The sequence below is a fragment of the Nothobranchius furzeri genome, chromosome 2 (assembly GCF_043380555.1).
Source record: "Nothobranchius furzeri strain GRZ-AD chromosome 2, NfurGRZ-RIMD1, whole genome shotgun sequence".
Classification (NCBI taxonomy): domain Eukaryota; kingdom Metazoa; phylum Chordata; class Actinopteri; order Cyprinodontiformes; family Nothobranchiidae; genus Nothobranchius; species Nothobranchius furzeri.
This window is the reverse complement of record NC_091742.1, coordinates 37,568,192-37,710,197: the sequence shown is the minus strand read 5'-3', so window position 1 is coordinate 37,710,197 and position 142,006 is coordinate 37,568,192. Positions and strand designations below refer to the sequence as shown.

Sequence of the window (142,006 nt, the reverse complement as noted above, 5' to 3'; positions counted from 1 at the left end):
TCTTGCCACATGTCAACACTGGGTCTGACTGAGCGCCTCCAGGAGAGAGGCCCGAGGAGCGTCTTGCCACATGAAACCTCTGGGTCTGACTGAGCGCCTCCAGGAGAGAGGCCCAAGCAAGAAACGCCCGAGGAGCGTCTTGCCACATGTCAGCACTCGGTCTGACTGAGCGCTTCCAGGAGAGAGGCCAAAGCAAGATTTGCCCCGAGGAGCGTCTTGACACATGTCAACACTGGGTCTGACAGAGGGCCTCCATGAGAGAGGCCCAAGCAAGACGCGCCCCGAGGAGTGTCTTGCCACATGTCAACACTGGGTCTGACTGAGCGCCTCCAGGAGAGAGGCCCAAGCAAGACGCGCCCCGAGGAGCGTCTTGCCACGTGTCAACACTGGGTCTGACTTAGCGCCTCCAGGAGAGAGGCCCAAGCAAGATGCGCCCCGAGGAGCGTCTTGCCACGTGTCATTACTGGGTCTGACTGAGCTCCTCCAGGAGAGAGGCCCAAGCAAGATGCGCCCCGAGGAGCGTCTTGCCACGTGTCACCACTGGGTCTGATTGAGCACCTCCAGGAGAGAGGCCCCAGCAAGAACCGCCCCGAGGAGCGTCTTGCCACATGTCACTACTCGGTTTAACTGAGCGCCTCCAGGAGAGAGGTCCAAGCAAGACGCGCCCCGAGGAGCGTCTTGCCACATGTCAACAATGGGTCTGACTGAGGGCCTCCAGGAGAGAAGCCCAAGCAAGACGCGCCCCGAGGAGCGTCTTGCCACATGTCAACACTGGGTCTGACTGAGGGCCTTCAGGAGAGAGGCCCAAATAAGACGCGCCCCGAGGTGCGTCTTGCCACATGTCAACAATGGGTCTGACTGAGGGCCTCCAGGAGAGAAGAACAAGCAAGACGCGCCCCGAGGAGCGTCTTGCCACATGTCAGCACTCGGTCTGACTGAGCGCCTCCAGGAGAGAGGCCCAAGCAAGACGCGCCCCGAGGAGCGTCTTGCCACATGTCAACACTGGGTCTAACTGAGCGCCTCCAGGAGAGAGGCCCAAGCAAGACGCGCCCCGAGGAGCGTCTTGCCACATGTGAACACTGGGTCTGACTGAGCGCCTCCAGGAGAGAGGCCCAATCAAGACGCGCCACGAGGAGCGTCTTGACACATGTCTCCTCTGGGTCTGACTGAGCGCCTCCAGGAGAGAGGCCCAAGCAAGACGTGCCCCGAGGAACATCTTGCCACATGTCAACACTGGGTCTGACTGAGGGCCTCCATGAGAGAAGCCCAAGCAAGACGGGCCCCGAGGAGAGTCTTGCCACATGTCAACACTGGGCCTGACAGAGGGCATCCAGGAGAGAGGCCCAAGCAATACACGCCCCGAGGAGCGTCTTGCCACATGTCAACACTGGGTCTGACTGAGCACCTCCAGGAGAGAGGCCCAAGCAAGACGCACCCCGAGGAGCGTCTTGCCACATGTCAACACTGGGTCTGACTGAGCGCCTCCAGGAGAGAGGCCAGAGGAGCGTCTTGCCACATGTTACCTCTGGGTCTGACTGAGCGCCTCAAGGAGAGAGGCCCAAGCAAGAAACGCCCGAGGAGCGTCTTGACACATGTCAACACTGGGTCTGACTGAGCGCCTCCAGGAGAGAGGCCCCAGCAAGAAGCGCCCCGAGGAGCGTCTTGCCACATGTCAACAATGGGTCTGACTGAGGGCCTCCAGGAGAGAACCCCAAGCAAGACGCGCCCCGAGGAGCGTCTTGCCACATGTCACTACTCGGTCTGACTGAGTGCCTCCAGGAGAGAGGCCCAAGCAAGACACGCCCCGAGGAGCGTCTTGACACATGTCAACACTGGGTCTGACTGAGGGCCTCCATGAGAGAAGCCCAAGCAAGACGGGCCCCGAGGAGAGTCTTGCCACATGTCAACACTGGGCCTGACAGAGGGCATCCAGGAGAGAGGCCCAAGCAATACACGCCCCGAGGAGCGTCTTGCCACATGTCAACAATGGGTCTGACTGAGGGCCTCGAGGAGAGAAGCCCAAGCAAGACGCGCCCCGAAGAGCTTCTTTCCACATGTCAACAATGGGTCTAACTGAGGGCCTCCAGGAGAGAAGCCCAAGCAAGACGCACCCCGAGGAGCTTCTTGCTACATGTCAGGACTCGGTCTGACTGAGCGCCTCCAGGAGAGAGGTCAAAGCAAGACGCGCCCCGAGGAGCGTCTTGACACATGTCAACACTGGGTCTGACAGAGGGCCTCCATGAGAGAGGCCCAAGCAAGACGCGCCCCGAGGAGTGTCTTGCCACATGTCAACACTGTGTCTGACTGAGCGCCTCCAGGAGAGAGGCCCAAGCAAGACGCGCCCCGAGGAGCGTCTTGCCACGTGTCACCACTGGGTCTGACTGAGCTCCTCCAGGAGAGAGGCCCAAGCAAGACGCGCCCCGAGGAGCGTCTTGCCACGTGTCACCACTGGGTCTGATTGAGCACCTCCAGGAGAGAGGCCCCAGCAAGACGCGCCCCGAGGAGCGTCTTGCCACATGTCACTACTCGGTCTAACTGAGCGCCTCCAGGAGAGAGGTCCAAGCAAGACGCGCCCCGAGGAGCGTCTTGCCAGATGTCACTACTCGGTCTGACTGAGCGCCTCCAGGAGAGAGGCCCAAGCAAGACGTGCCCCGAGGAGCGTCTTGCCACATGTCAACAATGGGTCTGACTGAGGGCCTCCAGGAGAGAAGCCCAAGAAAGACGCGCCCAGAGGAGCGTCTTGCCACATGTCAACACTGGGTCTGACTGAGCGCCTCCAGGAGAGAGGTCCAAGCAAGACACGCCGCGAGGAGCGTCTGGACACATGTCAACACTGGGTCGGACTGAGGGCCTCCATGAGAGAAGCCCAAGCAAGACGCGCCCCGAGGAGAGTCTTGCCACATGTCAACACTCGGTCTGACAGAGGGAATTCAGGAGAGAGGCCCAAGCAATACGCGCCCCGAGGAGTGTCTTGCCACATGTCAGCAATCGGTCTGACCGAGCGCCTCCAGGAGAGAGGCCCAAGCAAGACGCGCCCCGAGGAGCGTCTTGCCACATGTCAACAATGGGTCTGACTGAGGGCCTCCAGGAGAGAAGCCCAAGCAAGACGCGCCCCGTGGAGCGTCTTGACACATGTCAACACTGGGTCTGACAGAGGGCCTCCAGGAGAGAGGTCCAAGCAAGACGTGCCCCGAGGAGCGTCTTGCCACATGTCACCTCTGGTTCTGACTGAGCGCCTCCAGGAGAGAGGCCCAAGCAAGATGCGCCCCGAGGAGCGTCTTGTCACATGTCAACACTGGGTCTGTCTGAGCGCCTCCAGGAGAGAAGCCCAAGCAAGACGCGCCCCGGGGAGCGTCTTGCCACATGTCAACACTGGGTCTGACTGAGGGCCTCCATGAGAGAAGCCCAAGCAAGACGCGCCCCGAGGAGCGTCTTGCCACATGTAAACACTGGGTCTGACAGAGGGCCTCCAGGAGAGAGGCCCAAGCAAGACGCGCCCCGAGGAGTGTCTTGCCACATGTCACCACTGGGTCTGACTGAGCGCCTCCAGGAGAGAGGCCCAAGCAAGACGCGCCCCGAGGAGCGTCAGGCCACATGTCACTACTCAGTCTGACTGAGCGCCTCCAGGAGAGAGGCCCAAGCAAGACGCGCCCCGAGGAGCGTCTTGCCACATGTCAGCACTCGGTCTGACTGAGCGCCTCCAGGAGAGAGGCCCAAGCAAGACGCGCCCCGAGGAGCGTCTTGCTACATGTCAACAATGGGTCTGACTGAGGGCCTCCAGGAGAGAGGCCCAAGCAAGATGCGCCAGGAGGAGCGTCTTGCCACATGTCAACACTGGGTCTGACAGAGGGCCTCCAGGAGAGAGGCCCAAGCAAGACGCGCCCTGAGGAGCGTCTTGCCACATGTCACCTCTGGTTCTGACTGAGCGCCTCCAGGAGAGAGGCCCAAGCAAGACGCGCCCCGAGGAGCGTCTTGTCACATGTCAACAATGGGTCTGACTGAGGTGGTCTGACTGAGCGCCTCCAGGAGAGAGGCCCAAGCAACATGCGCCCAGAGGAGCGTCAGGCCACATGTCACTACTCAGTCTGACTGAGCGCCTCCAGGAGAGAGGCCCAAGCAAGACGCGCCCCGAGGAGCATCTTGCCACGTGTCAACAATGGGTCTGACTGAGGGCCTCCAGGAGAGAAGCCCAAGCAAGACGCGCCCCGAGGAGCGTCTTGCCACGTGTCAACACTGGGTCTGATTGAGGGCCTTCTGGAGAGAGGCCCTAGCAAGACGCGCCCCGAGGAGCGTCTTGCCACATGTCAACAATGGGTCTTACTGAGGGCCTCCAGGAGAGAAGCCCAAGCAAGACGCGCCCCGAGGAGCTTCTTTCCACATGTCAGCACTCGGTCTGACTGAGCGCCTCCAGGAGAGAGGCCAAAGCAAGACGCGCCCCGAGGAGCGTCTTGACACATGTCAACACTGGGTCTGACAGAGGGCCTCCATGAGAGAGGCCCAAGCAAGACGCGCCCCGAGGAGTGTCTTGCCACGTGTCAACACTGGGTCTGACAGAGGGCCTCCATGAGAGAGGCCCAAGCAAGACGCGCCCCGAGGAGTGTCTTGCCACATGTCACCACTTGGTCTGACTGAGCGCCTCCAGGAGAGAGGCCCAAGCAACACGCGCCCCGAGGAGTGTCAGGCCACATGTCACTACTCAGTCTGACTGAGCGCCTCCAGGAGAGAGGCCCAAGTAAGACGCGCCCCGAGGAGCGTCTTGACACGTGTCAACACTGGTTCTGATTGAGGGCCTTCTGGAGAGAGGCCCAAGCAAGACGTGCCCCGAGGAGCTTCTTGCCACATGTCAGCACTCGGTCTGACAGAGGGCCTCCATGATAGAGGCCCAAGCAAGACGCGCCCCGAGGAGTGTCTTGCCAAATGTCAACACTGGGTCTGACTGAGTTCCTCAGGGAGAGAGGTCCAAGCAAGACGCGCCCCGAGGAGCGTCTTGCCACATGTCACTACTCGGTCTGACTGAGCGCCTCCAGGAGAGAGGCCCAAGCAACACGAGCCCCGAGGAGCGTCAGGCCACATGTCACTACTCAGTCTGACTGAGCGCCTCCAGGCGAGAGGCCCAAGTAAGACGCGCCCCGAGGAGCGTCTTGACACGTGTCAACACTGGGTCTGACTGAGGGCCTCCATGAGAGAAGCCCAAGCAAGACGCGCCCCGAGGAGAGTCTTGCCACATGTCAACACTCGGTCTGACAGAGGGCCTCCAGGAGAGAGGCCCAAGAAAGACGCGCCCCGAGGAGTGTCTTGCCACATGTCAATACTGGGTCTTTCTGAGCGCCTCCAGGAGAGAAGCCCAAGCAAGACGCGCCACGAGGAGCTTCTTGCCACATGTCAGCACTCGGTCTGACTGAGCGCCTCCAGGAGAGAGGCCAAAGCAAGACTCGCCCCGAGGAGCGTCTTGACACATGTCAACACTGGGTCTGACAGAGGGCCTCCATGAGAGAGGCCCAAGCAAGACGCGCCCCGAGGAGTGTCTTGCCACATGTCAACACTGGGTCTGACTGAGCGCCTCCAGGAGAGAAGCCCAAGCAAGACGCGCCCCGAGGAGCGTCTTGCCACGTGTCAACACTGGGTCTGATTGAGGGCCTTCTGGAGAGAGGCCCAAGCAAGACGCGCCCCGAGGAGCGTCTTGCCACATGTCAACAATGGGTCTTACTGAGGGCCTCCAGGAGAGAAGCCCAAGCAAGACGCGCCCCGAGGAGCTTCTTTCCACATGTCAGCACTCGGTCTGACTGAGCGCCTCCAGGAGAGAGGCCAAAGCAAGACGCGCCCCGAGGAGCGTCTTGACACATGTCAACACTGGGTCTGACAGAGGGCCTCCATGAGAGAGGCCCAAGCAAGACGCGCCCCGAGGAGTGTCTTGCCACGTGTCAACACTGGGTCTGACAGAGGGCCTCCATGAGAGAGGCCCAAGCAAGACGCGCCCCGAGGAGTGTCTTGCCACATGTCACCACTTGGTCTGACTGAGCGCCTCCAGGAGAGAGGCCCAAGCAACACGCGCCCCGACGAGTGTCAGGCCACATGTCACTACTCAGTCTGACTGAGCGCCTCCAGGAGAGAGGCCCAAGTAAGACGCGCCCCGAGGAGCGTCTTGACACGTGTCAACACTGGTTCTGATTGAGGGCCTTCTGGAGAGAGGCCCAAGCAAGACGTGCCCCGAGGAGCTTCTTGCCACATGTCAGCACTCGGTCTGACAGAGGGCCTCCATGATAGAGGCCCAAGCAAGACGCGCCCCGAGGAGTGTCTTGCCAAATGTCAACACTGGGTCTGACTGAGCGCCTCAGGGAGAGAGGTCCAAGCAAGACGCGCCCCGAGGAGCGTCTTGCCACATGTCACTACTCGGTCTGACTGAGCGCCTCCAGGAGAGAGGCCCAAGCAACACGAGCCCCGAGGAGCGTCAGGCCACATGTCACTACTCAGTCTGACTGAGCGCCTCCAGGCGAGAGGCCCAAGTAAGACGCGCCCCGAGGAGCGTCTTGACACGTGTCAACACTGGGTCTGACTGAGGGCCTCCATGAGAGAAGCCCAAGCAAGACGCGCCCCGAGGAGAGTCTTGCCACATGTCAACACTCGGTCTGACAGAGGGCCTCCAGGAGAGAGGCCCAAGAAAGACGCGCCCCGAGGAGTGTCTTGCCACATGTCAATACTGGGTCTTTCTGAGCGCCTCCAGGAGAGAAGCCCAAGCAAGACGCGCCACGAGGAGCTTCTTGCCACATGTCAGCACTCGGTCTGACTGAGCGCCTCCAGGAGAGAGGCCAAAGCAAGACTCGCCCCGAGGAGCGTCTTGACACATGTCAACACTGGGTCTGACAGAGGGCCTCCATGAGAGAGGCCCAAGCAAGACGCGCCCCGAGGAGTGTCTTGCCACATGTCAACACTGGGTCTGACTGAGCGCCTCCAGGAGAGAGGCCCAAGCAAGACGCGCCCCGAGGAGCGTCTTGCCACGTGTCAACACTGGGTCTGACTGAGCGCCTCCAGGAGAGAGGCCCAAGCAAGATGCGCCCCGAGGAGCGTTTTGCCATGTGTCACCACTGGGTCTGACTGAGCGCCTCCAGGAGAGAGGCCCAAGCAAGACGCGCCCCGAGGATCGTCTTGCCACGTGTCACCACTGGGTCTGATTGAGCGCCTCCAGGAGAGAGGCCCCAGCAAGACGCGCCCCGAGGAGCGTCTTGCCTTATGTCAGCACTCGGTCTGACTGAGCACCTCCAGGAGAGAGGCCCAAGAAAGACGCGCCCCGAGGAGCGTCTTGCGACATGTCACTACTCGGTCTAACTGAGCGCCTCCAGGAGAGAGGTCAAAGCAAGACGCGCCCCGAGGAGCGTCTTGCCACATGTCACTACTCGGTCTGACTGAGCGCCTCCAGGAGAGAGGTCCAAGCAAGACGTTCCCCGAGGAGCGTCTTGCCACATGTCAACAATGGGTCTGACTGAGGGCCTCCAGGAGAGAAGCCCAAGCAAGACGCGCCCCAAGGAGCGTCTTGCCACATGTCAACACTGGGTCTGACTGAGCGCCTCCAGGAGAGAGGCCCAAGCAAGACGCGCCCCGAGGAGCGTCAGGCCACATGTCACTACTCAGTCTGACTGAGCGCCTCCAGGAGAGAGGCCCAAGCAAGACGCGCTCGAGGAGCGTCTTGCCACATGTCAACACTGGGTCTGATTGAGGGCCTTCTGGAGAGAGGCCCAAGCAAGACGCGCCCCGAGGAGCGTCTTGCCACATGTCAACAATGAGTCTTACTGAGGGCCTCCAGGAGAGAGGCCCAAGAAAGATGCGCCCGGAGGAGCGTCTTGCCACATGTCAACACTGGGTCTGACTGAGGGCCTCCAGGAGAGAAGCCCAAGCAACACGCGGCCCGAGCAGCGTCTTGCCACATGTCAGCACTCAGTCTGACTGAGCGCCTCCAGGAGAGAGGCCCAAGCAAGACGCGCCCCGAGGACCGTCTTGCCACATGTCAACAATGGGTCTGACTGAGGGCCTCCAGGAGAGAAGCCCAAGCAAGACGCGCCCCGAGGAGCGTCTTGACACATGTCAACACTTGGTCTGACAGAGGGCCTCCAGGAGAGAGGCCCAAGCAAGACGCGCCCCGAGGAGTGTCTTGCCACAGGTCACCACTTGGTCTGACTGAGCGCCTCCAGGAGAGAGGCCCAAGCAACACGCGCCCCGATGAGCGTCAGGCCACATGTCACTACTCAGTCTGACTGAGCGCCTCCAGGAGAGAGGCCCAAGCAAGACGCGCCCCGAGGAGCATCTTGCCACGTGTCAACAATGGGTCTGACTGAGGGCCTCCAGGAGAGAAGCCCAAGCAACACGCGGCCCGAGGAGCGTCTTGCCACATGTCAACAATGGGTCTTACTGAGGGCCTCCAGGAGAGAAGCCAAAGCAAGACGCGCCCCGAGGAGCGTCTTGACACATGTCAACACTGGGTCTGACAGAGGGCCTCCATGAGAGAGGCCCAAGCAAGACGCGCCCCGAGGAGTGTCTTGCCACATGTCAACACTGGGTCTGACAGAGGGCCTCCATGAGAGAGGCCCAAGCAAGACGCGCCCCGAGGAGTGTCTTGCCACATGTCACCAGTTGGTCTGACTGAGCGCCTCCAGGAGAGAGGCCCAAGCAACACGCGCCCCGAGGAGCGTCAGGCCACATGTCACTACTCAGTCTGACTGAGCGCCTCCAGGAGAGAGGCCCAAGTAAGATGCGCCCCGAGGAGCGTCTTGACACGTGTCAACACTGGGTCTGATTGAGGGCCTTCTGGAGAGAGGCCCAAGCAAGACGCGCCCCGAGGAGCGTCGTGCCACATGTCAACAATGGTTCTTACTGAGGGCCTCCAGGAGAGAAGCCCAAGCAAGACGCGCCCCGAGGAGCTTCTTGCCACATGTCAGCACTCGGTCTGACAGAGTGCCTCCATGAGAGAGGCCCAAGCAAGACGCGCCCCGAGGAGTGTCTTGCCAAATGTCAACACTGGGTCTGACTGAGCGCCTCAGGGAGAGAGGTCCAAGCAAGACGCCCCCCGAGGAGCGTCTTGCCACGTGTCACTACTCGGTCTGACTGAGCGCTCAGTGAGAGAAGCCCCAGCAAGACGCGCCCCGAGGAGCGTCTTGCCACATGTCACTACTCGGTCTGTTTGAGCGCCTCCAGGAGAGAGGCCCAAGCAAGACGTGCCCCGAGGAGCGTCTTGCCACATGTCAACACTGGGTCTGACTGAGCGCCTCCAGGAGAGAGGCCCAAGCAAGACACGCCCCGAGGAGCGTCTTGCCACATGTCAACACTGGGTCTGACTGAGCGCCTCCAGGAGAGAGGCCCAAGCAAGACACGCCCCGAGGAGCGTCTTGACACATGTCAACACTGGGTCTGACTGAGGGCCTCCATGAGAGAAGCCCAAGCAAGACGCGCCCCGAGGAGAGTCTTGCCACATGTCAACACTCGGTCTGACAGAGGGCCTCCAGGAGAGAGGCCCAAGCAAGACGCGCCCCGAGGAGTGTCTTGCCACATGTCACCACTGGGTCTGACTGAGCGTCTCCAGGAGAGAGGCCCAAGCAAGACGCGCCCCGAGGAGCGTCTTGTCTCATGTCAACACTGGGTCTTTATGAGCGCCTCCAGGAGAGAAGCCCAAGCAAGACGCGCCCCGAGGAGCGTCTTGCCACATGTCAGCACTCGGTCTGACTGAGCGCCTCCAGGAGAGAGGCCAAAGCAAGACGCGCCCCGAGGAGCATCTTGCCACATGTCAACAATGGGTCTGACTGAGGGCCTCCAAGGAGAGAAGCCCAAGCAAGACGTGCCCCGAGGAGCGTCTTGACACATGTTAACACTGGGTCTGACAGAGGGCCTCCAGGAGAGAGGCCAAAGCAAGTCGCGCCCCGAGGAGCGTCTTGCCACATGTCACCACTTGGTCTGACTGAGCGCCTCCAGGAGAGAGGCCCAAGCAACACGCGCCCCGAAGAGCGTCAGGCCACATGTCACTACTCAGTCTGACTGAGCGCCTCCAGGAGAGAGGCCCAAGCAAGACGTGCCACGAGGAGCGTCTTGCCACGTGTCAACACTGGGTCTGATTGAGGGCCTTCTGTAGAGAGGCCCAAGCAAGACGCGCCCCGAGGAGCGTCTTGCCACATGTCACCACTTGGTCTGACTGAGCGCCTCCAGGAGAGAGGCCCAAGCAAGACGCGCCCCGAGGAGCATCTTGCCACATGTCAACACTGGGTCTGACTGAGCGCCTCCAGGAGAGAGGCCCAAGCAAGACGCGCCCCGAGGAGCGTCTTGTCACATGTCACTACTCGGTCTGACTGAGTGCCTCCAGGAGAGAGGCCCAAGCAAGACGTGCCCCAAGGAGCGTCTTGCCACATGTCAACAATGGGTCTGACTGAGGGCCTCCCGGAGAGAAGCCCAAGCAAGAAGTGCCCCGGGGAGCATCTTGCCACATGTCAACACTGGGTCTGACTGAGCGCCTCCAGGAGAGAGGCCCAAGCAAGACACGCCCCGAGGAGCGTCTTGACACATGTCAACAGTGGGTCTGACTGAGGGCCTCCATGAGAGAAGCCCAAGCAAGACGCGCACCGAGGAGGGTCTTGCCACATGTCAACACTGGGTCTGACAGAGGGCATCCAGGAGAGAGGCCCAAGCAATACGCGCCCCGAGGAGCGTCTTGCCACATGTCACCACTGGGTCTGACTGAGCACCTCCAGGAGAGAGGCCCAAGCAAGAAGCGCCCCGAGGAGCGTCTTGCCACGTGTCAACACTGGGTCTGATTGAGGGCCTTCTGGAGAGAGGCCCAAGCAAGACGCGCCCCGAGGAGCGTCTTGCCACATGTCAACAATGGGTCTGACTGAGGGCCTCCAGCAGAGAAGCCCAAGCAAGACGCGCCGCGAGGAGCTTCTTGCCACATGTCAGCACTCGGTCTGACTGAGCGCCTCCAGGAGAGAGGGCCAAGCAAGACGCGCCCCGAGGAGCGTCTTGCCACATGTCAACACTGGGTCTGACTGAGCGCCTCCAGGAGAGAGGCCCAAGCAAGATGTGCCCCGAGGAGCATCTTGCCACATGTCAACGAAGGGTCTGACTGAGGGCCTCCAGGAGAGAAGCCCAAGCAAAACGCGCCCCGAGGAGTGTCTTGCCACATTTCAGCACTAGGTCTGACTGAGCGCCTCCAGGAGAGAGGCCCAAGCAAGACGCGCCCCGAGGAGCGTCTTGCCACATGTCAACACTGGGTCTGACTGAGCGCCTCCAGGAGAGAGGCCCAAGCAAGAAACGCCCGAGGAGCGTCTTGACACATGTCAACACTGGGTCTGACTGATCGCCTCCCCAGGAGAGAGGCCCAAGCAAGACGCGCCCCGAGGAGCGTCTTGCCACATGTCAACACTGGGTCTGACTGAGCGCCTCCAGGTGAGAGGCCCAAGCAAGACGCGCCCCGAGGAGCGTCTTGCCACATGACAACAATGGGTCTGACTGAGAGCCTCCAGGAGAGAAGCCCAAGCAAGATGCGCCCCGAGGAGCGTCTTGCCACATGTCAGCACTCGGTCTGACTGAGCGCCTCCAGGAGAGAGGCCCAAGCAAGACGCGCCCCGAGGAGCGTCTTGCCACATGTCAGCACTCGGTCTGACTGATCGCCTCCCCAGAAGCGAGGCCCAAGCAAGATGCGCCCCGAGGAGCGTCTTGCCACATGTCAACACTGGGTCTGACTGAGCGCCTCCAGGTAAGAGGCCCAAGCAAGACGCGCCCCGAGGAGCGTCTTGCCACATGACAACAATGGGTCTGACTGAGAGCCTCCAGGAGAGAAGCCCAAGCAAGATGCGCCCCGAGGAGCGTCTTGCCACATGTCAGCACTCGGTCTGACTGAGCGCCTCCAGGAGAGAGGCCCAAGCAAGACGCGCCCCGAGGAGCGTCTTGCCACATGTCAGCACTCGGTCTGACTGAGCGCCTCCAGGAGAGAGGCCCGAGCAAGAAGCGCCCCGAGGAGCGTCTTGCCACATGACAACAATGGGTCTGACTGACAGCCTCCAGGAGAAAAGCCCAAGCAAGATGCGCCCCGAGGAGCGTCTTGCCACATGTCAGCACTCGGTCTGACTGAGCGCCTCCAGGAGAGAGGCCCAAGCAAGACGCGCCCCGAGGAGCGTCTTGCCACATGTCAACAATGGGTCTGACTGAGGGCCTCCAGGAGAGAAGTCCAAGCAAGACGCGCCCCAAGGAGCGTCTTGCCAGATGTCACCTCTGGGTCTGACTGAGCACCTCCAGGAGAGAGGCCCAAGCAAGACGCGCCCCGAGGAGCGTCTTGTCACATGTCAACACTGGGTCTGACTGAGCGCCTCCGGGAGAGAGGCCCAAGCAAGAAACGCCCGAGGAGCGTCTTGACACATGTCAACACTGGGTCTGACTGAGTGCCTCCATGAGAAGCCCAAATAAGACGCGCCCCGAGGAGAGTCTTGCCACATGTCAACAATGGATCTGACTGAGGGCCTCCAGGAGAGAAGCCCAAACAAGACGCGCCCCGAGGAGCGTCTTGCCACATGTCTCCTCTGGGTCTGACTGAGCGCCTCCAGGAGAGAGGCCCAAGCAAGACGTGCCCCGAGGAGCGTCTTGCCACATGTCAACACTGGGTCTGACTGAGCGCCTCCAGGAGAGAGGCCCGAGGAGCGTCTTGCCACATGAAACCTCTGGGTCTGACTGAGCGCCTCCAGGAGAGAGGCCCAAGCAAGAAACGCCCGAGGAGCGTCTTGCCACATGTCAGCACTCGGTCTGACTGAGCGCTTCCAGGAGAGAGGCCAAAGCAAGATTTGCCCCGAGGAGCGTCTTGACACATGTCAACACTGGGTCTGACAGAGGGGCTCCATGAGAGAGGCCCAAGCAAGACGCGCCCCGAGGAGTGTCTTGCCACATGTCAACACTGGGTCTGACTGAGCGCCTCCAGGAGAGAGGCCCAAGCAAGACGCGCCCCGAGGAGCGTCTTGCCACGTGTCAACACTGGGTCTGACTTAGCGCCTCCAGGAGAGAGGCCCAAGCAAGATGCGCCCCGAGGAGCGTCTTGCCACGTGTCATTACTGGGTCTGACTGAGCTCCTCCAGGAGAGAGGCCCAAGCAAGATGCGCCCCGAGGAGCGTCTTGCCACGTGTCACCACTGGGTCTGATTGAGCACCTCCAGGAGAGAGGCCCCAGCAAGACGCGCCCCGAGGAGCGTCTTGCCACATGTCACTACTCGGTTTAACTGAGCGCCTCCAGGAGAGAGGTCCAAGCAAGACGCGCCCCGAGGAGCGTCTTGCCACATGTCAACAATGGGTCTGACTGAGGGCCTCCAGGAGAGAAGCCCAAGCAAGACGCGCCCCGAGGAGCGTCTTGCCACATGTCAACACTGGGTCTGACTGAGGGCCTTCAGGAGAGAGGCCCAAATAAGACGCGCCCCGAGGTGCGTCTTGCCACATGTCAACAATGGGTCTGACTGAGGGCCTCCAGGAGAGAAGAACAAGCAAGACGCGCCCCGAGGAGCGTCTTGCCACATGTCAGCACTCGGTCTGACTGAGCGCCTCCAGGAGAGAGGCCCAAGCAAGACGCGCCCCGAGGAGCGTCTTGCCACATGTCAACACTGGGTCTAACTGAGCGCCTCCAGGAGAGAGGCCCAAGCAAGACGCGCCCCGAGGAGCGTCTTGCCACATGTGAACACTGGGTCTGACTGAGCGCCTCCAGGAGAGAGGCCCAATCAAGACGCGCCACGAGGAGCGTCTTGACACATGTCTCCTCTGGGTCTGACTGAGCGCCTCCAGGAGAGAGGCCCAAGCAAGACGTGCCCCGAGGAGCATCTTGCCACATGTCAACACTGGGTCTGACTGAGTGCCTCCATGAGAGAAGCCCCAGCAAGACGCGCCCCGAGGAGCGTCTTGCCACATGTCAACACTGGGTCTGACTGAGCACCTCCAGGAGAGAGGCCCAAGCAAGACGCACCCCGAGGAGCGTCTTGCCACATGTCAACACTGGGTCTGACTGAGCGCCTCCAGGAGAGAGGCCAGAGGAGCGTCTTGCCACATGTTACCTCTGGGTCTGACTGAGCGCCTCAAGGAGAGAGGCCCAAGCAAGAAACGCCCGAGGAGCGTCTTGACACATGTCAACACTGGGTCTGACTGAGCGCCTCCAGGAGAGAGGCCCCAGCAAGAAGCGCCCCGAGGAGCGTCTTGCCACATGTCAACAATGGGTCTGACTGAGGGCCTCCAGGAGAGAACCCCAAGCAAGACGCGCCCCGAGGAGCGTCTTGCCACATGTCACTACTCGGTCTGACTGAGTGCCTCCAGGAGAGAGGCCCAAGCAAGACACGCCCCGAGGAGCGTCTTGACACATGTCAACACTGGGTCTGACTGAGGGCCTCCATGAGAGAAGCCCAAGCAAGACGGGCCCCGAGGAGAGTCTTGCCACATGTCAACACTGGGCCTGACAGAGGGCATCCAGGAGAGAGGCCCAAGCAATACACGCCCCGAGGAGCGTCTTGCCACATGTCAACAATGGGTCTGACTGAGGGCCTCGAGGAGAGAAGCCCAAGCAAGACGCGCCCCGAAGAGCTTCTTTCCACATGTCAACAATGGGTCTAACTGAGGGCCTCCAGGAGAGAAGCCCAAGCAAGACGCACCCCGAGGAGCTTCTTGCTACATGTCAGGACTCGGTCTGACTGAGCGCCTCCAGGAGAGAGGTCAAAGCAAGACGCGCCCCGAGGAGCGTCTTGACACATGTCAACACTGGGTCTGACAGAGGGCCTCCATGAGAGAGGCCCAAGCAAGACGCGCCCCGAGGAGTGTCTTGCCACATGTCAACACTGTGTCTGACTGAGCGCCTCCAGGAGAGAGGCCCAAGCAAGACGCGCCCCGAGGAGCGTCTTGCCACGTGTCACCACTGGGTCTGACTGAGCTCCTCCAGGAGAGAGGCCCAAGCAAGACGCGCCCCGAGGAGCGTCTTGCCACGTGTCACCACTGGGTCTGATTGAGCACCTCCAGGAGAGAGGCCCCAGCAAGACGCGCCCCGAGGAGCGTCTTGCCACATGTCACTACTCGGTCTAACTGAGCGCCTCCAGGAGAGAGGTCCAAGCAAGACGCGCCCCGAGGAGCGTCTTGCCAGATGTCACTACTCGGTCTGACTGAGCGCCTCCAGGAGAGAGGCCCAAGCAAGACGTGCCCCGAGGAGCGTCTTGCCACATGTCAACAATGGGTCTGACTGAGGGCCTCCAGGAGAGAAGCCCAAGAAAGACGCGCCCAGAGGAGCGTCTTGCCACATGTCAACACTGGGTCTGACTGAGCGCCTCCAGGAGAGAGGTCCAAGCAAGACACGCCGCGAGGAGCGTCTGGACACATGTCAACACTGGGTCGGACTGAGGGCCTCCATGAGAGAAGCCCAAGCAAGACGCGCCCCGAGGAGAGTCTTGCCACATGTCAACACTCGGTCTGACAGAGGGAATTCAGGAGAGAGGCCCAAGCAATACGCGCCCCGAGGAGCGTCTTGCCACATGTCACCACTGGGTCTGAATGAGCGCCTCCAGGAGAGAGGCCCAACCAAGACGCGCGCCGAGGAGTGTCTTGCCACATGCCAACACTGGGTCTGACTGAGCGCCTCCAGGAGAGAGGCCCAAGCAAGACGCGCCCCGAGGAGCGTCTTGCCACATGTCAACAATGGGTCTGACTGAGGGCCTCCAGGAGAGAGGCCCAAGCAAGATGCGCCCGGAGGAGCGTCTTTGCACATGTCAACACTGGGTCTGAAAGAGGGCCTCCAGGAGAGAGGCCCAAGCAAGACGTGCCCCGAGGAGCGTCTTGCCACATGTCACCTCTGGTTCTGACTGAGAGCCTCCAGGAGAGAGGCCCAAGCAAGACGCGCCCCGAGGAGCGTCTTGTCACATGTCAACACTGGATCTGTCTGAGCGCCTCCAGGAGAGAAGCCCAATCAAGACGCGCCCCGGGGAGAGTCTTGCCACATGTCAACAATGGGTCTGACTGAGGGCCTCCAGGAGAGAAGCCCAAGCAAGACTGCGCCCCGAGGAGCGTCTTGACACATGTCAACACTGGGTCTGACAGAGGGCCTCCAGGAGAGAGGCCCAAGCAAGACGCGCCCCGAGGAGTGTCTTGCCACATGTCAACACTGGGTCTGACTGATCGCCTCCAGGAGAGAGGCCCAAGCAAGACGCGCCCCGAGGAGCGTCTTGCCACATGTCAACAATGGGTCTGACTGAGGGCCTCCAGGAGAGAGGCCCAAGCAAGATGCGCCCGGAGGAGCGTCTTTCCACATGTCAACACTGGGTCTGACAGAGGGCCTCCAGGAGAGAGGCCCAAGCAAGACGTGCCCCGAGGAGCGTCTTGCCACATGTCACCTCTGGTTCTGACTGAGCGCCTCCAGGAGAGAGGCCCAAGCAAGATGCGCCCCGAGGAGCGTCTTGTCACATGTCAACACTGGGTCTGTCTGAGCGCCTCCAGGAGAGAAGCCCAAGCAAGACGCGCCCCGGGGAGCGTCTTGCCACATGTCAACACTGGATCTGACTGAGGGCCTCCATGAGAGAAGCCCAAGCAAGACGCGCCCCGAGGAGCGTCTTGCCACATGTAAACACTGGGTCTGACAGAGGGCCTCCAGGAGAGAGGCCCAAGCAAGACGCGCCCCGAGGAGTGTCTTGCCACATGTCACCACTGGGTCTGACTGAGCGCCTCCAGGAGAGAGGCCCAAGCAAGACGCGCCCCGAGGAGCGTCAGGCCACATGTCACTACTCAGTCTGACTGAGCGCCTCCAGGAGAGAGGCCCAAGCAAGACGCGCCCCGAGGAGCGTCTTGCCACATGTCAGCACTCGGTCTGACTTAGCGCCTCCAGGAGAGAGGCCCAAGCAAGACGCGCCCCGAGGAGCGTCTTGCTACATGTCAACAATGGGTCCGACTGAGGGCCTCCAGGAGAGAGGCCCAAGCAAGATGCGCCAGGAGGAGCGTCTTGCCACATGTCAACACTGGGTCTGACAGAGGGCCTCCAGGAGAGAGGCCCAAGCAAGACGCGCCCCGAGGAGCGTCTTGTCACATGTCAACAATGGGTCTGACTGAGGTGGTCTGACTGAGCGCCTCCAGGAGAGAGGCCGAAGCAACATGCGCCCAGAGGAGCGTCAGGCCACATGTCACTACTCAGTCTGACTGAGCGCCTCCAGGAGAGAGGCCCAAGCAAGACGCGCCCCGAGGAGCATCTTGCCACGTGTCAACAATGGGTCTGACTGAGGGCCTCCAGGAGAGAAGCCCAAGCAAGACGCGCCCCGAGGAGCGTCTTGCCACGTGTCAACACTGGGTCTGATTGAGGGCCTTCTGGAGAGAGGCCCAAGCAAGACGCGCCCCGAGGAGCGTCTTGCCACATGTCAACAATGGGTCTTACTGAGGGCCTCCAGGAGAGAAGCCCAAGCAAGACGCGCCCCGAGGAGCTTCTTTCCACATGTCAGCACTCGGTCTGACTGAGCGCCTCCAGGAGAGAGGCCAAAGCAAGACGCGCCCCGAGGAGCGTCTTGACACATGTCAACACTGGGTCTGACAGAGGGCCTCCATGAGAGAGGCCCAAGCAAGACGCGCCCCGAGGAGTGTCTTGCCACGTGTCAACACTGGGTCTGACAGAGGGCCTCCATGAGAGAGGCCCAAGCAAGACGCGCCCCGAGGAGTGTCTTGCCACATGTCACCACTTGGTCGGACTGAGCGCCTCCAGGAGAGAGGCCCAAGCAACACGCGCCCCGAGGAGTGTCAGGCCACATGTCACTACTCAGTCTGACTGAGCGCCTCCAGGAGAGAGGCCCAAGTAAGACGCGCCCCGAGGAGCGTCTTGACACGTGTCAACACTGGTTCTGATTGAGGGCCTTCTGGAGAGAGGCCCAAGCAAGACGTGCCCCGAGGAGCTTCTTGCCACATGTCAGCACTCGGTCTGACAGAGGGCCTCCATGATAGAGGCCCAAGCAAGACGCGCCCCGAGGAGTGTCTTGCCAAATGTCAACACTGGGTCTGACTGAGCGCCTCAGGGAGAGAGATCCAAGCAAGACGCGCCCCGAGGAGCGTCTTGCCACATGTCACTACTCGGTCTGACTGAGCGCCTCCAGGAGAGAGGCCCAAGCAACACGAGCCCCGAGGAGCGTCAGGCCACGTGTCACTACTCAGTCTGACTGAGCGCCTCCAGGAGAGAGGCCCAAGTAAGACGCGCCCCGAGGAGCGTCTTGACACGTGTCAACACTGGGTCTGACTGAGGGCCTCCATGAGAGAAGCCCAAGCAAGACGCGCCCCGAGGAGAGTCTTGCCACATGTCAACACTCGGTCTGACAGAGGGCCTCCAGGAGAGAGGCCCAAGAAAGACGCGCCCCGAGGAGTGTCTTGCCACATGTCACCACTGGGTCTGACTGAGCGCCTCCAGGAGAGAGGCCCAAGCAAGATGCGCCCCGAGGAGCGTCTTGTCACATGTCAATACTGGGTCTTTCTGAGCGCCTCCAGGAGAGAAGCCCAAGCAAGACGCGCCACGAGGAGCTTCTTGCCACATGTCAGCACTCGGTCTGACTGAGCGCCTCCAGGAGAGAGGCCAAAGCAAGACTCGCCCCGAGGAGCGTCTTGACACATGTCAACACTGGGTCTGACAGAGGGCCTCCATGAGAGAGGCCCAAGCAAGACGCGCCCCGAGGAGTGTCTTGCCACATGTCAACACTGGGTCTGACTGAGCGCCTCCAGGAGAGAGGCCCAAGCAAGACGCACCCCGAGGAGCGTCTTGCCACGTGTCAACACTGGGTCTGACTGAGCGCCTCCAGGAGAGAGGCCCAAGCAAGATGCGCCCCGAGGAGCGTTTTGCCATGTGTCACCACTGGGTCTGACTGAGCGCCTCCAGGAGAGAGGCCCAAGCAAGACGCGCCCCGAGGATCGTCTTGCCACGTGTCACCACTGGGTCTGATTGAGCGCCTCCAGGAGAGAGGCCCCAGCAAGACGCGCCCCGAGGAGCGTCTTGCCTTATGTCAGCACTCGGTCTGACTGAGCACCTCCAGGAGAGAGGCCCAAGCAAGACGCGCCCCGAGGAGCGTCTTGCGACATGTCACTACTCGGTCTAACTGAGCGCCTCCAGGAGAGAGGTCAAAGCAAGACGCGCCCCGAGGAGCGTCTTGCCACATGTCACTACTCGGTCTGACTGAGCGCCTCCAGGAGAGAGGTCCAAGCAAGACGTTCCCCGAGGAGCGTCTTGCCCCATGTCAACAATGGGTCTGACTGAGGGCCTCCAGGAGAGAAGCCCAAGCAAGACGCGCCCCAAGGAGCGTCTTGCCACATGTCAACACTGGGTCTGACTGAGCGCCTCCAGGAGAGAGGCCCAAGCAAGACGCACCCCGAGGAGCGTCAGGCCACATGTCACTACTCAGTCTGACTGAGCGCCTCCAGGAGAGAGGCCCAAGCAAGACGCGCTCGAGGAGCGTCTTGCCACATGTCAACACTGGGTCTGATTGAGGGCCTTCTGGAGAGAGGCCCAAGCAAGACGCGCCCCGAGGAGCGTCTTGCCACATGTCAACAATGAGTCTTACTGAGGGCCTCCAGGAGAGAGGCCCAAGAAAGATGCGCCCGGAGGAGCGTCTTGCCACATGTCAACACTGGGTCTGACTGAGGGCCTCCAGGAGAGAAGCCCAAGCAACACGCGGCCCGAGCAGCGTCTTGCCACATGTCAGCACTCAGTCTGACTGAGCGCCTCCAGGAGAGAGGCCCAAGCAAGACGCGCCCCGAGGACCTTCTTGCCACATGTCAACAATGGGTCTGACTGAGGGCCTCCAGGAGAGAAGCCCAAGCAAGACGCGCCCCGAGGAGCGTCTTGACACATGTCAACACTTGGTCTGACAGAGGGCCTCCAGGAGAGAGGCCCAAGCAAGACGCGCCCCGAGGAGTGTCTTGCCACAGGTCACCACTTGGTCTGACTGAGCGCCTCCAGGAGAGAGGCCCAAGCAACACGCGCCCCGATGAGCGTCAGGCCACATGTCACTACTCAGTCTGACTGAGCGCCTCCAGGAGAGAGGCCCAAGCAAGACGCGCCCCGAGGAGCATCTTGCCACGTGTCAACAATGGGTCTGACTGAGGGCCTCCAGGAGAGAAGCCCAAGCAACACGCGGCCCGAGGAGCGTCTTGCCACATGTCAACAATGGGTCTTACTGAGGGCCTCCAGGAGAGAAGCCAAAGCAAGACGCGCCCCGAGGAGCGTCTTGACACATGTCAACACTGGGTCTGACAGAGGGCCTCCATGAGAGAGGCCCAAGCAAGACGCGCCCCGAGGAGTGTCTTGCCACATGTCAACACTGGGTCTGACAGAGGGCCTCCATGAGAGAGGCCCAAGCAAGACGCGCCCCGAGGAGTGTCTTGCCACATGTCACCAGTTGGTCTGACTGAGCGCCTCCAGGAGAGAGGCCCAAGCAACACGCGCCCCGAGGAGCGTCAGGCCACATGTCACTACTCAGTCTGACTGAGCGCCTCCAGGAGAGAGGCCCAAGTAAGATGCGCCCCGAGGAGCGTCTTGACACGTGTCAACACTGGGTCTGATTGAGGGCCTTCTGGAGAGAGGCCCAAGCAAGACGCGCCCCGAGGAGCGTCGTGCCACATGTCAACAATGGTTCTTACTGAGGGCCTCCAGGAGAGAAGCCCAAGCAAGACGCGCCCCGAGGAGCTTCTTGCCACATGTCAGCACTCGGTCTGACAGAGTGCCTCCATGAGAGAGGCCCAAGCAAGACGCGCCCCGAGGAGTGTCTTGCCAAATGTCAACACTGGGTCTGACTGAGCGCCTCAGGGAGAGATGTCCAAGCAAGACGCCCCCCGAGGAGCGTCTTGCCACGTGTCACTACTCGGTCTGACTGAGCGCTCAGTGAGAGAAGCCCCAGCAAGACGCGCCCCGAGGAGCGTCTTGCCACATGTCACTACTCGGTCTGTTTGAGCGCCTCCAGGAGAGAGGCCCAAGCAAGACGTGCCCCGAGGAGCGTCTTGCCACATGTCAACACTGGGTCTGACTGAGCGCCTCCAGGAGAGAGGCCCAAGCAAGACACGCCCCGAGGAGCGTCTTGCCACATGTCAACACTGGGTCTGACTGAGCGCCTCCAGGAGAGAGGCCCAAGCAAGACACGCCCCGAGGAGCGTCTTGACACATGTCAACACTGGGTCTGACTGAGGGCCTCCATGAGAGAAGCCCAAGCAAGATGCGCCCCGAGGAGAGTCTTGCCACATGTCAACACTCGGTCTGACAGAGGGCCTCCAGGAGAGAGGCCCAAGCAAGACGCGCCCCGAGGAGTGTCTTGCCACATGTCACCACTGGGTCTGACTGAGCGCCTCCAGGAGAGAGGCCCAAGCAAGACGCGCCCCGAGGAGCGTCTTGTCTCATGTCAACACTGGGTCTTTATGAGCGCCTCCAGGAGAGAAGCCCAAGCAAGACGCGCCCCGAGGAGCGTCTTGCCACATGTCAGCACTCGGTCTGACTGAGCGCCTCCAGGAGAGAGGCCAAAGCAAGACGCGCCCCGAGGAGCATCTTGCCACATGTCAACAATGGGTCTGACTGAGGGCCTCCAAGGAGAGAAGCCCAAGCAAGACGCGCCCCGAGGAGCGTCTTGACACATGTTAACACTGGGTCTGACAGAGGGCCTCCAGGAGAGAGGCCAAAGCAAGTCGCGCCCCGAGGAGCGTCTTGCCACATGTCACCACTTGGTCTGACTGAGCGCCTCCAGGAGAGAGGCCCAAGCAACACGCGCCCCGAAGAGCGTCAGGCCACATGTCACTACTCAGTCTGACTGAGCGCCTCCAGGAGAGAGGCCCAAGCAAGACGTGCCACGAGGAGCGTCTTGCCACGTGTCAACACTGGGTCTGATTGAGGGCCTTCTGGAGAGAGGCCCAAGCAAGACGCGCCCCGAGGAGCGTCTTGCCACATGTCAACAATGGGTCTTACTGAGGGCCTAAAGGAGAGAAGCCCAAGCAAGACGCGCCCCGAGGAGCTTCTTGCCACATGTCAGCACTCGGTCTGACTGAGCGCCTCCAGGAGAGAGGCCAAAGCAAGACGCGCCCCGAGGAGCGTCTTGACACATGTCAACACTGGGTCTGACAGAGGGCCTCCATGAGAGAGGCCCAAGCAAGACGCGCCCCGAGGAGTGTCTTGCCACATGTCAACACTGGGTCCGACTGAGCGCCTCCAGGAGAGAGGCCCAAGCAAGACGCGCCCCGAGGAGCGTCTTGCCACGTGTCAACACTGGGTCTGACTGAGCGCCTCCAGGAGAGAGGCCCAAGCAAGAGGCGCCCCGAGGAGCGTCTTGCCACGTGTCAACACTGGGTCTGATTGAGGGCCTTCTGGAGAGAGGCCCAAGCAAGACGCGCCCCGAGGAGCTTCTTGCCACATGTCAACAATGGGTCTTACTGAGGGCCTAAAGGAGAGAAGCCCAAGCAAGACGCGCCCCGAGGAGCTTCTTGCCACATGTAGGCACTCGGTCTGACTGAGCGCCTCCAGGAGAGAGGCCAAAGCAAGATGCGCCCCGAGGAGCGTCTTGCCACGTGTCACCACTGGGTCTGACTGAGCGCCTCCAGGAGAGAGGCCCAAGCAAGACGTGCCCCGAGGAGCGTCTTGCCACGTGTCACCACTGGGTCTGATTGAGCGCCTCCAGGAGAGAGGCCCAAGCAAGACGCACCCCGTGGAGCGTCTTGCCACATGTCAACACTGGGTCTGATTGAGGGCCTTCTGGAGAGAGGCCCAAGCAAGACGCGCCCCGAGGAGCGTCTTGCCACATGTCAACAATGGGTCTTACTGAGGGCCTCCAGGAGAGAGGCCCAAGCAAGATGCGCCCGGAGGAGCGTCTTGCCACATGTCAACACTGGGTCTGACAGAGGGCCTCCAGGAGAGAGGCCCAAGCAAGACGTGCCCCGAGGAGCGTCTTGCCACATGTCACCTCTGGTTCTGACTGAGTGCCTCCAGGAGAGAGGCCCAAGCAAGACGCGCCCCGAGGAGCGTCTTGCCACATGTCACCTCTGGTTCTGACTGAGTGCCTCCAGGAGAGAGGCCCAAGCAAGACGCGCCCCGAGGAGCTTCTTGTCACATGTCAACACTGGGTCTTTCTGAGCGCCTCCAGGAGAGAAGCCCAAGCAAGACGCGCCCCGAGGAGCGTCTTGCCACATGTCAGCACTCGGTCTGACTGAGCGCCTCCAGGAGAGAGGCCCAAGCAAGACGCGCCCCAAGGAGCGTCTTGCCACATGTCAACAATGGGTCTGACTGAGGGCCTCCAGGAAAGAAGCCCAAGCAACACGCGGCCCGAGGAGTGTCTTGCCACATGTCAGCAATCGGTCTGACCGAGCGCCTCCAGGAGAGAGGCCCAAGCAAGACGCGCCCCGAGGAGCGTCTTGCCACATGTCAACAATGGGTCTGACTGAGGGCCTCCAGGAGAGAAGCCCAAGCAAGACGCGCCCCGTGGAGCGTCTTGACACATGTCAACACTGGGTCTGACAGAGGGCCTCTAGGAGAGAGGCCCAAGCAAGACGCGCCCCGAGGAGTGTCTTGCCACATGTCACCACTGGGTCTGACTGAGCGCCTCCAGGAGAGAGGCCCAAGCAAGACGCGCCCCGAGGAGCGTCAGGCCACATGTCACTACTCAGTCTGACTGAGCGCCTCCAGGAGAGAGGCCCAAGCAAGACGTGCCCCGAGGAGCGTCTTGCCACGTGTCAACACTGGGTCTGATTGAGGGCCTTCTGGAGAGAGGCCCAAGCAAGACGCGCCCCGAGGAGCGTCTTGCCACATGTCAACAATGGGTCTTACTGAGGGCCACCAGGAGAGAAGCCCAAGCAAGACGCGCCCCGAGGAGCTTCTTGCCACATGTCAGCACTCGGTCTGACTGAGCGCCTCCTGGAGAGAGGCCAAAGCAAGACGCTCCCCGAGGAGCGTCTTGACACATGTCAACACTGGGTCTGACAGAGGGCCTCCATGAGAGAGGCCCAAGCAAGACGCGCCCCGAAGAGTGTCTTGCCACATGTCAACACTGGGTCTGACTGAGCGCCTCCAGGAGAGAGGCCCAAGCAAGACGCGCCCCGACGAGCGTCGTGCCACGTGTCAACACTGGGTCTGACTGAGCGCCTCCAGGAGAGAGGCCCAAGCAAGATGCGCCCCGAGGAGCTTCTTGCCACGTGTCACCACTGGGTCTGACTGAGCGCCTCCAGGAGAGAGGCCCAAGCAAGACGCGCCCCGAGGAGCGTCTTGCCACGTGTCACCACTGGGTCTGATTGAGTGCCTCCAGGAGAGAGGCCCCAGCAAGACCGGTCAGGCCTGCAGTGTACACATCAGAGACATGATGTTCTTTCACAGAACTGAGGTTGTTCATTACTAAATGACTTTTACAGGAATATTGTTATTATACTATTCAACAGGTTTATCATAATAATGTGTATTAAACCCACAACCTAGCACTGAGGACAGAGGGACTTTATTTAAATTAGTACTTAATGGAAACGATACATAATGATACATAAGAGCCATGTCATACATTCAGCCTAGGAATAGTAGCATTGTGCAGTATTAAAAATATACACATCAATTGCTCGAATCCCATTGTTGCAAAGTAAAACTCTAATAAAACTCTAGTCTGACATCAACAGAGAAGACTTAGTGTATGTACTACAAATACAGCATTATGATTTCGAGTGGACCGTGCACCTTGTGAACCATCAGAGGCTTATGACGCAACATATCTTCCAGTTGCTATTAGACAAGTTATAATTCTCAACCATTTTTGGAACTGGTTTCTTGGGTCCGTGAGTAAATGCCAAATGAGATGATAGTCCTTAAGTAAGTTCCTGGCGATCCCATGTCACGCTCTTGCCCATCAGCCGGTGAACGCTGAGACGGAACTCGATGAGAGCGATGTATTTTTTAAGTGCTCCGAATGTACTTCAAACAAGCGTGCGATTCACTTCGTGAGTAAACCGCAGCTGCAGCTGATTCAAACAGTCGAGCACACTTTCTACATCACAATATGCATTTTGTAGTTAGTCGAGTTACCTTTTGTGTGGCGCATGCACGGGTTGTTAGCCTCCAGCTCCCAGCTTAGAGAGTCCTGTATTGACACAGACGTCAATACATCTCGATGTCATGCAACACACAAAGTCTGTCGCATACAGGTGGGTTAACACATGTACGATACCTTTTGTGTGGCGCATGTACGGGTTGTTAGCGTCCAGCTCCCGGCTTATAGAGAGTCCTGTATTGACACAGACGTCAATACATCTCGATGTCATGCAACACACAAAGTCTGTCGCATATAGGTGGGTTAACACACATGTACGATGTGTGCGATGGCGCGCCCGTTTACAATGGGACACGACGATGATCATTGTTAACCAAACTCTTGTTTCTCACGACAGGTGGTAGCGTTGTCTCCTGCACCTGGTCTTCGTGCACAGAGGGTGTTGTAATGTGCTCGTCATAGTCGCGATCGTTGTCACTCGAATCCATTGTTCTCACGACAGGTGGTAGCGTTGTCTCCTGCATGTTGTCTTCGCGTGCGGCAAGCGTTGTGCTGTGCTCGTTATAATGGTTGTCTTCGTACAAAGGGGGTGTTGAATACTCCTTCGCGAGTAGTCTAGGAGGTGGTGTGATGGGACGTATGTCAGAGGCGTTATCTGAGCGTACCACCATGGCCTGAGCAACTGCGACTACTGAGAGTACACCCAGTACAGACAGCGAGATCATTTTTTTTCTTGGGTGTTGTACGTGTGGGTACAGCCGCTTTAATGGCAGTGAGAGCAAGTGGGCAAATGTATTTATAGGTCACTAGCAGAAACTAAGGCACGTGGTCAGAGTGTAATCGTAACCACCGTAGCTCTTGTCATAATTTAATATACATAGAAATCAGAAACGGGCATGTCAGGATAGACATCACGAGTGATAATGCGGCCAGTATCTGTGTGCGTTTGAGAGCACCTTGTTGTTCTACTGTGGTGCCCACGCCGCCGGGTCTGTAAATGTCATCGACCTTCTTTATATACGCATACGCTAAAGACTGTATATTCTCTATGGATTTGAACACGTCCTTTGTTTCGCGTAACGCTTGAGCTGTCTCGAGCGTGATGTTGTGAGTGTACGCCAGTGTTTCGCGTGCACCGAGGTCCGAAAGGGCGTGCGCTACAACTATTAACCTTGGTTTGGGAGTGTGGCGAAATGCTCGCTCCGCTGTAATGGGCGGATGCAATGTTATCACCTGGTACGTTTCGTTAGTCGGGTCGTAACACACCGGTCCGTCACACGGACCGTCACATTGTATGGGGCACAGTAAGGACAACACGCCGCCGACCGTGACTTCGCACTCGACCGCGGTGGTGTTGTCGATTTGCAAAGGATCACATACGCCTCTCCAGTTGCAATGAGGCACATTGTAGTCGACGCGACTGTCGGTCACCATAGCTTTCGTCAGCCAACACACTCGATTGCCCTTCGAAACATCGGCGATCAACGTGAGCGTAGAGGTCGCCGTCGCTTTAATATCCGTGTGTGAGTGCACGCTCGACGTCGATTGACAACCGGTCATGTCAGACCTGATCAGACCTTCCGAACACATGACCATTAGTTGTTGTGCGGCCGAGAGTATCGCGATCATACCGTTGAGATGTGTAGAAAGCGCGTACACGCCAGCCTTCCACGTTTCCAAAATTTCCAGCAGTCTAGAGGGACTTGTCTTAGCGCTACGGCTGTGCTGAATTTGCGTTGAGTAGACACAACGGCTTCGACCTCGCTTAGGATCTGTGGGCTCATGTACTCGTGGTAGGCCAAGACGTGTATAGTCGAGCGCGGTGACGCCCCGAACACTTGACCCGGTTTTGTTGTGGCGATATGCGTGTCCAGTAACGCAGCAAAGTCCGCGTGTCTAGCGTGTATTGATTTTACAGCTCACTCATACCCCAACAGTACGGTCCGTAGAAGTTCGTTCACTTGTTTCCATGCGCTCGTGGAACACAGGACATCGCAACCTCTGTGATACTCAAGTAAAGCGTCACACAGCAGCTGCTTGCACGTTGGAAATACAATCGGTAGTAACTTCTTACTACACTCTATGTTGAACTCGGATAGTATGTATATGGGCGGTTGCGGCGGTTTGCGCATTTTCTATCCACCCTCCGCTAATATGACTCTGTGGTCTGTCTCCTGAGATGGTGCGGTTGGAACTTGCGAGAGTGCACTATCGACGGTCGGCGTTTCCATTTCGTCAACTGTGCCATTTTCAGCCGCTGGCAAACGGCCGTCGACGGTCGATGCGAGACACCAACATAACGTTAGACCGCGACCCTCATGCCAGTTTTCTGTAGTACTGGTTGTAGTTTCTCGTGCACACTCGAAACGCCATTACGATCACAATTACGTTGATTAATAAATCCAGTGTTGTAGCGACTGCAGCCAGCGCCGTCGCGCAACTCGTGTCGGTGTTATCTCTCGATACTTTCATTCGTATCCGAGCGTATGCAGAATCTACGGATCTGGTGAAGTTGCTTGTCACTAGCTTGCGCACATTTGATATGGCACTTTGTGTGAGACTCACACAACCTGCAGTGGCGACCGTCGCGTCAGTGCAAAGTTTTTCCGATATATCGCTCGCAACATCGTTTGTCATTTGCTGTACACTGCGCACACTGGCCGCGAGGTCGCGGAGAGGGTTTTCGTTACGAGTTGTGTAATATCCGCTGACTTGCCGATTCAATTCTGGTGGCGCTGACCCAAACGAGAACGCTTTTAAGGCGCATGTCGTGGTAACTCTGGTAGCGCCGTGGTTGACGAGGACGATCATCTTTAGCAATAGTTCATCTCGAAGCGCAACGATGGTGAGGGCGACGGGTTGGCCGGTTCCGCCTTCAGGCCACTCGGTTGCAGCTAGATTGCCCAATGCCACACACGTAGACAAACCCTGTACACACTCAATGACCCGTGTGCGATCGTTGATTTCTGCTAGTTTGTTTGCTAGTTCTACGTGCTTCCACGGATCGGGCGTGGGCACGCGCTTGTTTTAGAGGCGTTTTCGCGCAGCCTCTACCCTGCACGACCGCTCGTGGCCGCACTAGCTATATTTATCTTTATTTGTTTCACACACACACACACACACACACACACACACACACACACACACACACACACACACAGACACACACACACACACACACACACACAAAGGCCCCTGATTCGAGCAATTGATGTGTATATTTTTAATAGTGCACAATGCTACTATTCCTAGGCTGAATGTATGACATGGCTCTTATGTATCATTATGTATCGTTTCCATTAAGTACTAATTTAAATAAAGTCCCTCTGTCCTCAGTGCTAGGTTGTGGGTTTAATACACATTATTATGATCAACCTGTTGAATAGTATAATAACAATATTCCTGTAAAAGTCATTTAGTAATGAACAACCTCATTTCTGTGAAAGAACATCGTGTCTCTGATGTGTACACTGCAGGCCTGACCGGGGTTTGCACGCAAGGGCCTGTGTGTGTGTGTGTGTGTGTGTGTGTGTGTGTGTGTGTGTGTGTGTGTGTGTGTGTGTGTGTGTGTGCACTTGTGTATCTATCTAACAGGGGACTTCGATGTCATTACACATTCACCAACAGTGGACCATCAAGCCAAAAGGGGTCATTTTTTAGGTCCCCTCTTGGACATGCTTTAAATCATGTTAAAATCATGTCAAAACCCATCAGGAGAATTTTTATCATTTTAGCCAACAGGGGACCTGAAAGTGTGTGAGTGTTAAAGTGTATGTACACCAGCGCCCCTGCAGGCTGGAGATGGGATTTTAATGACCTATTCACACACATCACTTTTCACACTCCCCATAACCCAGGCCCCTGGCAGCCTTTCAGACCGCAAAATTACCGTCAAACAGGCTACAAATCAAACAAATCAGTATATTGAAACAAAATTAGGCATTTTTGGTAAGAAAGTGTCCAATAACTAAACCAGAATAACTGCTGTTTGAGATGGTTTACTGTTCAATAAACATGCATTTAAAAAGACAAGAAAAATAAAATAAAAAAACTGACAAGTATCAGCATGGGAAGAGTTAGTGATTGAAAAGGAAATACTGCATAATGCATTTTATTGTTGAGATTTACAACAGAAAGAAGGTCCACACTTGGCTGTATGGAATGACATCGGTCCACTGTCGGCTGGTAAATAATAACACAAGCTCCCACTCAATTAAAATAGGGCGATATACACATTCCAGAGTTGGTCATTTAAAAATGAATCAAGCTAAATGGAAAACATAAGAAAATATTCAAGACCATTTCTTTCTGTCTTTACATTAATAACTAAAAACTAATTTACCGTTCACTCTTTTAGGATCCCTTAATCTCCTTGGCTTGTTTTTAAAAGCAATGTTTCACACAGAAATCCCCAAATTTGTTTCTTCTTTAGTAGTGATTAAATATAATTTTGTTTTGTAAAAACAGTGTCCAATAACTAAACCAGAATAACTGCTGTTTGAGAAAGTTTGTTCTGCAATTACTCTTCAATTAACATGCATTGAAAAGACAAGAAAATATTTAAAAAACAGACAAAGTTTCAGCATGGGAAGAGTCAGTGATTGAAAAGGCAAAACTGCATAATGCATTTTATTGTTTTTAAAACCAAAATAAAGGTCCACACTTGGCTGTATGGAATGACATCGGTCCACTGTCAGTTGGTACATAATAACACAAGTTCCCACATAGTTACCATAGGGCAATATACACATTCCAGAGTTGGTCATTTAAAAAAGAATGAAGCCGGCGGCCGGCTGCAGTTTTGTGTGTAGGGAGGGGTGGGCACTCTATGTGACTGGCCAATCACAGAGCATGAAGACAGTCAGTTACCCAATGAAGATTTTCCTTCAGCATGATTACAGATATTTACGAGTTTTACTCGTTTCATGCTCGTATTCGTCAAAAATGCTTCATCCCTAATTTAAACCCTCTTAGTTCTGTCTGTCTTGTCAGTTCATTGTTTCCATGTCCTGCATGCATTTATCATTAAAGACCTTTTACATGTTCCAGTTTGTCTGCCTGCCTGCTTCCTCCCCAGCATTTGGATCCTCACAACCGCTCAACTCACATGCACCATGACACAATTACTCTTCAATTAACATGCATTGAAAAAGACAAGAAAAAATATTTAAAAAACAGACAAGTATCAGCATGGGAAGAGTCAAAGATTGAAAACGAAATTTTGCATAATGCATTTTATTGTTTTTACAACCAAAAAATGGTCCACACTTGGTTGTATGGAATTACATCGGTCCACTGTTGGCTGGTACATAATAACACAAGTTTCCACTCAGTTAACATAGAGTGATATACACATTCGAGAGTAGGTAATAAAAAAAAAACGGAAAGCATAAGAAAATATTTAAAATATATGCAGCTAATGTGCAGTGTTACTTTACAAACTGGCAATGTTGTCACTGCTATTTAAACTGTGAAATGCAAATAAAAAACTGAAGCAATATTTAACTATTGTAGATATGAAGACAATGTGTTACTAAAAATAATAAGTAAAGAAAAATACATGAGGTAATAGGAGTCATCAGTTTCTCTGGAATTCAAAGGATAACTCAGGGAGAGTACTGTTTAACTTCTTAAAGCTTAGTGTTAAACTATCGCAACAATGTCTACAGTCTCCAAGGATATACATGCATTATTAATATAGATTTAAAAATTGTGAATTTTTACTGATTAAAAACTGTAACATGTGTTAGCAAATTGAGAAGGCACATTTGATGGATCCATTTGAATTTACATAAAATGACCAATTGTTTGTACACTGATTTCTCTTAAGAACTTAGGATTACTGGTTTTGTTATTGTTAGCACAAAGACCTCCTCATAGCAGTAATTTTGTTGTGCACAAAATATTTTACTGCTTTCCAGTCTCTTCCTTTATCCCTCAGAAGCTGATTGTCATTTAGGCATCTTTGACACTCTGCTTTTCCTGGAATTTTCATTTCCTTTAGAAAGTTCTTGAAATGCTCGTCAATGACTTCTCTCTCAGTCTCTGACCAGGGCTTCTTGGGTTTCCCTGTTAGTAAATTAACAAGAGAAAGTAATAAATGGATTAATAAAAATCACGCACAATCTGGTCAACAAATGTCAAGATATTCAATTTAGATTTATTACTATATAGGTTAGGGAACCCTGGTTCTGGAGAGCCGTTATCCAGCATGTTTTAGAGGTTTCCCTGCTTCAACAAACCTGATTTCAATCAGCAGGTGATTAACATGCTTCTGTAGAGTCTGATGAGCTGCTGAACAGGTTATTCAACTGTGTTGAAGCAGGGAAACCTCTAAAATGTTCTGGATAGCGGCTCTCCAGGACCGGGGTTCCCTACCTCTGCCTTATACAGAGTGAAATGAGTAACTCACTTAAAAAACTGTCAGCAATTCAAGGTAAAAAAAAAAAAACATTGCTAAGCTTTGTATTAAACAAGAAAAAACTAATGGAGATTGAAAAGAAACAGAACATAAGGAGTAACTCACCCTTTTTAAGCAATGGCACTGATGATTTTTTAATGCCCCCAGTAGCCTTTTTTGATTCAGCTGTGCTCTCTTTGCAGGGTCTATCCTTTGAAATTTCTGAAAAAAGCACTGTTGGCAAATGTTAAGTTGTTAACATGGGATGAAATTGACTTAATGATTTACAAACAGTGGATTTAACCCTTTAAGACCGGCGGGAGTGCCGGCGCTCCCGTTTGCAAATCTGTGTTCAAATGCTTGTAAAACTAAAACTATTAAGATAGAACAAAACTTTTTTTTTGCATATTAAACCGGAGTTACACTTAAATCTCACACACTGAATATGTCCCAGAGTGCTGCGTATTTCTGCTAATGAGTTTGCAAAAAACAACCAAAATGCGCAAATAAGAAAAGCGTTTTCATTCAGACACTGACGCTGTGCCTTTCTGATCTGCAGCTCACGGGGCGTCACACGCTAGAATAAACATCATCACGTTGTCAACGTGAACTGTCACATGATTATCACTCTCCAAATCGTTTGCTTTGACGTAATTTTCCAGCGAATTGTAGTTCTTTGTAGTCCCAGTTTTTCGGCTTTTTTCTTGTGCTTTTTCGCAATAATACGTTTAGACAAACACATCCTACACACATCACACACCCATTACAAACTTCTGACACATACACACACCACTACGAACGTTTTGATGAATCACAGTCTCACCAAACGGTACATCCTCCCTCCTCAAAGCAGATGACGCCATTACAGCGCCAGAGGATTTTTAAGTTTCACTTTCAGTTTCCTCACATATATATTCATGCAATATTCTTTATTATTGTTATTATTATTAGTGAGAGAAAAGGAAAACTATATACTACTGAAAAATTAGCTAAAAATATTCAACATTATTATATTAGACTCCTGCAGATTATTATTATTTATGTTTTCATTTTTGTTACAGTTCATATAAATGAGTGTATCTCGGAAACTATTTTATGGAAGCTCTTCAAATAAATTTTTGGTTGTTTGAAACGTTTCTGTGAAACTTTTTTCCATTGACAATTTTGAGGGATAAAGCTGTGGTATTTCTGTATAATGAAAAATATGTGTAAAAACAAAAAACAATTATCAATTTCTGTATAGATAATTGCATTTTTTAGGAAAATATTTTGTTGCTATGAACAATTTATATTTTAGAATGTTAGGGTTGTATTGATGTATAGAAAGTTGAAATACAGCAAAAATTGGCACCACAGCATATAAAAATGTAAATATAAGTTCTGGCGAACTTGTTCTATTGCAGGTCTTAAAGGGTTAATGATTTTAATTTACCATTATTACAGTGAATATAGTGGAAAAACTTACCTTTTTGACATGTGGTAGCAGTTGCCTCACATTGTGCATCTCCATCTGAATCACTTGATTCTTTTTCAGCTGCAATAAAATGTTTTAAGTAAATAATTAAACACACATTTTAAACAAAGTATTCACCTTATGTTATCTAATAATACATTAAGAAAAAAATGTAATCATTCACTTACAGTCGATGTTAGGTGTGATGTCTTCCAGGGATTTTCCTTTGAATTTACCCATTCCACCTTGCAGAGCATAAAGAAGTCTACTGACTTTTGTCAGTTGGAGCGTTTCTTCAGGTAGTCTGTAAAACTCCCTATGCACATCAATATTATGTCCCATAAAAGTGGCCAGTTGGTCTAGTTCATGGTTTTGCAGGTTAAGGAGCTGTGAAATCGTGGCTACATGCTTTCGTAGTTTTGTTGATGTGAGATTTTCCGGCTGTTTAGCTCCACAACTTTCTGCAAACCGCTTCAAGCTATCACATCCACGAATGCTCTCTTGTGAGCCATAAAACGGACGGGCAAAAATGTAGGGATTAGTGGGGGAAATCCCAGCCTCTTTTCTTGTTTTTATAAGAAGTTCCACAGATTCTTTTATATTTAATGGGAACAGCACAGGTACTTTGCGGCCTCTTTTCCCTCGTACCTCCACCCTGATGAGATTCTCACAAAGTTTTTTTTCAAATGGCGAGAGGCTCTCCAAAATGTCATCATGCATGTTGTGTTTGTTCCTCTGTAAATATGTGTTGAGTTCCATTCTTGAAACTTCACCTTCTCGGCGACGATTGAACAGTATCAGTTGTGTGAGAGTGATTTGAGATAACTCACTCCAAGATTTTTGTGATGGTTGGTCAGAAAGATTTTTTTTGTGGACCACCTCAAGGCATTTTAGGTAGTCCTGAAGTTTTTTTATGTCTCCTGACAAAGGCAGTATTTGAGGGCTGTTCCATTTTTTCTGGTATAGAGTTTTTAGGGCATTGGATGACACATGTGTTGTCCATTCCAGTTCAATTAGCTTGATAAATTGCTCTGCTTTTGACTTTAAATCATCATCCTGTTGACGCAGGGCCTCTCCTTGCAAAATGTATGACACTTTCACAAGAGAATGGCGAAGTTTAAGGGCTGTTGAGGGCACTGAGAATCTGTTTGATAATTCATTAAACCCAGTCATCTGTTTTACAGCCTCAAGGACTGTGTTGAATTTTCCAGGGCAGATCAAGTCCTTCAAAAAAATGATGTCCTTGTCTAGATTTCTTGCAATAAGAACAAGTCTGGCGAGTTCCCTCATTTTATTTCTGATGTCTGCTCGATGTCGTCCAACTTCTCCATTTTTAAGGAACATTCTCTCTCCCAGTGATATAATAAGGGTGTCAGCCTTTACTAACTGAGTTACATTATCATACGTCATTTCCTGGAGAACAGTTTTAAGACCATTGGAAACTGTGTTCTCCATTGGTAACATCAGTGAACAACTTGCCTGGATCCTTCTTTTCACAGCCTTGTCCTCGTTTACTTGCAGTCTACAACGCTTGTGGTGTCTCCAGAGATCGGTCTTGATGTACATGGCAAAACAAAACTTGCAAGGCAGGTAGTCTGTTGCACCTGATGGATAAGTTGCTTGCCTTTTTGGTATAATTTGTCCTTTTCCAGAGGACAGGACAGAACAGTTGTGGTTATAGTTTCCCATGTTTCTTACTTTGGTCAAAAGTAAGCAGTGCATGGCTGATCCTTTCTTGTGCGCAAGTGCCTTGGCGACATCAGGTTTATCTGAATGCTTTTGCTTCAGATGTCTTGTGATTTTTGTGTAAGGCTTTTCACAGTAAAGGCAATAATTCTTCTTATCGTAGACACGTTGGTGTGCAGTGTTTGAAGACATTTTTACTGTGACGTTATGTTGTTGAGAGTCGTGTGAAGACTGTTTGATTTTATACGGTGGTTTTCCAGAGATGACTTCCTTTCCTTTCATTTGTTCTTCTGATTGTTTATCGTCTTCTACTTCTTCATCTGACATTTGCAGAGAAAAGGCAACCTGTTCCTTGGTGGTCTGGGGGGAAAAAAGTATTATTTTGCAAATAATAAAATGATAATACATGCATCAACATTTCACAGTTAATATATTCTTCACCACTGTTTAGATATTCAAACCATTAATTACCATTTCACACTCAGAAAAGTCCTCCCCTGAGACAGAAGATGAAGTCAACAGGTTACTTCCAGTAATCTCAGGTTGATCACTGACATTATCCTCATCAATGTCTATCTCATCTGTTTTCTGAGGACAGCAATTTGCTGTATGGGTTCCAATCTGTAACAACAAATATTAGTGGATCAATTCTTATATCAAGTGACAGTGAAAATGTAGGCATTGGAATAAACAGTAAAACAAAATCTCTACTGTAGCAAAATTGTTGGTGTGTTACAGTAAATGAACCTAATATTGCCCAAGCCACTTGTAAAAACATACTTTATTTTGATTCTCATTCTCAGCCTTGTTCATTGTTCCAGTACCAGCAGACCGATGTGTCAAACCTGAAATAAATTAAAATAAGGTTAATCAACTTTCATGGAAATGATTTAAGATGGTGTTTTCCAATCTATAAAACATTAAATTTAAAATTATGGTACTTACACGTGACAGCCTTAAGACATTCTTCGATGGTGGGACGTTCTTCAAGTGACCTACTTAGCATCCTGGTAATAATACCTTTTTGGCTGCTCCATTTTTCCTCAAATTGAAGAGTGAAGTTGCCCATTCTGACATTTTGAGATAGTCCAATGGGATCGTCAGAGTAGGGTAATCTACTTTGAAAGGGATGTTGTCCATCGGTCAAGATGTAATGCAGCAAGCAACCAGCTACCTAAAATGTAACAAAATACATCAAAACAATGTAATTAACAATCACAATGACAGCTCTTTGCATTATGTAATTTGCACAAAACTAGCCATATTGAACATAGTGAATAACAATAATTATAATTAAAACATTTGATTAAATATAGGGATGAGCCGTACACTCATTTCAGACGAGTATCCGGTACGGATAAAGCATTTTTGATGAGTACGAGCATGAAACGAGTAAAACTCGTAAATATCTGTAATCGTGCTGAAGGAAAATCCTCATTGGGTAACTGACTGTCTTCACGCTCTGTGGTTGACAGTGTTGGGCAAGTTACTTCAAAACTGTAATGCATTATTTATTACTTTTTACCTTTATTTTAAAGTAATTCATTACATTACAATATTACTGATTTTAAAATGTAAGGCATTACACTACTTTTGCATTACTCTAAGTTACTTTGAACAAAACAACGTCAGTATGAGTTTGGTAATCTGATGCCTGGTGAAATCATGACACATCCGGTGGAAGGTGATGTGGTGTCTGAGCTAGGATTGCTGTTAAAAACAGTCAGATATAATAACAGTGCTTTAAAATGATTGTTTATTAAATAAAAGCAACAACAATCTGTACTCTCGGCATGCTGCCATCTTAGATTAACTGAGCAGCGAGTGAGGTGGTGGGGGCTCCAAGCCTATATTTGCCTTGGTTCCCAAATGCTTGATACGGCCCTGGATGTGGGACTGACTTCTGGGGTGATCTGATTCTATCACATGTATAAATATTAAATGCTTATATATTATTGCTTTTCACTGGTAAAAATGTGTGCTGGGGATAAATCTACCTACTTTTTTTTCTTTTCAAGCACTTTGTTTTGTTTTCTTGATTTTATTTGAATCATTTCCGGCCTTTTCTCTCTCTAACCTTCCTGCCTGCTGCAGGTTTTCTCCGTCTTCCAGAAAACCCGTTTCCTAGATTTCCTACTTTCTAACTAATCAGCCAAAAGGATCTTCACATGTGCGGCGCTCCAGCAGCAATGAGTTGAAATCACCGGAGCCCAGATGAACTCAGCTGAGGCAAAGCACATCAGAAAAGTACAGAATACCAGAGAATATGCGCTGATATGAACGATCGCAAGTGAATTATTTTGTTTTAGTGGAGCGATTTTGTGAATGTTACAGCGACCGCGTGCAGGATGCAGCTGGAGTATTTGAGCCGTTACCGCTGCGTCCTCTCTGCCCGCAAAGCTGAGTCCATTAATGATGTCATATATGCAGATACTGGAACTTTTTCCGGGTTTCCCGCAATTTGAATTTTTAAGAAACACAGCTTGATTCTGGGTTTAAAAATGCATTGTAATTACCGCGTTACTGACAATTGTACCGAGTAAATATTACCATTTTCTTTCCCTGTAATGCCTTACATTACCACATTACAGCAAAAAGCAATGCATTACAGTAATTAATTACATTTGTACCGCGTTACTCCCAACACTGGTGGTTGACCAGTCACATGGAACACCCGCCCCTCCCTACACACAAAACTCTGTAGCCGGGAGCAACACTGCGCATCCATGCACACACACAGACAGTAACGGATTTCTCTGTTTTTGCTTCACTGTTGCTCACGTTTCTTCAGTACTCCCTAGGGGTTCTTTAGCTCGCCTCTTTTTTGGTTTAATATTTAAAGTAGCTTTTTTCGTAACGTAGGTGGTGCATTTGACAAAACAGAACTGAAAACAGCTCATGCTGCGCCAATCACTGCCTCCGCTCCGGTCTGGGTTTTTTTTTTTACACTCACTCTCTCCCTCTCTGTATCTCTCTCACACACACACTTTAATCAACATTGTTTTTAAGGATGAGCGAGTACACCACTATCTGTATCTGTTCAACCATCTAAATTATCTGTCCTCGGAGTGGGCGTGGTTTAACCGGAAGTGGGTGTGGTTTACATCAATACGTTATTTTATGTCTGATCAGAAGTTGCCATGTGTATTGTTTATTTGAAAACCATTTACAGAGCAGCCTCAGAGTTGAGATTAAATGTTTTTGATCACAATAGTAAAGGAACTATTACAGAACAAGTTTTTCAATAAAATCAGAACATTAATATTTAAGTGCATAGATTAAGAGAGAGAGAGAAGAAAAGATCTTTTCTATAGCGCCTCTCAAGATAAAAATCACAGGGCGCTTCACAAAAACAAAACATGTAAAATAGAAAAAATCATTTAGAAAATGTTTAAAATATATTTAAAATGTGCAAAAAATAGACAATTGTGATTAAAAATGTAAAGAAAGAGAGAGAGTGAATAGGAAAGAGGGAGTGGATCCTCCAAAGGAAGAGGAGAGAGAGAGGGGGGAAAAAGAACCCCTACTGGAGCGGAAGCAGTGGCTGACGCAGCACGAGCCGTTTTCAGCTCTGTCTTGTCAAATGCACCACGTACGTTACGAAAAAAATAACTTTAAATAACTTTAAAGTAACTTTAAAAAGAAGCAAACTGAAGAAACATAGGGAGTACTGAAGAAACGTGAACAGTGAAGCAAGCACAGAGAGATCCGTTACTGTCTGTGTGTGTGCATAGATGAACCGGACACGGACTGAGCAGAGCTCCCGGCTGCAGTTTTGTGTGTAGGAAGGGGCGGGCTCTCTATTTTACTGGCCAATCTGTTTAATCAAAATAAAAAGTTGTGTCTGGTTCTAGTCTTTCATATTTCCTAGTTCCTACTGCATGAGTTCAGATGTATTAATACATGCAATTAAATAGTAATGTTCTGATTTTATTGAAAAACTTGTTTTGTAATAATTCCTTTACTATTGTGATCAAAATATTTTATTTAAACTCTGAGGCTGCTCTGTAAATAGTTTTCAAATAAACAATATGCATAGCAACTTCTGATCAATCCATATCAATATCAGGCTTAAAAATAATGTATTGATGTAAACCACACCCACTTCCGGTTAAACTACACCCACTTCCGGGTTAGGCCACGCCCACTCCGAGTACAGATATAGGTGATTTAGGTGGTTGAACAGATACAGATACAGACAGTGGTGTACTCACTCATCCCTAATTAAATACTTTGAATATTTACAAATGGGCATTTTACCATGGTGTAATTCTATTATTACATTTGAAGAAATCCAAACACTTGCTGATTATGGATCAAAATAAACCATCATATAACATTTACAAGGTGAACATACTTGGATATCTGATTCCTTCTTGTATCTATACTTTAGACCTCCAACATCCTCATAACTGGACCAGGAAAAGGATCCAGCCATTTGTGAAAACAACGTTGTCTGTGCAAGATCCAGTTTCCTGCTTGCTCCAAAGTCTCCAATGTAAAGTTTATTGTTGATATCTGTACAAAAAAGAAAAAAAAGGTAATTTACTAATTCAAACATTGAACCGTAAAATCATTCAAACTAACATTTTGATCTTTTACATTTATAAGTAAAAATAACAGGATAGTTTTGCCATGACATTTCTTTTACCAAACAAGATGTTTTCAGGCTTCAAATCTCTGTGCAAAATTCCATGCGAGTGCAGTTCCTCAAGTCCCAGCAATAACTCTTGGCAGATCTGTAGTCTTCGCTGCTCTGTCAAGTTTTGTCTCTCAGGAAAATCTTTATTTTCAATCAGTTCCATGAGATTATATTCGCAGAGATGGGAGACGAAGTAGGCAAAATATGTGTCTTCCAACACAGTAAGGGGCTGCAACAGATGTTCAGTTTGTAACTTTTCTGAACAAAGAAAATTTGCTATTTCCAATTCCTTTTCACAAACGTGTTTAGCAACTCGTTTAACTGCCACAAGGCAGTTGTGAAAGACTCCTGGAAACACTTCTGCTGCATTGCATCCATTTGCAATCTTCTGTTTTTGGTTGAATACAAGGCCATCAATTTTCACCACACCAGGCTCAGAGTCAAAAATTTCGAGAAATCTCCTCCAACGGGATTCCTTAAAAATTAAAGAAACAATCGAACAATAGAAAAACATGAGAATATGAAAAGCATACAATTGTTTAAACATAATAGGATTTTTTTTCTTTGTATAGACATGGAGGCAAAAAACCTCCACATAGCTTCACCTTCTTTTCCATGTGCTCACTACAAGGAGACACAGAGGTTTTCTAAAAAAAAAAAGAAGAAGAAAAAAGACATTTACAGTATGAAATTAAAATATGTAAGTTTTATTTTACTCATTGATAAGCTTTAGAAAGCATTTTAAGTGTTTCAATGTATTTAATAAATACATTTATACCAGTTTCCAAAACACATTTACAATATCACTAATGTTAAGAGATGACAATGGTGTAATCCTTGAGACTAATGGCATATAATAAAACATGCAATGGATAAAAACAATGGATGTAAATAAAAATATAAATACCTGTCGCCATGAGCAGTTAGAGTCTCCATAGTCATAAACAACTTCTTCTCCTGCTAGTATTTCTTTGATTGCAAATGCACACAGGTGGGGTCTTTTCTGCTCATCCAGTACCTTTGGACCAAAAAGGAACAGACAGAAATGAATTAGTCAGCATATTGTTTGAAATGTTTTTACATAACACTTCTGTGTTTCTTACTATTTTCACTTTGCTGTTTGGCTTGATGTGATCGTCATTCATGAATCGTCCAAGTCTTGCCGTATATTTACTGCCATCAACACTGCAAATCAGGACTTCTTACTTACAGTTATTGATGAACTTGTTCTAGTTCTAGTTAGGAGGTTCGTGTAATTGTACTTACCAAAAAGTTTCTCCTTGGAAGCAGTAGAAAAACAAAAATGCTGCATCCACGTCTGAGTAACGTTTATACAGGGCCTCTCCTTCCAACCCAGTGATATGTTTTCCAACATACTCCAGCAAGAATTCTCCTGGATCAATATTTTTAGTGGCAATAACACCATAACCTGAAAAATATGATGAGAGTAGCAGTGATCTTTGCATTTAAGAACTGACAAGAATGCAGATATGTACATATACTTCCCACAGTGTGTCTTTAAACTACTCAAACTTTACAAGTTATACACATAATATGAACAGAAAATCTTATTCTTAAAGAGCAAATTGCAAGTAAAGCCCCCTTCAGACAGGCCATGAAAAACGGAAATGTTCCAGACTCTGTCCGTAAGACCTTTGTGTCTGAATACAAACATCTGGATAACGTGTCCCGGAATTTATCCGGACGAAGCCCCTAGTAACAGGTCCGGACTTGTTACGGACAAGGTGGCTGCTTCAGACTGGTGAGGTAGAGTTCCGGACAGGGAGGAGGGGGAGGAGGAGGGGACCGGGGGACGCTGTGCACACCTGGATAGCTCGCTGCTGTATAACATGCGGCGAACCCGGCGAACCATGGCACCTCGTCTGTGGAAAGCCAAAACCACCGAAATACTCCACTTTCCCAACGTCTAGTTAAGAGATGGCGACATTTTGGCCTTCCATACAAGCCTCCTACGGTACCGTCTAGACGCGCAACGGAGCGCATCACACCGCTTCCGTGATTCCTTTTAACCATTGAGCTTCATCATCCAGGTCTCTTATGCGTCTTCGTGTGCACAGAATTATGCTTAACATAAGTCCAATCAGTGAGAGGAATTCTATCTCTTCCATGTTTGACTGAATGGCTTTGTTTGGGTAAATGACGCATGTGCGCCCGCTGCACTATGCCCCCCCCCCCCCCCCCCCCCCCCCCCCCAGACATCTGGAACTTTTCCCTGCTGTGTGAATGCAGCCGAAAGGACAAGTTCCGGTACAAAAGTGGTGTGTCTGAAAGCACAGTTCCGGTTAAAAACCGGATTGAATTGTCCACAAATGTTCCAGAATGTCTATCTGAAAAGGGCTTTAGAGACGCCCATGAACCACTGTTCAGAGAAACATAGGAGAAACTTGTTTAAAAAAATGTTTTACCCATACATTAATTATTTAAGCATTGAGTCATTTATGTAAGGAACGCTGACGTCGTTAGGTCCGTTTTAGGAGGGCTTCAGGAATTGACTTCAAGGGGGCACTTCTCCTCTTGCCATCCATCTTCAAGGAGAAGATAGAAGATTTCATCATCCTTGGACAGGTAAATGCATGATGCCATGCATAGCCTTTGGCCACAAGTTCCATTCTCTGTGTTTTGTTGGCATGGAGCTGAATTCAGCTGCGATTCAGCATCACAGCTAAGCTAATGTAGGGGACACACTGCTGTTAATCCACAGTGCTGCTGTGCTCTTGGGTTTTGTCTGGTGTTTATATAGACAGAAAGACAGACGGATGGACGGTCCTTCCTTTCTTTCGCTCTCTCTCTCTCTCTCTCTCTCTCTCTCACTCTCTCTCTCACTCACTCTCTCACTCACTCTCTCTCACTCTCTCCCTCTCCCTCTCCCTCCCTCCCTTCCATCATTCATTCATTTATTTATTTATTTATTTATTGTCCCCTTAGGGAAATTCTTCTTCACAGGCACTGTCAGGGGTGATTGCTTTTGCCCCTGAATATTATGTCAAACTTTAGCAGGTTGTCAACACTGGGTCTGATTGAGGGCCTTCTGGAGAGAGGCCCAAGCAAGACGCGCCCCGAGGAGCGTCTTGCCACATGTCAACAATGGGTCTGACTGAGGGCCTCCAGGAGAGAAGCCCAAGCAAGACACGCCCTGAGGAGCTTCTTGCCACATGTCAGCACTCGGTCTGACTGAGTGCCTCCAGGAGAGAGGCCAAAGCAAGATGCGCCCCGAGGAGCGTCTTGACACATGTCAACACTGGGTCCGACAGAGGGCCTCCATGAGAGAGGCCCAAGCAAGACGCGCCCCGAGGAGTGTCTTGCCACATGTCAACACTGGGTCTGACTGAGCGCGTCCAGGAGAGAGGCCCAAGCAAGACGCGCCCCGAGGAGCGTCTTGCCAAGTGTCAACACTGGGTCTGACTTAGCGCCTCCAGGAGAGAGGCCCAAGCAAGATGCGCCCCGAGGAGCGTCTTGCCACGTGTCACCACTGGGTCTGACTGAGCTCCTCCAGGAGACAGGCCCAAACAAGACGCGCCCGGAGGAGCGTTTTGCCACATGTCAACACTGGGTCTGACAGAGGGCCTCAAGGAGAGAGGCCCAAGCAAGACGTGCCCCGAGGAGCGTCTTGCCACATGTCAACACTGTGTGTGACTGAGAACCTCCAGGAGAGAGGCCCAAGCAAGACGCGCCCCGAGGAGCGTCTTGCCACATGTCAACACTGGGTCTGACTGAGCGCCTCCAGGAGAGAGGCCCAAGCAAGATGTGCCCCGAGGAGCGTCCTGCCACATGTCACCACTGGGTCTGACTGAGCGCCTCCAGGAGAGAGGCCCAAGCAAGAAGCGCCCCGAGGAGCGTCTTGCCACGTGTCAACACTAGGTCTGATTGAGGGCCTTCTGGAGAGAGGCCCAAGCAAAACGCGCCCCGAGGAGCGTCTTGCCACATGTCAACACTGGGTCTGACAGAGGGCATCCAGGAGAGAGGCCCAAGCAATACGCGCCCCGAGGAGCGTCTTGCCACATGTCACCACTGGGTCTGACTGAGCGCCTCCAGGAGAGAGGCCCAAGCAAGAAGCGCCCCGAGGAGCGTCTTGCCATGTGTCAACACTGGGTCTGACAGAGGGCCTCCATGAGAGAGGCCCAAGCAAGACGCGCCCCGAGGAGTGTCTTGCCACATGTCAACACTGGGTCTGACTGCGCGCCTCCAGGAGAGAGGCCCAAGCAAGACGCGCCCCGAGGAGCGTCTTGCCACGTGTCAACACTGGGTCTGACTTAGCGCCTCCAGGAGAAAGGCCCAAGCAAGATGCGCCCCGAGGAGCGTCTTGCCACGTGTCACCACTGGGTCTGACTGAGCTCCTCCAGGAGACAGGCCCAAGCAAGACGCGCCCCGAGGAGCGTCTTGCCACGTGTCACCACTGGGTCTGATTGAGCACCTCCAGGAGAGAGGCCCCAGCAAGACGCGCCCTGAGGAGCATCTTACCTCATGTCAGCACTCGGTCTGACTGAGCGCCTCCAGGAGAGAGGCCCAAGCAAGACGCGCCCGGAGGAGCGTCTTGCCACATGTCACCACTGGGTCTGACTGAGCACCTCCAGGAGAGAGGCCCAAGCAAGAAGCGCCCTGAGGAGCGTCTTGCCATGTGTCAACACTGGGTCTGACAGAGGGCCTCCATGAGAGAGGCCCAAGCAAGACGCGCCCCGAGGAGCGTCTTGCCACGTGTCAACACTGGGTCTGACTTAACGCCTCCAGGAGAGAGGCCCAAGCAAGATGCGCCCCGAGGAGCATCTTGCCACGTGTCACCACTGGGTCTGACTGAGCTCCTCCAGGAGACAGGCCCAAGCAAGACGCGCCCCGAGGAGCGTCTTGCCACGTGTCACCACTGGGTCTGATTGAGCACCTCCAGGAGAGAGGCCCCAGCAAGACGCGCCCTGAGGAGCATCTTACCTCATGTCAGCACTCGGTCTGACTGAGTGCTCCAGGAGAGAGGCCCGAGGAGCGTCTTGCCACATGTCACCTCTGGGTCTGACTGAGCGCCTCCAGGAGAGAGGCCCAAGCAAGAAACGCCCGAGGAGCGTTTTGACACATGTCAACACTGGGTCTGGCTGAGCGCCTCCAGGAGAGAGGTCTAAGCAACACGCGCCCCGAGGAGCGTCTTGCCACATGTCAACACTGGGTCTGACTGAGTGCCTCCATGAGAGAAGCCCCAGCAAGACGCGCCCCGAGGAGCGTCTTGTCACATGTCACTACTCGGTCTGACTGAGCGCCTCCAGGAGGTAGGCCCAAGCAAGACGTGCCCCGAGGAGCGTCTTGTCACATGTCAACAATGGGTCTGACTGAGGGCCTCCATGTGAGAAGCCCAAGCAAGACGCGCCCCGAGGAGAGTCTTGCCACATGTCAACACTGGGTCTGACAGAGGGCATCCAGGAGAGAGGCCAGAGCAATACGCGCCCCGAGGAGCGTCTTGCCACATGTCAACAATGGGTCTGACTGAGGGCCTCCAGGAGAGAAGCCCAAGGAAGACGCGCCCCGAGGAGCTTCTTGCCACATGTCAGCACTCGGTCTGACTGAGCGCCTCCAGGAGAGAGGCCAAAGCAAGATGTGCCCCGAGGAGCGTCTTGACACATGTCAACACTGGGTCTGACAGAGGGCCTCCATGAGAGAGGCCCAAGCAAGATGCGCCCCAAGGAGTGTCTTGCCACATGTCAACGCTGGGTCTGACTGAGCGCCTCCAGGAGAGAAGCCCCAGCAAGACGTGCCCCGAGGAGCGTCTTGCCACATGTCAGCACTCGGTATGACTGAGCGCCTCCAGGAGAGAGGCCCAAGCAAGATGCGCCCCGAGGAGCATCTTGCCACATGTCAACACTGGGTTTGACAGAGGGCCTCCAGGAGAGAGGCCCAAGCAAGACGCACCCCGAGGAGTGTCTTGCCACATGTCACCTCTGGGTCTGACTGAGCGCCTCCAGGAGAGAGGCCCAAGAAAGACGCGCCCCGAGGAGCGTCTTGTCACATGTCAACACTGGGTCTGATTGAGCGCCTCCAGGAGAGAAGCCCCAGCAAGACGTGCCCCGAGGAGCGTCTTGCCACATGTCAGCACTCGGTCTGACTGAGCGCCTCCAGGAGAGAGGCCCAAGCAAGATGCGCCCGGAGGAGCGTCTTGCCACATGTCAACAATGGGTCTGAGTGAGGGCCTCCAGGAGAGAAGCCCAAGCAAGATGCGCCCCGAGGAGCGTCTTGCCACATGTCAGCACTCGGTCTGACTGAGCGCCTCCAGGAGAGAGGGCCAAGCAAGACGCGCCCCGAGGAGCGTCTTGCCACATGTCAACGAAGGGTCTGACTGAGGGCCCCCAGGAGAGAAGCCCAAGCAAGAAGCGCCCCGAGGAGCGTCTTGCCACATGTCAGCACTAGGTCTGACTGAGCGCCTCCAGGAGAGAGGCCCAAGCAAGACGCGCCCCGAGGAGCGTCTTGCCACATGTCAACACTGGGTCTGACTGAGCGCCTCCAGGAGAGAGGCCCAAGCAAGAAACGCCCGAGGAGCGTCTTGACACATGTCAACACTGGGTCTGACTGATCGCCTCCCCAGGAGAGAGGCCCAAGCAAGACGCGCCCCGAGGAGCGTCCTGCCACATGTCAACACTGGGTCTGACTGAGCGCCTCCAGGTGAGAGGCCCAAGCAAGACGCGCCCGGAGGAGCGTCTTACCACATGTCAACACTGGGTCTGACTGAGCGCCTCCAGGAGAGAGGCCCAAGCAAGACGCGCTCCGAGGAGCGTCTTGCCACATGACAACAATGGGTCTGACTGAGAGCCTCCAGGAGAGAAGCCCAAGCAAGATGCGCCCCGAGGAGCGTCTTGCCACATGTCAGCACTCGGTCTGACTGAGCGCCTCCAGGAGAGAGGCCCAAGCAAGACGCGCCCCGAGGAGCGTCTAGCCACATGTCAGCACTCGGTCTGACTGAGCGCCTCCAGGAGAGAGGCCCAAGCAAGACGCGCCCCGAGGAGCGTCTTGCCACATGACAACAATGGGTCTGACTGAGAGCCTCCAGGAGAAAAGCCCAAGCAAGATGCGCCCCGAGGAGCGTCTTGTCACATGTCAACACTGGGTCTGACTGAGCGCCTCCGGGAGAGAGGCCCAAGCAAGAAACGCCCGAGGAGCGTCTTGACACATGTCAACACTGGGTCTGACTGATCGCCTCCCCAGGAGAGAGGCACAAGCAAGATGCGCCCTGAGGAGCGTCTTGCCACATGTCAACACTGGGTCTGACTGAGTGCCTCCATGAGAGAAGCCCCAGCAAGACGCGCCCCGGGGAGCGTCTTGCCACATGTCAGCACTCGGTCTGACTGAGCGCCTCCAGGAGAGAGGCCCAAGCAAGACGCGCCCCAAGGAGCGTCTTGCCACATGTCAACACTGGGTCTGACTGAGCGCCTCCAGGAGAGAGGCCCAAGCAAGACGCGCCCGGAGGAGCGTTTTGCCACATGTCAACACTGGGTCTGACAGAGGGCCTCAAGGAGAGAGGCCCAAGCAAGATGCGCCCCGAGGAGCATCTTGCCACATGTCAACAATGGGTCTGACTGAGGGCCTCCAGGAGAGAAGCCCAAGCAAGAAGCGCCCCGAGGAGCGTCTTGCCACATGTCAGCACTCGGGCTTACTGAGCGCCTCCAGGAGAGAGGCCCAAATAAGACGCGCCCCGAGGAGCGTCTTGCCACATGTCAACAATGGGTCTGACTGAGGGCCTCCAGGAGAGAAGCCCAAGCAAGACGCGCCCCGAGGAGCGTCTTGCCACATGTGAACACTGGGTCTGACTGAGCGCCTCCAGGAGAGAGGCACAAGCAAGACGCGCCCCGAGGAGCATCTTGCCACATGTCAACACTGGGTCTGACTGAGCGCCCCCAGGAGAGAGGCCCAAGCAAGACGCGCCCCGAGGAGCGTCTTGTCACATGTCACTACTCGGTCTGACTGAGTGCCTCCAGGAGAGAGGCCCAAGCAAGACGTGCCCCGAGGAGCGTCTTGCCACATGTCAACAATGGGTCTGACTGAGGGCCTCCAGGAGAGAAGCCCAAGCAAGAAGCGCCCCAGGGAGCGTCTTGCCACATGTCAACACTGGGTCTGACTGAGCGCCTCCAGGAGAGAGGCCCAAGCAAGACGCGCCCCGAGGAGCGTCTTGTCACATGTCAACACTGGGTCTGACTGAGCGCCTCCAGGAGAGAAGCCCCAGCAAGACGTGCCCCGAGGAGCGTCTTGCCACATGTCAGCACTCGGTATGACTGAGCGCATCCAGGAGAGAGGCCCAAGCAAGATGCGCCCCGAGGAGCATCTTGCCACATGTCAACACTGGGTTTGACAGAGGGCCTCCAGGAGAGAGGCCCAAGCAAGACGCGCCCCGAGGAGCGTCTTGCCACATGTCACCTCTGGGTCTGACTGAGCGCCTCCAGGAGAGAGGCCCAAGAAAGACGTGCCCCGAGGAGCGTCTTGTCACATGTCAACACTGGGTCTGACTGAGCGCCTCCAGGAGAGAAGCCCCAGCAAGACGTGCCCCGAGGAGCGTCTTGCCACATGTCAGCACTCGGTCTGACTGAGCGTCTCCAGGAGAGAGGCCCAAGCAAGACGCGCCCCGAGGAGCGTCTTGCCACATGTCAGCACTAGGTCTGACTGAGCGCCTCCAGGAGAGAGGCCCAAGCAAGACGCGCCCCGAGGAGCGTCTTGCCACATGTCAACACTGGGTCTGACTGAGCGCCTCCAGTAGAGAGGCCCAAGCAAGAAACGCCCGAGGAGAGTCTTGACACATGTCAACACTGGGTCTGACTGATTGCCTCCCCAGGAGAGAGGCCCAAGCAAGACGCGCCCCGAGGAGCGTCTTGCCACATGTCAACACTGGGTCTGGCTGAGCGCCTCCAGGAGAGAGGCCCAAGCAAGACGCGCCCCGAGGAGCGTCTTGCCACATGACAACAATGGGTCTGACTGAGAGCCTCCAGGAGAGAAGCCCAAGCAAGATGCGCCCCGAGGAGCGTCTTGCCACATGTCAGCACTCGGTCTGACTGAGCGCCTCCAGGAGAGAGGCCCAAGCAAGACGCGCCCCGAGGAGCGTCTTGCCACATGTCAGCACTCGGTCTGACTGAGCGCCTCCAGGAGAGAGGCCCAAGCAAGACGCGCCCCGAGGAGCGTCTTGCCACATGACAACAATGGGTCTGACTGACAGCCTCCAAGAGAAAAGCCCAAGCAAGATGCGCCCCGAGGAGCGTCTTGCCACATGTCAACAATGGGTCTGACTGAGGGCCTAGAGGAGAGAAGTCCAAGCAAGACGCGCCCCAAGGAGCGTCTTGCCACATGTCAGCACTCGGTCTGACTGAGCGCCTCCAGGAGAGAGGCCCAAGCAAGACGCGCCCCGAGTAGCGTCTTGTCACATGTCAACACTGGGTCTGACTGAGCGCCTCCGGGAGAGAAGCCCAAGCAAGAAACCCCCGAGGAGCGTCTTGACACATGTCAACACTTGGTCTGACTGAGTGCCTCCATGAGAGAAGCCCCAGCAAGACGCGCCCCGGGGAGCGTCTTGCCACATGTCAGCACTCGGTCTGACTGAGCGCCTCCAGGATAGAGGCCCAAGCAAGATGCGCCCCGAGGAGCATCTTGCCACATGTCAACAATGGGTCTGACTGAGGGCCTCCAGGAGAGAAGCCCAAGCAAGAAGCGCCACGAGGAGCGTCTTGCCACATGTCAGCACTCGGTCTTACTGAGCGCCTCCAGGAGAGAGGCCCAAGCAAGATGCGCCCCGAGGAGCATCTTGCCACATGTCAACAATGGGTCTGACAGAGGGCCTCAAGGAGAGAGGCCCAAGCAAGATGCGCCCCGAGGAGCATCTTGCCACATGTCAACAATGGGTCTGACTGATGGCCTCCAGGAGAGAAGCCCAAGCAAGAAGCGCCACGAGGAGCGTCTTGCCACATGTCAGCACTCGGTCTTACTGAGCGCCTCCAGGAGAGAGGCCCAAATAAGACGCGCCCCGAGTAGCGTCTTGCCACATGTCAACAATGGGTCTGACTGAGGGCCTCCAGCAGAGAAGCCCAAGCAAGACGCGCCCCGAGGAGCGTCTTTTCAGATGTCAGAACTCGGTCTGACTGAGCGCCTCCAGGAGAGAGGCCCAAGCAAGACGTGCCCCGAGGAGCGTCTTGCCACATGTCAACAATGGGTCTGACTGAGCGCCTCCAGGAGAGAGGCCCAAGCAAGACGCGCCCCGAGGAGCGTCTTGCCACATGTGAACACTGGGTCTGAATGAGCGCCTCCAGGAGAGATGCCCAAGCAAGACGCGCCCCGAGGTGCGTCTTGCCACATGTCAGCACTAGGTCTGACTGAGCGCCTCCAGGAGAGAGGCCCAAGCAAGACGTGCCCCGAGGAGCGTCTTGCCACATGTCAACAATGGGTCTGACTGAGCGCCTCCAGGAGAGAGGACCAAGCAAGACGCGCCCCGAGGAGCGTCTTGCCACATGTGAACACTGGGTCTGAATGAGCGCCTCCAGGAGAGAGGCCCAAGCAAGACGCGCCCCGAGGAGCATCTTGCCACATGTCAACACTGGGTCTGACTGAGGGCCTCCAGCAGAGAAGCCCAAGCAAGACGCGCCCCGAGGAGCGTCTTTTCAGATGTCAGAACTCGGTCTGACTGAGCGCCTCCAGGAGAGAGGCCCAAGCAAGACGTGCCCCGAGGAGCGTCTTGCCACATGTCAACAATGGGTCTGACTGAGCGCCTCCAGGAGAGAGGCCCAAGCAAGACGCGCCCCGAGGAGCGTCTTGCCACATGTGAACACTGGGTCTGAATGAGCGCCTCCAGGAGAGAGGCCCAAGCAAGACGCGCCCCGAGGAGCGTCTTGTCACATGTCACTACTCGGTCTGACTGAGTGCCTCCAGGAGAGAGGCCCAAGCAAGACGTGCCCCGAGGAGCGTCTTGCCACATGTCAACAATGGGTCTGACTGAGGGCCTCCCGGAGAGAAGCCCAAGCAAGAAGTGCCCCGGGGAGCGTCTTGCCACATGTCAACACTGGGTCTGACTGAGCGCCTCCAGGAGAGAGGCCCAAGCAAGACACGCCCCGAGGAGCGTCTTGACACATGTCAACAGTGGGTCTGACTGAGTGCCTCCATGAGAGAAGCCCAAGCAAGACGCGCCCCGAGGAGAGTCTTGCCACATGTCAACACTGGGTCTGACAGAGGGCATCCAGGAGAGAGGCCCAAGCAATACGCGCCCCGAGGAGCGTCTTGCCACATGTCACCACTGGGTCTGACTGAGCACCTCCAGGAGAGAGGCCCAAGCAAGAAGCGCCCCGAGGAGCGTCTTGCCACGTGTCAACACTGGGTCTGATTGAGGGCCTTCTGGAGAGAGGCCCAAGCAAGACGCGCCCCGAGGAGCGTCTTGCCACATGTCAACAATGGGTCTGACTGAGGGCCTCCAGGAGAGAAGCCCAAGCAAGACGCGCCGCGAGGAGCTTCTTGCCACATGTCAGCACTCGGTCTGACTGAGCGCCTCCAGGAGAGAGGGCCAAGCAAGACGCGCCCCGAGGAGCGTCTTGCCACATGTCAACACTGGGTCTGACTGAGCGCCTCCAGGAGAGAGGCCCAAGCAAGATGTGCCCCGAGGAGCATCTTGCCACATGTCAACGAAGGGTCTGACTGAGGGCCTCCAGGAGAGAAGCCCAAGCAAAACGCGCTCGAGGAGTGTCTTGCCACATTTCAGCACTAGGTCTGACTGAGCGCCTCCAGGAGAGAGGCCCAAGCAAGACGCGCCCCGAGGAGCGTCTTGCCACATGTCAACACTGGGTCTGACTGAGTGCCTCCATGAGAGAAGCCCCAGCAAGACGCACCCCGGGGAGCGTCTTGCCACATGTCAGCACTCGGTCTGACTGAGCGCCTCCAGGAGAGAGGCCCAAGCAAGACGCGCCCCAAGGAGCGTCTTGCCACATGTCAACACTGGGTCTGACTGAGCGCCTCCAGGAGAGAGGCCCAAGCAAGACGCGCCCGGAGGAGCGTTTTGCCACATGTCAACACTGGGTCTGACAGAGGGCCTCAAGGAGAGAGGCCCAAGCAAGATGCGCCCCGAGGAGCATCTTGCCACATGTCAACAATGGGTCTGACTGAGGGCCTCCAGGAGAGAAGCCCAAGCAAGAAGCGCCCCGAGGAGCGTCATGCCACATGTCAGCACTCGGTCTTACTGAGCGCCTCCAGGAGAGAGGCCCAAATAAGACGCGCCCCGAGGAGCGTCTTGCCACATGTCAACAATGGGTCTGACTGAGGGCCTCCAGGAGAGAAGCCCAAGCAAGACGCGCCCCGAGGAGCGTCTTGCCACATGTGAACACTGGGTCTGACTGAGCACCTCCAGGAGAGAGGCACAAGCAAGACGCGCCCCGAGGAGCATCTTGCCACATGTCAACACTGGGTCTGACTGAGCGCCCCAAGGAGAGAGGCCCAAGCAAGACGCGCCCCGAGGAGCGTCTTGTCACATGTCACTACTCGGTCTGACTGAGTGCCTCCAGGAGAGAGGCCCAAGCAAGACGTGCCCCGAGGAGCGTCTTGCCACATGTCAACAATGGGTCTGACTGAGGGCCTCCAGGAGAGAAGCCCAAGCAAGAAGCGCCCCAGGGAGCGTCTTGCCACATTTCAACACTGGGTCTGACTGAGCGCCTCCAGGAGAGAGGCCCAAGCAAGACGCGCCCCGAGGAGCGTCTTGTCACATGTCAACACTGGGTCTGACTGAGCGCCTCCAGGAGAGAAGCCCCAGCAAGACGTGCCCCGAGGAGCGTCTTGCCACATGTCAGCACTCGGTGTGACTGAGCGCATCCAGGAGAGAGGCCCAAGCAAGATGCGCCCCGAGGAGCATCTTGCCACATGTCAACACTGGGTTTGACAGAGGGCCTCCATGAGAGAGGCCCAAGCAAGATGCGCCCCGAGGAGCGTCTTGCCACATGTCACCTCTGGGTCTGACTGAGCGCCTCCAGGAGCGAGGCCCAAGAAAGACGCGCCCCGAGGAGCGTCTTGTCACATGTCAACACTGGGTCTGACTGAGCGCCTCCAGGAGAGAAGCCCCAGCAAGACGTGCCCCGAGGAGCGTCTTGCCACATGTCAGCACTCGGTCTGACTGAGCGCCTCCAGGAGAGAGGCCCAAGCAAGACGCGCCCCGAGGAGCGTCTTGCCACATGTCAGCACTAGGTCTGACTGAGCGCCTCCAGGAGAGAGGCCCAAGCAAGACGCGCCCCGAGGAGCATCTTGCCACATGTCAACACTGGGTCTGACTGAGCGCCCCCAGGAGAGAGGCCCAAGCAAGACGCGCCCCGAGGAGCGTCTTGTCACATGTCACTACTCGGTCTGACTGAGTGCCTCCAGGAGAGAGGCCCAAGCAAGACGTGCCCCGAGGAGCGTCTTGCCACATGTCAACAATGGGTCTGACTGAGGGCCTCCAGGAGAGAAGCCCGAGCAAGAGGCGCCCCAGGGAGCGTCTTGCCACATGTCAACACTGGGTCTGACTGAGCGCCTCCAGGAGAGAGGCCCAAGCAAGACGCGCCCCGAGGAGCGTCTTGTCACATGTCAACACTGGGTCTGACTGAGCGCCTCCAGGAGAGAAGCCCCAGCAAGACGTGCCCCGAGGAGCGTCTTGCCACATGTCAGCACTCGGTATGACTGAGCGCATCCAGGAGAGAGGCCCAAGCAAGATGCGCCCCGAGGAGCATCTTGCCACATGTCAACACTGGGTTTGACAGAGGGCCTCCAGGAGAGAGGCCCAAGCAAGACGCGCCCCGAGGAGCGTCTTGCCACATGTCACCTCTGGGTCTGACTGAGCGCCTCCAGGAGAGAGGCCCAAGAAAGACGCGCCCCGAGGAGCGTCTTGTCACATGTCAACACTGGGTCTGACTGAGCGCCTCCAGGAGAGAAGCCCCAGCAAGACGTGCCCCGAGGAGCGTCTTGCCACATGTCAGCACTCGGTCTGACTGAGCGCCTCCAGGAGAGAGGCCCAAGCAAGACGCGCCCCGAGGAGCGTCTTGCCACATGTCAGCACTAGGTCTGACTGAGCGCCTCCAGGAGAGAGGCCCAAGCAAGACGCGCCCCGAGGAGCGTCTTGCCACATGTCAACACTGGGTCTGACTGAGCGCCTCCAGTAGAGAGGCCCAAGCAAGAAACGCCCGAGGAGAGTCTTGACACATGTCAACACTGGGTCTGACTGATTGCCTCCCCAGGAGAGAGGCCCAAGCAAGACGCGCCCCGAGGAGCGTCTTGCCACATGTCAACACTGGGTCTGACTGAGCGCCTCCAGGTGAGAGGCCCAAGCAAGACGCGCCCGGAGGACCGTCTTGCCACATGTCAACACTGGGTCTGGCTGAGCGCCTCCAGGAGAGAGGCCCAAGCAAGACGCGCCCCGAGGAGCGTCTTGCCACATGACAACAATGGGTCTGACTGAGAGCCTCCAGGAGAGAAGCCCAAGCAAGATGCGCCCCGAGGAGCGTCTTGCCACATGTCAGCACTCGGTCTGACTGAGCGCCTCCAGGAGAGAGGCCCAAGCAAGACGCGCCCCGAGGAGCGTCTTGCCACATGTCAGCACTCGGTCTGACTGAGCGCCTCCAGGAGAGAGGCCCAAGCAAGACGTGCCCCGAGGAGCGTCTTGCCACATGACAACAATGGGTCTGACTGACAGCCTCCAGGAGAAAAGCCCAAGCAAGATGCGCCGCGAGGAGCGTCTTGCCACATGTCAACAATGGGTCTGACTGAGGGCCTAGAGGAGAGAAGTCCAAGCAAGACGCGCCCCAAGGAGCGTCTTGCCACATGTCAGCACTCGGTCTGACTGAGCGCCTCCAGGAGAGAGGCCCAAGCAAGACGCGCCCCGAGTAGCGTCTTGTCACATGTCAACACTGGGTCTGACTGAGCGCCTCCGGGAGAGAAGCCCAAGCAAGAAACCCCCGAGGAGCGTCTTGACACATGGCAACACTTGGTCTGACTGAGTGCCTCCATGAGAGAAGCCCCAGCAAGACGCGCCCCGGGGAGCGTCTTGCCACATGTCAGCACTCGGTCTGACTGAGCGCCTCCAGGAGAGAGGCCCAAGCAAGACGCGCCCCAAGGAGCGTCTTGCCACATGTCAACACTGGGTCTGACTGAGCGCCTCCAGGAGAGAGGCCCAAGCAAGACGCACCCGGAGGAGCGTTTTGCCACATGTCAACACTGGGTCTGACAGAGGGCCTCAAGGAGAGAGGCCCAAGCAAGATGCGCCCCGAGGAGCATCTTGCCACATGTCAACAATGGGTCTGACTGAGGGCCTCCAGGAGAGAAGCCCAAGCAATACGCGCCCCGAGGAGCGTCTTGCCACATGTCAGCACTCGGTCTTACTGAGCGCCTCCAGGAGAGAGGCCCAAATAAGACGCGCCCCGAGTAGCGTCTTGCCACATGTCAACAATGGGTCTGAATGAGGGCCTCCAGCAGAGAAGCCCAAGCAAGACGCGCCCCGAGGAGCGTCTTTTCAGATGTCAGAACTCGGTCTGACTGAGCGCCTCCAGGAGAGAGGCCCAAGCAAGACGTGCCCCGAGGAGCGTCTTGCCACATGTCAACAATGGGTCTGACTGAGCGCCTCCAGGAGAGAGGCCCAAGCAAGACGCGCCCCGAGGAGCGTCTTGCCACATGTGAACACTGGGTCTGAATGAGCGCCTCCAGGAGAGATGCCCAAGCAAGACGCGCCCCGAGGTGCGTCTTGCCACATGTCAGCACTAGGTCTGACTGAGCGCCTCCAGGAGAGAGGCCCAAGCAAGACGTGCCCCGAGGAGCGTCTTGCCACATGTCAACAATGGGTCTGACTGAGCGCCTCCAGGAGAGAGGACCAAGCAAGACGCGCCCCGAGGAGCGTCTTGCCACATGTGAACACTGGGTCTGAATGAGCGCCTCCAGGAGAGAGGCCCAAGCAAGACGCGCCCCGAGGAGCATCTTGCCACATGTCAACACTGGGTCTGACTGAGGGCCTCCAGCAGAGAAGCCCAAGCAAGACGCGCCCCGAGGAGCGTCTTTTCAGATGTCAGAACTCGGTCTGACTGAGCGCCTCCAGGAGAGAGGCCCAAGCAAGACGTGCCCCGAGGAGCGTCTTGCCACATGTCAACAATGGGTCTGACTGAGCGCCTCCAGGAGAGAGGCCCAAGCAAGACGCGCCCCGAGGAGCGTCTTGCCACATGTGAACACTGGGTCTGAATGAGCGCCTCCAGGAGAGAGGCCCAAGCAAGACGCGCCCCGAGGAGCGTCTTGTCACATGTCACTACTCGGTCTGACTGAGTGCCTTCAGGAGAGAGGGCCAAGCAAGACGCGCCCCGAGGAGCGTCTTGCCACATGTCAACGAAGGGTCTGACTGAGGGCCCCCAGGAGAGAAGCCCAAGCAAGAAGCGCCCCGAGGAGCGTCTTGCCACATGTCAGCACTAGGTCTGACTGAGCGCCTCCAGGAGAGAGGCCCAAGCAAGACGCGCCCCGAGGAGCGTCTTGCCACATGTCAACACTGGGTCTGACTGAGCGCCTCCAGGAGAGAGGCCCAAGCAAGAAACGCCCGAGGAGCGTCTTGACACATGTCAACACTGGGTCTGACTGATCGCCTCCCCAGGAGAGAGGCCCAAGCAAGACGCGCCCCGAGGAGCGTCCTGCCACATTTCAACACTGGGTCTGACTGAGCGCCTCCAGGTGAGAGGCCCAAGCAAGACGCGCCCGGAGGAGCGTCTTACCACATGTCAACACTGGGTCTGACTGAGCGCCTCCAGGAGAGAGGCCCAAGCAAGACGCGCTCCGAGGAGCGTCTTGCCACATGACAACAATGGGTCTGACTGAGAGCCTCCAGGAGAGAAGCCCAAGCAAGATGCGGCCCGAGGAGCGTCTTGCCACATGTCAGCACTCGGTCTGACTGAGCGCCTCCAGGAGAGAGGCCCAAGCAAGACGCGCCCCGAGGAGCGTCTAGCCACATGTCAGCACTCGGTCTGACTGAGCGCCTCCAGGAGAGAGGCCCAAGCAAGACGCGCCCCGAGGAGCGTCTTGCCACATGACAACAATGGGTCTGACTGAGAGCCTCCAGGAGAAAAGCCCAAGCAAGATGCGCCCCGAGGAGCGTCTTGTCACATGTCAACACTGGGTCTGATTGAGCGCCTCCGGGAGAGAGGCCCAAGCAAGAAACGCCCGAGGAGCGTCTTGACACATGTCAACACTGGGTCTGACTGATCGCCTCCCCAGGAGAGAGGCACAAGCAAGACGCGCCCTGAGGAGCGTCTTGCCACATGTCAACACTGGGTCTGACTGAGTGCCTCCATGAGAGAAGCCCCAGCAAGACGCGCCCCGGGGAGCGTCTTGCCACATGTCAGCACTCGGTCTGACTGAGCGCCTCCAGGAGAGAGGCCCAAGCAAGACGCGCCCCAAGGAGCGTCTTGCCACATGTCAACACTGGGTCTGACTGAGCGCCTCCAGGAGAGAGGCCCAAGCAAGACGCGCCCGGAGGAGCGTTTTGCCACATGTCAACACTGGGTCTGACAGAGGGCCTCAAGGAGAGAGGCCCAAGCAAGATGCGCCCCGAGGAGCATCTTGCCACATGTCAACAATGGGTCTGACTGAGGGCCTCCAGGAGAGAAGCCCAAGCAAGAAGCGCCCCGAGGAGCGTCTTGCCACATGTCAGCACTCGGGCTTACTGAGCGCCTCCAGGAGAGAGGCCCAAATAAGACGCGCCCCGAGGAGCGTCTTGCCACATGTCAACAATGGGTCTGACTGAGGGCCTCCAGGAGAGAAGCCCAAGCAAGACGCGCCCCGAGGAGCCTCTTGCCACATGTGAACACTGGGTCTGACTGAGCGCCTCCAGGAGAGAGGCACAAGCAAGACGCGCCCCGAGGAGCATCTTGCCACATGTCAACAATGGGTCTGACTGAGCGCCCCCAGGAGAGAGGCCCAAGCAAGACGCGCCCCGAGGAGCGTCTTGTCACATGTCACTACTCGGTCTGACTGAGTGCCTCCAGGAGAGAGGCCCAAGCAAGACGTGCCCCGAGGAGCGTCTTGCCACATGTCAACAATGGGTCTGACTGAGGGCCTCCAGGAGAGAAGCCCAAGCAAGAAGCGCCCCAGGGAGCGTCTTGCCACATGTCAACACTGGGTCTGACTGAGCGCCTCCAGGAGAGAGGCCCAAGCAAGACGCGCCCCGAGGAGCGTCTTGTCACATGTCAACACTGGGTCTGACTGAGCGCCTCCAGGAGAGAAGCCCCAGCAAGACGTGCCCCGAGGAGCGTCTTGCCACATGTCAGCACTCGGTATGACTGAGCGCATCCAGGAGAGAGGCCCAAGCAAGATGCGCCCCGAGGAGCATCTTGCCACATGTCAACACTGGGTTTGACAGAGGGCCTCCAGGAGAGAGGCCCAAGCAAGACGCGCCCCGAGGAGCGTCTTGCCACATGTCACCTCTGGGTCTGACTGAGCGCCTCCAGGAGAGAGGCCCAAGAAAGACGCGCCCCGAGGAGCGTCTTGTCACATGTCAACACTGGGTCTGACTGAGCGCCTCCAGGAGAGAAGCCCCAGCAAGACGTGCCCCGAGGAGCGTCTTGCCACATTTCAGCACTCGGTCTGACTGAGCGTCTCCAGGAGAGAGGCCCAAGCAAGACGCGCCCCGAGGAGCGTCTTGCCACATGTCAGCACTGGGTCTGACTGAGCGCCTCCAGGAGAGAGGCCCAAGCAAGACGCGCCCCGAGGAGCGTCTTGCCACATGTCAACACTGGGTCTGACTGAGCGCCTCCAGTAGAGAGGCCCAAGCAAGAAACGCCCGAGGAGAGTCTTGACACATGTCAACACTGGGTCTGACTGATTGCCTCCCCAGGAGAGAGGCCCATGCAAGACGCGCCCCGAGGAGCGTCTTGCCACATGTCAACACTGGGTCTGACTGAGCGCCTCCAGGTGAGAGGCCCAAGCAAGACGCGCCCGGAGGAGCGTCTTGCCACATGTCAACACTGGGTCTGGCTGAGCGCCTCCAGGAGAGAGGCCCAAGCAAGACGCGCCCCGAGGAGCGTCTTGCCACATGACAACAATGGGTCTGACTGAGAGCCTCCAGGAGAGAAGCCCAAGCAAGATGCGCCCCGAGGAGCGTCTTGCCACATGTCAGCACTCGGTCTGACTGAGCGCCTCCAGGAGAGAGGCCCAAGCAAGACGCGCCCCGAGGAGCGTCTTGCCACATGTCAGCACTCGGTCTGACTGAGCGCCTCCAGGAGAGAGGCCCAAGCAAGACGCGCCCCGAGGAGCGTCTTGCCACATGACAACAATGGGTCTGACTGACAGCCTCCAAGAGAAAAGCCCAAGCAAGATGCGCCCCGAGGAGCGTCTTGCCACATGTCAACAATGGGTCTGACTGAGGGCCTAGAGGAGAGAAGTCCAAGCAAGACGCGCCCCAAGGAGCGTCTTGCCACATGTCAGCACTCGGTCTGACTGAGCGCCTCCAGGAGAGAGGCCCAAGCAAGACGCGCCCCGAGTAGCGTCTTGTCACATGTCAACACTGGGTCTGACTGAGCGCCTCCGGGAGAGAAGCCCAAGCAAGAAACCCCCGAGGAGCGTCTTGACACATGTCAACACTTGGTCTGACTGAGTGCCTCCATGAGAGAAGCCCCAGCAAGACGCGCCCCGGGGAGCGTCTTGCCACATGTCAGCACTCGGTCTGACTGAGCGCCTCCAGGAGAGAGGCCCAAGCAAGATGCGCCCCGAGGAGCATCTTGCCACATGTCAACAATGGGTCTGACTGAGGGCCTCCAGGAGAGAAGCCCAAGCAAGAAGCGCCACGAGGAGCGTCTTGCCACATGTCAGCACTCGGTCTTACTGAGCGCCTCCAGGAGAGAGGCCCAAGCAAGATGCGCCCCGAGGAGCATCTTGCCACATGTCAACAATGGGTCTGACAGAGGGCCTCAAGGAGAGAGGCCCAAGCAAGATGCGCCCCGAGGAGCATCTTGCCACATGTCAACAATGGGTCTGACTGAGGGCCTCCATGAGAGAAGCCCAAGCAAGAAGCGCCACGAGGAGCGTCTTGCCACATGTCAGCACTCGGTCTTACTGAGCGCCTCCAGGAGAGAGGCCCAAATAAGACGCGCCCCGAGTAGCGTCTTGCCACATGTCAACAATGGGTCTGACTGAGGGCCTCCAGCAGAGAAGCCCAAGCAAGACGCGCCCCGAGGAGCGTCTTTTCAGATGTCAGAACTCGGTCTGACTGAGCACCTCCAGGAGAGAGGCCCAAGCAAGACGCGCCCCGAGTAGCGTCTTGTCACATGTCAACACTGGGTCTGACTGAGCGCCTCCGGGAGAGAAGCCCAAGCAAGAAACCCCCGAGGAGCGTCTTGACACATGGCAACACTTGGTCTGACTGAGTGCCTCCATGAGAGAAGCCCCAGCAAGACGCGCCCCGGGGAGCGTCTTGCCACATGTCAGCACTCGGTCTGACTGAGCGCCTCCAGGAGAGAGGCCCAAGCAAGACGCGCCCCAAGGAGCGTCTTGCCACATGTCAACACTGGGTCTGACTGAGCGCCTCCAGGAGAGAGGCCCAAGCAAGACGCACCCGGAGGAGCGTTTTGCCACATGTCAACACTGGGTCTGACAGAGGGCCTCAAGGAGAGAGGCCCAAGCAAGATGCGCCCCGAGGAGCATCTTGCCACATGTCAACAATGGGTCTGACTGAGGGCCTCCAGGAGAGAAGCCCAAGCAATACGCGCCCCGAGGAGCGTCTTGCCACATGTCAGCACTCGGTCTTACTGAGCGCCTCCAGGAGAGAGGCCCAAATAAGACGCGCCCCGAGTAGCGTCTTGCCACATGTCAACAATGGGTCTGACTGAGGGCCTCCAGCAGAGAAGCCCAAGCAAGACGCGCCCCGAGGAGCGTCTTTTCAGATGTCAGAACTCGGTCTGACTGAGCGCCTCCAGGAGAGAGGCCCAAGCAAGACGTGCCCCGAGGAGCGTCTTGCCACATGTCAACAATGGGTCTGACTGAGCGCCTCCAGGAGAGAGGCCCAAGCAAGACGCGCCCCGAGGAGCGTCTTGCCACATGTGAACACTGGGTCTGAATGAGCGCCTCCAGGAGAGATGCCCAAGCAAGACGCGCCCCGAGGTGCGTCTTGCCACATGTCAGCACTAGGTCTGACTGAGCGCCTCCAGGAGAGAGGCCCAAGCAAGACGTGCCCCGAGGAGCGTCTTGCCACATGTCAACAATGGGTCTGACTGAGCGCCTCCAGGAGAGAGGACCAAGCAAGACGCGCCCCGAGGAGCGTCTTGCCACATGTGAACACTGGGTCTGAATGAGCGCCTCCAGGAGAGAGGCCCAAGCAAGACGCGCCCCGAGGAGCATCTTGCCACATGTCAACACTGGGTCTGACTGAGGGCCTCCAGCAGAGAAGCCCAAGCAAGACGCGCCCCGAGGAGCGTCTTTTCAGATGTCAGAACTCGGTCTGACTGAGCGCCTCCAGGAGAGAGGCCCAAGCAAGACGTGCCCCGAGGAGCGTCTTGCCACATGTCAACAATGGGTCTGACTGAGCGCCTCCAGGAGAGAGGCCCAAGCAAGACGCGCCCCGAGGAGCGTCTTGCCACATGTGAACACTGGGTCTGAATGAGCGCCTCCAGGAGAGAGGCCCAAGCAAGACGTGCCCCGAGGAGCGTCTTGTCACATGTCACTACTCGGTCTGACTGAGTGCCTTCAGGAGAGAGGGCCAAGCAAGACGCGCCCCGAGGAGCGTCTTGCCACATGTCAACGAAGGGTCTGACTGAGGGCCCCCAGGAGAGAAGCCCAAGCAAGAAGCGCCCCGAGGAGCGTCTTGCCACATGTCAGCACTAGGTCTGACTGAGCGCCTCCAGGAGAGAGGCCCAAGCAAGACGCGCCCCGAGGAGCGTCTTGCCACATGTCAACACTGGGTCTGACTGAGCGCCTCCAGGAGAGAGGCCCAAGCAAGAAACGCCCGAGGAGCGTCTTGACACATGTCAACACTGGGTCTGACTGATCGCCTCCCCAGGAGAGAGGCCCAAGCAAGACGCGCCCCGAGGAGCGTCCTGCCACATTTCAACACTGGGTCTGACTGAGCGCCTCCAGGTGAGAGGCCCAAGCAAGACGCGCCCGGAGGAGCGTCTTACCACATGTCAACACTGGGTCTGACTGAGCGCCTCCAGGAGAGAGGCCCAAGCAAGACGCGCTCCGAGGAGCGTCTTGCCACATGACAACAATGGGTCTGACTGAGAGCCTCCAGGAGAGAAGCCCAAGCAAGATGCGGCCCGAGGAGCGTCTTGCCACATGTCAGCACTCGGTCTGACTGAGCGCCTCCAGGAGAGAGGCCCAAGCAAGACGCGCCCCGAGGAGCGTCTAGCCACATGTCAGCACTCGGTCTGACTGAGCGCCTCCAGGAGAGAGGCCCAAGCAAGACGCGCCCCGAGGAGCGTCTTGCCACATGACAACAATGGGTCTGACTGAGAGCCTCCAGGAGAAAAGCCCAAGCAAGATGCGCCCCGAGGAGCGTCTTGTCACATGTCAACACTGGGTCTGATTGAGCGCCTCCGGGAGAGAGGCCCAAGCAAGAAACGCCCGAGGAGCGTCTTGACACATGTCAACACTGGGTCTGACTGATCGCCTCCCCAGGAGAGAGGCACAAGCAAGACGCGCCCTGAGGAGCGTCTTGCCACATGTCAACACTGGGTCTGACTGAGTGCCTCCATGAGAGAAGCCCCAGCAAGACGCGCCCCGGGGAGCGTCTTGCCACATGTCAGCACTCGGTCTGACTGAGCGCCTCCAGGAGAGAGGCCCAAGCAAGACGCGCCCCAAGGAGCGTCTTGCCACATGTCAACACTGGGTCTGACTGAGCGCCTCCAGGAGAGAGGCCCAAGCAAGACGCGCCCGGAGGAGCGTTTTGCCACATGTCAACACTGGGTCTGACAGAGGGCCTCAAGGAGAGAGGCCCAAGCAAGATGCGCCCCGAGGAGCATCTTGCCACATGTCAACAATGGGTCTGACTGAGGGCCTCCAGGAGAGAAGCCCAAGCAAGAAGCGCCCCGAGGAGCGTCTTGCCACATGTCAGCACTCGGGCTTACTGAGCGCCTCCAGGAGAGAGGCCCAAATAAGACGCGCCCCGAGGAGCGTCTTGCCACATGTCAACAATGGGTCTGACTGAGGGCCTCCAGGAGAGAAGCCCAAGCAAGACGCGCCCCGAGGAGCCTCTTGCCACATGTGAACACTGGGTCTGACTGAGCGCCTCCAGGAGAGAGGCACAAGCAAGACGCGCCCCGAGGAGCATCTTGCCACATGTCAACAATGGGTCTGACTGAGCGCCCCCAGGAGAGAGGCCCAAGCAAGACGCGCCCCGAGGAGCGTCTTGTCACATGTCACTACTCGGTCTGACTGAGTGCCTCCAGGAGAGAGGCCCAAGCAAGACGTGCCCCGAGGAGCGTCTTGCCACATGTCAACAATGGGTCTGACTGAGGGCCTCCAGGAGAGAAGCCCAAGCAAGAAGCGCCCCAGGGAGCGTCTTGCCACATGTCAACACTGGGTCTGACTGAGCGCCTCCAGGAGAGAGGCCCAAGCAAGACGCGCCCCGAGGAGCGTCTTGTCACATGTCAACACTGGGTCTGACTGAGCGCCTCCAGGAGAGAAGCCCCAGCAAGACGTGCCCCGAGGAGCGTCTTGCCACATGTCAGCACTCGGTATGACTGAGCGCATCCAGGAGAGAGGCCCAAGCAAGATGCGCCCCGAGGAGCATCTTGCCACATGTCAACACTGGGTTTGACAGAGGGCCTCCAGGAGAGAGGCCCAAGCAAGACGCGCCCCGAGGAGCGTCTTGCCACATGTCACCTCTGGGTCTGACTGAGCGCCTCCAGGAGAGAGGCCCAAGAAAGACGCGCCCCGAGGAGCGTCTTGTCACATGTCAACACTGGGTCTGACTGAGCGCCTCCAGGAGAGAAGCCCCAGCAAGACGTGCCCCGAGGAGCGTCTTGCCACATTTCAGCACTCGGTCTGACTGAGCGTCTCCAGGAGAGAGGCCCAAGCAAGACGCGCCCCGAGGAGCGTCTTGCCACATGTCAGCACTAGGTCTGACTGAGCGCCTCCAGGAGAGAGGCCCAAGCAAGACGCGCCCCGAGGAGCGTCTTGCCACATGTCAACACTGGGTCTGACTGAGCGCCTCCAGTAGAGAGGCCCAAGCAAGAAACGCCCGAGGAGAGTCTTGACACATGTCAACACTGGGTCTGACTGATTGCCTCCCCAGGAGAGAGGCCCAAGCAAGACGCGCCCCGAGGAGCGTCTTGCCACATGTCAACACTGGGTCTGACTGAGCGCCTCCAGGTGAGAGGCCCAAGCAAGACGCGCCCGGAGGAGCGTCTTGCCACATGTCAACACTGGGTCTGGCTGAGCGCCTCCAGGAGAGAGGCCCAAGCAAGACGCGCCCCGAGGAGCGTCTTGCCACATGACAACAATGGGTCTGACTGAGAGCCTCCAGGAGAGAAGCCCAAGCAAGATGCGCCCCGAGGAGCGTCTTGCCACATGTCAGCACTCGGTCTGACTGAGCGCCTCCAGGAGAGAGGCCCAAGCAAGACGCGCCCCGAGGAGCGTCTTGCCACATGTCAGCACTCGGTCTGACTGAGCGCCTCCAGGAGAGAGGCCCAAGCAAGACGCGCCCCGAGGAGCGTCTTGCCACATGACAACAATGGGTCTGACTGACAGCCTCCAAGAGAAAAGCCCAAGCAAGATGCGCCCCGAGGAGCGTCTTGCCACATGTCAACAATGGGTCTGACTGAGGGCCTAGAGGAGAGAAGTCCAAGCAAGACGCGCCCCAAGGAGCGTCTTGCCACATGTCAGCACTCGGTCTGACTGAGCGCCTCCAGGAGAGAGGCCCAAGCAAGACGCGCCCCGAGTAGCGTCTTGTCACATGTCAACACTGGGTCTGACTGAGCGCCTCCGGGAGAGAAGCCCAAGCAAGAAACCCCCGAGGAGCGTCTTGACACATGTCAACACTTGGTCTGACTGAGTGCCTCCATGAGAGAAGCCCCAGCAAGACGCGCCCCGGGGAGCGTCTTGCCACATGTCAGCACTCGGTCTGACTGAGCGCCTCCAGGAGAGAGGCCCAAGCAAGATGCGCCCCGAGGAGCATCTTGCCACATGTCAACAATGGGTCTGACTGAGGGCCTCCAGGAGAGAAGCCCAAGCAAGAAGCGCCACGAGGAGCGTCTTGCCACATGTCAGCACTCGGTCTTACTGAGCGCCTCCAGGAGAGAGGCCCAAGCAAGATGCGCCCCGAGGAGCATCTTGCCACATGTCAACAATGGGTCTGACAGAGGGCCTCAAGGAGAGAGGCCCAAGCAAGATGCGCCCCGAGGAGCATCTTGCCACATGTCAACAATGGGTCTGACTGAGGGCCTCCAGGAGAGAAGCCCAAGCAAGAAGCGCCACGAGGAGCGTCTTGCCACATGTCAGCACTCGGTCTTACTGAGCGCCTCCAGGAGAGAGGCCCAAATAAGACGCGCCCCGAGTAGCGTCTTGCCACATGTCAACAATGGGTCTGACTGAGGGCCTCCAGCAGAGAAGCCCAAGCAAGACGCGCCCCGAGGAGCGTCTTTTCAGGTGTCAGAACTCGGTCTGACTGAGCGCCTCCAGGAGAGAGGCCCAAGCAAGACGTGCCCCGAGGAGCGTCTTGCCACATGTCAACAATGGGTCTGACTGAGCGCCTCCAGGAGAGAGGCCCAAGCAAGACGCGCCCCGAGGAGCGTCTTGCCACATGTGAACACTGGGTCTGAATGAGCGCCTCCAGGAGAGATGCCCAAGCAAGACGCGCCCCGAGGTGCGTCTTGCCACATGTCAGCACTAGGTCTGACTGAGCGCCTCCAGGAGAGAGGCCCAAGCAAGACGTGCCCCGAGGAGCATCTTGCCACATGTCAACAATGGGTCTGACTGAGCGCCTCCAGGAGAGAGGACCAAGCAAGACGCGCCCCGAGGAGCGTCTTGCCACATGTGAACACTGGGTCTGAATGAGCGCCTCCAGGAGAGAGGCCCAAGCAAGACGCGCCCCGAGGAGCATCTTGCCACATGTCAACACTGGGTCTGACTGAGGGCCTCCAGCAGAGAAGCCCAAGCAAGACGCGCCCCGAGGAGCGTCTTTTCAGATGTCAGAACTCGGTCTGACTGAGCGCCTCCAGGAGAGAGGCCCAAGCAAGACGTGCCCCGAGGAGCGTCTTGCCACATGTCAACAATGGGTCTGACTGAGCGCCTCCAGGAGAGAGGCCCAAGCAAGACGCGCCCCGAGGAGCGTCTTGCCACATGTGAACACTGGGTCTGAATGAGCGCCTCCAGGAGAGAGGCCCAAGCAAGACGCGCCCCGAGGAGCGTCTTGTCACATGTCACTACTCGGTCTGACTGAGTGCCTCCAGGAGAGAGGCCCAAGCAAGACGTGCCCCGAGGAGCGTCTTGCCACATGTCAACAATGGGTCTGACTGAGGGCCTCCCGGAGAGAAGCCCAAGCAAGAAGTGCCCCGGGGAGCGTCTTGCCACATATCAACACTGGGTCTGACTGAGCGCCTCCAGGAGAGAGGCCCAAGCAAGACACGCCCCGAGGAGCGTCTTGACACATGTCAACAGTGGGTCTGACTGAGTGCCTCCATGAGAGAAGCCCAAGCAAGACGCGCCCCGAGGAGAGTCTTGCCACATGTCAACACTGGGTCTGACAGAGGGCATCCAGGAGAGAGGCCCAAGCAATACGCGCCCCGAGGAGCGTCTTGCCACATGTCACCACTGGGTCTGACTGAGCACCTCCAGGAGAGAGGCCCAAGCAAGAAGCGCCCCGAGGAGCGTCTTGCCACGTGTCAACACTGGGTCTGATTGAGGGCCTTCTGGAGAGAGGCCCAAGCAAGACGCGCCCCGAGGAGCGTCTTGCCACATGTCAACAATGGGTCTGACTGAGGGCCTCCAGGAGAGAAGCCCAAGCAAGACGCGCCGCGAGGAGCTTCTTGCCACATGTCAGCACTCGGTCTGACTGAGCGCCTCCAGGAGAGAGGGCCAAGCAAGACGCGCCCCGAGGAGCGTCTTGCCACATGTCAACACTGGGTCTGACTGAGCGCCTCCAGGAGAGAGGCCCAAGCAAGATGTGCCCCGAGGAGCATCTTGCCACATGTCAACGAAGGGTCTGACTGAGGGCCTCCAGGAGAGAAGCCCAAGCAAAACGCGCCCCGAGGAGTGTCTTGCCACATTTCAGCACTAGGTCTGACTGAGCGCCTCCAGGAGAGAGGCCCAAGCAAGACGCGCCCCGAGGAGCGTCTTGCCACATGTCAACACTGGGTCTGACTGAGTGCCTCCATGAGAGAAGCCCCAGCAAGACGCACCCCGGGGAGCGTCTTGCCACATGTCAGCACTCGGTCTGACTGAGCGCCTCCAGGAGAGAGGCCCAAGCAAGACGCGCCCCAAGGAGCGTCTTGCCACATGTCAACACTGGGTCTGACTGAGCGCCTCCAGGAGAGAGGCCCAAGCAAGACGCGCCCGGAGGAGCGTTTTGCCACATGTCAACACTGGGTCTGACAGAGGGCCTCAAGGAGAGAGGCCCAAGCAAGATGCGCCCCGAGGAGCATCTTGCCACATGTCAACAATGGGTCTGACTGAGGGCCTCCAGGAGAGAAGCCCAAGCAAGAAGCGCCCCGAGGAGCGTCATGCCACATGTCAGCACTCGGTCTTACTGAGCGCCTCCAGGAGAGAGGCCCAAATAAGACGCGCCCCGAGGAGCGTCTTGCCACATTTCAACAATGGGTCTGACTGAGGGCCTCCAGGAGAGAAGCCCAAGCAAGACGCGCCCCGAGGAGCGTCTTGCCACATGTGAACACTGGGTCTGACTGAGCACCTCCAGGAGAGAGGCACAAGCAAGACGCGCCCCGAGGAGCATCTTGCCACATGTCAACACTGGGTCTGACTGAGCGCCCCCAGGAGAGAGGCCCAAGCAAGACGCGCCCCGAGGAGCGTCTTGTCACATGTCACTACTCGGTCTGACTGAGTGCCTCCAGGAGAGAGGCCCAAGCAAGACGTGCCCCGAGGAGCGTCTTGCCACATGTCAACAATGGGTCTGACTGAGGGCCTCCAGGAGAGAAGCCCAAGCAAGAAGCGCCCCAGGGAGCGTCTTGCCACATGTCAACACTGGGTCTGACTGAGCGCCTCCAGGAGAGAGGCCCAAGCAAGACGCGCCCCGAGGAGCGTCTTGTCACATGTCAACACTGGGTCTGACTGAGCGCCTCCAGGAGAGAAGCCCCAGCAAGACGTGCCCCGAGGAGCGTCTTGCCACATGTCAGCACTCGGTGTGACTGAGCTCATCCAGGAGAGAGGCCCAAGCAAGATGCGCCCCGAGGAGCATCTTGCCACATGTCAACACTGGGTTTGACAGAGGGCCTCCAGGAGAGAGGCCCAAGCAAGACGCGCCCCGAGGAGCGTCTTGCCACATGTCACCTCTGGGTCTGACTGAGCGCCTCCAGGAGAGAGGCCCAAGAAAGACGCGCCCCGAGGAGCGTCTTGTCACATGTCAACACTGGGTCTGACTGAGCGCCTCCAGGAGAGAAGCCCCAGCAAGACGTGCCCCGAGGAGCGTCTTGCCACATGTCAGCACTCGGTCTGACTGAGCGCCTCCAGGAGAGAGGCCCAAGCAAGACGCGCCCCGAGGAGCGTCTTGCCACATGTCAGCACTAGGTCTGACTGAGCGCCTCCAGGAGAGAGGCCCAAGCAAGACGCGCCCCGAGGAGCATCTTGCCACATGTCAACACTGGGTCTGACTGAGCGCCCCCAGGAGAGAGGCCCAAGCAAGACGCGCCCCGAGGAGCGTCTTGTCACATGTCACTACTCGGTCTGACTGAGTGCCTCCAGGAGAGAGGCCCAAGCAAGACGTGCCCCGAGGAGCGTCTTGCCACATGTCAACAATGGGTCTGACTGAGGGCCTCCAGGAGAGAAGCCCAAGCAAGAGGCGCCCCAGGGAGCGTCTTGCCACATGTCAACACTGGGTCTGACTGAGCGCCTCCAGGAGAGAGGCCCAAGCAAGACGCGCCCCGAGGAGCGTCTTGTCACATGTCAACACTGGGTCTGACTGAGCGCCTCCAGGAGAGAAGCCCCAGCAAGACGTGCCCCGAGGAGCGTCTTGCCACATGTCAGCACTCGGTATGACTGAGCGCATCCAGGAGAGAGGCCCAAGCAAGATGCGCCCCGAGGAGCATCTTGCCACATGTCAACACTGGGTTTGACAGAGGGCCTCCAGGAGAGAGGCCCAAGCAAGACGCGCCCGAGGAGCGTCTTGCCACATGTCACCTCTGGGTCTGACTGAGCGCCTCCAGGAGAGAGGCCCAAGAAAGACGCGCCCCGAGGAGCGTCTTGTCACATGTCAACACTGGGTCTGACTGAGCGCCTCCAGGAGAGAAGCCCCAGCAAGACGTGCCCCGAGGAGCGTCTTGCCACATGTCAGCACTCGGTCTGACTGAGCGCCTCCAGGAGAGAGGCCCAAGCAAGACGCGCCCCGAGGAGCGTCTTGCCACATGTCAGCACTAGGTCTGACTGAGCGCCTCCAGGAGAGAGGCCCAAGCAAGACGCGCCCCGAGGAGCGTCTTGCCACATGTCAACACTGGGTCTGACTGAGCGCCTCCAGTAGAGAGGCCCAAGCAAGAAACGCCCGAGGAGAGTCTTGACACATGTCAACACTGGGTCTGACTGATTGCCTCCCCAGGAGAGAGGCCCAAGCAAGACGCGCCCCGAGGAGCGTCTTGCCACATGTCAACACTGGGTCTGACTGAGCGCCTCCAGGTGAGAGGCCCAAGCAAGACGCGCCCGGAGGACCGTCTTGCCACATGTCAACACTGGGTCTGGCTGAGCGCCTCCAGGAGAGAGGCCCAAGCAAGACGCACCCCGAGGAGCGTCTTGCCACATGACAACAATGGGTCTGACTGAGAGCCTCCAGGAGAGAAGCCCAAGCAAGATGCGCCCCGAGGAGCGTCTTGCCACATGTCAGCACTCGGTCTGACTGAGCGCCTCCAGGAGAGAGGCCCAAGCAAGACGCGCCCCGAGGAGCGTCTTGCCACATGTCAGCACTCGGTCTGACTGAGCGCCTCCAGGAGAGAGGCCCAAGCAAGACGCGCCCCGAGGAGCGTCTTGCCACATGACAACAATGGGTCTGACTGACAGCCTCCAGGAGAAAAGCCCAAGCAAGATGCGCCCCGAGGAGCGTCTTGCCACATGTCAACAATGGGTCTGACTGAGGGCCTAGAGGAGAGAAGTCCAAGCAAGACGCGCCCCAAGGAGCGTCTTGCCACATGTCAGCACTCGGTCTGACTGAGCGCCTCCAGGAGAGAGGCCCAAGCAAGACGCGCCCCGAGTAGAGTCTTGTCACATGTCAACACTGGGTCTGACTGAGCGCCTCCGGGAGAGAAGCCCAAGCAAGAAACCCCCGAGGAGCGTCTTGACACATGGCAACACTTGGTCTGACTGAGTGCCTCCATGAGAGAAGCCCCAGCAAGACGCGCCCCGGGGAGCGTCTTGCCACATGTCAGCACTCGGTCTGACTGAGCGCCTCCAGGAGAGAGGCCCAAGCAAGACGCGCCCCAAGGAGCGTCTTGCCACATGTCAACACTGGGTCTGACTGAGCGCCTCCAGGAGAGAGGCCCAAGCAAGACGCACCCGGAGGAGCGTTTTGCCACATGTCAACACTGGGTCTGACAGAGGGCCTCAAGGAGAGAGGCCCAAGCAAGATGCGCCCCGAGGAGCATCTTGCCACATGTCAACAATGGGTCTGACTGAGGGCCTCCAGGAGAGAAGCCCAAGCAATACGCGCCCCGAGGAGCGTCTTGCCACATGTCAGCACTCGGTCTTACTGAGCGCCTCCAGGAGAGAGGCCCAAATAAGACGCGCCCCGAGTAGCGTCTTGCCACATGTCAACAATGGGTCTGACTGAGGGCCTCCAGCAGAGAAGCCCAAGCAAGACGCGCCCCGAGGAGCGTCTTTTCAGATGTCAGAACTCGGTCTGACTGAGCGCCTCCAGGAGAGAGGCCCAAGCAAGACGTGCCCCGAGGAGCGTCTTGCCACATGTCAACAATGGGTCTGACTGAGCGCCTCCAGGAGAGAGGCCCAAGCAAGACGCGCCCCGAGGAGCGTCTTGCCACATGTGAACACTGGGTCTGAATGAGCGCCTCCAGGAGAGATGCCCAAGCAAGACGCGCCCCGAGGTGCGTCTTGCCACATGTCAGCACTAGGTCTGACTGAGCGCCTCCAGGAGAGAGGCCCAAGCAAGACGTGCCCCGAGGAGCGTCTTGCCACATGTCAACAATGGGTCTGACTGAGCGCCTCCAGGAGAGAGGACCAAGCAAGACGCGCCCCGAGGAGCGTCTTGCCACATGTGAACACTGGGTCTGAATGAGCGCCTCCAGGAGAGAGGCCCAAGCAAGACGCGCCCCGAGGAGCATCTTGCCACATGTCAACCCTGGGTCTGACTGAGGGCCTCCAGCAGAGAAGCCCAAGCAAGACGCGCCCCGAGGAGCGTCTTTTCAGATGTCAGAACTCGGTCTGACTGAGCGCCTCCAGGAGAGAGGCCCAAGCAAGACGTGCCCCGAGGAGCGTCTTGCCACATGTCAACAATGGGTCTGACTGAGCGCCTCCAGGAGAGAGCCCCAAGCAAGACGCGCCCCGAGGAGCGTCTTGCCACATGTGAACACTGGGTCTGAATGAGCGCCTCCAGGAGAGAGGCCCAAGCAAGACGCGCCCCGTGGAGCATCTTGCCACATGTCAACACTGGGTCTGACTGAGCGCCTCCAGGAGAGAGGCCCAAGCAAGACGCGCCCCGAGGAGCGTCTTGTCACATGTCACTACTCGGTCTGACTGAGTGCCTTCAGGAGAGAGGCCCAAGCAAGACGTGCCCCGAGGAGCGTCTTGCCACATGTCAACAATGGGTCTGACTGAGGGCCTCCCGGAGAGAAGCCCAAGCAAGAAGTGCCCCGGGGAGCGTCTTGCCACATGTCAACACTGGGTCTGACTGAGCGCCTCCAGGAGAGAGGCCCAAGCAAGACACGCCCCGAGGAGCGTCTTGACACATGTCAACAGTGGGTCTGACTGAGTGCCTCCATGAGAGAAGCCCAAGCAAGACGCGCCCCGAGGAGAGTCTTGCCACATGTCAACACTGGGTCTGACAGAGGGCATCCAGGAGAGAGGCCCAAGCAATACGCGCCCCGAGGAGCGTCTTGCCACATGTCACCACTGGGTCTGACTGAGCACCTCCAGGAGAGAGGCCCAAGCAAGAAGCGCCCCGAGGAGCGTCTTGCCACGTGTCAACACTGGGTCTGATTGAGGGCCTTCTGGAGAGAGGCCCAAGCAAGACGCGCCCCGAGGAGCGTCTTGCCACATGTCAACAATGGGTCTGACTGAGGGCCTCCAGGAGAGAAGCCCAAGCAAGACGCGCCGCGAGGAGCTTCTTGCCACATGTCAGCACTCGGTCTGACTGAGCGCCTCCAGGAGAGAGGGCCAAGCAAGACGCGCCCCGAGGAGCGTCTTGCCACATGTCAACACTGGGTCTGACTGAGCGCCTCCAGGAGAGAGGCCCAAGCAAGATGTGCCCCGAGGAGCATCTTGCCACATGTCAACGAAGGGTCTGACTGAGGGCCTCCAGGAGAGAAGCCCAAGCAAAACGCGCCCCGAGGAGTGTCTTGCCACATTTCAGCACTAGGTCTGACTGAGCGCCTCCAGGAGAGAGGCCCAAGCAAGACGCGCCCCGAGGAGCGTCTTGCCACATGTCAACACTGGGTCTGACTGAGTGCCTCCATGAGAGAAGCCCCAGCAAGACGCACCCCGGGGAGCGTCTTGCCACATGTCAGCACTCGGTCTGACTGAGCGCCTCCAGGAGAGAGGCCCAAGCAAGACGCGCCCCAAGGAGCGTCTTGCCACATGTCAACACTGGGTCTGACTGAGCGCCTCCAGGAGAGAGGCCCAAGCAAGACGCGCCCGGAGGAGCGTTTTGCCACATGTCAACACTGGGTCTGACAGAGGGCCTCAAGGAGAGAGGCCCAAGCAAGATGCGCCCCGAGGAGCATCTTGCCACATGTCAACAATGGGTCTGACTGAGGGCCTCCAGGAGAGAAGCCCAAGCAAGAAGCGCCCCGAGGAGCGTCTTGCCACATGTCAGCACTCGGTCTTACTGAGCGCCTCCAGGAGAGAGGCCCAAATAAGACGCGCCCCGAGGAGCGTCTTGCCACATGTCAACAATGGGTCTGACTGAGGGCCTCCAGGAGAGAAGCCCAAGCAAGACGCGCCCCGAGGAGCGTCTTGCCACATGTGAACACTGGGTCTGACTGAGCACCTCCAGGAGAGAGGCACAAGCAAGACGCGCCCCGAGGAGCATCTTGCCACATGTCAACACTGGGTCTGACTGAGCGCCCCCAGGAGAGAGGCCCAAGCAAGACGCGCCCCGAGGAGCGTCTTGTCACATGTCACTACTCGGTCTGACTGAGTGCCTCCAGGAGAGAGGCCCAAGCAAGACGTGCCCCGAGGAGCGTCTTGCCACATGTCAACAATGGGTCTGACTGAGGGCCTCCAGGAGAGAAGCCCAAGCAAGAAGCGCCCCAGGGAGCGTCTTGCCACATGTCAACACTGGGTCTGACTGAGCGCCTCCAGGAGAGAGGCCCAAGCAAGACGCGCCCCGAGGAGCGTCTTGTCACATGTCAACACTGGGTCTGACTGAGCGCCTCCAGGAGAGAAGCCCCAGCAAGACGTGCCCCGAGGAGCGTCTTGCCACATGTCAGCACTCGGTGTGACTGAGCGCATCCAGGAGAGAGGCCCAAGCAAGATGCGCCCCGAGGAGCATCTTGCCACATGTCAACACTGGGTTTGACAGAGGGCCTCCAGGAGAGAGGCCCAAGCAAGACGCGCCCCGAGGAGCGTCTTGCCACATGTCACCTCTGGGTCTGACTGAGCGCCTCCAGGAGAGAGGCCCAAGAAAGACGCGCCCCGAGGAGCGTCTTGTCACATGTCAACACTGGGTCTGACTGAGCGCCTCCAGGAGAGAAGCCCCAGCAAGACGTGCCCCGAGGAGCGTCTTGCCACATGTCAGCACTCGGTCTGACTGAGCGCCTCCAGGAGAGAGGCCCAAGCCAGACCCGCCCCGAGGAGCGTCTTGCCACATGTCAGCACAAGGTCTGACTGAGTGCCTCCAGGAGAGAGGACCAAGCAAGACGCGCCCCGAGGAGCGTCTTGCCACATGTCAACACTGGGTCTGACTGAGCGCCTCCAGTAGAGAGGCCCAAGCAAGACGCGCCCCGAGGAGCGTCTTGCCACATGACAACAATGGGTCTGACTGAGAGCCTCCAGGAGAGAAGCCCAAGCAAGATGCGCCCCGAGGAGCGTCTTGCCACATGTCAGCACTCGGTCTGACTGAGCGCCTCCAGGAGAGAGGCCCAAGCAAGACGCGCCCCGAGGAGCGTTTTGCCACATGTCAGCACTCGGTCTGACTGAGCGCCTCCAGGAGAGAGGCCCAAGCAAGACGCGCCCCGAGGAGCGTCTTGCCACATGACAACAATGGGTCTGACTGACAGCCTCCAGGAGAAAAGCCCAAGCAAGATGCGCCCCGAGGAGCGTCTTGCCACATGTCAACAATGGGTCTGACTGAGGGCCTCCAGGAGAGAAGTCCAAGCAAGACGCGCCCCAAGGAGCGTCTTGCCACATGTCAGCACTCGGTCTGACTGAGCGCCTCCAGGAGAGAGGCCCAAGCAAGACGCGCCCCGAGTAGCGTCTTGTCACATGTCAACACTGGGTCTGACTGAGCGCCTCCGGGAGAGAAGCCCAAGCAAGAAACCCCCGAGGTGCGTCTTGACACATGTCAACACTTGGTCTGACTGAGTGCCTCCATGAGAGAAGCCCCAGCAAGACGCGCCCCGGGGAGCGTCTTGCCACATGTCAGCACTCGGTCTGACTGAGCGCCTCCAGGAGAGAGGCCCAAGCAAGACGCGACCCAAGGAGCGTCTTGCCACATGTCAACACTGGGTCTGACTGAGCGCCTCCAGGAGAGAGGCCCAAGCAAGACGCGCCCGGAGGAGCGTTTTGCCACATGTCAACACTGGGTCTGACAGAGGGCCTCAAGGAGAGAGGCCCAAGCAAGATGCGCCCCGAGGAGCATCTTGCCACATGTCAACAATGGGTCTGACTGAGGGCCTCCAGGAGAGAAGCCCAAGCAAGAAGCGCCCCGTGGAGCGTCTTGCCACATGTCAGCACTCGGTCTTACTGAGCGCCTCCAGGAGAGATGCCCAAATAAGACGCGCCCCGAGTAGCGTCTTGCCACATGTCAACAATGGGTCTGACTGAGGGCCTCCAGCAGAGAAGCCCAAGCAAGACGCGCCCCGAGGAGCGTCTTTTCAGATGTCAGAACTCGGTCTGACTGAGCGCCTCCAGGAGAGAGGCCCAAGCAAGACGTGCCCCGAGGAGCGTCTTGCCACATGTCAACAATGGGTCTTACTGAGCGCCTCCAGGAGAGAGGCCCAAGCAAGACGCGCCCCGAGGAGCGTCTTGCCACATGTGAACACTGGGTCTGAATGAGCGCCTCCAGGAGAGAGGCCCAAGCAAGACGCGCCCCGAGGTGCGTCTTGCCACATGTCAGCACTAGGTCTGACTGAGCGCCTCCAGGAGAGAGGCCCAAGCAAGACGTGCCCCGAGGAGCGTCTTGCCACATGTCAACAATGGGTCTGACTGAGCGCCTCCAGGAGAGAGGACCAAGCAAGACGCGCCCCGAGGAGCGTCTTGCCACATGTGAACACTGGGTCTGAATGAGCGCCTCCAGGAGAGAGGCCCAAGCAAGACGCGCCCCGAGGAGCATCTTGCCACATGTCAACACTGGGTCTGACTGAGGGCCTCCAGCAGAGAAGCCCAAGCAAGACGCGCCCCGAGGAGCGTCTTTTCAGATGTCAGAACTCGGTCTGACTGAGCGCCTCCAGGAGAGAGGCCCAAGCAAGACGTGCCCCGAGGAGCGTCTTGCCACATGTCAACAATGGGTCTGACTGAGCGCCTCCAGGAGAGAGGCCCAAGCAAGACGCGCCCCGAGGAGCGTCTTGCCACATGTGAACACTGGGTCTGAATGAGCGCCTCCAGGAGAGAGGCCCAAGCAAGACGCGCCCCGAGGAGCATCTTGCCACATGTCAAAACTGGGTCTGACTGAGCGCCTCCTGGAGAGAGGCCCAAGCAAGACGCGCCCCGAGGAGCGTCTTGTCACATGTCACTACTCGGTCTGACTGAGTGCCTCCAGGAGAGAGGCCCAAGCAAGACGTGCCCCGAGGAGCGTCTTGCCACATGTCAACAATGGGTCTGACTGAGCGCCTCCAGGAGAGAGGACCAAGCAAGACGCGCCCCGAGGAGCGTCTTGCCACATGTGAACACTGGGTCTGAATGAGCGCCTCCAGGAGAGAGGCCCAAGCAAGACGCGCCCCGAGGAGCATCTTGCCACATGTCAACACTGGGTCTGACTGAGGGCCTCCAGCAGAGAAGCCCAAGCAAGACGCGCCCCGAGGAGCGTCTTTTCAGATGTCAGAACTCGGTCTGAATGAGCGCCTCCAGGAGAGAGGCCCAAGCAAGACGCGCCCCGAGGAGCATCTTGCCACATGTCAACACTGTGTCTGACTGAGCGCCTCCTGGAGAGAGGCCCAAGCAAGACGCGCCCCGAGGAGCGTCTTGTCACATGTCACTACTCGGTCTGACTGAGTGCCTCCAGGAGAGAGGCCCAAGCAAGACGTGCCCCGAGGAGCGTCTTGCCACATGTCAACAATGGGTCTGACTGAGGGCCTCCCGGAGAGAAGCCCAAGCAAGAAGTGCCCCGGGGAGCGTCTTGCCACATGTCAACACTGGGTCTGACTGAGCGCCTCCAGGAGAGAGGCCCAAGCAAGACACGCCCCGAGGAGCGTCTTGACACATGTCAACAGTGGGTCTGACTGAGGGCCTCCATGAGAGAAGCCCAAGCAAGACGCGCCCCGAGGAGAGTCTTGCCACATGTCAACACTGGGTCTGACAGAGGGCATCCAGGAGAGAGGCCCAAGCAATACGCGCCCCGAGGAGCGTCTTGCCACATGTCACCACTGGGTCTGACTGAGCACCTCCAGGAGAGAGGCCCAAGCAAGAAGCGCCCCGAGGAGCGTCTTGCCACGTGTCAACACTGGGTCTGATTGAGGGCCTTCTGGAGAGAGGCCCAAGCAAGACGCGCCCCGAGGAGCGTCTTGCCACATGTCAACAATGGGTCTGACTGAGGGCCTCCAGGAGAGAAGTCCAAGCAAGACGCGCCGCGAGGAGCTTCTTGCCACATGTCAGCACTCGGTCTGACTGAGCGCCTCCAGGAGAGAGGGCCAAGCAAGACGCGCCCCGAGGAGCGTCTTGCCACATGTCAACACTGGGTCTGACTGAGCGCCTCCAAGAGAGAGGCCCAAGCAAGATGTGCCCCGAGGAGCATCTTGCCACATGTCAACGAAGGGTCTGACTGAGGGCCTCCAGGAGAGAAGCCCAAGCAAAACGCGCCCCGAGGAGTGTCTTGCCACATTTCAGCACTAGGTCTGACTGAGCGCCTCCAGGAGAGAGGCCCAAGCAAGACGCGCCCCGAGGAATGTCTTGCCACATGTCAACACTGGGTCTGACTGAGTGCCTCCATGAGAGAAGCCCCAGCAAGACGCGCCCCGGGGAGCGTCTTGCCACATGTCAGCACTCGGTCTGACTGAGCGCCTCCAGGAGAGAGGCCCAAGCAAGACGCGCCCCAAGGAGCGTCTTGCCACATGTCAACACTGGGTCTGACTGAGCGCCTCCAGGAGAGAGGCCCAAGCAAGACGCGCCCGGAGGAGCGTTTTGCCACATGTCAACACTGGGTCTGACAGAGGGCCTCAAGGAGAGAGGCCCAAGCAAGATGCGCCCCGAGGAGCATCTTGCCACATGTCAACAATGGGTCTGACTGAGGGCCTCCAGGAGAGAAGCCCAAGCAAGAAGCACCCCGACGAGCGTCTTGCCACATGTCAGCACTCGGTCTTACTGAGCGCCTCCAGGAGAGAGGCCCAAATAAGACGCGCCCCGAGGAGCGTCTTGCCACATGTCAACAATGGGTCTGACTGAGGGCCTCCAGGAGAGAAGCCCAAGCAAGACGCGCCCCGAGGAGCGTCTTGCCACATGTGAACACTGGGTCTGACTGAGCGCCTCCAGGAGAGAGGCACAAGCAAGACGCGTCCCGAGGAGCATCTTGCCACATGTTAACACTGGGTCTGACTGAGCGCCCCCAGGAGAGAGGCCCAAGCAAGACGCGCTCCGAGGAGCGTCTTGTCACATGTCACTACTCGGTCTGACTGAGTGCCTCCAGGAGAGAGGCCCAAGCAAGTCGTGCCCCGAGGAGCGTCTTGCCACATGTCAACAATGGGTCTGACTGAGGGCATCCAGGAGAGAAGCCCAAGCAAGAAGCGCCCCAGGGAGCGTCTTGCCACATGTCAACACTGGGTCTGACTGAGCGCCTCCAGGAGAGAGGCCCAAGCAAGACGCGCCCCGAGGAGCGTCTTGTCACATGTCATCACTGGGTCTGACTGAGCGCCTCCAGGAGAGAAGCCCCAGCAAGACGTGCCACGAGGAGCGTCTTGCCACATGTCAGCACTCGGTATGACTGAGCGCATCCAGGAGAGAGGCCCAAGCAAGATGCGCCCCGAGGAGCATCTTGCCACATGTCAACACTGGGTTTGACAGAGGGCCTCCAGGAGAGAGGCCCAAGCAAGAAGCGCCCCGAGGAGCGTCTTGCCACATGTCACCTCTGGGTCTGACTGAGCGCCTCCAGGAGAGAGGCCCAAGAAAGACGCGCCCCGAGGAGCGTCTTGTCACATGTCAACACTGGGTCTGCCTGAGCGCCTCCAGGAGAGAAGCCCCAGCAAGACGTGCCCCGAGGAGCGTCTTGCCACATGTCAGCACTCGGTCTGACTGAGCGCCTCCAGGAGAGAGGCCCAAGCAAGACGCGCCCCGAGGAGCGTCTTGCCACATGTCAGCACTAGGTCTGACTGAGCGCCTCCAGGAGAGAGGCCCATGCAAGACGCGCCCCGAGGAGCGTCTTGCCACATGTCAACACTGGGTCTGACTGAGCGCCTCCAGTAGAGAGGCCCAAGCAAGAAACGCCCGAGGAGCGTCTTGACACATGTCAACACTGGGTCTGACTGATTGCCTCCCCAGGAGAGAGGCCCAAGCAAGACGCGCCCCGAGGAGCGTCTTGCCACATGTCAACACTGGGTCTGACTGAGCGCCTCCAGGTGAGAGGCCCAAGCAAGACGCGCCCGGAGGAGCGTCTTGCCACATGTCAACACTGGGTCTGACTGAGCGCCTCCAGGAGAGAGGCCCAAGCAAGACGCGCCCCGAGGAGCGTCTTGCCACATGACAACAATGGGTCTGACTGAGAGCCTCCAGGAGAGAAGCCCAAGCAAGATGCGCCCCGAGGAGCGTCTTGCCACATGTCAGCACTCGGTCTGACTGAGCGCCTCCAGGAGAGAGGCCCAAGCAAGACGCGCCCCGAGGAGCGTCTTGCCACATGACAACAATGGGTCTGACTGACAGCCTCCAGGAGAAAAGCCCAAGCAAGATGCGCCCCGAGGAGCGTCTTGCCACATGTCAACAATGGGTCTGACTGACGGCCTCCAGGAGAGAAGTCCAAGCAAGACGCGCCCCGAGTAGCGTCTTGTCACATGTCAACACTGGGTCTGACTGAGCGCCTCCGGGAGAGAAGCCCAAGCAAGAAACCCCCGAGGAGCGTCTTGACACATGTCAACACTTGGTCTGACTGAGTGCCTCCATGAGAGAAGCCCCAGCAAGACGCGCCCCGGGGAGCGTCTTGCCACATGTCAGCACTCGGTCTGACTGAGCGCCTCCAGGAGAGAGGCCCAAGCAAGACGCGACCCAAGGAGCGTCTTGCCACATGTCAACACTGGGTCTGACTGAGCGCCTCCAGGAGAGAGGCCCAAGCAAGACGCGCCCGGAGGAACGTTTTGCCACATGTCAACACTGGGTCTGACAGAGGGCCTCAAGGAGAGAGGCCCAAGCAAGATGCGCCCCGAGGAGCATCTTGCCACATGTCAACAATGGGTCTGACTGAGGGCCTCCAGGAGAGAAGCCCAAGCAAGAAGCGCCCCGAGGAGCGTCTTGCCACATGTCAGCACTCGGTCTTACTGAGCGCCTCCAGGAGAGAGGCCCAAATAAGACGCGCCCCGAGTAGCGTCTTGCCACATGTCAACAATGGGTCTGACTGAGGGCCTCCAGCAGAGAAGCCCAAGCAAGACGCGCCCCGAGGAGCGTCTTTTCAGATGTCAGAACTCGGTCTGACTGAGCGCCTCCAGGAGAGAGGCCCAAGCAAGACGTGCCCCGAGGAGCGTCTTGCCACATGTCAACAATGGGTCTGACTGAGCGCCTCCAGGAGAGAGGCCCAAGCAAGACGCGCCCCGAGGAGCGTCTTGCCACATGTGAACACTGGGTCTGAATGAGCGCCTCCAGGAGAGAGGCCCAAGCAAGACGCGCCCCGAGGTGCGTCTTGCCACATGTCAGCACTAGGTCTGACTGAGCGCCTCCAGGAGAGAGGCCCAAGCAAGACGTGCCCCGAGGAGCGTCTTGCCACATGTCAACAATGGGTCTGACTGAGCGCCTCCAGGAGAGAGGACCAAGCAAGACGCGCCCCGAGGAGCGTCTTGCCACATGTGAACACTGGGTCTGAATGAGCGCCTCCAGGAGAGAGGCCCAAGCAAGACGCGCCCCGAGGAGCATCTTGCCACATGTCAACACTGGGTCTGACTGAGGGCCTCCAGCAGAGAAGCCCAAGCAAGACGCGCCCCGAGGAGCGTCTTTTCAGATGTCAGAACTCGGTCTGACTGAGCGCCTCCAGGAGAGAGGCCCAAGCAAGACGTGCCCCGAGGAGCGTCTTGCCACATGTCAACAATGGGTCTGACTGAGCGCCTCCAGGAGAGAGGCCCAAGCAAGACGCGCCCCGAGGAGCGTCTTGCCACATGTGAACACTGGGTCTGAATGAGCGCCTCCAGGAGAGAGGCCCAAGCAAGACGCGCCCCGAGGAGCATCTTGCCACATGTCAACACTGGGTCTGACTGAGCGCCTCCAGGAGAGAGGCCCAAGCAAGACGCGCCCCGAGGAGCGTCTTGTCACATGTCACTACTCGGTCTGACTGAGTGCCTCCAGGAGAGAGGCCCAAGCAAGACGTGCCCCAAGGAGCGTCTTGCCACATGTCAACAATGGGTCTGACTGAGGGCCTCCCGGAGAGAGGCCCAAGCAAGATGTGCCCCGAGGAGCATCTTGCCACATGTCAACACTGGGTTTGACAGAGGGCCTCCAGGAGAGAGGCCCAAGCAAGACGCGCCCCGAGGAGCGTCTTGCCACATGTCACCTCTGGGTCTGACTGAGCGCCTCCAGGAGAGAGGCCCAAGAAAGACGCGCCCCGAGGAGCGTCTTGTCACATGTCAACACTGGGTCTGCCTGAGCGCCTCCAGGAGAGAAGCCCCAGCAAGACGTGCCCCGAGGAGCGTCTTGCCACATGTCAGCACTCGGTCTGACTGAGCGCCTCCAGGAGAGAGGCCCAAGCAAGACGCGCCCCGAGGAGCGTCTTGCCACATGTCAGCACTAGGTCTGACTGAGCGCCTCCAGGAGAGAGGCCCAAGCAAGATGCGCCCCGAGGAGCGTCTTGCCACATGTCAACACTGGGTCTGACTGAGCGCCTCCAGTAGAGAGGCCCAAGCAAGAAACGCCCGAGGAGCGTCTTGACACATGTCAACACTGGGTCTGACTGATTGCCTCCCCAGGAGAGAGGCCCAAGCAAGACGCGCCCCGAGGAGCGTCTTGCCACATGTCAACACTGGGTCTGACTGAGCGCCTCCAGGTGAGAGGCCCAAGCAAGACGCGCCCGGAGGAGCGTCTTGCCACATGTCAACACTGGGTCTGACTGAGCGCCTCCAGGAGAGAGGCCCAAGCAAGACGCGCCCCGAGGAGCGTCTTGCCACATGACAACAATGGGTCTGACTGAGAGCCTCCAGGAGAGAAGCCCAAGCAAGATGCGCCCCGAGGAGCGTCTTGCCACATGTCAGCACTCGGTCTGACTGAGCGCCTCCAGGAGAGAGGCCCAAGCAAGACGCGCCCCGAGGAGCGTCTTGCCACATGACAACAATGGGTCTGACTGACAGCCTCCAGGAGAAAAGCCCAAGCAAGATGCGCCCCGAGGAGCGTCTTGCCACATGTCAACAATGGGTCTGACTGAGGGCCTCCAGGAGAGAAGTCCAAGCAAGACGCGCCCCAAGGAGCGTCTTGCCACATGTCAGCACTCGGTCTGACTGAGCGCCTCCAGGAGAGAGGCCCAAGCAAGACGCGCCCCGAGTAGCGTCTTGTCACATGTCAACACTGGGTCTGACTGAGCGCCTCCGGGAGAGAAGCCCAAGCAAGAAACCCCCGAGGAGCGTCTTGACACATGTCAACACTTGGTCTGACTGAGTGCCTCCATGAGAGAAGCCCCAGCAAGACGCGCCCCGGGGAGCGTCTTGCCACATGTCAGCACTCGGTCTGACTGAGCGCCTCCAGGAGAGAGGCCCAAGCAAGACGCGACCCAAGGAGCGTCTTGCCACATGTCAACACTGGGTCTGACTGAGCGCCTCCAGGAGAGAGGCCCAAGCAAGACGCGCCCGGAGGAGCGTTTTGCCACATGTCAACACTGGGTCTGACAGAGGGCCTCAAGGAGAGAGGCCCAAGCAAGATGCGCCCCGAGGAGCATCTTGCCACATGTCAACAATGGGTCTGACTGAGGGCCTCCAGGAGAGAAGCCCAAGCAAGAAGCGCCCCGAGGAGCGTCTTGCCACATGTCAGCACTCGGTCTTACTGAGCGCCTCCAGGAGAGAGGCCCAAATAAGACGCGCCCCGAGTAGCGTCTTGCCACATGTCAACAATGGGTCTGACTGAGGGCCTCCAGCAGAGAAGCCCAAGCAAGACGCGCCCCGAGGAGCGTCTTTTCAGATGTCAGAACTCGGTCTGACTGAGCGCCTCCAGGAGAGAGGCCCAAGCAAGACGTGCCCCGAGGAGCGTCTTGCCACATGTCAACAATGGGTCTGACTGAGCGCCTCCAGGAGAGAGGCCCAAGCAAGACGCGACCCGAGGAGCGTCTTGCCACATGTGAACACTGGGTCTGAATGAGCGCCTCCAGGAGAGAGGCCCAAGCAAGACGCGCCCCGAGGTGCGTCTTGCCACATGTCAGCACTAGGTCTGACTGAGCGCCTCCAGGAGAGAGGCCCAAGCAAGACGTGCCCCGAGGAGCGTCTTGCCACATGTCAACAATGGGTCTGACTGAGCGCCTCCAGGAGAGAGGACCAAGCAAGACGCGCCCCGAGGAGCGTCTTGCCACATGTGAACACTGGGTCTGAATGAGCGCCTCCAGGAGAGAGGCCCAAGCAAGACGCGCCCCGAGGAGCATCTTGCCACATGTCAACACTGGGTCTGACTGAGGGCCTCCAGCAGAGAAGCCCAAGCAAGACGCGCCCCGAGGAGCGTCTTTTCAGATGTCAGAACTCGGTCTGACTGAGCGCCTCCAGGAGAGAGGCCCAAGCAAGACGTGCCCCGAGGAGCGTCTTGCCACATGTCAACAATGGGTCTGACTGAGCGCCTCCAGGAGAGAGGCCCAAGCAAGACGCGCCCCGAGGAGCGTCTTGCCACATGTGAACACTGGGTCTGAATGAGCGCCTCCAGGAGAGAGGCCCAAGCAAGACGCGCCCCGAGGAGCATCTTGCCACATGTCAACACTGGGTCTGACTGAGCGCCTCCAGGAGAGAGGCCCAAGCAAGACGCGCCCCGAGGAGCGTCTTGTCACATGTCACTACTCGGTCTGACTGAGTGCCTCCAGGAGAGAGGCCCAAGCAAGACGTGCCCCAAGGAGCGTCTTGCCACATGTCAACAATGGGTCTGACTGAGGGCCTCCCGGAGAGAAGCCCAAGCAAGAAGTGCCCCGGGGAGCGTCTTGCCACATGTCAACACTGGGTCTGACTGAGCGCCTCCAGGAGAGAGGCCCAAGCAAGACACGCCCCGAGGAGCGTCTTGACACATGTCAACAGTGGGTCTGACTGAGGGCCTCCATGAGAGAAGCCCAAGCAAGACGCGCACCGAGGAGAGTCTTGCCACATGTCAACACTGGGTCTGACAGAGGGCATCCAGGAGAGAGGCCCAAGCAATACGCGCCCCGAGGAGCGTCTTGCCACATGTCACCACTGGGTCTGACTGAGCACCTCCAGGAGAGAGGCCCAAGCAAGAAGCGCCCCGAGGAGCGTCTTGCCACGTGTCAACACTGGGTCTGATTGAGGGCCTTCTGGAGAGAGGCCCAAGCAAGACGCGCCCCGAGGAGCGTCTTGCCACATGTCAACAATGGGTCTGACTGAGGGCCTCCAGGAGAGAAGCCCAAGCAAGACGCGCCGCGAGGAGCTTCTTGCCACATGTCAGCACTCGGTCTGACTGAGCGCCTCCAGGAGAGAGGGCCAAGCAAGACGCGCCCCGAGGAGCGTCTTGCAACATGTCAACACTGGGTCTGACTGAGCGCCTCCAGGAGAGAGGCCCAAGCAAGATGTGCCCCGAGGAGCATCTTGCCACATGTCAACGAAGGGTCTGACTGAGCGCCTCCAGGAGAGAGGCCCAAGCAAGACGCGCCCCGAGGAGCGTCTTGCCACATGTCAACAATGGGTCTGACTGAGCGCCTCCAGGAGAGAGGCCCAAGCAAGAAACGCCCGAGGAGAGTTTTGACACATGTCAACAATGGGTCTGACTGAGAGCCTCCAGGAGAGAAGCCCAAGCAAGATGCGCCCCGAGGAGCGTCTTGCCACATGTCAGCACTCGGTCTGACTGAGCGCCTCCAGGAGAGAGGCCCAAGCAAGACGCGCCCCGAGGAGCGTCTTGCCACATGTCAGCACTCGGTCTGACTGATCGCCTCCCCAGAAGCGAGGCCCAAGCAAGATGCGCCCCGAGGAGCGTCTTGCCACATGTCAACACTGGGTCTGACTGAGCGCCTCCAGGTAAGAGGCCCAAGCAAGACGCGCCCCGAGGAGCGTCTTGCCACATGACAACAATGGGTCTGACTGAGAGCCTCCAGGAGAGAAGCCCAAGCAAGATGCGCCCCGAGGAGCGTCTTGCCACATGTCAGCACTCGGTCTGACTGAGCGCCTCCAGGAGAGAGGCCCAAGCAAGACGCGCCCCGAGGAGCGTCTTGCCACATGTCAGCACTCGGTCTGACTGAGCGCCTCCAGGAGAGAGGCCCGAGCAAGAAGCGCCCCGAGGAGCGTCTTGCCACATGACAACAATGGGTCTGACTGACAGCCTCCAGGAGAAAAGCCCAAGCAAGATGCGCCCCGAGGAGCGTCTTGCCACATGTCAGCACTCGGTCTGACTGAGCGCCTCCAGGAGAGAGGCCCAAGCAAGACGCGCCCCGAGGAGCGTCTTGCCACATGTCAACAATGGGTCTGACTGAGGGCCTCCAGGGGAGAAGTCCAAGCAAGACGCGCCCCAAGGAGCGTCTTGCCACATGTCACCTCTGGGTCTGACTGAGCACCTCCAGGAGAGAGGCCCAAGCAAGACGCGCCCCGAGGAGCGTCTTGTCACATGTCAACACTGGGTCTGACTGAGCGCCTCCGGGAGAGAGGCCCAAGCAAGAAACGCCCGAGGAGCGTCTTGACACATGTCAACACTGGGTCTGACTGAGTGCCTCCATGAGAAGCCCAAATAAGACGCGCCCCGAGGAGAGTCTTGCCACATGTCAACAATGGATCTGACTGAGGGCCTCCAGGAGAGAAGCCCAAACAAGACGCGCCCCGAGGAGCGTCTTGCCACATGTCAACACTGGGTCTGACTGAGCGCCTCCAGGAGAGAGGCCCAAGCAAGACGTGCCCCGAGGAGCGTCTTGCCACATGTCAACACTGGGTCTCACTGAGCGCCTCCAGGAGAGAGGCCCGAGGAGCGTCTTGCCACATGAAACCTCTGGGTCTGACTGAGCGCCTCCAGGAGAGAGGCCCAAGCAAGAAACGCCCGAGGAGCGTCTTGCCACATGTCAGCACTCGGTCTGACTGAGCGCTTCCAGGAGAGAGGCCAAAGCAAGATTTGCCCCGAGGAGCGTCTTGACACATGTCAACACTGGGTCTGACAGAGGGCCTCCATGAGAGAGGCCCAAGCAAGACGCGCCCCGAGGAGTGTCTTGCCACATGTCAACACTGGGTCTGACTGAGCGCCTCCAGGAGAGAGGCCCAAGCAAGACGCGCCCCGAGGAGCGTCTTGCCACGTGTCAACACTGGGTCTGACTTAGCGCCTCCAGGAGAGAGGCCCAAGCAAGATGCGCCCCGAGGAGCGTCTTGCCACGTGTCATTACTGGGTCTGACTGAGCTCCTCCAGGAGAGAGGCCCAAGCAAGATGCGCCCCGAGGAGCGTCTTGCCACGTGTCACCACTGGGTCTGATTGAGCACCTCCAGGAGAGAGGCCCCAGCAAGACGCGCCCCGAGGAGCGTCTTGCCACATGTCACTACTCGGTTTAACTGAGCGCCTCCAGGAGAGAGGTCCAAGCAAGACGCGCCCCGAGGAGCGTCTTGCCAAATGTCAACAATGGGTCTGACTGAGGGCCTCCAGGAGAGAAGCCCAAGCAAGACGCGCCCCGAGGAGCGTCTTGCCACATGTCAACACTGGGTCTGACTGAGGGCCTTCAGGAGAGAGGCCCAAATAAGACGCGCCCCGAGGTGCGTCTTGCCACATGTCAACAATGGGTCTGACTGAGGGCCTCCAGGAGAGAAGAACAAGCAAGACGCGCCCCGAGGAGCGTCTTGCCACATGTCAGCACTCGGTCTGACTGAGCGCCTCCAGGAGAGAGGCCCAAGCAAGACGCGCCCCGAGGAGCGTCTTGCCACATGTCAACACTGGGTCTAACTGAGCGCCTCCAGGAGAGAGGCCCAAGCAAGACGCGCCCCGAGGAGCGTCTTGCCACATGTGAACACTGGGTCTGACTGAGCGCCTCCAGGAGAGAGGCCCAATCAAGACGCGCCACGAGGAGCGTCTTGACACATGTCTCCTCTGGGTCTGACTGAGCGCCTCCAGGAGAGAGGCCCAAGCAAAACGTGCCCCGAGGAGCATCTTGCCACATGTCAACACTGGGTCTGACTGAGTGCCTCCATGAGAGAAGCCCCAGCAAGACGCGCCCCGAGGAGCGTCTTGCCACATGTCAACACTGGGTCTGACTGAGCACCTCCAGGAGAGAGGCCCAAGCAAGACGCACCCCGAGGAGCGTCTTGCCACATGTCAACACTGGGTCTGACTGAGCGCCTCCAGGAGAGAGGCCAGAGGAGCGTCTTGCCACATGTTACCTCTGGGTCTGACTGAGCGCCTCAAGGAGAGAGGCCCAAGCAAGAAACGCCCGAGGAGCGTCTTGACACATGTCAACACTGGGTCTGACTGAGCGCCTCCAGGAGAGAGGCCCCAGCAAGAAGCGCCCCGAGGAGCGTCTTGCCACATGTCAACAATGGGTCTGACTGAGGGCCTCCAGGAGAGAACCCCAAGCAAGACGCGCCCCGAGGAGCGTCTTGCCACATGTCACTACTCGGTCTGACTGAGTGCCTCCAGGAGAGAGGCCCAAGCAAGACACGCCCCGAGGAGCGTCTTGACACATGTCAACACTGGGTCTGACTGAGGGCCTCCATGAGAGAAGCCCAAGCAAGACGGGCCCCGAGGAGAGTCTTGCCACATGTCAACACTGGGCCTGACAGAGGGCATCCAGGAGAGAGGCCCAAGCAATACACGCCCCGAGGAGCGTCTTGCCACATGTCAACAATGGGTCTGACTGAGGGCCTCGAGGAGAGAAGCCCAAGCAAGACGCGCCCCGAAGAGCTTCTTTCCACATGTCAACAATGGGTCTAACTGAGGGCCTCCAGGAGAGAAGCCCAAGCAAGACGCACCCCGAGGAGCTTCTTGCTACATGTCAGGACTCGGTCTGACTGAGCGCCTCCAGGAGAGAGGTCAAAGCAAGACGCGCCCCGAGGAGCGTCTTGACACATGTCAACACTGGGTCTGACAGAGGGCCTCCATGAGAGAGGCCCAAGCAAGACGCGCCCCGAGGAGTGTCTTGCCACATGTCAACACTGTGTCTGACTGAGCGCCTCCAGGAGAGAGGCCCAAGCAAGACGCGCCCCGAGGAGCGTCTTGCCACGTGTCACCACTGGGTCTGACTGAGCTCCTCCAGGAGAGAGGCCCAAGCAATACGCGCCCCGAGGAGCGTCTTGCCACGTGTCACCACTGGGTCTGATTGAGCACCTCCAGGAGAGAGGCCCCAGCAAGACGCGCCCCGAGGAGCGTCTTGCCACATGTCACTACTCGGTCTAACTGAGCGCCTCCAGGAGAGAGGTCCAAGCAAGACGCGCCCCGAGGAGCGTCTTGCCAGATGTCACTACTCGGTCTGACTGAGCGCCTCCAGGAGAGAGGCCCAAGCAAGACGTGCCCCGAGGAGCGTCTTGCCACATGTCAACAATGGGTCTGACTGAGGGCCTCCAGGAGAGAAGCCCAAGAAAGACGCGCCCAGAGGAGCGTCTTGCCACATGTCAACACTGGGTCTGACTGAGCGCCTCCAGGAGAGAGGTCCAAGCAAGACACGCCGCGAGGAGCGTCTGGACACATGTCAACACTGGGTCGGACTGAGGGCCTCCATGAGAGAAGCCCAAGCAAGACGCGCCCCGAGGAGAGTCTTGCCACATGTCAACACTCGGTCTGACAGAGGGAATTCAGGAGAGAAGCCCAAGCAATACGCGCCCCGAGGAGCGTCTTGCCACATGTCACCACTGGGTCTGAATGAGCGCCTCCAGGAGAGAGGCCCAAGCAAGACGCGCCCCGAGGAGCGTCTTGCCACATGTCAACAATGGGTCTGACTGAGGGCCTCCAGGAGAGAGGCCCAAGCAAGATGCGCCCCGAGGAGCGTCTTGCCACATGTCAACACTGGGTCTGACTGAGTGCCTCCATGAGAGAAGCCCCAGCAAGACGTGCCCCGGGGAGCGTCTTGCCACATGTCAGCACTCGGTCTGACTGAGCGCCTCCAGGAGAGAGGCCCAAGCAAGACGCGCCCCAAGGAGCGTCTTGCCACATGTCAACACTGGGTCTGACTGAGCGCCTCCAGGAGAGAGGCCCAAGCAAGACGCGCCCGGAGGAGCGTTTTGCCACATGTCAACACTGGGTCTGACAGAGGGCCTCAAGGAGAGAGGCCCAAGCAAGATGCGCCCCGAGGAGCATCTTGCCACATGTCAACAATGGGTCTGACTGAGGGCCTCCAGGAGAGAAGCCCAAGCAAGAAGCGCCCCGAGGAGCGTCATGCCACATGTCAGCACTCGGTCTTACTGAGCGCCTCCAGGAGAGAGGCCCAAATAAGACGCGCCCCGAGGAGCGTCTTGCCACATGTCAACAATGGGTCTGACTGAGGGCCTCCAGGAGAGAAGCCCAAGCAAGACGCGCCCCGAGGAGCGTCTTGCCACATGTGAACACTGGGTCTGACTGAGCACCTCCAGGAGAGAGGCACAAGCAAGACGCGCCCCGAGGAGCATCTTGCCACATGTCAACACTGGGTCTGACTGAGCGCCCCCAGGAGAGAGGCCCAAGCAAGACGCGCCCCGAGGAGCGTCTTGTCACATGTCACTACTCGGTCTGACTGAGTGCCTCCAGGAGAGAGGCCCAAGCAAGACGTGCCCCGAGGAGCGTCTTGCCACATGTCAACAATGGGTCTGACTGAGGGCCTCCAGGAGAGAAGCCCAAGCAAGAAGCGCCCCAGGGAGCGTCTTGCCACATGTCAACACTGGGTCTGACTGAGCGCCTCCAGGAGAGAGGCCCAAGCAAGACGCGCCCCGAGGAGCGTCTTGTCACATGTCAACACTGGGTCTGACTGAGCGCCTCCAGGAGAGAAGCCCCAGCAAGACGTGCCCCGAGGAGCGTCTTGCCACATGTCAGCACTCGGTGTGACTGAGCGCATCCAGGAGAGAGGCCCAAGCAAGATGCGCCCCGAGGAGCATCTTGCCACATGTCAACACTGGGTTTGACAGAGGGCCTCCAGGAGAGAGGCCCAAGCAAGACGCGCCCCGAGGAGCGTCTTGCCACATGTCACCTCTGGGTCTGACTGAGCGCCTCCAGGAGAGAGGCCCAAGAAAGACGCGCCCCGAGGAGCGTCTTGTCACATGTCAACACTGGGTCTGACTGAGCGCCTCCAGGAGAGAAGCCCCAGCAAGACGTGCCCCGAGGAGCGTCTTGCCACATGTCAGCACTCGGTCTGACTGAGCGCCTCCAGGAGAGAGGCCCAAGCAAGACGCGCCCCGAGGAGCGTCTTGCCACATGTCAGCACTAGGTCTGACTGAGCGCCTCCAGGAGAGAGGCCCAAGCAAGACGCGCCCCGAGGAGCATCTTGCCACATGTCAACACTGGGTCTGACTGAGCGCCCCCAGGAGAGAGGCCCGAGCAAGACGCGCCCCGAGGAGCGTCTTGTCACATGTCACTACTCGGTCTGACTGAGTGCCTCCAGGAGAGAGGCCCAAGCAAGACGTGCCCCGAGGAGCGTCTTGCCACATGTCAACAATGGGTCTGACTGAGGGCCTCCAGGAGAGAAGCCCAAGCAAGAGGCGCCCCAGGGAGCGTCTTGCCACATGTCAACACTGGGTCTGACTGAGCGCCTCCAGGAGAGAGGCCCAAGCAAGACGCGCCCCGAGGAGCGTCTTGTCACATGTCAACACTGGGTCTGACTGAGCGCCTCCAGGAGAGAAGCCCCAGCAAGACGTGCCCCGAGGAGCGTCTTGTCACATGTCAACACTGGGTCTGACTGAGCGCCTCCAGGAGAGAAGCCCCAGCAAGACGTGCCCCGAGGAGCGTCTTGCCACATGTCAGCACTCGGTCTGACTGAGCGCCTCCAGGAGAGAGGCCCAAGCAAGACGCGCCCCGAGGAGCGTCTTGCCACATGTCAGCACTAGGTCTGACTGAGCGCCTCCAGGAGAGAGGCCCAAGCAAGACGCGCCCCGAGGAGCGTCTTGCCACATGTCAACACTGGGTCTGACTGAGCGCCTCCAGTAGAGAGGCCCAAGCAAGAAACGCCCGAGGAGAGTCTTGACACATGTCAACACTGGGTCTGACTGATTGCCTCCCCAGGAGAGAGGCCCAAGCAAGACGCGCCCCGAGGAGCGTCTTGCCACATGTCAACACTGGGTCTGACTGAGCGCCTCCAGGTGAGAGGCCCAAGCAAGACGCGCCCGGAGGACCGTCTTGCCACATGTCAACACTGGGTCTGGCTGAGCGCCTCCAGGAGAGAGGCCCAAGCAAGACGCGCCCCGAGGCGCGTCTTGCCACATGACAACAATGGGTCTGACTGAGAGCCTCCAGGAGAGAAGCCCAAGCAAGATGCGCCCCGAGGAGCGTCTTGCCACATGTCAGCACTCGGTCTGACTGAGCGCCTCCAGGAGAGAGGCCCAAGCAAGACGCGCCCCGAGGAGCGTCTTGCCACATGTCAGCACTCTGTCTGACTGAGCGCCTCCAGGAGAGAGGCCCAAGCAAGACGCGCCCCGAGGAGCGTCTTGCCACATGACAACAATGGGTCTGACTGACAGCCTCCAGGAGAAAAGCCCAAGCAAGATGCGCCCCGAGGAGCGTCTTGCCACATGTCAACAATGGGTCTGACTGAGGGCCTAGAGGAGAGAAGTCCAAGCAAGACGCGCCCCAAGGAGCGTCTTGCCACATGTCAGCACTCGGTCTGACTGAGCGCCTCCAGGAGAGAGGCCCAAGCAAGACGCGCCCCGAGTAGCGTCTTGTCACATGTCAACACTGGGTCTGACTGAGCGCCTCCGGGAGAGAAGCCCAAGCAAGAAACCCCCGAGGAGCGTCTTGACACATGGCAACACTTGGTCTGACTGAGTGCCTCCATGAGAGAAGCCCCAGCAAGACGCGCCCCGGGGAGCGTCTTGCCACATGTCAGCACTCGGTCTGACTGAGCGCCTCCAGGAGAGAGGCCCAAGCAAGACGCGCCCCAAGGAGCGTCTTGCCACATGTCAACACTGGGTCTGACTGAGCGCCTCCAGGAGAGAGGCCCAAGCAAGACGCACCCGGAGGAGCGTTTTGCCACATGTCAACACTGGGTCTGACAGAGGGCCTCAAGGAGAGAGGCCCAAGCAAGATGCGCCCTGAGGAGCATCTTGCCACATGTCAACAATGGGTCTGACTGAGGGCCTCCAGGAGAGAAGCCCAAGCAAGAAGCGCCCCGAGGAGCGTCTTGCCACATGTCAGCACTCGGTCTTACTGAGCGCCTCCAGGAGAGAGGCCCAAATAAGACGCGCCCCGAGTAGCGTCTTGCCACATGTCAACAATGGGTCTGACTGAGGGCCTCCAGCAGAGAAGCCCAAGCAAGACACGCCCCGAGGAGCGTCTTTTCAGGTGTCAGAACTCGGTCTGACTGAGCGCCTCCAGGAGAGAGGCCCAAGCAAGACGCGCCCCGAGGAGCGTCTTGCCACATGTGAACACTGGGTCTGAATGAGCGCCTCCAGGAGAGATGCCCAAGCAAGACGCGCCCCGAGGTGCGTCTTGCCACATGTCAGCACTAGGTCTGACTGAGCGCCTCCAGGAGAGAGGCCCAAGCAAGACGTGCCCCGAGGAGCGTCTTGCCACATGTCAACAATGGGTCTGACTGAGCGCCTCCAGGAGAGAGGACCAAGCAAGACGCGCCCCGAGGAGCGTCTTGCCACATGTGAACACTGGGTCTGAATGAGCGCCTCCAGGAGAGAGGCCCAAGCAAGACGCGCCCCGAGGAGCATCTTGCCACATGTCAACACTGGGTCTGACTGAGGGCCTCCAGCAGAGAAGCCCAAGCAAGACGCGCCCCGAGGAGCGTCTTTTCAGATGTCAGAACTCGGTCTGACTGAGCGCCTCCAGGAGAGAGGCCCAAGCAAGACGTGCCCCGAGGAGCGTCTTGCCACATGTCAACAATGGGTCTGACTGAGCGCCTCCAGGAGAGAGGCCCAAGCAAGACGCGCCCCGAGGAGCGTCTTGCCACATGTGAACACTGGGTCTGAATGAGCGCCTCCAGGAGAGAGGCCCAAGCAAGACGCGCCCCGTGGAGCATCTTGCCACATGTCAACACTGGGTCTGACTGAGCGCCTCCAGGAGAGAGGCCCAAGCAAGACGCGCCCCGAGGAGCGTCTTGTCACATGTCACTACTCGGTCTGACTGAGTGCCTTCAGGAGAGAGGCCCAAGCAAGACGTGCCCCGAGGAGCGTCTTGCCACATGTCAACAATGGGTCTGACTGAGGGCCTCCCGGAGAGAAGCCCAAGCAAGAAGTGCCCCGGGGAGCGTCTTGCCACATGTCAACACTGGGTCTGACTGAGCACCTCCAGGAGAGAGGCCCAAGCAAGACACGCCCCGAGGAGCGTCTTGACACATGTCAACAGTGGGTCTGACTGAGTGCCTCCATGAGAGAAGCCCAAGCAAGACGCGCCCCGAGGAGAGTCTTGCCACATGTCAACACTGGGTCTGACAGAGGGCATCCAGGAGAGAGGCCCAAGCAATACGTGCCCCGAGGAGCGTCTTGCCACATGTCACCACTGGGTCTGACTGAGCACCTCCAGGAGAGAGGCCCAAGCAAGAAGCGCCCCGAGGAGCGTCTTGCCACGTGTCAACACTGGGTCTGATTGAGGGCCTTCTGGAGAGAGGCCCAAGCAAGACGCGCCCCGAGGAGCGTCTTGCCACATGTCAACAATGGGTCTGACTGAGGGCCTCCAGGAGAGAAGCCCAAGCAAGACGCGCCGCGAGGAGCTTCTTGCCACATGTCAGCACTCGGTCTGACTGAGCGCCTCCAGGAGAGAGGGCCAAGCAAGACGCGCCCCGAGGAGCGTCTTGCCACATGTCAACACTGGGTCTGACTGAGCGCCTCCAGGAGAGAGGCCCAAGCAAGATGTGCCCCGAGGAGCATCTTGCCACATGTCAACGAAGGGTCTGACTGAGGGCCTCCAGGAGAGAAGCCCAAGCAAAACGCGCCCCGAGGAGTGTCTTGCCACATTTCAGCACTAGGTCTGACTGAGCGCCTCCAGGAGAGAGGCCCAAGCAAGACGCGCCCCGAGGAGCGTCTTGCCACATGTCAACACTGGGTCTGACTGAGCGCCTCCAGGAGAGAGGCCCAAGCAAGACGCGCCCGGCGGAGCGTTTTGCCACATGTCAACACTGGGTCTGACAGAGGGCCTCAAGGAGAGAGGCCCAAGCAAGATGCGCCCCGAGGAGCATCTTGCCACATGTCAACAATGGGTCTGACTGAGGGCCTCCAGGAGAGAAGCCCAAGCAAGAAGCGCCCCGAGGAGCGTCTTGCCACATGTCAGCACTCGGTCTTACTGAGCGCCTCCAGGAGAGAGGCCCAAATAAGACGCGCCCCGAGGAGCGTCTTGCCACATGTCAACAATGGGTCTGACTGAGGGCCTCCAGGAGAGAAGCCCAAGCAAGACGCGCCCCGAGGAGCGTCTTGCCACATGTGAACACTGGGTCTGACTGAGCACCTCCAGGAGAGAGGCACAAGCAAGACGCGCCCCGAGGAGCATCTTGCCACATGTCAACACTGGGTCTGACTGAGCGCCCCCAGGAGAGAGGCCCAAGCAAGACGCGCCCCGAGGAGCGTCTTGTCACATGTCACTACTCGGTCTGACTGAGTGCCTCCAGGAGAGAGGCCCAAGCAAGACGTGCCCCGAGGAGCGTCTTGCCACATGTCAACAATGGGTCTGACTGAGGGCCTCCAGGAGAGAAGCCCAAGCAAGAAGCGCCCCAATGAGCGTCTTGCCACATGTCAACACTGGGTCTGACTGAGCGCCTCCAGGAGAGAGGCCCAAGCAAGACGCGCCCCGAGGAGCGTCTTGTCACATGTCAACACTGGGTCTGACTGAGCGCCTCCAGGAGAGAAGCCCCAGCAAGACGTGCCCCGAGGAGCGTCTTGCCACATGTCAGCACTCGGTGTGACTGAGCGCATCCAGGAGAGAGGCCCAAGCAAGATGCGCCCCGAGGAGCATCTTGCCACATGTCAACACTGGGTTTGACAGAGGGCCTCCAGGAGAGAGGCCCAAGCAAGACGTGCCCCGAGGAGCGTCTTGCCACATGTCACCTCTGGGTCTGACTGAGCGCCTCCAGGAGAGAGGCCCAAGAAAGACGCGCCCCGAGGAGCGTCTTGTCACATGTCAACACTGGGTCTGACTGAGCGCCTCCAGGAGAGAAGCCCCAGCAAGACGTGCCCCGAGGAGCGTCTTGCCACATGTCAGCACTCGGTCTGACTGAGCGCCTCCAGGAGAGAGGCCCAAGCAAGACGCGCCCCGAGGAGCGTCTTGCCACATGTCAGCACTAGGTCTGACTGAGCGCCTCCAGGAGAGAGGACCAAGCAAGACGCGCCCCGAGGAGCGTCTTGCCACATGTCAACACTGGGTCTGACTGAGCGCCTCCAGTAGAGAGGCCCAAGCAAGACGCGCCCCGAGGAGCGTCTTGCCACATGACAACAATGGGTCTGACTGAGAGCCTCCAGGAGAGAAGCCCAAGCAAGATGCGCCCCGAGGAGCGTCTTGCCACATGTCAGCACTCGGTCTGACTGAGCGCCTCCAGGAGAGAGGCCCAAGCAAGACGCGACCCAAGGAGCGTCTTGCCACATGTCAACACTGGGTCTGACTGAGCGCCTCCAGGAGAGAGGCCCAAGCAAGACGCGCCCGGAGGAGCGTTTTGCCACATGTCAACACTGGGTCTGACAGAGGGCCTCAAGGAGAGAGGCCCAAGCAAGATGCGCCCCGAGGAGCATCTTGCCACATGTCAACAATGGGTCTGACTGAGGGCCTCCAGGAGAGAAGCCCAAGCAAAAAGCGCCCCGAGGAGCGTCTTGCCACATGTCAACAATGGGTCTGACTGAGGGCCTCCAGGAGAGAAGCCCAAGCAAGACGCGCCCCGAGGAGCGTCTTGCCACATGTCAACACTGGGTCTGACTGAGCGCCTCCAGGAGAGAGGCCCAAGCAAGATGTGCCCCGAGGAGCATCTTGCCACATGTCAACGAAGGGTCTGACTGAGGGCCTCCAGGAGAGAAGCCCAAGCAAAACGCGCCCCGAGGAGTGTCTTGCCACATTTCAGCACTAGGTCTGACTGAGCGCCTCCAGGAGAGAGGCCCAAGCAAGACGCGCCCCGAGGAGCGTCTTGCCACATGTCAACACTGGGTCTGACTGAGTGCCTCCATGAGAGAAGCCCCAGCAAGACGCACCCCGGGGAGCGTCTTGCCACATGTCAGCACTCGGTCTGACTGAGCGCCTCCAGGAGAGAGGCCCAAGCAAGACGCGCCCCAAGGAGCGTCTTGCCACATGTCAACACTGGGTCTGACTGAGCGCCTCCAGGAGAGAGGCCCAAGCAAGACGCGCCCGGCGGATCGTTTTGCCACATGTCAACACTGGGTCTGACAGAGGGCCTCAAGGAGAGAGGCCCAAGCAAGATGCGCCCCGAGGAGCATCTTGCCACATGTCAACAATGGGTCTGACTGAGGGCCTCCAGGAGAGAAGCCCAAGCAAGAAGCGCCCCGAGGAGCGTCTTGCCACATGTCAGCACTCGGTCTTACTGAGCGCCTCCAGGAGAGAGGCCCAAATAAGACGCGCCCCGAGGAGCGTCTTGCCACATGTCAACAATGGGTCTGACTGAGGGCCTCCAGGAGAGAAGCCCAAGCAAGACGCGCCCCGAGGAGCGTCTTGCCACATGTGAACACTGGGTCTGACTGAGCACCTCCAGGAGAGAGGCACAAGCAAGACGCGCCCCGAGGAGCATCTTGCCACATGTCAACACTGGGTCTGACTGAGCGCCCCCAGGAGAGAGGCCCAAGCAAGACGCGCCCCGAGGAGCGTCTTGTCACATGTCACTACTCGGTCTGACTGAGTGCCTCCAGGAGAGAGGCCCAAGCAAGACGTGCCCCGAGGAGCGTCTTGCCACATGTCAACAATGGGTCTGACTGAGGGCCTCCAGGAGAGAAGCCCAAGCAAGAAGCGCCCCAATGAGCGTCTTGCCACATGTCAACACTGGGTCTGACTGAGCGCCTCCAGGAGAGAGGCCCAAGCAAGACGCGCCCCGAGGAGCGTCTTGTCACATGTCAACACTGGGTCTGACTGAGCGCCTCCAGGAGAGAAGCCCCAGCAAGACGTGCCCCGAGGAGCGTCTTGCCACATGTCAGCACTCGGTGTGACTGAGCGCATCCAGGAGAGAGGCCCAAGCAAGATGCGCCCCGAGGAGCATCTTGCCACATGTCAACACTGGGTTTGACAGAGGGCCTCCAGGAGAGAGGCCCAAGCAAGACGCGCCCCGAGGAGCGTCTTGCCACATGTCACCTCTGGGTCTGACTGAGCGCCTCCAGGAGAGAGGCCCAAGAAAGACGCGCCCCGAGGAGCGTCTTGTCACATGTCAACACTGGGTCTGACTGAGCGCCTCCAGGAGAGAAGCCCCAGCAAGACGTGCCCCGAGGAGCGTCTTGCCACATGTCAGCACTCGGTCTGACTGAGCGCCTCCAGGAGAGAGGCCCAAGCAAGACGCGCCCCGAGGAGCGTCTTGCCACATGTCAGCACTAGGTCTGACTGAGCGCCTCCAGGAGAGAGGACCAAGCAAGACGCGCCCCGAGGAGCGTCTTGCCACATGTCAACACTGGGTCTGACTGAGCGCCTCCAGTAGAGAGGCCCAAGCAAGACGCGCCCCGAGGAGCGTCTTGCCACATGACAACAATGGGTCTGACTGAGAGCCTCCAGGAGAGAAGCCCAAGCAAGATGCGCCCCGAGGAGCGTCTTGCCACATGTCAGCACTCGGTCTGACTGAGCGCCTCCAGGAGAGAGGCCCAAGCAAGACGCGACCCAAGGAGCGTCTTGCCACATGTCAACACTGGGTCTGACTGAGCGCCTCCAGGAGACAGGCCCAAGCAAGACGCGCCCGGAGGAGCGTTTTGCCACATGTCAACACTGGGTCTGACAGAGGGCCTCAAGGAGAGAGGCCCAAGCAAGATGCGCCCCGAGGAGCATCTTGCCACATGTCAACAATGGGTCTGACTGAGGGCCTCCAGGAGAGAAGCCCAAGCAAGAAGCGCCCCGAGGAGCGTCTTGCCACATGTCAGCACTCGGTCTTACTGAGCGCCTCCAGGAGAGATGCCCAAATAAGACGCGCCCCGAGTAGCGTCTTGCCACATGTCAACAATGGGTCTGACTGAGGGCCTCCAGCAGAGAAGCCAAAGCAAGACGCGCCCCGAGGAGCGTCTTTTCAGATGTCAGAACTCGGTCTGACTGAGCGCCTCCAGGAGAGAGGCCCAAGCAAGACGTGCCCCGAGGAGCGTCTTGCCACATGTCAACAATGGGTCTTACTGAGCGCCTCCAGGAGAGAGGCCCAAGCAAGACGCGCCCCGAGGAGCGTCTTGCCACATGTGAACACTGGGTCTGAATGAGCGCCTCCAGGAGAGAGGCCCAAGCAAGACGCGCCCCGAGGTGCGTCTTGCCACATGTCAGCACTAGGTCTGACTGAGCGCCTCCAGGAGAGAGGCCCAAGCAAGACGTGCCCCGAGGAGCGTCTTGCCACATGTCAACAATGGGTCTGACTGAGCGCCTCCAGGAGAGAGGACCAAGCAAGACGCGCCCCGAGGAGCGTCTTGCCACATGTGAACACTGGGTCTGAATGAGCGCCTCCAGGAGAGAGGCCCAAGCAAGACGCGCCCCGAGGAGCATCTTGCCACATGTCAACACTGGGTCTGACTGAGGGCCTCCAGCAGAGAAGCCCAAGCAAGACGCGCCCCGAGGAGCGTCTTTTCAGATGTCAGAACTCGGTCTGACTGAGCGCCTCCAGGAGAGAGGCCCAAGCAAGACGTGCCCCGAGGAGCGTCTTGCCACATGTCAACAATGGGTCTGACTGAGCGCCTCCAGGAGAGAGGCCCAAGCAAGACGCGCCCCGAGGAGCGTCTTGCCACATGTGAACACTGGGTCTGAATGAGCGCCTCCAGGAGAGAGGCCCAAGCAAGACGCGCCCCGAGGAGCATCTTGCCACATGTCAAAACTGGGTCTGACTGAGCGCCTCCTGGAGAGAGGCCCAAGCAAGACGCGCCCCGAGGAGCGTCTTGTCACATGTCACTACTCGGTCTGACTGAGTGCCTCCAGGAGAGAGGCCCAAGCAAGACGTGCCCCGAGGAGCGTCTTGCCACATGTCAACAATGGGTCTGACTGAGCGCCTCCAGGAGAGAGGACCAAGCAAGACGCGCCCCGAGGAGCGTCTTGCCACATGTGAACACTGGGTCTGAATGAGCGCCTCCAGGAGAGAGGCCCAAGCAAGACGCACCCCGAGGAGCATCTTGCCACATGTCAACACTGGGTCTGACTGAGGGCCTCCAGCAGAGAAGCCCAAGCAAGACGCGCCCCGAGGAGCGTCTTTTCAGATGTCAGAACTCGGTCTGAATGAGCGCCTCCAGGAGAGAGGCCCAAGCAAGACGCGCCCCGAGGAGCATCTTGCCACATGTCAACACTGGGTCTGACTGAGCGCCTCCTGGAGAGAGGCCCAAGCAAGACGCGCCCCGAGGAGCGTCTTGTCACATGTCACTACTCGGTCTGACTGAGTGCCTCCAGGAGAGAGGCCCAAGCAAGACGTGCCCCGAGGAGCGTCTTGCCACATGTCAACAATGGGTCTGACTGAGGGCCTCCCGGAGAGAAGCCCAAGCAAGAAGTGCCCCGGGGAGCGTCTTGCCACATGTCAACACTGGGTCTGACTGAGCGCCTCCAGGAGAGAGGCCCAAGCAAGACACGCCCCGAGGAGCGTCTTGACACATGTCAACAGTGGGTCTGACTGAGGGCCTCCATGAGAGAAGCCCAAGCAAGACGCGCCCCGAGGAGAGTCTTGCCACATGTCAACACTGGGTCTGACAGAGGGCATCCAGGAGAGAGGCCCAAGCAATACGCGCCCCGAGGAGCGTCTTGCCACATGTCACCACTGGGTCTGACTGAGCACCTCCAGGAGAGAGGCCCAAGCAAGAAGCGCCCCGAGGAGCGTCTTGCCACGTGTCAACACTGGGTCTGATTGAGGGCCTTCTGGAGAGAGGCCCAAGCAAGACGCGCCCCGAGGAGCGTCTTGCCACATGTCAACAATGGGTCTGACTGAGGGCCTCCAGGAGAGAAGTCCAAGCAAGACGCGCCGCGAGGAGCTTCTTGCCACATGTCAGCACTCGGTCTGACTGAGCGCCTCCAGGAGAGAGGGCCAAGCAAGACGCGCCCCGAGGAGCGTCTTGCCACATGTCAACACTGGGTCTGACTGAGCGCCTCCAAGAGAGAGGCCCAAGCAAGATGTGCCCCGAGGAGCATCTTGCCACATGTCAACGAAGGGTCTGACTGAGGGCCTCCAGGAGAGAAGCCCAAGCAAAACGCGCCCCGAGGAGTGTCTTGCCACATTTCAGCACTAGGTCTGACTGAGCGCCTCCAGGAGAGAGGCCCAAGCAAGACGCGCCCCGAGGAGCGTCTTGCCACATGTCAACACTGGGTCTGACTGAGTGCCTCCATGAGAGAAGCCCCAGCAAGACGCGCCCCGGGGAGCGTCTTGCCACATGTCAGCACTCGGTCTGACTGAGCGCCTCCAGGAGAGAGGCCCAAGCAAGACGCGCCCCAAGGAGCGTCTTGCCACATGTCAACACTGGGTCTGACTGAGCGCCTCCAGGAGAGAGGCCCAAGCAAGATGCGCCCGGAGGAGCGTTTTGCCACATGTCAACACTGGGTCTGACAGAGGGCCTCAAGGAGAGAGGCCCAAGCAAGATGCGCCCCGAGGAGCATCTTGCCACATGTCAACAATGGGTCTGACTGAGGGCCTCCAGGAGAGAAGCCCAAGCAAGAAGCGCCCCGAGGAGCGTCTTGCCACATGTCAGCACTCGGTCTTACTGAGCGCCTCCAGGAGAGAGGCCCAAATAAGACGCGCCCCGAGGAGCGTCTTGCCACATGTCAACAATGGGTCTGACTGAGGGCCTCCAGGAGAGAAGCCCAAGCAAGACGCGCCCTGAGGAGCGTCTTGCCACATGTGAACACTGGGTCTGACTGAGCGCCTCCAGGAGAGAGGCACAAGCAAGACGCGTCCCGAGGAGCATCTTGCCACATGTTAACACTGGGTCTGACTGAGCGCCCCCAGGAGAGAGGCCCAAGCAAGACGCGCCCCGAGGAGCGTCTTGTCACATGTCACTACTCGGTCTGACTGAGTGCCTCCAGGAGAGAGGCCCAAGCAAGTCGTGCCCCGAGGAGCGTCTTGCCACATGTCAACAATGGGTCTGACTGAGGGCATCCAGGAGAGAAGCCCAAGCAAGAAGCGCCCCAGGGAGCGTCTTGCCACATGTCAACACTGGGTCTGACTGAGCGCCTCCAGGAGAGAGGCCCAAGCAAGACGCGCCCCGAGGAGCGTCTTGTCACATGTCAACACTGGGTCTGACTGAGCGCCTCCAGGAGAGAAGCCCCAGCAAGACGTGCCACGAGGAGCGTCTTGCCACATGTCAGCACTCGGTATGACTGAGCGCATCCAGGAGAGAGGCCCAAGCAAGATGCGCCCCGAGGAGCATCTTGCCACATGTCAACACTGGGTTTGACAGAGGGCCTCCAGGAGAGAGGCCCAAGCAAGACGCGCCCCGAGGAGCGTCTTGCCACATGTCACCTCTGGGTCTGACTGAGCGCCTCCAGGAGAGAGGCCCAAGAAAGACGCGCCCCGAGGAGCGTCTTGTCACATGTCAACACTGGGTCTGCCTGAGCGCCTCCAGGAGAGAAGCCCCAGCAAGACGTGCCCCGAGGAGCGTCTTGCCACATGTCAGCACTCGGTCTGACTGAGCGCCTCCAGGAGAGAGGCCCAAGCAAGACGCGCCCCGAGGAGCGTCTTGCCACATGTCAGCACTAGGTCTGACTGAGCGCCTCCAGGAGAGAGGCCCAAGCAAGACGTGCCCCGAGGAGCGTCTTGCCACATGTCAACAATGGGTCTTACTGAGCGCCTCCAGGAGAGAGGCCCAAGCAAGACGCGCCCCGAGGAGCGTCTTGCCACATGTGAACACTGGGTCTGAATGAGCGCCTCCAGGAGAGAGGCCCAAGCAAGACGCGCCCCGAGGTGCGTCTTGCCACATGTCAGCACTAGGTCTGACTGAGCGCCTCCAGGAGAGAGGCCCAAGCAAGACGTGCCCCGAGGAGCGTCTTGCCACATGTCAACAATGGGTCTGACTGAGCGCCTCCAGGAGAGAGGACCAAGCAAGACGCGCCCCGAGGAGCGTCTTGCCACATGTGAACACTGGGTCTGAATGAGCGCCTCCAGGAGAGAGGCCCAAGCAAGACGCGCCCCGAGGAGCATCTTGCCACATGTCAACACTGGGTCTGACTGAGGGCCTCCAGCAGAGAAGCCCAAGCAAGACGCGCCCCGAGGAGCGTCTTTTCAGATGTCAGAACTCGGTCTGACTGAGCGCCTCCAGGAGAGAGGCCCAAGCAAGACGTGCCCCGAGGAGCGTCTTGCCACATGTCAACAATGGGTCTGACTGAGCGCCTCCAGGAGAGAGGCCCAAGCAAGACGCGCCCCGAGGAGCGTCTTGCCACATGTGAACACTGGGTCTGAATGAGCGCCTCCAGGAGAGAGGCCCAAGCAAGACGCGCCCCGAGGAGCATCTTGCCACATGTCAAAACTGGGTCTGACTGAGCGCCTCCTGGAGAGAGGCCCAAGCAAGACGCGCCCCGAGGAGCGTCTTGTCACATGTCACTACTCGGTCTGACTGAGTGCCTCCAGGAGAGAGGCCCAAGCAAGACGTGCCCCGAGGAGCGTCTTGCCACATGTCAACAATGGGTCTGACTGAGCGCCTCCAGGAGAGAGGACCAAGCAAGACGCGCCCCGAGGAGCGTCTTGCCACATGTGAACACTGGGTCTGAATGAGCGCCTCCAGGAGAGAGGCCCAAGCAAGACGCGCCCCGAGGAGCATCTTGCCACATGTCAACACTGGGTCTGACTGAGGGCCTCCAGCAGAGAAGCCCAAGCAAGACGCGCCCCGAGGAGCGTCTTTTCAGATGTCAGAACTCGGTCTGAATGAGCGCCTCCAGGAGAGAGGCCCAAGCAAGACGCGCCCCGAGGAGCATCTTGCCACATGTCAACACTGGGTCTGACTGAGCGCCTCCTGGAGAGAGGCCCAAGCAAGACGCGCCCCGAGGAGCGTCTTGTCACATGTCACTACTCGGTCTGACTGAGTGCCTCCAGGAGAGAGGCCCAAGCAAGACGTGCCCCGAGGAGCGTCTTGCCACATGTCAACAATGGGTCTGACTGAGGGCCTCCCGGAGAGAAGCCCAAGCAAGAAGTGCCCCGGGGAGCGTCTTGCCACATGTCAACACTGGGTCTGACTGAGCGCCTCCAGGAGAGAGGCCCAAGCAAGACACGCCCCGAGGAGCGTCTTGACACATGTCAACACTGGGTCTGACTGAGGGCCTCCATGAGAGAAGCCCAAGCAAGACGCGCCCCGAGGAGAGTCTTGCCACATGTCAACACTGGGTCTGACAGAGGGCATCCAGGAGAGAGGCCCAAGCAATACGCGCCCCGAGGAGCGTCTTGCCACATGTCACCACTGGGTCTGACTGAGCACCTCCAGGAGAGAGGCCCAAGCAAGAAGCGCCCCGAGGAGCGTCTTGCCACGTGTCAACACTGGGTCTGATTGAGGGCCTTCTGGAGAGAGGCCCAAGCAAGACGCGCCCCGAGGAGCGTCTTGCCACATGTCAACAATGGGTCTGACTGAGGGCCTCCAGGAGAGAAGTCCAAGCAAGACGCGCCGCGAGGAGCTTCTTGCCACATGTCAGCACTCGGTCTGACTGAGCGCCTCCAGGAGAGAGGGCCAAGCAAGACGCGCCCCGAGGAGCGTCTTGCCACATGTCAACACTGGGTCTGACTGAGCGCCTCCAAGAGAGAGGCCCAAGCAAGATGTGCCCCGAGGAGCATCTTGCCACATGTCAACAAAGGGTCTGACTGAGGGCCTCCAGGAGAGAAGCCCAAGCAAAACGCGCCCCGAGGAGTGTCTTGCCACATTTCAGCACTAGGTCTGACTGAGCGCCTCCAGGAGAGAGGCCCAAGCAAGACGCGCCCCGAGGAGCGTCTTGCCACATGTCAACACTGGGTCTGACTGAGTGCCTCCATGAGAGAAGCCCCAGCAAGACGCGCCCCGGGGAGCGTCTTGCCACATGTCAGCACTCGGTCTGACTGAGCGCCTCCAGGAGAGAGGCCCAAGCAAGACGCGCCCCAAGGAGAGTCTTGCCACATGTCAACACTGGGTCTGACTGAGCGGCTCCAGGAGAGAGGCCCAAGCAAGACGCGCCCGGAGGAGCGTTTTGCCACATGTCAACACTGGGTCTGACAGAGGGCCTCAAGGAGAGAGGCCCAAGCAAGATGCGCCCCGAGGAGCATCTTGCCACATGTCAACAATGGGTCTGACTGAGGGCCTCCAGGAGAGAAGCCCAAGCAAGAAGCGCCCCGAGGAGCGTCTTGCCACATGTCAGCACTCGGTCTTACTGAGCGCCTCCAGGAGAGAGGCCCAAATAAGACGCGCCCCGAGGAGCGTCTTGCCACATGTCAACAATGGGTCTGACTGAGGGCCTCCAGGAGAGAAGCCCAAGCAAGACGCGCCCCGAGGAGCGTCTTGCCACATGTGAACACTGGGTCTGACTGAGCGCCTCCAGGAGAGAGGCACAAGCAAGACGCGTCCCGAGGAGCATCTTGCCACATGTTAACACTGGGTCTGACTGAGCGCCCCCAGGAGAGAGGCCCAAGCAAGACGCGCCCCGAGGAGCGTCTTGTCACATGTCACTACTCGGTCTGACTGAGTGCCTCCAGGAGAGAGGCCCAAGCAAGTCGTGCCCCGAGGAGCGTCTTGCCACATGTCAACAATGGGTCTGACTGAGGGCATCCAGGAGAGAAGCCCAAGCAAGAAGCGCCCCAGGGAGCGTCTTGCCACATGTCAACACTGGGTCTGACTGAGCGCCTCCAGGAGAGAGGCCCAAGCAAGACGCGCCCCGAGGAGCGTCTTGTCACATGTCAACACTGGGTCTGACTGAGCGCCTCCAGGAGAGAAGCCCCAGCAAGACGTGCCACGAGGAGCGTCTTGCCACATGTCAGCACTCGGTATGACTGAGCGCATCCAGGAGAGAGGCCCAAGCAAGATGCGCCCCGAGGAGCATCTTGCCACATGTCAACACTGGGTTTGACAGAGGGCCTCCAGGAGAGAGGCCCAAGCAAGACGCGCCCCGAGGAGCGTCTTGCCACATGTCACCTCTGGGTCTGACTGAGCGCCTCCAGGAGAGAGGCCCAAGCAAGACGCGCCCCGAGGAGCGTCTTGCCACATGTCAGCACTAGGTCTGACTGAGCGCCTCCAGGAGAGAGGCCCAAGCAAGACGCGCCCCGAGGAGCGTCTTGCCACATGTCAACACTGGGTCTGACTGAGCGCCTCCAGTAGAGAGGCCCAAGCAAGAAACGCCCGAGGAGCGTCTTGACACATGTCAACACTGGGTCTGACTGATTGCCTCCCCAGGAGAGAGGCCCAAGCAAGACGCGCCCCGAGGAGCGTCTTGCCACATGTCAACACTGGGTCTGACTGAGCGCCTCCAGGTGAGAGGCCCAAGCAAGACGCGCCCGGAGGAGCGTCTTGCCACATGTCAACACTGGGTCTGACTGAGCGCCTCCAGGAGAGAGGCCCAAGCAAGACGCGCCCCGAGGAGCGTCTTGCCACATGACAACAATGGGTCTGACTGAGAGCCTCCAGGAGAGAAGCCCAAGCAAGATGCGCCCCGAGGAGCGTCTTGCCACATGTCAGCACTCGGTCTGACTGAGCGCCTCCAGGAGAGAGGCCCAAGCAAGACGCGCCCCGAGGAGCGTCTTGCCACATGACAACAATGGGTCTGACTGACAGCCTCCAGGAGAAAAGCCCAAGCAAGATGCGCCCCGAGGAGCGTCTTGCCACATGTCAACAATGGGTCTGACTGAGGGCCTCCAGGAGAGAAGTCCAAGCAAGACGCGCCCCAAGGAGCGTCTTGCCACATGTCAGCACTCGGTCTGACTGAGCGCCTCCAGGAGAGAGGCCCGAGCAAGACGCGCCCCGAGTAGCGTCTTGTCACATGTCAACACTGGGTCTGACTGAGCGCCTCCGGGAGAGAAGCCCAAGCAAGAAACCCCCGAGGAGCGTCTTGACACATGTCAACACTTGGTCTGACTGAGTGCCTCCATGAGAGAAGCCCCAGCAAGACGCGCCCCGGGGAGCGTCTTGCCACATTTCAGCACTCGGTCTGACTGAGCGCCTCCAGGAGAGAGGCCCAAGCAAGACGCGACCCAAGGAGCGTCTTGCCACATGTCAACACTGGGTCTGACTGAGCGCCTCCAGGAGAGAGGCCCAAGCAAGACGCGCCCGGAGGAGCGTTTTGCCACATGTCAACACTGGGTCTGACAGAGGGCCTCAAGGAGAGAGGCCCAAGCAAGATGCGCCCCGAGGAGCATCTTGCCACATGTCAACAATGGGTCTGACTGAGGGCCTCCAGGAGAGAAGCCCAAGCAAGAAGCGCCCCGAGGAGCGTCTTGCCACATGTCAGCACTCGGTCTTACTGAGCGCCTCCAGGAGAGAGGCCCAAATAAGACGCGCCCCGAGTAGCGTCTTGCCACATGTCAACAATGGGTCTGACTGAGGGCCTCCAGCAGAGAAGCCCAAGCAAGACGCGCCCCGAGGAGCGTCTTTTCAGATGTCAGAACTCGGTCTGACTGAGCGCCTCCAGGAGAGAGGCCCAAGCAAGTAGTGCCCCGAGGAGCGTCTTGCCACATGTCAACAATGGGTCTGACTGAGCGCCTCCAGGAGAGAGGCCCAAGCAAGACGCGCCCCGAGGAGCGTCTTGCCACATGTGAACACTGGGTCTGAATGAGCGCCTCCAGGAGAGAGGCCCAAGCAAGACGCGCCCCGAGGTGCGTCTTGCCACATGTCAGCACTAGGTCTGACTGAGCGCCTCCAGGAGAGAGGCCCAAGCAAGACGTGCCCCGAGGAGCGTCTTGCCACATGTCAACAATGGGTCTGACTGAGCGCCTCCAGGAGAGAGGACCAAGCAAGACGCGCCCCGAGGAGCGTCTTGCCACATGTGAACACTGGGTCTGAATGAGCGCCTCCAGGAGAGAGGCCCAAGCAAGACGCGCCCCGAGGAGCATCTTGCCACATGTCAACACTGGGTCTGACTGAGGGCCTCCAGCAGAGAAGCCCAAGCAAGACGCGCCCCGAGGAGCGTCTTTTCAGATGTCAGAACTCGGTCTGACTGAGCGCCTCCAGGAGAGAGACCCAAGATAGACGTGCCCCGAGGAGCGTCTTGCCACATGTCAACAATGGGTCTGACTGAACGCCTCCAGGAGAGAGGCCCAAGCAAGACGCGCCCCGAGGAGCGTCTTGCCACATGTGAACACTGGGTCTGAATGAGCGCCTCCAGGAGAGAGGCCCAAGCAAGACGCGCCCCGAGGAGCATCTTGCCACATGTCAACACTGGGTCTGACTGAGCGCCTCCAGGAGAGAGGCCCAAGCAAGACGCGCCCCGAGGAGCATCTTGTCACATGTCACTACTCGGTCTGACTGAGTGCCTCCAGGAGAGAGGCCCAAGCAAGACGTGCCCCAAGGAGCGTCTTGCCACATGTCAACAATGGGTCTGACTGAGGGCCTCCCAGAGAGAGGCCCAAGCAAGATGTGCCCCGAGGAGCATCTTGCCACATGTCAACACTGGGTTTGACAGAGGGCCTCCAGGAGAGAGGCCCAAGCAAGACGCGCCCCGAGGAGCGTCTTGCCACATGTCACTTCTGGGTCTGACTGAGCGCCTCCAGGAGAGAGGCCCAAGAAAGACGCGCCCCGAGGAGCGTCTTGTCACATGTCAACACTGGGTCTGCCTGAGCGCCTCCAGGAGAGAAGCCCCAGCAAGACGTGCCCCGAGGAGCGTCTTGCCACATGTCAGCACTCGGTCTGACTGAGCGCCTCCAGGAGAGAGGCCCAAGCAAGACGCGCCCCGAGGAGCGTCTTGCCACATGTCAGCACTAGGTCTGACTGAGCGCCTCCAGGAGAGAGGCCCAAGCAAGATGCGCCCCGAGGAGCGTCTTGCCACATGTCAACACTGGGTCTGACTGAGCGCCTCCAGTAGAGAGGCCCAAGCAAGAAACGCCCGAGGAGCGTCTTGACACATGTCAACACTGGGTCTGACTGATTGCCTCCCCAGGAGAGAGGCCCAAGCAAGACGCGCCCCGAGGAGCGTCTTGCCACATGTCAACACTGGGTCTGACTGAGCGCCTCCAGGTGAGAGGCCCAAGCAAGACGCGCCCGGAGGAGCGTCTTGCCACATGTCAACACTGGGTCTGACTGAGCGCCTCCAGGAGAGAGGCCCAAGCAAGACGCGCCCCGAGGAGCGTCTTGCCACATGACAACAATGGGTCTGACTGAGAGCCTCCAGGAGAGAAGCCCAAGCAAGATGCGCCCCGAGGAGCGTCTTGCCACATGTCAGCACTCGGTCTGACTGAGCGCCTCCAGGAGAGAGGCCCAAGCAAGACGCGCCCCGAGGAGCGTCTTGCCACATGACAACAATGGGTCTGACTGACAGCCTCCAGGAGAAAAGCCCAAGCAAGATGCGCCCCGAGGAGCGTCTTGCCACATGTCAACAATGGGTCTGACTGAGGGCCTCCAGGAGAGAAGTCCAAGCAAGACGCGCCCCAAGGAGCGTCTTGCCACATGTCAGCACTCGGTCTGACTGAGCGCCTCCAGGAGAGAGGCCCAAGCAAGACGCGCCCCGAGTAGCGTCTTGTCACATGTCAACACTGGGTCTGACTGAGCGCCTCCGGGAGAGAAGCCCAAGCAAGAAACCCCCGAGGAGCGTCTTGACACATGTCAACACTTGGTCTGACTGAGTGCCTCCATGAGAGAAGCCCCAGCAAGACGCGCCCCGGGGAGCGTCTTGCCACATGTCAGCACTCGGTCTGACTGAGCGCCTCCAGGAGAGAGGCCCAAGCAAGACGCGACCCAAGGAGCGTCTTGCCACATGTCAACACTGGGTCTGACTGAGCGCCTCCAGGAGAGAGGCCCAAGCAAGACGCGCCCGGAGGAGCGTTTTGCCACATGTCAACACTGGGTCTGACAGAGGGCCTCAAGGAGAGAGGCCCAAGCAAGATGCGCCCCGAGGAGCATCTTGCCACATGTCAACAATGGGTCTGACTGAGGGCCTCCAGGAGAGAAGCCCAAGCAAGAAGCGCCCCGAGGAGCGTCTTGCCACATGTCAGCACTCGGTCTTACTGAGCGCCTCCAGGAGAGAGGCCCAAATAAGACGCGCCCCGAGTAGCGTCTTGCCACATGTCAACAATGGGTCTGACTGAGGGCCTCCAGCAGAGAAGCCCAAGCAAGACGCGCCCCGAGGAGCGTCTTTTCAGATGTCAGAACTCGGTCTGACTGAGCGCCTCCAGGAGAGAGGCCCAAGCAAGACGTGCCCCGAGGAGCGTCTTGCCACATGTCAACAATGGGTCTGACTGAGCGCCTCCAGGAGAGAGGCCCAAGCAAGACGCGCCCCGAGGAGCGTCTTGCCACATGTGAACACTGGGTCTGAATGAGCGCCTCCAGGAGAGAGGCCCAAGCAAGACGCGCCCCGAGGTGCGTCTTGCCACATGACAGCACTAGGTCTGACTGAGCGCCTCCAGGAGAGAGGCCCAAGCAAGACGTGCCCTGAGGAGCGTCTTGCCACATGTCAACAATGGGTCTGACTGAGCGCCTCCAGGAGAGAGGACCAAGCAAGACGCGCCCCGAGGAGCGTCTTGCCACATGTGAACACTGGGTCTGAATGAGCGCCTCCAGGAGAGAGGCCCAAGCAAGACGCGCCCCGAGGAGCATCTTGCCACATGTCAACACTGGGTCTGACTGAGGGCCTCCAGCAGAGAAGCCCAAGCAAGACGCGCCCCGAGGAGCGTCTTTTCAGATGTCAGAACTCGGTCTGACTGAGCGCCTCCAGGAGAGAGGCCCAAGCAAGACGTGCCCCGAGGAGCGTCTTGCCACATGTCAACAATGGGTCTGACTGAGCGCCTCCAGGAGAGAGGCCCAAGCAAGACGCGCCCCGAGGAGCGTCTTGCCACATGTGAACACTGGGTCTGAATGAGCGCCTCCAGGAGAGAGGCCCAAGCAAGACGCGCCCCGAGGAGCATCTTGCCACATGTCAACACTGGGTCTGACTGAGCGCCTCCAGGAGAGAGGCCCAAGCAAGACGCGCCCCGAGGAGCGTCTTGTCACATGTCACTACTCGGTCTGACTGAGTGCCTCCAGGAGAGAGGCCCAAGCAAGACGTGCCCCAAGGAGCGTCTTGCCACATGTCAACAATGGGTCTGACTGAGGGCCTCCCGGAGAGAAGCCCAAGCAAGAAGTGCCCCGGGGAGCGTCTTGCCACATGTCAACACTGGGTCTGACTGAGCGCCTCCAGGAGAGAGGCCCAAGCAAGACACGCCCCGAGGAGCGTCTTGACACATGTCAACAGTGGGTCTGACTGAGGGCCTCCATGAGAGAAGCCCAAGCAAGACGCGCACCGAGGAGAGTCTTGCCACATGTCAACACTGGGTCTGACAGAGGGCATCCAGGAGAGAGGCCCAAGCAATACGCGCCCCGAGGAGCGTCTTGCCACATGTCACCACTGGGTCTGACTGAGCACCTCCAGGAGAGAGGCCCAAGCAAGAAGCGCCCCGAGGAGCGTCTTGCCACGTGTCAACACTGGGTCTGATTGAGGGCCTTCTGGAGAGAGGCCCAAGCAAGACGCCCCCCGAGGAGCGTCTTGCCACATGTCAACAATGGGTCTGACTGAGGGCCTCCAGGAGAGAAGCCCAAGCAAGACGCGCCGCGAGGAGCTTCTTGCCACATGTCAGCACTCGGTCTGACTGAGCGCCTCCAGGAGAGAGGGCCAAGCAAGACGCGCCCCGAGGAGCGTCTTGCCACATGTCAACACTGGGTCTGACTGAGCGCCTCCAGGAGAGAGGCCCAAGCAAGATGTGCCCCGAGGAGCATCTTGCCACATGTCAACGAAGGGTCTGACTGAGGGCCTCCAGGAGAGAAGCCCAAGCAAAACGCGCCCCGAGGAGTGTCTTGCCACATTTCAGCACTAGGTCTGAATGAGCGCCTCCAGGAGAGAGGCCCAAGCAAGACGCGCCCCGAGGAGCGTCTTGCCACATGTCAACACTGGGTCTGACTGAGCGCCTCCAGGAGAGAGGCCCAAGCAAGAAACGCCCGAGGAGCGTCTTGACACATGTCAACACTGGGTCTGACTGATCGCCTCCCCAGGAGAGAGGCCCAAGCAAGACGCGCCCCGAGGAGCGTCTTGCCACATGTCAACACTGGGTCTGACTGAGCGCCTCCAGGTGAGAGGCCCAAGCAAGACGCGCCCCGAGGAGCGTCTTGCCACATGACAACAATGGGTCTGACTGAGAGCCTCCAGGAGAGAAGCCCAAGCAAGATGCGCCCCGAGGAGCGTCTTGCCACATGTCAGCACTCGGTCTGACTGAGCGCCTCCAGGAGAGAGGCCCAAGCAAGACGCGCCCCGAGGAGCGTCTTGCCACATGTCAGCACTCGGTCTGACTGATCGCCTCCCCAGAAGCGAGGCCCAAGCAAGATGCGCCCCGAGGAGCGTCTTGCCACATGTCAACACTGGGTCTGACTGAGCGCCTCCAGGTAAGAGGCCCAAGCAAGACGCGCCCCGAGGAGCGTCTTGCCACATGACAACAATGGGTCTGACTGAGAGCCTCCAGGAGAGAAGCCCAAGCAAGATGCGCCCCGAGGAGCGTCTTGCCACATGTCAGCACTCGGTCTGACTGAGCGCCTCCAGGAGAGAGGCCCAAGCAAGACGCGCCCCGAGGAGCGTCTTGCCACATGTCAGCACTCGGTCTGACTGAGCGCCTCCAGGAGAGAGGCCCGAGCAAGAAGCGCCCCGAGGAGCGTCTTGCCACATGACAACAATGGGTCTGACTGACAGCCTCCAGGAGAAAAGCCCAAGCAAGATGCGCCCCGAGGAGCGTCTTGCCACATGTCAGCACTCGGTCTGACTGAGCGCCTCCAGGAGAGAGGCCCAAGCAAGACGCGCCCCGAGGAGCGTCTTGCCACATGTCAACAATGGGTCTGACTGAGGGCCTCCAGGAGAGAAGTCCAAGCAAGACGCGCCCCAAGGAGCGTCTTGCCACATGTCACCTCTGGGTCTGACTGAGCACCTCCAGGAGAGAGGCCCAAGCAAGACGCGCCCCGAGGAGCGTCTTGTCACATGTCAACACTGGGTCTGACTGAGCGCCTCCGGGAGAGAGGCCCAAGCAAGAAACGCCCGAGGAGCGTCTTGACACATGTCAACACTGGGTCTGACTGAGTGCCTCCATGAGAAGCCCAAATAAGACGCGCCCCGAGGAGAGTCTTGCCACATGTCAACAATGGATCTGACTGAGGGCCTCCAGGAGAGAAGCCCAAACAAGACGCGCCCCGAGGAGCGTCTTGCCACATGTCTCCTCTGGGTCTGACTGAGCGCCTCCAGGAGAGAGGCCCAAGCAAGACGTGCCCCGAGGAGCGTCTTGCCACATGTCAACACTGGGTCTGACTGAGCGCCTCCAGGAGAGAGGCCCGAGGAGCGTCTTGCCACATGAAACCTCTGGGTCTGACTGAGCGCCTCCAGGAGAGAGGCCCAAGCAAGAAACGCCCGAGGAGCGTCTTGCCACATGTCAGCACTCGGTCTGACTGAGCGCTTCCAGGAGAGAGGCCAAAGCAAGATTTGCCCCGAGGAGCGTCTTGACACATGTCAACACTGGGTCTGACAGAGGGCCTCCATGAGAGAGGCCCAAGCAAGACGCGCCCCGAGGAGTGTCTTGCCACATGTCAACACTGGGTCTGACTGAGCGCCTCCAGGAGAGAGGCCCAAGCAAGACGCGCCCCGAGGAGCGTCTTGCCACGTGTCAACACTGGGTCTGACTTAGCGCCTCCAGGAGAGAGGCCCAAGCAAGATGCGCCCCGAGGAGCGTCTTGCCACCTGTCATTACTGGGTCTGACTGAGCTCCTCCAGGAGAGAGGCCCAAGCAAGATGCGCCCCGAGGAGCGTCTTGCCACGTGTCACCACTGGGTCTGATTGAGCACCTCCAGGAGAGAGGCCCCAGCAAGACGCGCCCCGAGGAGCGTCTTGCCACATGTCACTACTCGGTTTAACTGAGCGCCTCCAGGAGAGAGGTCCAAGCAAGACGCGCCCCGAGGAGCGTCTTGCCACATGTCAACAATGGGTCTGACTGAGGGCCTCCAGGAGAGAAGCCCAAGCAAGACGCGCCCCGAGGAGCGTCTTGCCACATGTCAACACTGGGTCTGACTGAGGGCCTTCAGGAGAGAGGCCCAAATAAGACGCGCCCCGAGGTGCGTCTTGCCACATGTCAACAATGGGTCTGACTGAGGGCCTCCAGGAGAGAAGAACAAGCAAGACGCGCCCCGAGGAGCGTCTTGCCACATGTCAGCACTCGGTCTGACTGAGCGCCTCCAGGAGAGAGGCCCAAGCAAGACGCGCCCCGAGGAGCGTCTTGCCACATGTCAACACTGGGTCTAACTGAGCGCCTCCAGGAGAGAGGCCCAAGCAAGACGCGCCCCGAGGAGCGTCTTGCCACATGTGAACACTGGGTCTGACTGAGCGCCTCCAGGAGAGAGGCCCAATCAAGACGCGCCACGAGGAGCGTCTTGACACATGTCTCCTCTGGGTCTGACTGAGCGCCTCCAGGAGAGAGGCCCAAGCAAGACGTGCCCCGAGGAGCATCTTGCCACATGTCAACACTGGGTCTGACTGAGTGCCTCCATGAGAGAAGCCCCAGCAAGACGCGCCCCGAGGAGCGTCTTGCCACATGTCAACACTGGGTCTGACTGAGCACCTCCAGGAGAGAGGCCCAAGCAAGACGCACCCCGAGGAGCGTCTTGCCACATGTCAACACTGGGTCTGACTGAGCGCCTCCAGGAGAGAGGCCAGAGGAGCGTCTTGCCACATGTTACCTCTGGGTCTGACTGAGCGCCTCAAGGAGAGAGGCCCAAGCAAGAAACGCCCGAGGAGCGTCTTGACACATGTCAACACTGGGTCTGACTGAGCGCCTCCAGGAGAGAGGCCCCAGCAAGAAGCGCCCCGAGGAGCGTCTTGCCACATGTCAACAATGGGTCTGACTGAGGGCCTCCAGGAGAGAACCCCAAGCAAGACGCGCCCCGAGGAGCGTCTTGCCACATGTCACTACTCGGTCTGACTGAGTGCCTCCAGGAGAGAGGCCCAAGCAAGACACGCCCCGAGGAGCGTCTTGACACATGTCAACACTGGGTCTGACTGAGGGCCTCCATGAGAGAAGCCCAAGCAAGACGGGCCCCGAGGAGAGTCTTGCCACATGTCAACACTGGGCCTGACAGAGGGCATCCAGGAGAGAGGCCCAAGCAATACACGCCCCGAGGAGCGTCTTGCCACATGTCAACAATGGGTCTGACTGAGGGCCTCGAGGAGAGAAGCCCAAGCAAGACGCGCCCCGAAGAGCTTCTTTCCACATGTCAACAATGGGTCTGATTGAGCACCTCCAGGAGAGAGGCCCCAGCAAGACGCGCCCCGAGGAGCGTCTTGCCACATGTCACTACTCGGTCTAACTGAGCGCCTCCAGGAGAGAGGTCCAAGCAAGACGCGCCCCGAGGAGCGTCTTGCCAGATGTCACTACTCGGTCTGACTGAGCGCCTCCAGGAGAGAGGCCCAAGCAAGACGTGCCCCGAGGAGCGTCTTGCCACATGTCAACAATGGGTCTGACTGAGGGCCTCCAGGAGAGAAGCCCAAGAAAGACGCGCCCAGAGGAGCGTCTTGCCACATGTCAACACTGGGTCTGACTGAGCGCCTCCAGGAGAGAGGTCCAAGCAAGACACGCCGCGAGGAGCGTCTGGACACATGTCAACACTGGGTCGGACTGAGGGCCTCCATGAGAGAAGCCCAAGCAAGACGCGCCCCGAGGAGAGTCTTGCCACATGTCAACACTCGGTCTGACAGAGGGAATTCAGGAGAGAGGCCCAAGCAATACGCGCCCCGAGGAGCGTCTTGCCACATGTCACCACTGGGTCTGAATGAGCGCCTCCAGGAGAGAGGCCCAACCAAGACGCGCGCCGAGGAGTGTCTTGCCACATGCCAACACTGGGTCTGACTGAGCGCCTCCAGGAGAGAGGCCCAAGCAAGACGCGCCCCGAGGAGCGTCTTGCCACATGTCAACAATGGGTCTGACTGAGGGCCTCCAGGAGAGAGGCCCAAGCAAGATGCGCCCGGAGGAGCGTCTTTGCACATGTCAACACTGGGTCTGACAGAGGGCCTCCAGGAGAGAGGCCCAAGCAAGACGTGCCCTGAGGAGCGTCTTGCCACATGTCACCTCTGGTTCTGACTGAGCGCCTCCAGGAGAGAGGCCCATGCAAGACGCGCCCCGAGGAGCGTCTTGTCACATGTCAACACTGGGTCTGTCTGAGCGCCTCCAGGAGAGAAGCCCAATCAAGACGCGCCCCGGGGAGAGTCTTGCCACATGTCAACAATGGGTCTGACTGAGGGCCTCCAGGAGAGAAGCCCAAGCAAGACTGCGCCCCGAGGAGCGTCTTGACACATGTCAACACTGGGTCTGACAGAGGGCCTCCAGGAGAGAGGCCCAAGCAAGACGCGCCCCGAGGAGTGTCTTGCCACATGTCAACACTGGGTCTGACTGATCGCCTCCAGGAGAGAGGCCCAAGCAAGACGCGCCCCGAGGAGCGTCTTGCCACATGTCAACAATGGGTCTGACTGAGGGCCTCCAGGAGAGAGGCCCAAGCAAGATGCGCCCGGAGGAGCGTCTTTCCACATGTCAACACTGGGTCTGACAGAGGGCCTCCAGGAGAGAGGCCCAAGCAAGACGTGCCCCGAGGAGCGTCTTGCCACATGTCACCTCTGGTTCTGACTGAGCGCCTCCAGGAGAGAGGCCCAAGCAAGATGCGCCCCGAGGAGCGTCTTGTCACATGTCAACACTGGGTCTGTCTGAGCGCCTCCAGGAGAGAAGCCCAAGCAAGACGCGCCCCGGGGAGCGTCTTGCCACATGTCAACACTGGGTCTGACTGAGGGCCTCCATGAGAGAAGCCCAAGCAAGACGCGCCCCGAGGAGCGTCTTGCCACATGTAAACACTGGGTCTGACAGAGGGCCTCCAGGAGAGAGGCCCAAGCAAGACGCGCCCCGAGGAGTGTCTTGCCACATGTCACCACTGGGTCTGACTGAGCGCCTCCAGGAGAGAGGCCCAAGCAAGACGCGCCCCGAGGAGCGTCAGGCCACATGTCACTACTCAGTCTGACTGAGCGCCTCCAGGAGAGAGGCCCAAGCAAGACGCGCCCCGAGGAGCGTCTTGCCACATGTCAGCACTCGGTCTGACTGAGCGCCTCCAGGAGAGAGGCCCAAGCAAGACGCGCCCCGAGGAGCGTCTTGCTACATGTCAACAATGGGTCTGACTGAGGGCCTCCAGGAGAGAGGCCCAAGCAAGATGCGCCAGGAGGAGCGTCTTGCCACATGTCAACACTGGGTCTGACAGAGGGCCTCCAGGAGAGAGGCCCAAGCAAGACGCGCCCTGAGGAGCGTCTTGCCACATGTCACCTCTGGTTCTGACTGAGCGCCTCCAGGAGAGAGGCCCAAGCAAGACGCGCCCCGAGGAGCGTCTTGTCACATGTCAACAATGGGTCTGACTGAGGTGGTCTGACTGAGCGCCTCCAGGAGAGAGGCCCAAGCAACATGCGCCCAGAGGAGTGTCAGGCCACATGTCACTACTCAGTCTGACTGAGCGCCTCCAGGAGAGAGGCCCAAGCAAGACGCGCCCCGAGGAGCATCTTGCCACGTGTCAACAATGGGTCTGACTGAGGGCCTCCAGGAGAGAAGCCCAAGCAAGACGCGCCCCGAGGAGCGTCTTGCCACGTGTCAACACTGGGTCTGATTGAGGGCCTTCTGGAGAGAGGCCCAAGCAAGACGCGCCCCGAGGAGCGTCTTGCCACATGTCAACAATGGGTCTTACTGAGGGCCTCCAGGAGAGAAGCCCAAGCAAGACGCGCCCCGAGGAGCTTCTTTCCACATGTCAGCACTCGGTCTGACTGAGCGCCTCCAGGAGAGAGGCCAAAGCAAGACGCGCCCCGAGGAGCGTCTTGACACATGTCAACACTGGGTCTGACAGAGGGCCTCCATGAGAGAGGCCCAAGCAAGACGCGCCCCGAGGAGTGTCTTGCCACGTGTCAACACTGGGTCTGACAGAGGGCCTCCATGAGAGAGGCCCAAGCAAGACGCGCCCCGAGGAGTGTCTTGCCACATGTCACCACTTGGTCTGACTGAGCGCCTCCAGGAGAGAGGCCCAAGCAACACGCGCCCCGAGGAGTGTCAGGCCACATGTCACTACTCAGTCTGACTGAGCGCCTCCAGGAGAGAGGCCCAAGTAAGACGCGCCCCGAGGAGCGTCTTGACACGTGTCAACACTGGTTCTGATTGAGGGCCTTCTGGAGAGAGGCCCAAGCAAGACGTGCCCCGAGGAGCTTCTTGCCACATGTCAGCACTCGGTCTGACAGAGGGCCTCCATGATAGAGGCCCAAGCAAGACGCGCCCCGAGGAGTGTCTTGCCAAATGTCAACACTGGGTCTGACTGAGCGCCTCAGGGAGAGAGGTCCAAGCAAGACGCGCCCCGAGGAGCGTCTTGCCACATGTCACTACTCGGTCTGACTGAGCGCCTCCAGGAGAGAGGCCCAAGCAACACGAGCCCCGAGGAGCGTCAGGCCACATGTCACTACTCAGTCTGACTGAGCGCCTCCAGGAGAGAGGCCCAAGTAAGACGCGCCCCGAGGAGCGTCTTGACACGTGTCAACACTGGGTCTGACTGAGGGCCTCCATGAGAGAAGCCCAAGCAAGACGCGCCCCAAGGAGAGTCTTGCCACATGTCAACACTCGGTCTGACAGAGGGCCTCCAGGAGAGAGGCCCAAGAAAGACGCGCCCCGAGGAGTGTCTTGCCACATGTCACCACTGGGTCTGACTGAGCGCCTCCAGGAGAGAGGCCCAAGCAAGATGCGCCCCGAGGAGCGTCTTGTCACATGTCAATACTGGGTCTTTCTGAGCGCCTCCAGGAGAGAAGCCCAAGCAAGACGCGCCACGAGGAGCTTCTTGCCACATGTCAGCACTCGGTCTGACTGAGCGCCTCCAGGAGAGAGGCCAAAGCAAGACTCGCCCCGAGGAGCGTCTTGACACATGTCAACACTGGGTCTGACAGAGGGCCTCCATGAGAGAGGCCCAAGCAAGACGCGCCCCGAGGAGTGTCTTGCCACATGTCAACACTGGGTCTGACTGAGCGCCTCCAGGAGAGAGGCCCAAGCAAGACGCGCCCCGAGGAGCGTCTTGCCACGTGTCAACACTGGGTCTGACTGAGCGCCTCCAGGAGAGAGGCCCAAGCAAGATGCGCCCCGAGGAGCGTTTTGCCATGTGTCACCACTGGGTCTGACTGAGCGCCTCCAGGAGAGAGGCCCAAGCAAGACGCGCCCCGAGGATCGTCTTGCCACGTGTCACCACTGGGTCTGATTGAGCGCCTCCAGGAGAGAGGCCCCAGCAAGACGCGCCCCGAGGAGCGTCTTGCCTTATGTCAGCACTCGGTCTGACTGAGCACCTCCAGGAGAGAGGCCCAAGCAAGACGCGCCCCGAGGAGCGTCTTGCGACATGTCACTACTCGGTCTAACTGAGCGCCTCCAGGAGAGAGGTCAAAGCAAGACGCGCCCCGAGGAGCGTCTTGCCACATGTCACTACTCGGTCTGACTGAGCGCCTCCAGGAGAGAGGTCCAAGCAAGACGTTCCCCGAGGAGCGTCTTGCCACATGTCAACAATGGGTCTGACTGAGGGCCTCCAGGAGAGAAGCCCAAGCAAGACGCGCCCCAAGGAGCGTCTTGCCACATGTCAACACTGGGTCTGACTGAGCGCCTCCAGGAGAGAGGCCCAAGCAAGACGCGCCCCGAGGAGCGTCAGGCCACATGTCACTACTCAGTCTGACTGAGCGCCTCCAGGAGAGAGGCCCAAGCAAGACGCGCTCGAGGAGCGTCTTGCCACATGTCAACACTGGGTCTGATTGAGGGCCTTCTGGAGAGAGGCCCAAGCAAGACGCGCCCCGAGGAGCGTCTTGCCACATGTCAACAATGAGTCTTACTGAGGGCCTCCAGGAGAGAGGCCCAAGAAAGATGCGCCCGGAGGAGCGTCTTGCCACATGTCAACACTGGGTCTGACTGAGGGCCTCCAGGAGAGAAGCCCAAGCAACACGCGGCCCGAGCAGCGTCTTGCCACATGTCAGCACTCAGTCTGACTGAGCGCCTCCAGGAGAGAGGCCCAAGCAAGACGCGCCCCGAGGACCGTCTTGCCACATGTCAACAATGGGTCTGACTGAGGGCCTCCAGGAGAGAAGCCCAAGCAAGACGCGCCCCGAGGAGAGTCTTGACACATGTCAACACTTGGTCTGACAGAGGGCCTCCAGGAGAGAGGCCCAAGCAAGACGCGCCCCGAGGAGTGTCTTGCCACAGGTCACCACTTGGTCTGACTGAGCGCCTCCAGGAGAGAGGCCCAAGCAACACGCGCCCCGATGAGCGTCAGGCCACATGTCACTACTCAGTCTGACTGAGCGCCTCCAGGAGAGAGGCCCAAGCAAGACGCGCCCCGAGGAGCATCTTGCCACGTGTCAACAATGGGTCTGACTGAGGGCCTCCAGGAGAGAAGCCCAAGCAACACGCGGCCCGAGGAGCGTCTTGCCACATGTCAACAATGGGTCTTACTGAGGGCCTCCAGGAGAGAAGCCAAAGCAAGACGCGCCCCGAGGAGCGTCTTGACACATGTCAACACTGGGTCTGACAGAGGGCCTCCATGAGAGAGGCCCAAGCAAGACGCGCCCCGAGGAGTGTCTTGCCACATGTCAACACTGGGTCTGACAGAGGGCCTCCATGAGAGAGGCCCAAGCAAGACGCGCCCCGAGGAGTGTCTTGCCACATGTCACCAGTTGGTCTGACTGAGCGCCTCCAGGAGAGAGGCCCAAGCAACACGCGCCCCGAGGAGCGTCAGGCCACATGTCACTACTCAGTCTGACTGAGCGCCTCCAGGAGAGAGGCCCAAGTAAGATGCGCCCCGAGGAGCGTCTTGACACGTGTCAACACTGGGTCTGATTGAGGGCCTTCTGGAGAGAGGCCCAAGCAAGACGCGCCCCGAGGAGCGTCGTGCCACATGTCAACAATGGTTCTTACTGAGGGCCTCCAGGAGAGAAGCCCAAGCAAGACGCCCCCCGAGGAGCGTCTTGCCACGTGTCACTACTCGGTCTGACTGAGCGTTCAGTGAGAGAAGCCCCAGCAAGACGCGCCCCGAGGAGCGTCTTGCCACATGTCACTACTCGGTCTGTTTGAGCGCCTCCAGGAGAGAGGCCCAAGCAAGACGTGCCCCGAGGAGCGTCTTGCCACATGTCAACACTGGGTCTGACTGAGCGCCTCCAGGAGAGAGGCCCAAGCAAGACACGCCCCGAGGAGCGTCTTGCCACATGTCAACACTGGGTCTGACTGAGCGCCTCCAGGAGAGAGGCCCAAGCAAGACACGCCCCGAGGAGCGTCTTGACACATGTCAACACTGGGTCTGACTGAGGGCCTCCATGAGAGAAGCCCAAGCAAGACGCGCCCCGAGGAGAGTCTTGCCACATGTCAACACTCGGTCTGACAGAGGGCCTCCAGGAGAGAGGCCCAAGCAAGACGCGCCCCGAGGAGTGTCTTGCCACATGTCACCACTGGGTCTGACTGAGCGCCTCCAGGAGAGAGGCCCAAGCAAGACGCGCCCCGAGGAGCGTCTTGTCTCATGTCAACACTGGGTCTTTATGAGCGCCTCCAGGAGAGAAGCCCAAGCAAGACGCGCCCCGAGGAGCGTCTTGCCACATGTCAGCACTCGGTCTGACTGAGCGCCTCCAGGAGAGAGGCCAAAGCAAGACGCGCCCCGAGGAGCATCTTGCCACATGTCAACAATGGGTCTGACTGAGGGCCTCCAAGGAGAGAAGCCCAAGCAAGACGCGCCCCGAGGAGCGTCTTGACACATGTTAACACTGGGTCTGACAGAGGGCCTCCAGGAGAGAGGCCAAAGCAAGTCGTGCCCCGAGGAGCGTCTTGCCACATGTCACCACTTGGTCTGACTGAGCGCCTCCAGGAGAGAGGCCCAAGCAACACGCGCCCCGAAGAGCGTCAGGCCACATGTCACTACTCAGTCTGACTGAGCGCCTCCAGGAGAGAGGCCCAAGCAAGACGTGCCACGAGGAGCGTCTTGCCACGTGTCAACACTGGGTCTGATTGAGGGCCTTCTGGAGAGAGGCCCAAGCAAGACGCGCCCCGAGGAGCGTCTTGCCACATGTCAACAATGGGTCTTACTGAGGGCCTAAAGGAGAGAAGCCCAAGCAAGACGCGCCCCGAGGAGCTTCTTGCCACATGTCAGCACTCGGTCTGACTGAGCGCCTCCAGGAGAGAGGCCAAAGCAAGACGCGCCCCGAGGAGCGTCTTGACACATGTCAACACTGGGTCTGACAGAGGGCCTCCATGAGAGAGGCCCAAGCAAGACGCGCCCCGAGGAGTGTCTTGCCACATGTCAACACTGGGTCCGACTGAGCGCCTCCAGGAGAGAGGCCCAAGCAAGACGCGCCCCGAGGAGCGTCTTGCCACGTGTCAACACTGGGTCTGACTGAGCGCCTCCAGGAGAGAGGCCCAAGCAAGAGGCGCCCCGAGGAGCGTCTTGCCACGTGTCAACACTGGGTCTGATTGAGGGCCTTCTGGAGAGAGGCCCAAGCAAGACGCGCCCCGAGGAGCTTCTTGCCACATGTCAACAATGGGTCTTACTGAGGGCCTAAAGGAGAGAAGCCCAAGCAAGACGCGCCCCGAGGAGCTTCTTGCCACATGTCAGCACTCGGTCTGACTGAGCGCCTCCAGGAGAGAGGCCAAAGCAAGATGCGCCCCGAGGAGCGTCTTGCCACGTGTCACCACTGGGTCTGACTGAGCGCCTCCAGGAGAGAGGCCCAAGCAAGACGTGCCCCGAGGAGCGTCTTGCCACGTGTCACCACTGGGTCTGATTGAGCGCCTCCAGGAGAGAGGCCCAAGCAAGACGCACCCCGTGGAGCGTCTTGCCACATGTCAACACTGGGTCTGATTGAGGGCCTTCTGGAGAGAGGCCCAAGCAAGACGCGCCCCGAGGAGCGTCTTGCCACATGTCAACAATGGGTCTTACTGAGGGCCTCCAGGAGAGAGGCCCAAGCAAGATGCGCCCGGAGGAGCGTCTTGCCACATGTCAACACTGGGTCTGACAGAGGGCCTCCAGGAGAGAGGCCCAAGCAAGACGTGCCCCGAGGAGCGTCTTGCCACATGTCACCTCTGGTTCTGACTGAGTGCCTCCAGGAGAGAGGCCCAAGCAAGACGCGCCCCGAGGAGCGTCTTGCCACATGTCACCTCTGGTTCTGACTGAGTGCCTCCAGGAGAGAGGCCCAAGCAAGACGCGCCCCGAGGAGCTTCTTGTCACATGTCAACACTGGGTCTTTCTGAGCGCCTCCAGGAGAGAAGCCCAAGCAAGACGCGCCCCGAGGAGCATCTTGCCACATGTCAGCACTCGGTCTGACTGAGCGCCTCCAGGAGAGAGGCCCAAGCAAGACGCGCCCCAAGGAGCGTCTTGCCACATGTCAACAATGGGTCTGACTGAGGGCCTCCAGGAAAGAAGCCCAAGCAACACGCGGCCCGAGGAGTGTCTTGCCACATGTCAGCAATCGGTCTGACCGAGCGCCTCCAGGAGAGAGGCCCAAGCAAGACGCGCCCCGAGGAGCGTCTTGCCACATGTCAACAATGGGTCTGACTGAGGGCCTCCAGGAGAGAAGCCCAAGCAAGACGCGCCCCGTGGAGCGTCTTGACACATGTCAACACTGGGTCTGACAGAGGGCCTCTAGGAGAGAGGCCCAAGCAAGACGCGCCCCGAGGAGTGTCTTGCCACATGTCACCACTGTGTCTGACTGAGCGCCTCCAGGAGAGAGGCCCAAGCAAGACGCGCCCCGAGGAGCGTCAGGCCACATGTCACTACTCAGTCTGACTGAGCGCCTCCAGGAGAGAGGCCCAAGCAAGACGTGCCCCGAGGAGCGTCTTGCCACGTGTCAACACTGGGTCTGATTGAGGGCCTTCTGGAGAGAGGCCCAAGCAAGACGCGCCCCGAGGAGCGTCTTGCCACATGTCAACAATGGGTCTTACTGAGCGCCACCAGGAGAGAAGCCCAAGCAAGACGCGCCCCGAGGAGCTTCTTGCCACATGTCAGCACTCGGTCTGACTGAGCGCCTCCTGGAGAGAGGCCAAAGCAAGACGCTCCCCGAGGAGCGTCTTGACACATGTCAACACTGGGTCTGACAGAGGGCCTCCATGAGAGAGGCCCAAGCAAGACGCGCCCCGAAGAGTGTCTTGCCACATGTCAACACTGGGTCTGACTGAGCGCCTCCAGGAGAGAGGCCCAAGCAAGACGCGCCCCGACGAGCGTCGTGCCACGTGTCAACACTGGGTCTGACTGAGCGCCTCCAGGAGAGAGGCCCAAGCAAGATGCGCCCCGAGGACCTTCTTGCCACGTGTCACCACTGGGTCTGACTGAGCGCCTCCAGGAGAGAGGCCCAAGCAAGACGCGCCCCGAGGAGCGTCTTGCCACGTGTCACCACTGGGTCTGATTGAGTGCCTCCAGGAGAGAGGCCCCAGCAAGACCGGTCAGGCCTGCAGTGTACACATCAGAGACATGATGTTCTTTCACAGAACTGAGGTTGTTCATTACTAAATGACTTTTACAGGAATATTGTTATTATACTATTCAACAGGTTTATCATAATAATGTGTATTAAACCCACAACCTAGCACTGAGGACAAAGGGACTTTATTTAAATTAGTACTTAATGGAAACGATACATAATGATACATAAGAGCCATGTCATACATTCAGCCTAGGAATAGTAGCATTGTGCAGTATTAAAAATATACACATCAATTGCTCGAATCCCATTGTTGCAAAGTAAAACTCTAATAAAACTCTAGTCTGACATCAACAGAGAAGACTTAGTGTATGTACTACAAATACAGCATTATGATTTCGAGTGGACCGTGCACCTTGTGAACCATCAGAGGCTTATGACGCAACATATCTTCCAGTTGCTATTAGACAAGTTATAATTCTCAACCATTTTTGGAACTGGTTTCTTGGGTCCGTGAGTAAATGCCAAATGAGATGATAGTCCTTAAGTAAGTTCCTGGCGATCCCATGTCACGCTCTTGCCCATCAGCCGGTGAACGCTGAGACGGAACTCGATGAGAGCGATGTATTTTTTAAGTGCTCCGAATGTACTTCAAACAAGCGTGCGATTCGCTTCGTGAGTAAACCGCAGCTGCAGCTGATTCAAACAGTCGAGCACACTTTCTACATCACAATATGCATTTTGTAGTTAGTCGAGTTACCTTTTGTGTGGCGCATGCACGGGTTGTTAGCCTCCAGCTCCCAGCTTAGAGAGTCCTGTATTGACACAGACGTCAATACATCTCGATGTCATGCAACACACAAAGTCTGTCGCATACAGGTGGGTTAACACATGTACGATACCTTTTGTGTGGCGCATGTACGGGTTGTTAGCGTCCAGCTCCCGGCTTATAGAGAGTCCTGTATTGACACAGACGTCAATACATCTCGATGTCATGCAACACACAAAGTCTGTCGCATATAGGTGGGTTAACACACATGTACGATGTGTGCGATGGCGCGCCCGTTTACAATGGGACACGACGATGATCATTGTTAACCAAACTCTTGTTTCTCACGACAGGTGGTAGCGTTGTCTCCTGCACCTGGTCTTCGTGCACAGAGGGTGTTGTAATGTGCTCGTCATAGTCGCGATCGTTGTCACTCGAATCCATTGTTCTCACGACAGGTGGTAGCGTTGTCTCCTGCATGTTGTCTTCGCGTGCGGCAAGCGTTGTGCTGTGCTCGTTATAATGGTTGTCTTCGTACAAAGGGGGTGTTGAATACTCCTTCGCGAGTAGTCTAGGAGGTGGTGTGATGGGACGTATGTCAGAGGCGTTATCTGAGCGTACCACCATGGCCTGAGCAACTGCGACTACTGAGAGTACACCCAGTACAGACAGCGAGATCATTTTTTTTCTTGGGTGTTGTACGTGTGGGTACAGCCGCTTTAATGGCAGTGAGAGCAAGTGGGCAAATGTATTTATAGGTCACTAGCAGAAACTAAGGCACGTGGTCAGAGTGTAATCGTAACCACCGTAGCTCTTGTCATAATTTAATATACATAGAAATCAGAAACGGGCATGTCAGGATAGACATCACGAGTGATAATGCGGCCAGTATCTGTGTGCGTTTGAGAGCACCTTGTTGTTCTACTGTGGTGCCCACGCCGCCGGGTCTGTAAATGTCATCGACCTTCTTTATATACGCATACGCTAAAGACTGTATATTCTCTATGGATTTGAACACGTCCTTTGTTTCGCGTAACGCTTGAGCTGTCTCGAGCGTGATGTTGTGAGTGTACGCCAGTGTTTCGCGTGCACCGAGGTCCGAAAGGGCGTGCGCTACAACTATTAACCTTGGTTTGGGAGTGTGGCGAAATGCTCGCTCCGCTGTAATGGGCGGATGCAATGTTATCACCTGGTACGTTTCGTTAGTCGGGTCGTAACACACCGGTCCGTCACACGGACCGTCACATTGTATGGGGCACAGTAAGGACAACACGCCGCCGACCGTGACTTCGCACTCGACCGCGGTGGTGTTGTCGATTTGCAAAGGATCACATACGCCTCTCCAGTCGCAATGAGGCACATTGTAGTCGACGCGACTGTCGGTCACCATAGCATTCGTCAGCCAACACACTCGATTGCCCTTCGAAACATCGGCGATCAACGTGAGCGTAGAGGTCGCCGTCGCTTTAATATCCGTGTGTGAGTGCACGCTCGACGTCGATTGACAACCGGTCATGTCAGACCTGATCAGACCTTCCGAACACATGACCATTAGTTGTTGTGCGGCCGAGAGTATCGCGATCATACCGTTGAGATGTGTAGAAAGCGTGTACACGCCAGCCTTCCACGTTTCCAAAGTTTCCAGCAGTCTAGAGGGACTTGTCTTAGCACGCACGGCTGTGCTGAATTTGCGTTGGGTAGACACAACGGCTTCGACCTCGCTTAGGATCTTGTGGGCTCATGTACTCGTGGTAGGCCAAGACGTGTATAGTCGAGCGCGGTGACGCCCCGAACACTTGACCCGGTTTTTTTGTGGCGATATGCGTGTCCAGTAACGCGGCAAAGTCCGCGTGTCTAGCGTGTATTGATTTTACAGCTCGCTCACACCCCAACAGTACAGTCCGTAGAAGTTCGTTCACTTGTTTCCATGCGCTCGTGGAACACAGGACATCGCAACCTCTGTGATACTCAAGTAAAGCGTCACACACCAGCTGCTTGCACGTTGGAAATACAATCGGTAGTAACTTCTTACTCCACTCTATGTTGAACTCGTATAGTATGTAAATGGGCGGTTGCGGCGGTTTGCGCATTTTCTATCTACCCTCCGCTAATATGACTCTGTGGTCTGTCTCCTGAGATGGTGCGGTTGGAACTTGCGAGAGTGCACTATCGACGGTCGGCGTTTCCATTTCGTCAACTGTGCCATTTTCAGCCGCTGGCAAACGGCCGTCGACGGTCGATGCGAGACACCAACATAACGTTGGACCGCGACCCTCATGCCAGTTTTCTGTAGTACTAGTTGTAGTTTCTGGTGCACACTCGAAACGCCATTACGATCACAATTACGTTGATTAATAAATCCAGTGTTGTAGCGACTGCAGCCAGCGCCGTCGCGCAACTCGTGTCAGTGTTATCTCTCGATACTTTCATTCGTATCCGAGCGTATGCAGAATCTACGGATCTGGTGAAGTTGCTTGTCACTAGCTTGTGCACGTTTGATATGGCACTTTGCGCGAGACTCACACAACCTGCAGTGGTGACCGTCGCGTCAGTGCAAAGTTTTTCCGATATATCGCTCGCAACATCGTTTGTCATTTGCTGTACACTGCGCAAACTGACCGCGAGGCCGCGGAGAGGGTCTTCGTTACGAGCTACTCTGGTAGCGCAGTGGTTGATGAGGATGATCATCTTTAGCAATAGTTCATCTCGAAGCGCAACGATGATGAGGGCGACGGGTTGGCCGGTTCCGCCTTCAGGCCACTCGGTTGCCGCTAGATTGCCCAATGCCACACACGCAGACGAACCCTGTACACACTCAATGACCCGTGTGCGACCGTTGATTTCTGCTAGTACGTTTGCTAGGTCTACGTGCTTCCACGGATCGGGCGTGGGCACGCGCTTGTTTTTAGAGGCGTTTTCGTGCAGCCTCTACCCTGCACGACCGCTCGTGGCCGCACTAGCTATATTTATCTTTATTTGTTTCACACACACACACACACACACACACACACACACACACACACACACACACACACACACACACACACACACACACACACACACACACACACACACAGGCCCTTGCGTGCAAACCCCGGTCAGGCCTGCAGTGTACACATCAGAGACATGATGTTCTTTCACAGAACTGAGGTTGTTCATTACTAAATGACTTTTACAGGAATATTGTTATTATACTATTCAACAGGTTGATCACAATAATGTGTATTACACCCACAACCTAGCACTGAGGAAAGAGGGACCTTATTTAAATTAGTACTTAATGGAAACGATACATAATGATACATAAGAGGCATGCCATACATTCAGCCTAGGAATAGTAGTATTGTGCACTATTAAAAATATACACATCAATTGCTCGAATCCCATTGTTGCAAAGTAAAACTCTAATAAAACTCTAGTCTGACATCAACAGAGAAGACTTAGTGTATGTACTACAAATACAGCATTAGGATTTCGAGTGGACCGTGCACCTTGTGAACCATCAGAGGCATATGACGCAATATATCTTCCAGTTGCTATTAGACAAGTTATCACAATTACGTTGTTTAATAAATCCAGTGTTGTAGCGACTGCAGCTAGCGCCGTCGCGCAACTCGTGTCGGTGTTATCTCTCGATACTTTCATTCGTATCCGAGCGTATGCAGAATCTACGGATCTGGTGAAGTTGCTTGTCACTAGCTTGCGCACATTTGATATGGCACTTTGCGCGTGACTCACACAACCTGCAGTGGCGACCGTCGCGTCAGTGCAAAGTTTTTCCGATATATCGCTTCCAACATCGTTTGTCATTTGCTGTACACTGCGCACACTGGCCGCGAGGTCGCGGAGAGGGTCTTCGTTACGAGTTGTGTAATATCCGCTGACTTGCCGATTCAATTCTGGTGGCGCTGACCCAAACGAGAACGCTTTTAAGGCGCATTTCGTGGTAACTCTGGTAGCACCGTGGTTGACATGGACGATCATCTTTAGCAATAGTTCATCTCGAAGCGCAACGATGGTGAGGGCGACGGGTTGGCCGGTTCCACCTTCAGGCCACTCGGTTGCCGCTAGATTGCCCAATGCCACACACGCAGACGAACCCTGTACACACTCAATGACCCATGTGCGATCGTTGATTTCTGCTAGTACGTTTGCTAGTTCTACGTGCTTCCACGGATCGGGCGTGGGCACGCGCTTGTTTTAGAGGCGTTTTCGCGCAGCCTCTACCCTGCACGAGCGCTCGTGGCCGCACTAGCTATATTTATCTTTATTTGTTTCACACACACACACACACACACACACACACACACACACACACACACACACACACACACACACACACACACACACAAACACACACACACACACACACACACACACACACAGGCCCTTGCGTGCAAACCCCGGTCCGGCCTGCAGTGTACACATCAGAGACATGATTTTCTTTCACAGAACTGAGGTTGTTCATTACTAAATGACTTTTACAGGAATATTGTTATTATACTATTCAACAGGTTGATCATAATAATGTGTATTAAACCCACAACCTAGCACTGAGGACAGAGGGACCTTATTTAAATTAGTACTTAATGGAAACGATACATAATGATACATAAGAGCCATGTCATACATTCAGCCTAGGAATAGTAGCATTGTGCACTATTAAAAATATACACATCAATTGCTCGAATCCCATTGTTGCAAAGTAAAACTCTAATAAAACTCTAGTCTGATATCAACAGAGAAGACTTAGTGTATGTACTACAAATACAGAATTAGGATTTCCAGTGGACCGTACACCTTGTGAACCATCAGAGGCTTATGACGCAACATATCTTCCAGTTGCTATTAGACAAGTTATAATTCTCAACCATTTTTCGGAACTGGTTTCTTGGGTCCGTGAGTAAATGCCAAATGAGATGATAGTCCTTAAGTAAGTTCCTGGCGATCCCATGTCACGCTCTTGCCCATCAGCCGGTGAACGCTGAGACGGAACTCGATGAGAGCGATGTATTCTTTAAGTGCTCCGAATGTACTTCTAACAAGCGTGCGATTCACTTCGTGAGTAAACCGCAGCTGCAGCTGATTCAAACAGTCAAGCCAACTTTCTACATCACAATATGCGTTTTGTAGTTAGTCGAGTTACCTTTTGTGTGGCGCATGCACGGGTTGTTAGCGTCCAGCTCCCAGCTTAGAGAGTCCTGTATTGACACAGACGTCAATACATCTCGATGTCATGCAACACACAAAGTCTGTCGCATACAGGTGGGTTAACACATGTACAACACCTTTTGTGTGGCGCATGCACGGGTCGTTAGCGTCCAGCTCCCGGCTTAAAGAGTCCTGTATTGACACAGACATCTATACATCTCGATGTCATGCAACACACAAAGTCTGTCGCATACAGGTGGGTTAACACACATGTACGATGTGTGCGATGGCACGCCCGTTTACAATGATACACGACGATGATCATTGTTAACCAAACTCTTGTTTCTCACAACAGGTGGCGTCCAGCTAACGACCCGTGCATGTGCCACACAAAAGGTAACTCGACTAACTACAAAACGCATATTGTGATGTAGAAAGTTGGCTCGACTGTTTGAATCAGCTGCAGCTGCGGTTTACTCACGAAGTGAATCGCACGCTTGTTAGAAGTACATTCGGAGCACTTAAAAAATACATCGCTCTCATCGAGTTCCGTCTCAGCGTTCACCGGCTGATGGGCAAGAGCGTGACATGGGATCGCCAGGAACTTACTTAAGGACTATAGTCTCATTTGGCATTTACTCACGGACCCAAGAAACCAGTTCCGAAAAATGGTCGAGAATTATAACTTGTCTAATAGCAACTGGAAGATATGTTGCGTCATAAGCCTCTGATGGTTCACAAGGTGCACGGTCCACTCGAAATCCTAATGCTGTATTTGTAGTACATACACTAAGTCTTCTCTGTTGATGTCAGACTAGAGTTTTATTAGAGTTTTACTTTGCAACAATGGGATTCGAGCAATTGATGTGTATATTTTTAATAGTGCACAATGCTACTATTCCTAGGCTGAATGTATGACATGGCTCTTATGTATCATTATGTATCGTTTCCATTAAGTACTAATTTAAATAAAGTCCCTCTGTCCTCAGTGCTAGGTTGTGGGTTTAATACACATTATTATGATCAACCTGTTGAATAGTATAATAACAATATTCCTGTAAAAGTCATTTAGTAATGAACAACCTCATTTCTGTGAAAGAACATCGTGTCTCTGATGTGTACACTGCAGGCCTGACCGGGGTTTGCACGCAAGGGCCTGTGTGTGTGTGTGTGTGTGTGTGTGTGTGTGTGTGTGTGTGTGTGTGTGTGTGTGTGTGTGTGTGTGTGTGTGTGTGTGTGTGTGTGTGTGTGTGTGTGAAACAAATAAAGATAAATATAGCTAGTGCGGCCACGAGCGGTCGTGCAGGCTAGAGGCTGCGCGAAAACGCCTCTAAAACAAGCGCGTGCCCACGCCCGATCCGTGGAAGCACGTAGAACTAGCAAACGTACTAGCAGAAATCAACGATCGCACACGGGTCATTGAGTGTGTACAGGGTTCGTCCTCGTGTGTGGCATTGGGCAATCTAGCGGCAACCGAGTGGCCTGAAGGCGGAACCGGCCAACCCGTCGCCCTCACAATCGTTGCGCTTCGAGATGAACTATTGCTAAAGATGATCGTCTTCGTCAACCACGGCGCTACCAGAGTTACCACGACATGTGCCTTAAAAGCGTTCTCGTTTGGGTCAGCGCCACCAGAATTGAATCGGCAAGTCAGCGGATATTACACAACTCGTAACGAAGACCCTCTCCACGACCTCGCTGCCAGTGTGCGCAGTGTACAGCAAATGACAAACGATGTTGCGAGCGATATATCGGAAAAACTTTGCACTGACTCGACGGTCGCCACTGCAGGTTGTGTGAGTCTCGCGCAAAGTGCCATATCAAACGTGCGCAAGCTAGTGACAAGCAACTTCACCAGATCCGTAGATTCTGCATACGCTCGGATACGAATGAAAGTATCGAGAGATAACACCGACACAAGTTGCGCGACGGCGCTGGCTGCAGTCGCTACAACACTGGATTTATTAATCAACGTAATTGTGATCGTAATGGCGTTTCGAGTGTGCACCAGAAACTACAACCAGTACTACAGAAAACTGGCATGAGGGTCGCGGTCTAACGTTATGTTGGTGTCTCGCATCGACCGTTGACCGCCATTTGCCAGCGGCTGAAAATGGCACAGTTGACGAAATGGAAACGCCGACCGTCGATAGCGCACTCTCGCAAGTTCCAACCGCACCATCTCAGGAGACAGACCACAGAGTCATATTAGCGGAGGGTAGATAGAAAATGCACAAACCGCCGCAACCGCCCATATACATACTATATGAGTTCAACATAGAGTGGAGTAAGAAGTTACAACCGATTGTATTTCCAACGTGCAAGCAGCTGGTGTGTGACGCTTTACTTGAGTATCACAGAGGTTGCGATGTCCTGTGTTCCACGAGCGCATGGAAACAAGTGAACGAACTCCTACGGACCGTACTGTTGGGGTATGAGCGAGCTGTAAAATCAATACACACTAGACACGCGGACTTTGCCGCATTACTGGACACGCATATCGCCACAACAATACCGGGTCAAGTGTCCGGGGCGTCACCGCGCTCGACTATACACGTCTTGGCCTACCACGAGTACATGAGCCCACAAGATCCTAAGCGAGGTCGAAGCCGTTGTGTCTACCCAATGCAAATTCAGCACAGCCGTGCGCGCTAAGACAAGTCCCTCTAGACTGCTGGAAACTTTGGAAACGTGGAAGGCTGGCGTGTACGCGCTTTCTACACATCTCAACGGTATGATCGCGATACTCTCGGCCGCACAACAACTAATGGTCATGTGTTCGGAAGGTCTGATCAGGTCCTACATGACCGGTTGTCAATCGACGTCGAGCGTGCACTCACACACGGATATCCTGGCGTACAGTAAAGCGACAGCGACCTCTACGCTCACGTTGATCGCCGATGTTTCGAAGGGCAATCGAGTGTGTTGGCTGACGAAAGCTATGGTGACCGACGGTCGCGTCGACTACAATGTGCCTCATTGTGACTGGAGAGGTGTATGTGATCCTTTGCAAATCGACAACACCACCGCGGTCGAGTGCGAAGTCACGGTCGGCGGAGTGTTGTCCTTACTGTGCCCCATACAATGTGACGGTCCATGTCACGGACCGGTGTGTTACGACCCGACTAACGAAACGTACCAGGTGATAACATTGCATCCGCCCATTACAGCGGAGCGAGCGTTTCGCCACACTCCCAAACCAAGGTTAATAGTTGTAGCGCACGCCCTTTCGGACCTCGGTGCACGCGAAACACTGGCGTACACTCACAACAATGCGCTCGAGACAGCTCAAGCGTTACGCGAAACAAAGGACGTGTTCAAATCCATAGAGAATATACGGTCTTTAGCGTATGCGTATATAAAGAAGGTCGATGACATTTGCAGACCTGGCGGCGTGGGCACCACAGTAGAACAACAAGATGCTCTCAAGCGCACACAGATACTGGCCGCATTATCACTCGTGATGTCTATCCTGACATGCCCGTTTCTGATTTCTATGTATATTAAATTATGACAAGAGCTACTTTAGGTGGTTACGATTACACTCTGACCACGTGCCTTAGTTTCTGCTAGTGACCTATAAATACATTTGCCCACTTGCTTTCGCTGCCATTAAAGCGGCTGTACCCACACGTACAACACCCAAGAAAAAAAAATGATCTCGCTGTCTGTACTGGGTGTACTCTCAGTAGTCGCAGTTGGTCAGGCCATGGTGGTACGCTCACATAATGCCTCTGAGATACGTCCCATCAAACCACCTCCTAGACTACTCGCGAAGGAGTATTCAACACCCCCTTTGTACGAAGACAACCATTATAACGAGCACAGCACAACGCTTGCCGCACGCGAAGACAACATGCAGGAGACAACGCTACCACCTGTCGTGAGAACAACGGATTCGAGTGACAACGATCGCGACTATGACGAGCACATTACAACACCCTCTGTGCACGAAGACCAGGTGCAGGAGACAACGCTACCACCTGTCGTGAGAAACAAGAGTTTGGTTAACAATGATCATCGTCGTGTCCCATTGTAAACGGGCGCGCCATCGCACACATCGTACATGTGTGTTAACCCACCTGTATGAGACAGACTTTGAGTGTTGCATGACATCGAGATGTATTGACGTCTGTGTCAATACAGGACTCTATAAGCTGGGAGCTGGACGCTAATGACCCGTGCATGCGCCACACAAAAGGTATCGTACATGTGTTAACCCACCTGTATGCGACAGACTTTGTGTGTTGCATGACATCGAGATGTATTGACGTCTGTGTCAATACAGGACTCTATAAGCTGGGAGCTGGACGCTAACGACCCGTGCATGCGCCACACAAAAGGTAACTCGACTAACTACAAAACGCATATTGTGATGTAGAAAGTTGGCTCGACTGTTTGAATCAGATGCAGCTGCGGTTTACTCACGAGGTGAATCGCACGGTTGTTAGAAGTACATTCGGAGCACTTAAAAAATACATCGCTCTCATCGACTTCCGTCTCAGCGTTCACCGGCTGATGGGCAAAAGCGTGACATGGGATCGCCAGGAACTTACTTAAGGGCTATCATCTCATTTGGCATTTACTCACGGACCCAAGAAACCAGTTCCGAAAAATGGTCGAGAATTATAACTTCTCTAATAGCAACTGGAAGATATGTTGCGTCATAAGCCTCTGATGGTTCACAAGGTGCACGGTCCACTCGAAATCCTAATGCTGTATTAGTAGTAAATACACTAAGTCTTCTCTGTTGATGTCAGACTAGAGTTTTATTAGAGTTTTACTTTGCAACAATGGGATTCGAGCAATTGATATGTATATTTTTAATAGTGCACAATGCTACTATTCCTAGGCTGAATGTATGACATGGCTCTTGTGTATCATTATGTATCGTTTCCATTAAGTACTAATTTAAATAAAGTCCCTCTGTCCTCAGTGCTAGGTTGTGGGTTTAATACACATTATTATGATCAACCTGTTGAATAGTATAATAACACTATTCCTGTACAAGTCATTTAGTAATGAACAACCTCAGTTCTGTGAAAGAACATCATGTCTCTGATGTGTACACTGCAGGCCTGACCGGGGTTTGCACGCAAGGGCCTGTGTGTGTGTGTGTGTGTGTGTGTGTGTGTGTGTGTGTGTGTGTGTGTGTGTGTGTGTGTGTGTGTGTGTGTGTGAAACAAATAAAGATAAATATAGCTAGTGCGGCCACGAGCGGTCGTGCAGGGTAGAGGCTGTTCGAAAACGCCTCTAAAAACAAGCGCGTGCCCACGCCCGATCCGTGGAAGCACGTAGAAATAGCAAACGTACTAGCAGAAATCAACGATCGCACACGGCTCATTGAGTGTGTACAGGGTTCGTCTGCGTGTGTGGCATTGGGCAATCTAGCGGCAACCGAGTGGCCTGAAGGCAGAACCGGCCAACCCGTCGCCCTCACCATCGTTGCGCTTCGAGATGAACTATTGCTAAAGATGATCGTCCTCATCAACCACGGCGCTACCAGAGTAGCTCTTAACGAAGACCCTCTCCGCGACCTCGCGGCCAGTGTGAGCAGTGTACAGCAAATGACAAACGATGTTGCGAGCGATATATCGGAAAAACTTTGCACTGACGCGACGGTCGCCACTGCAGGTTGTGTGAGTCTCGCGCAAAGTGCCATATCAAACGTGTGCAAGCTAGTGACAAGCAACTTCACCAGATCCGTAGATTCTGCATACGCTCGGATACGAATGAAAGTATCGAGAGATAACACCGACACGAGTTGCGCGACGGCGCTGGCTGCAGTCGCTACAACACTGAATTTATTAATCAACGTAATTGTGATCGTAATGGCGTTTCGAGTGTGCACCAGAAACTACAACCATTACTACAGAAAACTGGCATGAGGGTCGCAGTCTAACGTTATGTTGGTGTCTCGCATCGACCGTCGACGGCCGTTTGCCAGCGGCTGAAAATGGCACAGTTGACGAAATGGAAACGCAGACCGTCGATAGTGCACTCTCGCAAGTTCCAACCGCACCATCTCAGGAGACAGACCACAGAGTCATATTAGCGGAGGGTAGATAGAAAATGCGCAAACCGCCGCAACCGCCCATATACATACTATACGAGTTCAACATAGAGTGGAGTAAGAAGTTACTACCGATCGTATTTCCAACGTGAAAGCAGCTAGTGTGTGACGCTTTACTTGAGTATTACAGAGGTTGCGATGTCCTGTGTTCCACGAGCGCATGGAAACAAGTGAACGAACTTCTACGGACCGTACTGTTGGGGTATGAGCGAGCTGTAAAATCAATACACACTAGACACGCGGACTTTGCCGCATTACTGGACACGCATATCGCCACAACAAAACCGGGTCAAGTGTTCGGGGCGTCAACGCGCTCGACTATACACGTCTTGGCCTACCACGAGTACATGAGCCCACAGATCCTAAGCGAGGTCGAAGCCATTGTGTCTATCCAACGCAAATTCAGCACAGCCGTGCGCGCTAAGACAAGTCCCTCTAGACTGCTGGAAACTTTGGAAACGTGGAAGGCTGGCGTGTACGCGCTTTCTACACATCTCAACGGTATGATCGCGATACTCTCGGCCGCACAACAACTAATGGTCATGTGTTCGGAAGGTCTGATCAGGTCTGACATGACCCGTTGTCAATCCACGTCGAGCGTGCACTCACACACGGATATCCTGGCGTACAGTAAAGCGAGGGCGACCTCTACGCTCACGTTGATCGCCGATGTTTCGAAGGGCAATCGAGTGTGTTGGCTGACGAAAGCTATGGTGACCGACGGTCGCGTCGACTACAATGTGCCTCACTGCGACTGGAGAGGCGTATGTGATCCTTTGCAAATCGACAACACCACCGCGGTCGAGTGCGAAGTCACGGTCGGCGGCGTGTTGTCCTTACTGTGCCCCATACAATGTGACGGTTCGTGTCACGGACCGGTGTGTTACGACCCGACTAACGAAACGTAACAGGTGATAACATTCCATCCGCCCATTACAGCGGAGCGAGCGTTTCGCCACACTCCCAAACCAAGGTTAATAGTTGTAGCGCACGCCCTTTCGGACCTCGGTGCACGCGAAACACTGGCGTACACTCACAACAATGCGCTCGAGACAGCTCAAGCGTTACGCGAAACAAAGGACGTGTTCAAATCCATAGAGAATATACGGTCTTTAGCGTATGCGTATATAAAGAAGGTCGATGACATTTGCAGACCCGGCGGCGTGGGCACCACAGTAGAACAACAAGGTGCTCTCAAGCGCACACAGATACTGGCCGCATTATCACTCGTGATGTCTATCCTGGCATGCCCGTTTCTGATTTCTATGTATATTAAATTATGACAAGAGCTACTTTAGGTGGTTACGATTACACTCTGACCACGTGCCTTAGTTTCTGCTAGTGACCTATAAATACATTTGCCCACTTGCTTTCGCTGCCATTAAAGCGGCTGTACCCACACGTACAACACTCAAGAAAAAAAAAATGATCTCGCTGTCTGTACTGGGTGTACTCTCAGTAGTCGCAGTTGGTCAGGCCATGGTGGTACGCTCACATAATGCCTCTGAGATACGTCCCATCACACCACCTCCTAGACTACACGCGAAGGAGTATTCAACACCCCCTTTGTACGAAGACAACCATTATAACGAGCACAGCACAACGCTTGCTGCACGCGAAGACAACATGCAGGAGACAACGCTACCACCTGTCGTGAGAACAACGGATTCGAGTGACAACGATCGCGACTATGACGAGCACATTACAACACCCTCTGTGCACGAAGACCAGGTGCAGGAGACAACGCTACCACCTGTCGTGAGAAACAAGAGTTTGGTTAACAATGATCATCGTCGTGTCCCATTGTAAACGGGCACGCCATCGCACACATCGTACATGTGTTAACCCACCTGTATGCGACAGACTTTGTGTGTTGCATGACATCGAGATGTATTGACGTCTTTGTCAATACAGGACTCTATAAGCTGGGAGCTGGACGCTAACGACCCGTGCATGCGCCACACAAAAGGTAACTCGACTAACTACAAAACGCATATTGTGATGTAGAAAGTTGGCTCGACTGTTTGAATCAGCTGCAGCTGCGGTTTACTCACGAAGTGAATCGCACGGTTGTTAGAAGTACATTCGGAGCACTTAAAAAATACATCGCTCTCATCGAGTTCCGTCTCAGCGTTCACCGGCTGATGGGCAAAAGCATGACATGGGATCGCCAGGAACTTACTTAAGGGCTATCATCTCATTTGGCATTTACTCACAGACCCAAGAAACCAGTTCCGAAAAATGGTCGAGAATTATAACTTGTCTAATAGCAACTGGAAGATATGTTACGTCATAAGCCTCTGATGGTTCACAAGGTGCACGGTCCACTCGAAATCCTAATGCTGTATTTGTAGTAAATACACTAAGTCTTCTCTGTTGATGTCAGACTAGAGTTTTATTAGAGTTTTACTTTGCAACAATGGGATTCGAGCAATTGATATGTATATTTTTAATAGTGCACAATGCTACTATTCCTAGGCTGAATGTATGACATGGCTCTTGTGTATCATTATGTATCGTTTCCATTAAGTACTAATTTAAATAAAGTCCCTCTGTCCTCAGTGCTAGGTTGTGGGTTTAATACACATTATTATGATCAACCTGTTGAATAGTATAATAACAATATTCCTGTACAAGTCATTTAGTAATGAACAACCTCAGTTCTGTGAAAGAACATCATGTCCCTGATGTGTACACTGCAGGCCTGACCGGGGTTTGCACGCAAGGGCCTGTGTGTGTGTGTGTGTGTGTGTGTGTGTGTGTGTGTGTGTGTGTGTGTGTGTGTGTGTGTGTGTGTGTGTGTGTGTGTAACAAATAAAGATAAATATAGCTAGTGCGGCCACGAGCGGTCGTGCAGGGTAGAGGCTGCGCGAAAACGCCTCTAAAAACAAGCGCGTGCCCACGCCCGATCCGTGGAAGCATGTAGAACTAGCAAACGTACTAGCAGAAATCAACGATCGCACACGGGTCATTGAGTGTGTACAGGGTTCGTCTGCGTGTGTGGCATTGGGCAATCTAGCGGCAACCGAGTGGCCTGAAGGCAGAACCGGCCAACCCGTCGCCCTCACCATCGTTGCGCTTCGAGATGAACTATTGCTAAAGATGATCGTCCTCATCAACCACGGCGCTACCAGAGTAGCTCGTAACGAAGACCCTCTCCGCGACCTCGCGGCCAGTGTGCGCAGTGTACAGCAAATGACAAACGATGTTTCGAGCGATATATCGGAAAAACTTTGCACTGACGCAACGGTCACCACTGCAGGTTGTGTGAGTCTCGCGCAAAGTGCCATATCAAACGTGCGCAAGCTAGTGACAAGCAACTTCACCAGATCCGTAGATTCTGCATACGCTCGGATACGAATGAAAGTATCGAGAGATAACACCGACACGAGTTGCGCGACGGCGCTGGCTGCAGTCGCTACAACACTGAATTTATTAATCAACGTAATTGTGATCGTAATGGCGTTTCGAGTGTGCACCAGAAACTACAACCATTACTACAGAAACTGGCATGAGGGTTGCAGTCTAACATTATGTTGGTGTCTCGCATCGACCGTTGACGGCCGTTTGCCAGCGGCTGAAAATGGCACAGTTGACGAAATGGAAACGCCGACCGTCGATAGTGCACTCTCGCAAGTTCCAACCGCACCATCTCAGGAGACAGACCACAGAGTCATATTAGCGGAGGGTAGATAGAAAATGTGCAAACCGCCGCAACCGCCCATATACATACTATACGAGTTCAACATAGAGTGGAGTAAGAAGTTACTACCGATCGTATTTCCAACGTGAAAGCAGCTGGTGTGTGACGCTTTACTTGAGTATTACAGAGGTTGCGATGTCCTGTGTTCCACGAGCGCATGGAAACAAGTGAACGAACTTCTACGGACCGTACTGTTGGGGTATGAGCGAGCTGTAAAATCAATACACACTAGACACGCGGACTTTGCCGCATTACTGGACACGCATATCGCCACAACAAAACCGGGTCAAGTGTTCGGGGCGTCACCGCGCTCGACTATACACGTCTTGGCCTACCACGAGTACATGAGCCCACAGATCCTAAGCGAGGTCGAAGCCGTTGTGTCTACCCAACGCAAATTCAGCACAGCCGTGCGCGCTAAGACAAGTCCCTCTAGACTGCTGGAAACTTTGGAAACGTGGAAGGCTGGCGTGTACGCGCTTTCTACACATCTCAACGGTATGATCGCGATACTCTCGGCCGCACAACAACTAATGGTCATGTGTTCGGAAGGTCTGATCAGGTCTGACATGACCCGTTGTCAGTCCACGTCGAGCGTGCACTCACACACGGATATCCTGGCGTACAGTAAAGCGACGGCGACCTCTACGCTCACGTTGATCGCCGATGTTTTGAAGGGCAATCGAGTGTGTTGGCTGACGAAAGCTATGGTGACCGACGGTCGCGTCGACTACAATGTGCCTCACTGCGACTGGAGAGGCGTATGTGATCCTTTGCAAATCGACAACACCACCGCGGTCGAGTGCGAAGTCACGGTCGGCGGCGTGTTGTCCTTACTGTGCCCCATACAATGTGACGGTCCGTGTCACGGACCGGTGTGTTACGACCCGACTAACGAAACGTACCAGCTGATAACATTCCATCCGCCCATTACAGCGGAGCGAGCGTTTCGCCACACTCCCAAACCAAGGTTAATAGTTGTAGCGCACGCCCTTTCGGACCTCGGTGCACGCGAAACACTGGCGTACACTCACAACAATGCGCTCGAGACAGCTCAAGCGTTACGCGAAACAAAGGACGTGTTCAAATCCATAGAGAATATACGGTCTTTAGCTTATGCGTATATAAAGAAGGTCGATGACATTTGCAGACCCCGCGGCGTGGGCACCACAGTAGAACAACAAGGTGCTCTCAAGCGCACACAGATACTGGCCGCATTATCACTCGTGATGTCTATCCTGACATGCCCGTTTCTGATTTCTATGTATATTAAATTATGACAAGAGCTACTTTAGGTGGTTACGATTACACTCTGACCACGTGCCTTAGTTTCTGCTAGTGACCTATAAATACATTTGCCCACTTGCTTTCGCTGCCATTAAAGCGGCTGTACCCACACGTACAACACCCAAGAAAAAAAAATGATCTCGCTGTCTGTACTGGGTGTACTCTCAGTAGTCGCAGTTGGTCAGGCCATGGTGGTACGCTCACATAATGCCTCTGAGATACGTCCCATCACACCACCTCCTAGACTACTCGCGAAGGAGTATTCAACACCCCCTTTGTACGAAGACAACCATTATAACGAGCACAGCACAACGCTTGCCGCACGAGAAGACAACATGCAGGAGACAACTCTACCACCTGTCGTGAGAACAACGGATTCGAGTGACAACGATCGCGACTATGACGAGCACATTACAACACCCTCTGTGCACGAAGACCAGGTGCAGGAGACAACGCTACCACCTGTCGTGAGAAACAAGAGTTTGGTTAACAATGATCATCGTCGTGTCCCATTGTAAATGGGCGCGCCATCGCACACATCGTACATGTGTGTTAACCCACCTGTATGAGACAGACTTTGAGTGTTGCATGACATCGAGATGTATTGACGTCTGTGTCAATACAGGACTCTATAAGCTGGGAGCTGGACGCTAACGACCCGTGCATGCGCCGCACAAAAGGTATCGTACATGTGTTAACCCACCTGTATGCGACAGACTTTGTGTGTTGCATGACATCGAGATGTATTGACGTCTGTGTCAATACAGGACTCTCTAAGCTGGGAGCTGGACGCTAACGACCCGTGCATGCGCCACACAAAAGGTAACTCGACTAACTACAAAACGCATATTGTGATGTAGAAAGTTGGCTCGACTGTTTGAATCAGCTGCAGCTGCGGTTTACTCACGAAGTGAATCGCACGGTTGTTAGAAGTACATTCGGAGCACTTAAAAAATACATCGCTCTCATCGAGTTCCGTCTCAGCGTTCACCGGCTGATGGGCAAAAGCGTGACATGGGATCGCCAGGAACTTACTTAAGGGCTATCATCTCATTTGGCATTTACTCACGGACCCAAGAAACCAGTTCCGAAAAATGGTCGAGAATTATAACTTGTCTAATAGCAACTGGAAGATATGTTGCGTCATAAGCCTCTGATGGTTCACAAGGTGCATGGTCCACTCGAAATCCTAATGCTGTATTTGTAGTACATACACTAAGTCTTCTCTGTTGATGTCAGACTAGAGTTTTATTAGAGTTTTACTTTGCAACAATGGGATTCGAGCAATTGATGTGTATATTTTTAATAGTGCACAATGCTACTATTCCTAGGCTGAATGTATGACATGGCTCTTATGTATCATTATGTATCGTTTCAATTAAGTACTAATTTAAATAAAGTCCCTCTGTCCTCAGTGCTAGGTTGTGGGTTTAATACACATTATTATGATCAACCTGTTGAATAGTATAATAACAATATTCCTGTAAAAGTCATTTAGTAATGAACAACCTCAGTTCTGTGAAAGAACATCATGTCTCTGATATGTACACTGCAGGCCTGACCGGGGTTTGCACGCAAGGGCCTGTGTGTGTGTGTGTGTGTGCGTGTGTGTGTGTGCGTGTGTGTGTGTGTGTGTGTGTGTGTGTGTGTGTGTGTGTGTGTGTGTGTGTGTGTGTGTGTGTGTGTGTGAAACAAATAAAGATAAATATAGCTAGTGCGGCCATGAGCGGTCGTACAGGGTAGAGGCTGCGCGAAAACGCCTCTAAAAGCAAGCGCGTGCCCACGCCCGATCCGTGGAAGCACGTAGAACTAGCAAACGTACTAGCAGAAATCAACGATCGCACACGGGTCATTGAGTGTGTACAGGGTTCGTCTGCGTGTGTGGCATTGGGCAATTTAGCGGCAACCGAGTGGCCTGAAGGCGGAACCGGCCAACCCGTCGCCCTCACCATCGTTGCGCTTCGAGATGAACTAATGCTAAACATGATCATCCTCATCAACCATGGCGCTACCAGAGTAGCGAACTCGTAACGAAGACCCTCTCTGCGACCTCGCGGCCAGTGTGCGCAGTGTACAGCAAATGACAAACGATGTTGCGAGCGATAT

The 142,006-nt window shown here is 56.8% G+C and overlaps 1 protein-coding gene across 1 annotated transcript; it reads right to left on the bottom strand.

The window, feature by feature from the left end:
- Window positions 1-30,518: 30,518 nt before the first annotated feature.
- Window positions 30,519-126,374, bottom strand: LOC107372986 (uncharacterized). Its single transcript, XM_070541963.1, has 14 exons — window positions 126,306-126,374; window positions 40,945-41,090; window positions 40,430-40,442; window positions 40,071-40,181; window positions 39,769-39,810; window positions 39,173-39,638; window positions 38,879-39,039; window positions 35,467-35,695; window positions 35,302-35,366; window positions 34,993-35,142; window positions 33,024-34,881; window positions 32,848-32,916; window positions 31,509-31,616; window positions 30,519-31,051 (listed from the first exon to the last, which is right to left on the bottom strand). Exons 1-14 carry the CDS (start codon window positions 126,372-126,374, stop codon window positions 30,840-30,842), a joined length of 3,699 nt encoding a protein of 1,232 aa, XP_070398064.1. The 3' UTR covers window positions 30,519-30,839.
- Between the last annotated feature and the right edge of the window lie 15,632 nt (window positions 126,375-142,006).

What these genes read in the sequence shown, in the direction of transcription:
- LOC107372986 (XM_070541963.1), bottom strand. Translation starts at nt 126,374, where the DNA reads ATGATCATCCTCATCAACCACTGCGCTACCAGAGTAGCTCGTAACGAA. An exon ending in AGAATGAGAATCAAAATAAA is followed by an intron (nt 35,143 to 35,301) that starts GTATGTTTTTAC and finishes TTGTTGTTACAG; the next exon opens with ATTGGAACCCATACAGCAAA. An exon ending in CATCACACCTAACATCGACT is followed by an intron (nt 32,917 to 33,023) that starts GTAAGTGAATGA and finishes ATTTTATTGCAG; the next exon opens with CTGAAAAAGAATCAAGTGAT.